General features: G+C 43.5%; 2 protein-coding genes and 1 non-coding gene across 3 annotated transcripts; 1 reads left to right on the top strand and 2 right to left on the bottom strand.

The window, feature by feature from the left end:
• Positions 1 to 5,526: 5,526 nt before the first annotated feature.
• LOC144506349 (diamine acetyltransferase 1-like) lies at positions 5,527 to 30,168 on the bottom strand. Its single transcript, XM_078232332.1, has 6 exons — positions 29,855 to 30,168; positions 13,390 to 13,441; positions 13,218 to 13,301; positions 9,871 to 9,972; positions 8,251 to 8,291; positions 5,527 to 6,145 (listed from the first exon to the last, which is right to left on the bottom strand). The coding sequence occupies exons 1-6, from the start codon at positions 29,918 to 29,920 to the stop codon at positions 5,975 to 5,977; spliced, it is 516 nt and encodes a 171-aa protein (XP_078088458.1). The 5' UTR covers positions 29,921 to 30,168; the 3' UTR covers positions 5,527 to 5,974.
• A 20,755-nt stretch (positions 30,169 to 50,923) lies between these two features.
• LOC144506347 (acyl-coenzyme A thioesterase 9, mitochondrial-like) lies at positions 50,924 to 133,529 on the top strand. Its single transcript, XM_078232325.1, has 15 exons — positions 50,924 to 51,089; positions 62,713 to 62,813; positions 65,756 to 65,801; positions 71,605 to 71,775; positions 71,865 to 71,902; positions 74,513 to 74,593; positions 79,483 to 79,586; positions 81,293 to 81,366; positions 98,663 to 98,730; positions 102,656 to 102,767; positions 111,083 to 111,173; positions 117,320 to 117,405; positions 118,028 to 118,115; positions 129,094 to 129,244; positions 130,759 to 133,529. Exons 1-15 carry the CDS (start codon positions 51,073 to 51,075, stop codon positions 130,809 to 130,811), a joined length of 1,281 nt encoding a protein of 426 aa, XP_078088451.1. The 5' UTR covers positions 50,924 to 51,072; the 3' UTR covers positions 130,812 to 133,529.
• LOC144506698 (U2 spliceosomal RNA) lies at positions 75,794 to 75,992 on the bottom strand. The gene has a single exon (XR_013499943.1). It is a non-coding gene; the product is annotated as a U2 spliceosomal RNA (small nuclear RNA).
• Positions 133,530 to 144,179: the final 10,650 nt, after the last annotated feature.

Genomic DNA, 144,179 nt, shown 5'->3' with positions numbered 1-144,179 from the left:
ACATATCCCTCTCCTTTGTCTTGTACAACTTCAACAAGACGTCCCAACTCCTATATTCAATGTTCTGACCAATGAAACCAAGCATGCTGAATGTCTTCTTAACCACTCTGTCTACCTGTGACTCCACTGTCAAGGAGCTGTGAACCTGTACCCCTAGATCTTTTTGTTCTGTAACTCTCCCCAATGCCCTACCATTAACTGAGTAAGTCCTGCCCTGGTTCAATCTACCAAAATGCATCACCTCGCATTTATCTAAATTAAATTCCATCTGCCATTCGTCAGCCCACTGGCCCAATTGATCAAGATCCCGTTGCAATCCAAGATAACCTTCTTCACTGTCCACTATGCCACCAATCTTGGTGTCATCTGCAAACTTACTAACCATGCCTCCTATAGTCTCATCCAAATCATTAATATAAATGACAAATAACAGTGGACCCAGCACCGATCCCTGAGGCACACCGCTGGTCACAGGTCTTCAGTTTGAAAAACAACCCTCTACAACCACCCTCTGGCTTCTGTCATCAAGCTAATTTTGTATCCATCTAGCTACCTCACCTTGGATCCCATGAGATTTAACCTTCTGCAACAACCTACCGTTGTTCCAATCTTCAGGCACCTCACCTGTGACCATCGATGATTCAAATATCTCTTCAAGGGGACCCGCAATTTCCTCCTTAGCCTCCCACAATGTCCTGGGATACACTTCATCAGGTCCCGGGGATTTATCTACCTCGATGCGCTTTAAGACTACCAGCATCTCGTTCTCTGTAATATGTACACTCCTCAAGACATCACTATTTATTTCCTCAAGTTCCCTAACATCCATGCTTTTCTCAACAGTAAATACTGATGAGAAATATTCATTTAGGATCTCACCCATCTCTTGTGGATCCGCACGTAGATGACCTTGTTGATCCTTAAGAGGCCTTACTCTCTCCCTAGTTACTCTTTTGGCCTTTATGTATTTGTAGAAGCTCTTTGGGTTCTCCTTTGCCTTATCTGCCAAAACAATCTCATGTCCCCTTTTTGCCCTCCTGATTTCTCTCTTAACTCTACTCCTACACCCCCTATACTCTTCAAGAAATTCGCTTGATCCCAGCTGCCTATGCATGTTATGTGCCTCCTTCTTCTTCTTGACCAGGGCCTCAATATCCCGAGTCATCCAGGGTTCCCTACTTCTACCAGCCTTGCCCTTCACTCTAAGAGGAATGTGGTTACCTTGAACCCTGGTTAACACACTTTTGAAAGCCTCCCACTTACCAGACGTCCCTTTGCCTTCCCACAGACTCCCCCAATTAACTTTTGAAAGTTCCTGCCTGATACCATCAAAATTGGCCTTGCCCCAATTTAGAATTTTAACTTTTGGGCCAGACCTATCATTCTCCATAGCTATCTTAAAACTAATAGAATTATGGTCACTGGTCCCAAAGTGATCCCTCACTAACACTTCTGTCACCTGCCCTTCCTTATTTCCCAAGAAGAGGTCAAGTTTTGCCCCCTCTCTCGTCAGGCCATCCACATACTGAATGAGAAATTCCTCCTGAATACATTCAACAAATGTCTCTCCATCCAACCCTCTACTGCTATGGCTGTCCCAGTCAATGTTGGGAAAGTTAAACTCCCCTATTATTACCATCGTATTTATCTTGGAGCTATCTGTAATCTCCTTCCATATTTGTTCCTCAATTTCCTGCTATTTGGGGGCCTATGGTACAACCCTATCAAAGTGATTTCCCCCTTCTTATTTCTCAGTTCTACCCATATAGACTCAGTGGCCGAACCCTCGGATACATCCCCTCTCAGTACTGCCGTGATGTTTTCCCTAATCAAAAGTGCAACTCCCCCTCCTCTCTTACCTCCTGTTCTATCTTTCCTATAGCATCTGTATCCTGGAACATGGAGCTGCCAGTCCTGTCCCTCCCTTGGCCATGTTTCAGTAATTGCTATAATATCCTAGTCCCACGTACCCATCAATGCCCTGAGTTCATCTGCCTTGCCCGTCAGGCCTCTTGCATTGAAATAAATGCAATTTAATCTGGACTTCCCTTGCTCTCTGCTCTGCTTTTGCCTGATCTGTCTGATACTAGGATTACTGACACTGCCTTTATTACTTAATGTGCTCTCTTTAACTTCTCTTCTGTCTCCCTACTACTTTGGGTCCCATCCCTCTGCCAAACTAGTTTAAACCCTCCCAAGTGGCTCTAGCAAATCTCCCCGCCAGGAAACTAGTTCCCCTCCAGTTCAGGTGTAACCCATCCCTCTTGAACAGGTCAACAGAGGGAGGGCCAAGCAGGGCAATGTATGTGGAAGTAGTCATAATGATGCTGCAGGTATGTGATTGAAAGCTCATCTAGGGGTTAATTACCACACCAAAGCTGCAAACAGTCTGGTTCACACTCAAGACAGTAAGAAGTCTCACAACACCAGGTTAAAGTCCAACAGGTTTATTTGGTAGCAAAAAGCTGCCCCTTCCGAAAGCTAGTGGCTTTTGCTACCAAATAAACCTGTTGGACTTTAACCTGGTTTTGTGAGACTTCTTACTGTGTTTACCCCAGTCCAACGCCGGCATCTCCACATCATCACACTCAAGAAGCAGCGCATGAATGTGATGCAGTCACTGGTCAGGAAACGAGAGGCCGCAGTAGTCTCTGGCCCTCCTTGGTGTGGTATACCTTTAAGGGATGTATCTAAAACTGCTGTGCATTACCAGGCAGGGTATGACGTTGATACTCAAGTGATCATCAGGTGGAAGAAAGGAGCAGTCCCAGAGACCAGATGTGTTATCTAGTCTCCCAGATATTGTTAGATTCTTCAAGTTTAGAAACCCCCAACTGAGATATTAACTGCTTTTGTGTGATCGGTGTGTTTGTAGAAGGTAGAAAACACAATACTTCCAATGTTTGATTTATTGTCATTTATTAGTATAGTGAAAAGTATTGTTTCTTGCACGCTATACGGACAAAGCATTGCAGTCCAAAAATGTGCGGGTTAGGTTGATTGGCCGTGTGAAAAATTGCCCTTAGTGTCCTGAAATGCGTAGGTTAGAGGGATTAGTGGGTAAATATGTAGGGATATGGGGGTAGGGCCTAGGTGGGATTGTGGTCGGTGCAGACTCGATGGGCCGAATGGCCTCTTTCTGTACTGTAGGGTTTCTATGATTTCTATGAATGTAGTGTTACAGTCATAGCTAGCGTGTAGAGAAACATCAACTTAATGCAAGGTAGGTCCATTCAAAAGTCTGATGGCAACAGGGAAGAAGCTGTTCTTGAGTCGGTTGGTACGTGACCTCAGACTATTGTATCTTTTTCCCGATGGAAGAAGGTGAAAGAGAATGTGTGCGGTGCATGGGGCACTTAATTATGCTGGCTGCTTTGCCAAGGCAGCAGTAAGTGTAGACAGAGTCAGAGGATGGGAGGCTGGTTTGCATGATGGATTGGGCTACATCCACGACCTTTTGTAGTTTCTTGCGGTCTTGAGCAGAGCAGGAGCCATACCAAGCCGTGGTACAACCAGAAAGAATGCTTTCTATGTTGCATCTGTAAAAGTTGGTGAGAATCGTAGCTGACATGCCAAACTTCCTTCGTCTTCTGAGAAAGTAGAGGTGTTGGTGGGCTTTCTTAACTATAGTGTCGGCATGGGGGGACCATTGTGACCTTCCTGCTGCATTTTGAGTGTGCAAAAAGAAACTAACCCTCTGGAGTTCATCAGGTAATTATTAGGAATTGGATCACACCAAAACTGAGATGTTGGGAAATAGGCCACTGCTTATAAAAGGAAGGAAATGTGGGAAGCAAATCTAAAACTCATTTTTGTTTAGACAGGTAGTGAGAAGAGAAATCCGGGCTGTTTCAATTAAACCTCTTCATAACAGAAATCATAGCAACGTTAAGGCTAATAGTTCATGAATAAAATGAAATGTTGCCATAGTCCCAGATGACCATAGGCTGCTCTCGCCTTTGAAGGGGAGTACTGACTGGTGGTGATTTAACCAGAGGATCACCACACCTCAGGCAAGGAGCAAGGTTGAGAAGGTTGAATAACCTCAGGCGTTACAGGAATTGAAGCCAGGCTGTTGGTGTCGCTCTGCATCAAACTAACCGTCCAGCCGAATGAGCTACACCGACCCCTAATTCGTAGCATTAATACAAAGCACGTACCATTGTTTTGTGAGCAGTAGATCTTTAATTTGCATTTTTGTTTCTTTAAACACTTTTGTAGTGATTCAACTTTTCAATGTCTTGAAAGTTTACAATTTCCAAGTTGGCTTTGGTGCTCCAGAAAACAAATACACACTTGATAAAACTTGTCCCTTATTTTTACCAGGTCCATGATAGCTCACCAATTCCACCTACTCTGTCAGTGACTATTCTCCATGTAACTGATACTTATGCTGTTATAAGCCATCTTCCTTTTATGCCGTCCTTTTCCCAATGTGGCTGAGTGTCAAAGTTCCCGATAACTTTCCTATGAAGTATATTAGAATATCTTTTTACGATAAAGGCACCATATAAACATAAATGCAAGCTTATTAAAATAGCATGCTACATTTTAACATGGCTTTTTCAGTAATGCCTATGTGTACAACATACTGTATTAACTGATCTTTATTGTGGGGTGGGAGGAAACTCTGTGCCCAATGCATTCAACAACACCTTCTAAACCTGCAACATCTACCACTTAAAGAACAAAAGCAATAGACACATTGGAACACCACCACTTGCAGGTTCCCCTCCAAGCCATGCACCATCCTGACTTCAAATTATATCACCATTCCTTCTGTTGCTGGGTCAAATTCCCTTCCTAACAGCACTATGGGTGTACCTACACACAGACGGAAGTGATTCAAGAAGGCAGCTCACTGTCACCTTCAAGGATGATTAGGGATGGACAATAAAAATGCTAACTTAGCCAACAACACTCACATCCATTTCTGAAACAGGCTGTTCAAATAGTGACCTACTGCAAATTAACATACTCATGTACAATTTTAATATATAGTTCCTTAGTACTAGGCCAGTAAACTTTAGCATCAAATCATTTATACCATAGCCAAGCCTCCAAAGTTATTAAAAGTGAATCACAACTCAAGCCAAGATCAGAGTGGGATCAAATGCAATGGATAGTACTCTCACCTGCGTCAGGCCATGAATTCAAGCTCTGCTCCTGCACAATTTCACAGGAGAGTAGACAAGTTCTCCTGTGTTCTGGTCATCTTTATCCCTCAACCAAAATCACCCAAGAAACATCTTAAGCAACTCATCTGACAATGCAGAACTCGACCCCAGCCTGAATTATGCATTTAATTCCTGGACAGGCGTTCGAAGAAATGACCCGTTGATTCAGAAGTCAGTGTGCCCCTGATCCAATGCTAGTTTTCATCCAAAATATTTCCAAACCTCAATTAAATTTTTCATGCTGTGAGCTAAGGCTGTCCAGATTGACATTAAAAGATAATCTAATTGTAGTGAAAACAATAAGGAAGAGAGAAATAAATTGAGGGGAGGTTCTCCTTGAGAATCAGCATTTTGGTAAAATACAAGCCATAGTTTTATTTATACATACAGAACAGGCCAACAATCTTTCATATTGACATTGTATCCATATAAAGTTATATATACGCTAAAACATGGCATATATTATAGCACGTCATTTCCTATTGGCAGACAAATTCTTGATTGGCATAAGTAGCATTGTTCCACTTTTTCCTTTCTTTTAATAAATGGATTTATTAACACACCATTTCACACCTGAAGACAACTGATTAAATAGCGCAAGGACAATTACATAAAAGCTATTGCAGTATGGATTCTAATTAAAAGAACATTGCTAAATGATTATCTTACAGGATGCATATCCCTATTATGTGGATAAACACAATCAAAATTGAAGTCTTCAATCTACAACAACTGCATAAAACTTAAGATTCTTTAGGAAGAGACATGTAAAGATATCTGGACTTGACTCTTCAAACTCATTCTTCAGTTGCGATTTTAACCAAGGATTGTTTTTTAATCTCAAAAAGACGCCACCCCTCTTTCTTGGACAGATCTGCAGCACCAAGCTTCTTGTAAAAGTTGATTGAACGGTGGTTCCAATCTGCCACAATGAAATGCATGCTGCTGCAGCGGTCCTGCACAGCAGTCTGAAAACAGATCACTCTCCATATTAGTTCCTCAGACATAACATCATATGGCAATTTATTGAATGGCTCCATTCAGAAATCCACACAGTGCTGAAGGAGACCATTCAGCCCACAGTGCCTTTGACAGAACTCTCCAACTTGCCTGACTGTCCAGCTCCTTCCCCATAGCCTGCCAATTTTCATTCCTTCAAGTTGTTAGCCAATTCCCTTCGGAAAGTTACTACTGAAAGCTAAATTCTCTGCCTCAGAGGGCTGTAGAGACTGAGTCACCGAGTATGCTCAAGACTCAAATCAATGGATTTCTACATGTTAAAAACATCCAGGGACATGGGGATCATGCAGGAAAATGGAATTGAAGATCAGTCATGATCTTATTAAATGGGCTTGAAGGGCTGAATGGCCTACTGCTTCTTATGAAGCAGTTTCCACCATTCTTTCAAGTGGTGTAATCCAGATCAGAACATCATTGCGCAAAAAGAATTCTCCAAATCTCCCCTCTAACTCTTTTGCCAGTTGTCTCCCCAGTCACCAACTGTTTTATCAGTAGAAACATTGTTCTGTTATTTAACCCTTCATTACTTTCAACACCTCATCAAATCTCTTAATCTTTATCTGCTTTGAGAACAATTCCAGCTTCTCTAGTCTCTCATAGAATCTACATTGCAGGGGCCAGTTGGCCCATCGAGCCTGCACCAAAAACAATCCCACCCAAATCCCATACTTACAACTCCACATGTTTATCCTACTAATCCCCCCCCTGACACTAAGGGGCAATTTAGAATGGCCAATCAACCTAACCTGCACATCTTTGGACTGTGGGAGGAAATCTGAGCACCTGGAGGAAACCCACGCAGACATGGGGAGAATGTGCAAACTCCACACAAACAGTCACCTGTGGCCAAAATTGAACCCAGTTCCCTGGCACTGTGAGACAGCAGTGCTAACCACTGTGCTGCCATGTAACCAAATCCCTTATGCGTTGTAGCATTTGAGTGAATCTCCTTGGCACCTTCCCCAAGTGCTTAACTTCCTTTCCCAAAGTAAGGTATTCAGAATTGAACACAATACCAAAACTAGTACCTAATCATTGCTTTTAGCAAAACTTGCTCATGTACTCCACGCCTCTATTTGTAAAGCAGCCAATCCTGTATGTTGTTGTAACAGCTCTCTCCATTTGCTTGGATACCTTCAAAGATTTCTGAACTTTAAACCTTGGATCAATTTCTAGACCACTTAAAAATTGTATCCTTCATTAATATTGACTCTCCTAATCTAACTATTGTTATATATTAATGTCTTTCATCACTGCACCTTGCTTTATACAAATAAAAAGGACCCCCGGTGACTGCTGACAAATGAATGTGACCAAATGCCCATCTCACATAACAATAGTCAGTGAGGAGGATTGAAACGTACAATGGCTCGCACTTCAATCCAGAATAATAAGGTGGAAGCTGTGCTACCAAATACAAGGAGCCCAAATGAAATGAGTCTAGCTGGTCTCGACCTTGTTATCTTTGGTTTATCTGCATAATTGACAACCTTGGCCAACTACAGCATTGGTTGAAATGGACTGTATCAAAGTGATAACTATTACTGAGACTATTAGGAGAAGAAGCTTTACTCTTCAAGCCACAGACAACACAGGAGACCTCAGCTTTTTTGACACCAGGTTAAACTTTGGGAGAGAGAAAAAAAACCAAGCTTGCATATGAAAGGTAGTGCTATCTTATCCCAAGAGAGGATAATATTGGAGGACATTTTATTTGAATCTTTTGAATTGTGGTAGGGCAAAGCAGGAGGGCGAGGGGGGAGTGGGATCCATAGAATCCCTGCAGTGCAGTCGGAGACCATTCAACCCACTGCGTTTGCACCGACTCTCCAAAAGAGCATCTTACCCAGGCACATTACCTATTCTTCATAATCTTAACAATTGACATTAACAAACTTTATTATAACTGACAAAACATCAACATCCTGGGAGGTAAAAAAAAACAGCCAGAAAGGCTGAAAGTACTTGGGAGAGAATGGCAAATCTGAGGTGTACTACTACCTTTCTCATTATTGGTGATTAAGATAATAAATGGGAATCTCTTTTTGTTTACCTGACAGATCTTCTTCAACATCTCTGAACCAATTCCATATCCTGCAAAAAGAATGCAAACATTAGAACCCATGCAATTTACCAACATTCTGAGACAGGGAATGCACAGTTAGTCACATCTGAACTTTGTCCTCTATAAACCACAATAGTTGTTTTGCTTTAGACGTCCCTGGGAAATCATGCCAGAGAATAACAGACACCACTTGAAGTATGTCCTTTGATACAAAAGGTCAATCTATGAGTCAAGTGCAACTCTGTGTCAAAGTCTTTGGCAATAATTGAACAAACGCCGGGTGTTTAATTCTATCCAGTTGGTGGATTAACTTGTGGACTCACCTGTGCTCATTGAAGCAGACTGAAAGATGTGATGATTGGTGATGCACAACAAGTCATCTGTTTTCTGTAAATCAAAGCTTGTAAACATATACAGACTCAGACTTGGATATCCAAGTCGTGACATTAGATTTAACTACTGGCATACACGCAACACTTAAATCTGTCCCGGGACAAGTCAAAAGGGATTATAGAATTACTTTTGACATGTAGTCACCATCATCCAGGGCAAATACTGCAGTCGTCTGTCAGCAGCAGGGCTGCACAAACAGAGAAGTTCAACAAGCAGTTACTCAGATTTTGGTGGCCTCGTCCAGGAACTTTTGCCCTTTTGAATAGTGTCATGGGATTCGTTTCACATCCACTTTCAACAGGCTGATATGGCCTCTGTTAACATCGGATCTGAAAAATAGCACCTTCAGCAGCGTAACACATCTTCAGTACTGCACTGCAACATAAATCTGGATTACTCATGCTTGGCAACAGCTTTTGATCCCATCACCTTCAGAGGAATGCAGAGCAGGGCAACATATTTTCCAGTTCTGTAGAAGGGTCATTTAGACTCAGAATATTTACCGTTTTGTGAATGTGTATAAAGGTAGATTGGAAAGAGGAAAGGGTTAAAATTGGGATGCGTAACTAGGAATCAGTTGAGGGATAAACTGGTTATGGAAAGGGCCTGAGGCGAGGGCGACAAGGCTCACCGAAACTAATGATCACGTTAAAGAAACTGCTAATAGGTAATTGTGGTTCTGGCTTCGATTGGCCTTTTGTTCTTGAAAGTAATTAATCAAAATGTAACAATACAGCTATGCCCTTATTGGCTAACAGAAGTATGTGGATGTATCTCCGTCGTGTATAACCAAAACTGTTTTGTAAGCCAGCCAGAGACTCACGAACCCATGCTTGATGCGCATGGTCTAGCGATCTCTCCTCCAATGCAATAAAGAAGGTTTGCGGAGAAACCCGTGTCTCATCAGTTTTTGATCCGACTCCCAAAAGCGAATTCCACAGTTTTGCTCTCCACAGATGCTGCCAGAGCTGCTGAGTTTATCCAGCACTTCTTGTTTTTAAGACCCTTGCTGGGTCCTTAAAGAAAGATCTACAACTAGGAAACAGTACAGGTGTCTGCATTGTGTTCTGAACATAAAAAGGTGCTATAATAAATGCAAGTTGTTGAAGTAAACTAAAATCAGTTTGAATGACATTGACATTCAAAGATTAAAAACTGTGCCCCCTGTTGCAAACAATTGTTAGCAAACCTCTTTTCCAAAAATGTTTATATTACCTCTGAATGCTTCCATTACATAGAAATCTTCAAGGTATAGTAGTTTTCCAATCCAAGCATCATATGTGTAGTAATACATAGCATATCCCACAATATTGTGTCCTAAAAAAGGATATCAGATACATTAGTTTTAATGGTTGAATAATGCATTTCCAGAACATAGACAGAACACTATACGGAGTCCATACAGTCTTTTGTATGTACTCCGTCAAGTATAGGCATCTTTTAGGAAATAAAAGAATGTACCTTTCCATTGCCTTTCATACCTCAGGACATCCCAAAATATTTTACAGCCAATGAAGGACTTTTGAAATTGGTCACTGCTGTAACAGGAAATCTTGCAGCAAATTTACACAACTCAATGTCCAAACAACTACAACTTGATAAGCAACCACATAACCATTTTAGTAATGTCGGTTACATTGCCAGGATATCAGAGATTTTCTTTATATAGTGATGGGGGATCCGCTATACCCACCCAATAAAGGACAGATTGGGCTCGGTTTAATGTTCATCCAAAAGACGGCATCTGCGACAATACAGCACTCGCTCGGCACTGCATTGAAGTGTCAGGCTACATAATGTGTTCTATTCTGGAGTCTAACTTTTAACCCACGGCTTCGGTCTCAAAAAAAAAAGTGCTGCCTTTGAGGAATTTAGAGAGGGAAATCCAGAATGTGGTTGAAGGTGCGCCACCAAAGGTGGGACAAAGTGATGGGTGTGAGTTTATATCAAAGGCCAGGCAGTGTAATGGACAAAATAAAGGAGAGTGTGGTGGATATTACAAAGAAAGAGAGCGGTGAGACCATGAATGGATTTAAATACAACGATAATCATTTTAAACATGTTTCACATCTCAGGACATCCCAAAGCGCTTCACCAGTCATTGAGTATGGTCACTGTTATGTAGAAAATGCAACCAAACATGCAAATAACAAAATCCCACAAGTAGCAATGAGGTAAATGATCAGATCATCTGTTTTTAAATGGAGTTATACATATATTGATATGTTCTTCTTTGAAAGGTGTCCTGGGAACTTTAATATCCGCTTGAGGGGGCAGACAGTTTAAGGTCACATTATTATTAGATATCAACCTCCAAAGCCTTTAAAAAACAATTTGCAGAGTGTGATGATGCTGGTATGGCCGACAATTTATTACACAGCCCTGGTTGACCCAAGATTTGAATCAACAGTGTCTTACTAACGCCACCCCAAAGGGTAATTAAGGGTAACCATGTTGCTGTGGAACTGGGGTTGGCACAGGCGAGACAAGGAAAGGACAGCAGGCTTCCTTCTCAAAAACGATTTGCAAAGTATTTGGGTTTATACAACAAACCAACAGATTCATGGCCAATATTTTCTGATGATATCAGGGTTGGGAGACTCCGATCCTATTAGCCCTGCCACTGCTGCCAGCGGGAACAGAGAACTTAGAGAGTTCTCGGGGAGAACTTGCAGAGAACATTCCATTCACTGCAGTGGGATCGGAGAATCCCAGCATGGATGACATTGGAGAATTATGGCCCAGTGTTTAATTTCTAGATTTAAAAAAATGCATATGAGGCAGGATTTTCCTTCCCTTCCATGCTGTATTTAGTGGTGATGGTGCATTGCTCGCTGGCAGCTGGATCTTATGGTCTTGCAGTTGCCAAAGGGATTTTCTGTTGTACGCATCCTTTGCCGCCAGGTAACGCGCAGTGGGGGTGTGCCATTTGCGGCACCTTAAGCAGCAGCAAAATTTCAGGGATGAACTGTAATTAATTTCTCAAACTGCTATGGTGGGATTTGAACTCGTGTCCCCTGCATTATTAGCCCTGGTTTCTCGGTTACTAACTCGTAACATTGCCAGTATACTGCTGTACTTCTGTCTTCATTTTAAAATATACATGCTTAGAAACTGCTAAACAAAAAGACAATTTTTGTTTTTTTAAAAACACGGCTCAGCAAACATTTATCAAGATGGTGACCAGCTCCTGGAACAGCAGCTCAAATCCTGTAACAAGTGTAGATCAGGCATGTACATGCCAACAAAAAAAAAAGATTAAAAAAATACTGTGCCACTATGAATTAAAGTACCCATTATTTAAACAAGTATTTAAAACTATCCTTTAACTAATGTGTTGGTTTTAACACGGCAGATCAGAAGGATGCCATGGGTCCACCTCAGATCAAATCCCAATTTTGCCAATCACAGAGTCCCGCACTCTGGTAAAACTGTAAATTAGCCACTTCATATGACTGTCACAAAAAGTGGAATACCTCATTGTACACTTTAGCCAAGAGCATTTTTGGGAGGAGAACTGCATGCAACAAATTCTGATCTACCATGCTTTCGCTATCCTTCTTCCTCTTTTTTAAAAAAAAAAGTTGCAAGTAGCATGTCCCTCTGGGCCTTACCTCCGTTATCAAGATCATCTAATGTTTAATGGATCTTTCAGTTACCAGCCCGCCTACCCATGTACACGCCTACGGCCATGTACATGGCGAAGCTAAAGACTGTAACCTGAAGATTGGGGATAAATTAAGAGAGAATACATTCAACATTATTAAAAATTTTAAAAAAGGTAAAAGTTACATTTAAGTAAATTCAATGCATCCCAGCTCATCCCTTGGATCAAATCAACTTGACTCGATTACAAGAACAATACTCAATCATGCAGGAAACTTTATACAAATCTTCTGCTGCTACACAAAGTTGTTTTCAGATTGGTCTTAAAACAGATTGAGAAGTTGATACTCTTCAGTCACGCTGTTAAATGCAGTTTCTTTAATTCAACAGCAGGCTTGTAGACCCAGCTCAAACAAGGCCTTCAATGTTTGAATAGAAATTGGATCCAGATGCCGACTTACCAATATGAAAAACCCAAACATGTTTACAAAAGAAAATTAACAACATTACCAGGAAAAGTCAGGATACAATCAATACTGCTCATCTATTCCAGTCTATGAATGCATTCATAAAATTGATAACCTCTCAACTAGTTAACCAAACAATTTCCTTTGTGCACATTTCTGAAAAGGAAAGAAATCTTGTTAATAAGAAAAGAACCATCTCTCACTAGATAAACTAAGTGCTGGTTTGATATGCAGCAGTTGTGACCCCTTTTGGAAACAATATTAGAGTGAGAACTTTCACAACGTCACCTACAGCAAAAAGAGGGTAGAGAAACAGCACATCCACTATTGATGTCAACACAAGTTTTCTAGAAGCCTTTTTGTTAATATATGCTTCACACCAGGGATTTAAAAAAATGCTTCCTTTATGGATTTAATCAAACAGATAAGGACAACATCAAAAAAACACAAAACTACCATGTTGGTGTCAAGAAACAAAGTAAATTCTACCTTCAGGAGTCACATGTTCCATTGGCACTTCTGCAACAAGGCAGTAATAAAACGGACGTTCTCCAAAGCCATCTTCAAGCAAATCTACAAAATAAATTACCAACATATTCACAACACATCAAAAGACCATCGGGAAAAGGTTGCAAGATGTTTTGTATTTGATTGTTGTTACCTTTTTCAGTCAACTTCACCTTATATTCCATTTCTTCGTATTTTGCAAGTTCCTAGAAAATGACCAGAAAAGGATGAATATTTAATCCCCAACTCCTCAGTTATTCGATTTCAGAAAAGCAAAGCACTGGGTTTATTTTTAAATTAACATTCTCGAGGAACTACTTGTGGATAGCTACCTGCACAAACAGACTGGTGAGCAAAGTTACAGCTCATAGAATAAAGGGACAGTAGCAACATGGACACAAAATTGGCTGAGTGCCAGGAAACAGAGTAGTGATTAATTGATGTTTTGGGGCTGGAGGATAGTTTGTAGTGGGGTTCTCCAGGCATCTCTGTTGGGAACCTTGCTTTTCCTGATGAATATTAAATGATCTAAACCTTGGTGTACAAGACAAAATTATGGATGAGATGAAACCTGGAAACATTGTGATGAACTGTGAGGAGGATAGTGTAGAACTTCAAAAAAGACAGACAAGTGGACTGGAGGACAAGGGCCAGACGAAGTTCTAAGTGGAAAAATGTGAGGTAATTCATTTTGGTAGGAAGATCACAGAAAGACAAAATAAAATAAAGGGTACAATTCTAAAGTGATGCAGGAGCAGAGCGACCTGGGTGTATCAGTGCATAAATTGAAGATGGCATGATAGATTGAGAGCAGTTAATAAAGCTTAGAACAAAGAACAAAGAAAATTACAGCACAGGAACAGACCCTTTGGCCCTCCAAGCCTGCACCAACCATGCTGCCTGACTTAACTAAAACTCCCTACGCTTCCAGGGACCACATCCCTCTATTCCCATCTCATTCATGTACTTGTCAAGAGATCCCTTAAAAGTCACTACCGTATCCACTTCCACTACCTCCCCCGGCAACGAGTTCCAGGCACCCACCACTCTGTAAAAAAATCTGCCTCATACATCTCTTTTAAAACTTGCCCCTTAAACCTATGCCCCCTAGTAATTGACTCTTCCACCCTGGGAAAAAGCTTCTGACTATCCACTCTGCCCATGCCTCTCATAATCTTGTCGACTTCTTTCAGGTCTCCCCTCAACCTCCGTCGCTCCAGTGAGAACAAACCAAGTTTCTCCAACTCTCCTCATAGCTAATGCCCTCCATACCAGGCAACATCCTGGCAAATCTTTTCTGTATCCTCTCCAAAGCCTCCATATCCTTCTGGTAGTGTGGCGACCAGAATTGAACACTATATTCCAAGTGTGGCCTCACTAAGGTTCTATAAAGCGTCAACATGACTTGCCAATTTTTAAACTCAATACCCCGGCCGATGAAGGCAAGCATGCCGTATGCCTTCTTGACTACTTTCTCCACCTGCATTGCCACTTTCAGTGACCTAGAACCATAGAAAATTACAGCTCAGAAACAGGCCTTTTGGCCCTTCTTGTCTGTGCTGAACCATTTTTTGCCTAGTCCCACTGACCTGCACTTGGACTATATCCCTCCACACCCCTCTCATCCATGAACCCGTCCAAGTTTTTCTTAAATGTTAAAAGCATTTACCACTTTATCCGGCAGCTCATGCCACACTCCCACCACTCTCTGCGTGAAGAAGCCTCCCCTAATATTCCCTTTAAACTTTTCTCCTTTCACCCTTAACCCATGCCCTCTGGTTTTTTTCTCCCCTAGACTCAGTGGAAAAAGCCTGCTTGCATTCACTCTATCTATATCCATCAAAATCTTATGCACCTCTATCAAATCTCCCCTCATTCTTCTACGCTCCAGGGAATAGAGTCCCAACTTATTCAATCTCTCTCTGTAACTCAGCTTCTCAAGTCCCGGCAATATCCTTGTGAACCTTCTCTGCACTCTTTCAACCTTAGTTACATCCTTCCTGTAACTAGGTGACCAAAACTGTACACAATACTCTAAATTCGGCCTCACCAATGCCTTATATAACCTTACCATAACACTCCAACTTTTATACTTGATACTCCGATTTATAAAGGCCAATGTACCAAAGACACTCTTTACGATCCTATCCACCTGTGACGTCACTTTTAGGGAATTCTGTACCTGTATTCCCAGATCCCTGTGTTCAACTGCACTCTTCAGAGTCCTACCATTTATCCTGTACGTTCTACTTTGGTTTGTCCTTCCAAAGTGCAATATCTCACACTTGTCTGCGTCAAATTCCATTTGCCATTTTTCTAGTTGGTCCAAATCCCTCTGCAAGCTTTGAAAACCTTCCTCACTGTCCATTACACCTCCAATCTTTGTATCATCAGCAAATTTGCTGATCCAATTTACCACATTATCATCCAGATCATTGATATAGATGACCAACAACAATGGACCCAACACCGATCCCTGCGGCACACCACTAGTCACAGGCCTCCACTCAGAGAAGCAATCCTCCACAACCACTCTCTGGCTTCTTTCATTGAGCCAGTGTCTAATCCAGTTTACTACCTCCCCATGTATACCCAGCGACTGAACCTTCCTACCTAACCTCCCATGAGGGACCCTGTCAAAGGCCTTGCTGAAATCCAGGTAGACGACATTCACCACCTTCCCTTCATCCACTTTCTTGGTAACTTACTCGAAAAACTCTAATAGATAGGTCAAACATGACCTACCATGCACAAAGCCATGTTGACTCTCCCTAATAATTCCCTGTCGATCCAAATATTTGTAGATCCTATCCCTTATCACACCTTGGGCAGCATGGTAGCACAGTGGTTAGCACTGCTGCTTCACAGCTCCAGGGACCTGGGTTCGATTCCCGGCTTGGGTCACTGTCTGTGTGGAGTTTGCACATTCTCCTCGTGTCTGCGTGGGTTTCCTCCGGGTGCTCCGGTTTCCTCCCACAGTCCAAAGATGTGCGGGTTAGGTTGATTGGCCATGCTAAAATTGCCCTTAGTGTCCTGGGATGTGTAGGTTAGAGGGATTAGTGGGTAAATATGTCGGGATATGAGGGCAGGGCCTGGGTGGGATTGTGGTCGGTGCAGACTCGATGGGCCAAATGGCCTCTTTCTGTGCCATAGGGTTTCTAAGATTCCAATAACTTGCCCACCACCGACGAATAAAACTTACTGGCCTATAATTTCCCGGATTTCTTTTGGAACCTTTTTTAAACAACAGAATAACATGAGCCACCCACCAATCATCCGGCACCTCCCCCGTGAATACTGACATTTTAAATATGTCTGCCAGGGCCCCTGCAAGTTCAACATTAGAACATAGAACATTACAGCGCAGTACAGGCCCTTCGGCCCTCGATGTTGCGCCGACCAGTGGAACCAATCTAAAGCCCCTCTAATCTACACTATTCCAATATCATCCATATGTTTATCCAATAACCATTTGAATGCTCTTAATGTTGACGAGTCCACTACTGCTGCAGGCAGGGCATTCCACGCCCTTACTACTCTCTGAGTAAAGAACCTACCTCTAACATCTGTCCTATATCTCTCACCCCTCAATTTAAAGCTATGTCCCCTCGTGCTAGCCATCACCATCCGAGGAAAAAGGCTCTCACTATCCACACTATCTAATCCTCTGATCATCTTGTATGCCTCTATTAAGTCACCCCTTAACCTTCTTCTCTCTAACGAAAACAACCTCAAGCCCCTCAGCCTTTCCTCATACGATTTTCCCACCATACCAGGCAACATCCTGGTAAAAATTAGCTTCCCTCAAGGTCCATGGGAATACCCTGTCCGGTCCTGGGGATTTATTATCCACTCTGATTTGCCTCAAGACAGCAAGCACCTCCTCCCCTTTAATCTGTAAAGGTTCCATAACCTCCCTACCTGTTTGCCCTATTTCCATAGACTCCATGCCCATTTCCTCAGTAAATACGGATGCAAAAAAAAACCATTTAGTATCTCCCCCATCTCTTTTGGTTCCATACACAGTCTACCACTCTGGTCTTCAAGAGGACCAATTTTATCCCTCACTATCCTTTTGCTCCTAACATACCTATAGAAGCTCTTTGGATTTTCCTTCACTCTGCCTGCCAAAGCAACCTCATGTTTTCTTTTAGCCCTCCTGATTTCCCTCTTAAGTAGCTTCTTGCACTTTTTATACTCCTCGAGCATCTGATCTGTTCCTTGCTGCCTGTACATTTCATACAACTCTCTCTTCCTCTTAATCAGTGTTACAATCTCCCTCAAGAAGCAAGGTTCCTTATTCCTATTTACTTTGCCTTTAATCCTGACAGGAACATACAAACTCTGCACTCTCAAAATTTCTCCTTTGAAGGCCTCCCACTTTCCATTTACATCCTTACCAGAGAACAGCCTGTGCCAATCCACACTTCCCAGATCCCTTTGTACCTGTACACCCAGATCCCTTTGCCTATCGATACTCCTAAGGGTTCTGCCATCTCCTATGATACTGTATGCTTGTTCAGCAAGATCAAGGAATAAAAGAGCACAGAAGTTATGTTGAATTTGTGTAAGCCAATAGTTGGGCCTCAGCTGGAGTATTGAGCTTAGTTCTGGGTGCCGCCCTTTAGGAAGGGTGTGAAGAGATTGGAGAAAGTGCAGGAAAAATTCACAAGAATGGCTCCAAGGGTGAGGGAGTTAGTTATGAAGATAGATTGGAGAAGATAAAAACTGTTTTCCTTAGAGAAAAGACGACCGAGGAGATTTGACAGAAGTATTCAAAATCATGAGTCTGGGCAGATAGTGATAAACTGTTCGCACTCCCGAAAGGATCAAGTACAAGAGAGCACAGATTTAAAGTGATTGGTAAAGGAAGCAAAAAGGTGATGTGAGAAGAAACCTTTTCACACAATGAGTGATTAAGGTCTGGAATGTGCTGGAGACAGGTTCAATGGAAGCATTCAGAAGAGAATTAGACTTTCTGAAAAGGAAGAAAGGTGGGAGAATGGCACTTAGTCAATTGTTCATTCGGAGAGCCAGTGCAGACACTCCTTATGCACTGTAACAATTCTGTAAAGTTACCAGCGAAATGGGAGAGGTTTGAGGAATTTCCTGCTGGTCCCTGATGTTATGATGTGCCGCCCACCTGTCTCCAAAGTTTGGGAATATATCACACAACAACAACTTGAATATATACGTCACCTTTAACAGAATCAAAACATCCTTAGGCACTTCACAGTGTTAAATCAAACAAAATATGAGCAAGCCACACAGGAGATATTCGAGCAAAGGCTTTGTCAAAAAGATTAGTTTCTAAGGAATGACATATTATTGAATCCTATCAAAGAATTCCTACAGCGCAGAAGGAGACCATTCGTGTCTGCACCGACTCTCTGACACGGCAACCCACCCAGGCCCTATCCCTGTAACCCCACATATTTACCCCACTAATCCACCAAACCTGCACATCTTGAGACAAAAGGACAATTTAGCATGGCCAATCCACCTAACCTATGCAGGAAGCAAGGGGTTCAGGACGGAAATTCAACACTTTAGGCTGGACCAGTGGTTCCCAACCTCTTATATGTCATGGCACACCTCTGTGCCACAAAACATTGGTGGGGGTGGTATACAGACCATCAAACTGTAGTGGTAATGTTGGGAAAAAGCATTGGACAGGAAATCAGAGATGCATGTGTTAAAGGAACATCTGTGATTATTGGCGACTTTAATCTGCATATAGATTGGGGAAGTCACATTAGTCACAGTACAATAGAGGAAGAATTTCTGGAGTGCATACAGGATGGTTTGCTGGAGCAATATGTTGAGGAACTAAAAAGGGAGCAGGCCGCCTTGGATGGGTGTTGTGCAACGAGAAAGGATTAGTTGGCAATCTACTTGTTTTGAAGTTTATTAATTAGTGTCACAAGTAGCTTACATTAGCACTGCAATGAAGTTCCTCTGAAAATCCGCTAGTCGCCACACTGCGGCGCTTGTTTGGGTACACAGAGAAAGAATTTTTAGCAAGGCAAATCCACCTAACCAGCACATCTTTTGAGAAGAAAGACTGTGGGAGGAAACCGGAGCACCTGGAGGAAACCCACACAGACCTGGGGGGAAATGAGCAGACTCCGCACAGACAGTGACCCATGCCAGAAATCGAATCTGGGTCCCTGGCACTATGAGGCAGCAGTGCCAACCACAGTGCTGCCCCAGTTGTGAAAGAACCCTTGGGAACAAGTGACCATAATATGGTAGAATTCTTCGTCAAGATGGTTAATGATGTAGTTGATTTTGAGACCAGGGTCCTGAATCTCAATAAAGTTAACTATGATGGTATGAGGCATGAATTGGCCATGATGGACTGGGAAACATTACTGAAAGGAAAGACAGTGAACAGGCAATGGCAGGCATTTAAAGAACGAATAGGTGAACTCCAGAAGTTGTTTATTCCTGTTTGACCCAAGAGTGGCAAGGAAATTGTGGCCAAACCATGGCTTACAAGGGAAATTAGAGATTGTTTCTTCCTTGAATTTGATACTTACAAATTGGCAAGAAAAAGCAATAGGCCTGAGGATTAGGAGCAGTTTAAAATTCAGCAAAGGAGGACCAAGGGATTGATTAAGAAGGGAAAAAGAGTGTATGAAAGTAAGCTAGCGGGGAACATAAAAACTGACTGTAAAAGTTTCTATAGATATGTAAAGAGAAAAAGAGTGACAAAAACTAATGTAGGCCCCTTACAGTCAGAAACGGGAGAATTCATAACGGGGAATAAAGAAATGGCTTGAGGAATTAAATTTGTACTTTGCTTCAGTCTTCACAAAGGAATACATGAATAATGTACCAGAGGTGCTGAAAGAAACATGTTTTAGTGAGGAGCTGAAGAAGGAAATCAGCATTAGTAGAGAAATGGTTTTAGGGAAATTAATGGAATTGAAGGTGAATAAATCTCCAGGTCTTAATGATCTTCATCCCAGAGTACTTAAAGAAGTAGCCCTGGAAATAGTAGATCCATTGGTGGTTATTTTCCAAAATTCTTTGGACGCTGGAATAGTTCTTACAGATTGGAGGGTAGCTAATGTAAGCTCGCTATTCAAAAAGGGAGAGAGAGAGAAAACAGGGAACTATCAAGGATTTCATCAGTCGACATTTGGAAGGCCGTGGTATAATCAGACAAAGTCAGCATGGATTTACAAAAGGGAAATCATGCTTGACGAATCTATTGGAATTTTTTTAAGGAAGTAACTAGTAGAGTTGACAGAGGAGAACCAGTGGATGTGGTTTACTTAGACTTTCAGAAGGCTTTCGATATGGTCTCACATAACAGACTACTATGTAAAATTAAAGCACATGGGATTGCAGGTAATGTCTTGAGATAGAAAGCTGGTTTGCAGATAGGAAGCAAAGAGTTGGAATAATTGGGTCTTTTGCTGATTGACTAGTGGGCTTCTTCAGGGATCTGTGCCAGGACCCCAACCTTTCACATTTATATATTAATGATTTGGAAGATGGAACTGAATGTATTCTCTCCAAATTTGCAGATGATACACATTTGGGTGGGAGGGAGAGCTGTGAGGAGGATGCAGAGACGCTTCAGGTGATTTGGACAGGCTGAGTGTGTGGGCATCTGCATGGCAGATGCAGTATAATGTGGATAAATGTGGGGTTATCCACTTTGGTAGCCATAATAGGAAGACAGATTATTACTTGAATATGTATAAATTGAAAGGGGTGGATACTCAATAAGACCTTGGTGTCCTTGTGCATCAGTCCTGAAAGTAAGCGCACAGGTACAGCAGGCAGTAAAGGCGGCAAATGGTATGTTGGCCTTCATAGCAAGAAGATTTGAATATAGGGATAGGATGTTTTGCTGCAATCATATAGGGCATTGGTGAGGCCACATCTGGAGTATTGTGAGCAGTTTTGGTGTCCTTATCTAAGGAAGGATGTCCTTGCTATAGAGGGAGTGCAGCGAAGGTTTACCAGGCTGATTCCTGGGATGGCTGATCTGTCATGTGAGGAGAGACTAAATCGGTTAAGATTATATTCACTGGAGTTTAGTTAAGTGGGGATCTCATAGAAGCTTAGAAAATTCTAACAGGATAGGTCCAGAAAGAATGTTCCAATGGTGGGGAAGTCCAGAACTAGGGACCATAGTGTGTGGATAAGGGATAAACTTTTTAGAACTGAGGTGAGGAGAAATTTCTTCACCCAGAGGATGGTGAATGTGTGGAATTCACTACCACAGAATGTAGTTGAGGCCAAAACGTTGTCTGATTTCAAGAATAAATTAGATATAGTTCTTGGGGTTAAAGGGATCAAAGGATATGAGAGTAAGGAGGGGAAATCAGGATATTGAATTCTATGATCAGCCATGATCAAAATGAATGGTGGAGCAGGCTTGAAGGGCCAAATGGCCTACATCTGCTTCTAGTTTCTAAGAACATTTTGAGATATTCCTATTTTCTCTGTCTTCTTTCCTACTAGGAACTTTGCTTTTAACATCTCCTTGTCTGTTTCTACCTCTCCCTGTCTCTCTCTCTCTTCTCTCAGGATTTTCTGAGTTTTAACTTTCTGTGCTGGCATGTGGGATCTCTGCCTTGAGCTCCAAATTCCACGCACATGGGTCTGGCCAACATTTTTTTAAAATCTAAACCAGCGTCTGTGGCTCTTTCTCAGCCAGCGCATAATATGTGGAGTGCCCCCAAGATTTGTTGGATCTTGGACGTGCCAACCACAGAGCTGAAGACAAAGATTTGTTTTATTACCAAAATTTTGAATCGTTTTTCACAGCAGATTTGGGAGGGGTGGTTCACAGCACACCAGCATGTGGGAACCACTGGCCTAGACAGTTGAATATCAGGGATGAGCGCAGGATGTCAGACACAAAATAAGGGCACTTAGCTTTGGTAATCATAGTTAGTCTGCTAATGTAGTTCTAACTAATGTCAAACACATAGCTCTTTTCAGTGACAGGTTAGCAAACGCAGTTTTAGCATCACTGAATCCCACACTAATAATATCCTGGGGGTTACCATTGACCAGAAAATGAACTGGCCATTCACTCCCTCCACCACTGATACGCTGGCAGCAGTGTGTACTATCTACAAGATGTACTACAGAAACTCACCAAGGTTTCTTGTGCAGCACCTTCCAAACCCATAACCACTACCATCTGGAAGGACAGGAGCAGCAGATTCCTGGGAAGCTCCCCTCCAAGTCACCCACCATCCTCATATTGGAAACATATTGGCTGTTCTTTCACTGTCACTGGGTCAAAATCCTGGAACTCCCCAACAGCACAGTGGATGCCACATGGACTGCAGCAGTTCAAGAAGGCAACTCACCACCACCAAGGGCAAGTAGGGATGGGCAATAAATGCTGCCCAAGCCAGTGACGCCCATGAATTAGTAAATAAGGAGACCATTCAGCTGATCTCGTTAGCCTTTTCAACAAAATCCACTGATTCCTCCCCCATTGTAGAATTAAAGACTCTTTAATAATATCAAAGATTTACTATTGTCCTGCTTGTAACATTGTTCCAAACAATAGTCAGTGTTTTGTGCTTTCTGACATCCAAAGATGTGCGGGTTAGGTTGATTGGCCAGGTTAAAAATTGCCCCTTAGAGTCCTGGGATGCGTAGGTTAGAGGGATTGTGGGTAAATATGTGGGGGTAGGGCCTGGGTGGAATTGTGGTCGGTGCAGACTCGATGGGCCGAATGGCCTCCTTCTGCACTGTAGGGTTTCTATGATCATTCCTGACCTTGCCCAATAGTTGCTACCTCCAGCCTGCATCCATATTGTGCAATGATGATTTTGTTTGAAACTATACTTGAGATTAACTACTTTTTAATTCTGCCAGATTGCTCAATAAAAAGTCTCAATTGAAACAAAACTTTCGCAACCTCAGGATGCCCAATGTGCTTTACAGCTAATGAAGTACTTTGTTGGTGTCGTCCCTGTTGTAATGTAGCAAACACAATAGACAATTTGCCACAAAATCCCACAATGCAATAATGATCTCTTTTTACGTGTTGGATGAGGGATATTAGCCAGCACACCAGGGAGAACTCCCCTACTCATCTTCAAATCATACCGCAGGATCCTCAGTGTTTACTTTAAGTTTAAAATCGCATTTGAAAGATGGCTCTCTACCAGTACAGAACTCCCATGACTTTCTGACATAATTTTGAGTTGATTTATTGTCGCATGTATTATCATACAGTGAAGTGTATTGTTTCTTGCATGCTATACAGACAAAGCATACCATTCATGGAGAAGGAAATGAAAGAGTGCAGAATGTAGTGTTACAGTTATAGCTAGGGTGTAGAGAAAGAGCAACTTAATGCAAGGTAGGTCCATTCAAAAATCTGATGGCAGCAGGGAAGAAGCTGTTCTTGGCATAAAGGCAAGTGAGCCATGACTGACACATATTCTATTTTTTCTTCATAACTACCAAGACAAACAATCACGCTTGTGATCATTCTTTGCGGAACGTTTCCAAGTTGCCTTGGTACTAGAACTGAACACTATTTAAGCCATGGAACTGTGTAACCTCAAGTGTGACAATCTTGGTTTTAAAGCTCTACTCACTTAAACATATTGCTGCCCTGTCCTGACACCTCACTTTCTCCTCCACCCAATCTCTCCCTTTACCCGCTCAATGCCACATAACATATTATGGATAAAAAACAAGAGTATAGCATCTTTCACTTATCCATTGGCTCAGTGGACAGGAGATTGTGGGTTCAAGCCGCAACTCGAGGATGATACAACACAGGAGGAGGATCAAATAACTATGTCCAAGATAGGATGTGCATTTATACAACACGTTTCACATCCATTGTGTCTCAAAAGTGTTTCACAACCAACAATAGTTAAGGTGAGTAGCAGAGATAGACTTGAGAAAGCCAGAAAAGGAGAAAGGATGAGAAGAGTGTGCTGATAAGATGCAAGGAGACTTGTGTGGAGCAGAAACACCAGCAATGACCAGTTGGTCAGTTCCTGTGTTGCAAATGGATGAGGGATAAATGTTAGCCAGGACACCAGGGAGAACTTCCCTGTGTTGCAGGAAGGGAGGTGGTGTAGCTCTGATATTTAAGGATGACATCAGGCGGTAGTGAGAGATGATATAGGTTCTATGGAAAAAAAGGTTGAATCCATTTGGGTGGAAATTAGAAATAGTAAGGAGAAAGTCACTGATAGGCATAGTTTATAGGCCACCAAATAATGACATCATGGTGGGGCGAGAAAGAAACAAAGAAATAACTGATGCATGTAAAAATGGTACAGCAATTATCATCATGGGGGATTTGAATCTACATATGGTAGGCTTCTGCAGAAAATGCAGATGTATGGGATTGGGGGTGATCTAGGAAATTGGATCAGGAATTGGCTAGCGGATAGGAAACAGAGGGTGGTGGTTGATAGTAAATATTCATCATGGAGTGCGGTTACAAGTGGTGTACCTCAGGGATCTGTTTTGGGGCCACTGCTGTTTGTAATATTTATTAATGATCTGGATGAGGGTATAGTTGGGTGGATTAGCAAATTTGCTGATGACACCAAAGTCGGTGGTGTGGTAGACAGTGAGGAAGGGTGTCGTAGTTTGCAGGAAGACTTAGACAGGTTGCAAAGTTGGGCCGAGAGGTGGCGGATGGAGTTTAATGCGGAGAAGTGTGAGGTAATTCACTTTGGTAGGAATAACAGATGTGTTGAGTATAGGGCTAACGGGAGGACTTTGAATAGTGTGGAGGAGCAGAGGGATCTAGGTGTATGTGTGCATAGATCCCTGAAAGTTGGGAATCAAGTAGATAAGGTTGTTAAGAAGGCATATGGTGTCTTGGCGTTTATTGGTAGGGGGATTGAATTTAGGAGTCGTAGCGTTATGTTGCAACTGTACACAACTCTGGTGCGGCCGCACTTGGAGTACTGTGTGCAGTTCTGGTCCCCACATTACAGGAAGGATGTGGAGGCTTTGGAGAGGGTGCAGAGGAGGTTTACCAGGATGTTGCCTGGTATGGAGGGGAGATCCTATGAGGAGAGGCTGAGGGATTTGGGATTGTTTTCGCTGGAAAGGCGGCGGCTAAGAGGGGATCTTATTGAAACATATAAGATGATTAGAGGTTTAGATAGGGTGGATAGTGATAGCCTTTTTCCTCTGATGGAGAAATCCAGCACGAGGGGGCATGGCTTTAAATTGAGGGGGGGTAGTTATAGAACCGATGTCAGGGGTAGGTTCTTTACCCAGAGGGTGGTGAGGGATTGGAATGCCCTGCCAGCATCAGTAGTAAATGCGCCTAGTTTGGGGGCGTTTAAGAGATCCGTAGATAGGTTCATGGACGAAAAGAAATTGGTTTAGGTTGGAGGGTCACAGTTTTTTTTTTTTTAACTGGTCGGTGCAACATCGTGGGCCGAAGGGCCTGTTCTGCGCTGTAATGTTCTATGTTCTATGTTCTATATCAATTGGTCAAACCAGGTCGGTCAAGGCAGCCTTGAGGAGGAGTTCATAGAATGTATGATAGCTTCCTTGAACAGTATGTAATGGAACCTACGAGGGAGAAAGCTATCCTAGATCTGGTCCTGTGTAATGAGACAGGAATAATTAATGATCTTACAGTTAGGGATCCTCTCGGAAGAAGCGATCACAGTATGGTTGAATTCAAAATACAGATGGAGCGTGAGAAGGTAAAATCCAATACCAGTGTCTTGTGCTTAAACAAAAGGAGACTACAGAGGGATGAGGGAGGCGTTGGTTAAGGTAGAGTGGGAGCAAAAACTTTATGGTGGGACAATTGAGGAACAGTGGAGGAATTTCAAAGCGATCTTTCACAGTGCTCAGCAAAAGTATATACCAGTGATAAGGAAGGACTGTAGAAAAAGAGATAAACAGCCATGGATATCTAAGGAAATAAAGGAGGGTATCAAATTGAAAGAAAATGCATACAAAGTGGCAAAGATTAGTGGGAACCTAGAGGATTGGGAAATCTTTAAAGGACAGCAGAAAGCCACAAAATAAGCTATAAAGAAAAGTAAGATGGATTATGAAAGTAAACTAGCTCAGAATATAAAAACAGATAGCAAAGGTTTCTACAAATATATAAAATGAAAAAGAGTGGCTAAAGTAAACATTGGTCCTTTAGAGGACGAGAAGGGGGATATAACAACTGGAAATGAGAAAATGGCTGAGACATTGAACAGGTATTTTGTGTCGGTCTTCACAGTGGAAGACACAAATAACATGCTAAAAATTGACGACAGGAAGGCTATGGGAGGTGAGGACCTAGAAACTATTATCACGAAAGAGGTAGTGTTGGACAAGTTAATGCAGCTAAAGGTAGACAAGTCTCCTGGTCCTGATGGAATGCATCCCAGGGTACTAAAAGAGATGGCGGGAGAAATAGCAAATGCACTCGTGTTAATTTACCAAAATACGCTCTGGGGTGGTTCCCGCAGATTGGAAAACAGCAAATGTGACGCCACTGTTTAAAAAAGGAGGTAGACAAAAGGCAGGTAACTATAGGCCGGTTAGCTTAACTTCTGTAGTAGGGAAAATGCTTCAATCTATCATCAAGGAAGAAATAACAAGACATCTGGGTATAAATTGTCCCATTGGTAAGACGCAGCATGGGTTCATGAAGGGCAAGTCATGTTTGACTAATTTGGTGGAATTCTTTGAGAACATTACATGTGCAGTGGACAATGGGGAACCTGTGGATGTGGTGTATCTGGATTTCCAGAAGGCATTTGACAAGGTGCCGCACCAAAGACTGCTACATAAGATAAGACTGCTACACGGTGTTACGGGTAATGTATTTGCATGGATAGAGGATTGGTTAACCAACAGTAAGCAAAGAGTGGGGGTAAATGGGTGTTTTTCTAGTTGGCGATCAGTGACTAGTGGTGTGCCTCAGGGATCAGTGTTGGGACCGCAATTGTTTACGATTTACATTGATGATTTGGAGTTGGGGACCAAGTGTAGTGTGTCAAAATTCGCAGATGACACTAAGATGAGTGGCAGAGCAAAGTGTGCAGACAATGCTGAAAGTTTGCAAAGGGATATAGATAGTCTAAATGAGTGGGTGAGGGTCTGGCAGATGGAGTACAATGTTGGTAAATTTGATGTCATCCATTTTGGTAGGAATGACAGCAAAATGGACTATTATTTAAATGGTAAAAAATTGCAGCATGCAAGAGGGACCTGGGTGTCCTTGTGCAAGAATCACAAGAAGTTGGTTTGCAGGTGAAGCAAGTAATTAAGAAGGCAAATGGAATTTTGTCCTTCATTGCTAGAGGGATGGAGTTTAAAAACAGCAAGGTTATGTTGCAGCTGTATAAGGTGCTGGTGAGGCCACACCTGGAGTACTGTGTACAGTTTTGGTCTCCTTACTTGAGAAAGGATATACTGGCACTGGAGGGGGTGCAGAGGAGGTTCACTAGGTTGATTCCGAAGTTGAGAGGGTTGGCTTATGAGGAGAGACTGAGTAAACTGGGACTATACTCACTGGAATTCAGAAGAATGAGGGGAGATCTTATAGAAACATACAATATTATGAAGGGAATTGAGAAGATCGAAACAGGGAAGTTGTTTCCACTGGCAGTTGAAACTAGAACGAGGGGGCATGGCCTCAAAATAAGGGGAAGCAGATTTAGGACTGAGTTGAGGAGGAACTTCTTCACATAAAAGATTGTGAATCTGTGGAATTCTCTGCCCTGTGAAGCAGTTGAGGCTACCTCATTGAATGTTTTCAAGGCAAGGGTAGATAAATTTTTGAACAGTAAAGGAATTAAGGGTTATAGTGAGCGGGCGGGCAAGTGGAGCCAAGTCCACGAAAAGATTAGCCATGATCTTATTGAACGGTGGAGCAGGCTTGAGGGACCAGATGGCCTACTCCTGCTCCTAATTCTTATGTTCAATGGTTTAAGTGTTAAACACAATATAGCTGCAAAACCTATTCTGCTGCAATGTATATTGTGCAACTGAACAATGTTCAGCTCCACACACACTAACAATGTCCCTCTTTCTCTGCTTTGACATCATTAACTGCACACTAAAGTACAGTAACCATTTCAAAGTCACTCCAGAACATGTTGGCATGTGATAAATATTTATCTTAACGTGCAGTCAATGCGTTCTCTGATGCAATCAACTTACTGACATACAGATTTAGTAAGAAAGTTTAACAACACCAGGTTAAAGTTAAACTTCTTACTGTGTTTATCCCTGTCCAACGCCGGCATCTACACATCATACAGATTTAAGGCAGAACTCGTGGAATACTTCAGGATGTTTTACGGACACGAAAGGCACTATATATATATGCAAGACTTTCTTCAAGTAGCACAGGGGAACAAATACTTTTGAAAATCATATCCCTTTAAACATAAACTACATACAGAATGCTTGCAATCTTACACCCCTGACACCGACACCACCACCACTCCCCTCCCCCCCCAACCTTCCTTTCACTGATGTTTATTTCCTGTCTCTTTATCTGCCTGTTGTACTGTGTCCGTTCTCATACTCCCTGTCAGGTCACAGTCTCTCTGCAAGAGTAACCTGCCTCTTTCCCAGTAGCTCCTGCAAATCTTTCCCCTCCACCACACACTCAGGTTGTGTATTCTAGTTCCTAACCACTTATTGTCTATATATCTGTCACTTCCCCCATCCCCACTGTTGATATCAGGTGTGCATGGGACAATCTCCACCCCACCACCCCCCCCCCTCCCCTCCCTCTTTGAATGTCTTGACTGTCCCCTCAGTCTCTGATGTTGTTAGTCTGGCTGTCCCTGCACTGCTTCTGATATCTCTTCAGGCAGGTGTAGCTGTCAGATTCATTGGAGTGTCAGAGAATGAGGGGAGACCTGATAGAGGTTTACAAGATTATGACAGGCTTGGATACAGTGAATAGTCAAAGATTCTTTTTCCCAGGGTCGCAGGGTCAATTACTCAGGAGCATAGGTTGAAAGTTTGAAATAGGGGGAAAAGTTTAAAATAGATGCAAGGAGCAAGTTTTTCCACACAGGGTGGTGAATGTCTGGAATGCACTGCCAGAGGAGGTGGTGGAAATAGATTCTTCAAGAAGCACCTGGATTGATACATGAATAGGCAGGGAATGGGGGGGATATGGACCACATTGAGGCAAGAAAATGAGATTAGAGAGGCACCTGTGTTGGCACAGACTTGGTGGGCCAAAGGGCTTGTTCCTGTGCAGTACTGTTCTTTGTTCAAACTCAATCTCTCCTTGCCTAGATTAAAGAGGAAGATTGGGGCAAAGTGGAACAGAGACCAGGGTGAGGATATATTCAGTGTTTTATGCTCTTAAGTGGTTAGGATCAGAAATACAGTGGCTGAGACTGTGCTGGAGGCAGATTCAATCAAGGATTTCAAAAGAGAATTGGAAAGATTTGCAGGGGCTACGGGCAACAGGGAGGGGGCGAGTTACTCCTGCAGTGAACCAACACAGTCAGTACGGGCCGAACATCCGCCTTCTTACGCTTTAACCATTCTCTAACCGCCATCCACAGGGGGGACAAGGATAAGCTGAAGGAGCTGAGAGGGGCAGAGAGCGCTCCGGCTCGGAGAGGGGCTGGTGAAGCGGATGTGAATCCGGAGCTCACCTTAATGAGGCGGAGGATGTCGGTGCAGTCCCGGGGAGTAGCCGGTCGCACAGTGTAACTGGCCATTTTCGCCTCTTAGCCTTTTTACTCTTTCTGTACACACCCCGGTATGTGTCAAATAGAAACCGGGTTTTCTTCATCCGCGTCCCGCGAGTCAGCCTGGGATCACTCCCGGTATCAGTCCCGGTGTCGGCTCCACTCCCGCTGTCGGTCCCGGGCGCGGTGTCACTCCTAGTCGAAGTCCGCTCAGCTGCTTATGAACAAACCAGTGTCGCAAATCCGGCTCCTCCCCACGCCAACACACTTCCTTCCACCTTCTGCTGCAGCGCTGACAAAACAAGGTGGAACCACAGAAACTTTCGCCTGAAATCGCTCAGAAGAAAAGGCAGCCATTGATATGCCAGTGTCTTTGATTTGATTTATTATTGTCAAGTGTTAGTATACAGTCAAGGGTATTGTTTCTTGCGCGCTATACAGACAAAGCATACTGTTCATAGAGAAGGAAACAAGAGAGCGCAGAATATAGTGTTACAGTCATAGCTAGGGTGTAGAGAAAGATCAACTTAATGCGAGGTAGGCCCACTCAAAAGCAGGGAAGAAGCTGTTCTTGTGTTGATTGATACATGACCTCAGAATATTGTAACTTTTTCCTGAAGGTGGAAGAGAGAATGCGTGGGGTCCTTAATTATGCTGGCTGCTTTGCCGAGGCAGCGGGAAGTGTAGACAGAGTCATTGGATGGGAGGCTGGTTTACATGATGGATTGGGCTACATTCATAGAATTATAGAATCCCTACAGTGCCATTTGGCCCATCAAGTCTGCACTCGACAATCCCACCCAGGCCTTATCCCCCTAACCTCACATATTTCCCCTCTAATCTCCCTGACAGGGTCAATTTAGCATGGCCAATCAACCTAACCCGCACATTTTTGGACTATGGGAGGAAACCGGAGCACCCGGAGAAAACCCACGCAGACACGGGGAGAACGTGCAAACTCTACACAGACAGTTACCCGAGGCCAGAATCGAACCTGGGTCCCTGGCGCTGTGAGGCAGCAGTGGGAACCACTGTGCCACCGTGCTGCCCCCTACAATCTTTTGTAGTTTCTTGCGGTCTTGGGCAGAGCAGGATACAACCAGAAAGAATGCTTTCTATGGTGCATCTGTAAAAGTTGGTGAGAGTCGTAGCTGACATGCCAAATTTTCTTAGTTTTCTGAGAAAGTAGAGGCATTGGTGGGCTTTTGTAACTATAATGTCGACATGGAGGGAACCAGGTTATTGGTGATCTGGACACCTAAAAACTTGAAGCTTTCGACCATTTCTACTTTGTCCCCATTGATGTAGTTGGAGCATGTTCTCCACTACGCTTCTTGAAATCGATGACAATCTCCTTCGTTTTGTTGACATTGAGGGAGAGATTATTGTCATTGCATCAGTTCACCAGATTCTCTATCTCATTCCTGTGCTCTGTCTCATCATTGTTTGAGATTGTCAATGTCGGCAGAAAGCTGTGGAATCAAATCCCAGTTCAGACTCGAGCACTGACCCAGACTGACACTGGGGAAGTGCTGCATTGTTAGAGGTACCGCCTTTCAGGTGAACCCTCAAGGTGGATGTAAAAGGACTCGATACTATGTTGGAAAAATAAGTCAAGTGTTCTTCCCGGTGTCAAGGCCTATGCTTATCTCTCAACCAACAGCAATAAAACAGGTTTTGATTTATCCCTTTGCTCAGGATTCCTCCTGAAATAAGTTGGTGTAACACCACCAAGGATGTTACAATCTTTGTCGATGGGGAATTTAAGCACATCAACACAGAAATTCAGGTAAACAGCATGGTGATTATACACACTGCTTGTTCCACAAAAGTGAGGTGTGTCAAAATCATACAAAAATCAAACAAACACAGAACCTAGGTCTTTGTTGAATGCTATCTTTGCATTATTTCCCTTGTATATTTGACCAGATAACGAAGATATCTATCAGTGCAATCAAACCAAAATAATCAGAAAGTCTAATATAAAAGCAAATACTGTGGGTGCTGGAAATAAAAACAGAAAATGCTGGATAAACTCAGCAGGTCTGGCAGACTCTGTGGACAGAATGTTGCGAAGTTGAGTTTGTGAAGTTTGAATTTAATGTTGGTAAAGATGGAACATCTCCAGAGGCCAGGGCAGCCAGTCAAAAAGCCAGCATTCATCTCTAAAACAGCTCTCCACCGTTGCCAGTTTGAATAGTTCTTAAGAGAATTATCCAGCTATCTAACAGAAGGATACCGAGTCAGAAAGACCTTACAGGCAGTGGACAACTACAAAAGAACTCCTAAAGCTTCCGAATTCCATCGAGCCTGGTTGTATAACTTCTTTGAGAGTGACTAAAATTCTGTTATTACTATTTTGGTAATGAATGTTCCTTGTATTATTCAAACACCATTTCAGTCGAACTGTATCTTAATTAATATGTTCCTTGTTTAGTTAAAGTTCCTGCTTATTTAAATAAAATACCTTGTTAATTATTCACTTAAAGCGAGTGTCAGGTCTTTATGTCAATGACCCTTTAAATGTTAGTTAAGAACAGTTAACACCTTCCCAAATAATTGTAGCAGATTAAGACACGAGGTAACCTCTGTGTCGTAACAGCAGACTGTTCACAAAAGAGAAGTCCCATACGATACGGGGGGGAATGTGGTGTCTCAGTGACAGGAAACAAAGGATTGATAGATGCTTTTGCAAATGGAAAACACTTTCCCGTGGTATTCCACAGCACTTGGTGTTGGGGCCCTTACTGTTTGTTGTATGAATTAATAATTTGGGCTTAAATGTGGGAGGCATGATTGGAAAACCTGCAGAAGACACAAAAATTGGCCATGTAGTTGATAGTGAAGATGATAGCTGTTGACTCCAGAATGATATCAATGCTTCGGTTGAGTCATTGGGAAAGTGGAATTCAATCCTGAAATGTATGAGGTAATGTATTTGGGGAAGGCAAACAAAGCAAGGGAGTATTCAATAAATGGAAAGATATTCAGAGGGGTTGAGGAAGTGAGAGAGCTTGGAGAGCATGTCCACAGGTCCCTGAAGGTGGCAGGATTGGTGGACAAGTTGGTCAAGGAAGCATATGGAATATTCTCCTTTATTGGGTGAGATATTGAATACAAAACAGGAATGTAATGATGGAACTGAATAATATGCTGGTTAGGCCACAGCTGGAGTTTTGTTACAGTTCTGGTCACCACATTACATGAAGAACATAACTGATTTAGAGAGAGTGCAGAGGAGATTTGAAAGAATATTGCCAGGGCTTGAAAACTGCAGCTATGAGGAGAGATTAGATAGGCCTGGGCTGTTTTAGAATAGAGGAGGTTGAGGGGTGACCTAATTGAGGTGTGTAAAATTATGGGGGGCCTGGATAGGGTAGACAGGAAAAACATATTTCCCCTAGCTGAGTTGATTCGTGGAAGAATTAGATGGGACATGAAGAAATACTTTTTCACCCAGAAGGTGGTGGGCATCTGGAATTTGCTGCCCAGTGGTAGTCAAGGCTGAAACACTCAAATCATTTAAGATGGAAGTGCAGAATAGAAGGTCAGAGATAGGTCAGTCCTCAGGAAAGATTGTCAAAGATGTCACAAGACAAAGGGAGTGTTAATGGAGGCATTAAGAGCTAAAGAACAAAGAACAATACAGCACAGGAACAGGCCCTTCGGCCCTCCAAGCCCGCGCCGCCCCTGGTCCAAACTAGACCATTCTTTTGTATCCCTCCATTCCCACTCCGTTCATATGGCTGTCTAGATAAGTCTTAAACGTTCCCAGTGTGTCCGCCTCCACCACCTTGCCTGGCAGCGCATTGCAGGCCCCCACCACCCTCTGTGTAAAATATGTCCGTCTGATATCTGTGTTAAACCTCCCCCCCCTTCACCTTGAACCTATGACCCCTCGTGAACGTCACCACCGACCTGGGGAAAAGCTTCCCACCGTTCACCCTATCTATGCCTTTCATAATTTTATACACCTCTATTAAGTCTCCCCTCATCCTCCGCCTTTCCAGGGAGAACAACCCCAGTTTACCCAATCTCTCCTCATAACTAAGCCCCTCCATACCAGGTAACATCCTGGTAAACCTCCTCTGTACTCTCTCCAAAGCCTCCACGTCCTTCTGGTAGTGTGGCGACCAGAACTGGACGCAGTATTCCAGATGCGGCCGAACCAACGTTCTATACATCTGCAACATCAGACCCCAACTTTTATACTCTATGCCCCGTCCTATAAAGGCAAGCATGCCATATGCCTTCTTCACCACCTTCTCCACCTGTGACGTCACTTTCAAGGATCTGTGGACTTGCACACCCAGGTCCCTCTGCGTATCTACACCCTTTATGGTTCTGCCATTTATCATATAGCTCCTCCCTACATTATTTCGACCAAAATGCATCACTTCGCATTTATCAGGATTGAACTCCATCTGCCATTTCTTTGCCCAAATTTCCAGCCTATCTATATCCTTCTGTAGCTTCTGACAATGCTCCTCACTATCTGCAAGTCCTGCCAATTTTGTGTCGTCCGCAAACTTACTGATCACCCCAGTTACACCTTCTTCCAGATCATTTATATAAATCACAAACAGCAGAGGTCCCAATACAGAGCCCTGCGGAACACCACTAGTCACAGGCCTCCAGCTGGAAAAAGACCCTTCCACGACCACCCTCTGTCTTCTGTGACCAAGCCAGTTCTCCACCCATCTAGCCACCTCCCCCTTTATCCCATGAGATCCAACCTTTTTCACCAGCCTACCATGAGGGACTTTGTCAAACGCTTTACTAAAGTCCATATAGACGACATCCACGGCCCTTCCCTCGTCAACCATTCTGGTCACTTCTTCAAAAAACTCCACCAGGTTAGTGAGGCATGACCTCCCTCTCACAAAACCATGCTGACTATCGTTAATGTGCTGATGGTGGCATAAAGGTAAGATAGCAGAATGTGTTAACAGCAGAACAAAGTTCAGTGCTCAGTGAAAGCAGAACTAAAGATAGCCCTGTAGGTTGGGTTTGCATTGGGACAAACATGAGGAAACCATTTAGACCGTCAAGCCTATCCACCCTTCAAACAGCTGGTCATCTATCTTTAGTCATATTCCTGGATGTCGTTAGTCTGCAGAAAGCAAATTAATTTCTGTCATGAACATGCTCAATGACTGAGCTTCCACAGCCCTCTGGGGTGGAGAGTTCCAAAGATTCACCACCCACTGAGTGAAGAAATTCCTTCTCATCTCAGTCTTAAATGACCTGCCCTATATTGTGAGGCTATGTCCCCTGGTTCTAGAATCCCCAGCTAGGGCATCAAACTATGTGTAGACCCCTAGTATGCAAACACAGTGTCCCTGGTGTTGCAAAGAATGGTCTGCCCACTTTGCCATGGAATGCTCCAGTCAGTTGGACAGGGTTATGCAACCTGTCCCGCATGGAAAAGTTTATGCAGAAAAACACCTTTGACCACAAGTCCATCAGAAAGCTGTCCACATGTTAAATCGTTTGAGGCCCTGCTGGAAAGGGAGATAGTGGATCCTGTCAGATGGTTCCCTAGGCAGGCAATTGGATCTAGATAAGCAAACAAAGAGCGATGGAAGAACCAGACTTGGCATGAATTGGAATATGGACTGCAGAGTTTTAGATAAGATCAACTTTACAGAGATTAGAAGGCAGCAGGTCAGCCAGAAGATCATTGTAATAACTGATGTGGACTTATGGGCTAACAGTGAAATGTCTGGACGAGCGTGATGGGAAAAGAGGTCAACTTTGCACATGCATGAAAACAGGAAGCACAAGAAACAAAGAGACCATCAGACTCTATAATTGACTAATAACTGGCCAGACAGCAGTGTTCCAGAGAACAAGGGGATCTTGATTAACATTTAACCTTTAACCTTGCTAAACAGAAGTATCCTGTTTATTTCTGTTAATGAGGTTAAGTCTTAATAATACGATAGAACTCAGGCTGGGTGTGTATGGGTATAGAATCCTACAGTGCAGAAGGAGGCCATTCGGCCCATCTAGTCTGCACCGACCAGAATCCCACCCAGGCCCTATCCCCATAACCTCATGCATTTACCCTAGCTAGTCCCCTTGACACTAAGGGGCAATTTAGTATGGCCAATCCATCGAACGTGCAAATCTTTGGACTGTGTGAGGAAACCAGAGCACCCCGAGGAAACCCATGCAGACGTGGGGAGAATGTGCAAACTCCAGATAGACAGTGACCCAAGCTGGGAATTGAACCCGGGTCCCTGGTGCTGTGAGGCAGCAGTGCTAACCACCTTGCCATCCACATGTCTCAGCACCAGCAGAACCTGAATTAAAAAAAGAAACATTGGAGACATTGGCAGCATTGACCTGCAGGAACAACCATCGCATGAAGGAAGGGATCCCAAGTCTTGGACTTGGAGAAGAAGACGACCTGACCAGGAGGGAACCTGATCAACTCGTCTTGCCTTGCAAATGGATAGTATTCAAGTTCAGGCTGTGAGCCTTGTGTTTTGCTATAGCAAATAATCAATATTATAGCAAGTGTTGAGTAAAAAGGCAGTTCATGTGTTTATTGTGTTTTCAGGGTAATCGGCATTCCAGTAAGTTAAGGAAAGAATAGTTCATGTTCATTCGGAGTTTTTTTTTAGCCTTAATAAAGATTAAGTTATATGAAATATTCTGTGCAAGTGTTTCATTTTGTCCGCTACGTTGGTTGACACCCTTTTCTGAAGATCAACACTGAGTTACGCAAACAAAGGTATGGATGAAGGTTTCAGCAGCATATGGGCTAAGGCAGTGGTGGAGATGGGCGATGTGCTGATGGTGATGTTCTCAGTCTCTGCTCCTCTTCTCAGTCTAGGAATAGTGTTTGCTGGTTAGAAAGGTGCTGTTGAAGGAGTCTTGGTGAGTTTCTGCAGTGGATCTTGTTAGTGGGCCACACTGCAGTCCCTGTACAATGATGATGGAGGGAGTTCATGTTGATTGGATGTGATGGGATGACTCTAATTCCCCTCTGTACCTGTAGTTAGCTGTGCTTGCTTTATTCTCAATCCATCTTTGCATCTCGGTTACATTCTGCCTCTCTCCCCAGTCTGTATCTGTGAATCTCCCTTATCTCTGTGTAAATATATTTCCCAAGCATCATACCTTTGTTTGCACGTGATTCCTGTTTCTGTCCCTGTGTGTATCTGTTATTCTCTGTGTTGCTGTGTGTATCTGTGATTCTCTCTCTCTGTGTTGCTATGTGTATCTGATTTTCTCAGTGTCCCTGTGTGCATCTATTATTCTCTCTCTATGTTGCTGTGTGTACCTGTGTTTATCGGGAATACTCTCACTGTGTCCCTAACTGTATGTTTCATTTTCTCTGTCCATGTGTGTATCTGTGATTGTCTCTACTTTGCAAAATCAAGAAACAGCTAAAGGCACTGGGTATTGAAAAGGCTATGGGCCCTGACAACATTCCGCAATATTACTGAAGACTTGTGCTCCAGAACTAGCTGTGCCCCTAACCAAGCTGTTCCAGTACAGCTGCAACATTGGCATTTTCGTGGCAATGTGGGAAATTGCCCAAGTATGTTACATCCACAAAGAGTTGGACAAAGCCAACCTGGCCAATTACTGCCCCATCAGTCTACTCTCAATCATTACTAAAGTGATGGAAGCGGTTGTTGACACTGCTATCAAGTGGCACTTAATCAACAGTAAACTTGCTAATTGACACTTAGTTTGGGTTCCGCTAGGGATACTCAGCTCCTGAGGGCGGCACAGTAGCACAGTGGTTAGCACTGCTGCTTCACAGCTCCAGGGTCCTGGGTTCGATTCCCGGCTCGGGTCACTGTCTGTGTGGAGTTTGCACATTCTCCTCGTGTCTGCGTGGGTTTCCTCTGGGTGCTCCGGTTTCCTCCCACAGTCCAAAGATGTGCGGGTTAGGTTGATTGGTCAGGTTAAAAATTGCCCCTTAGAGTCCTGAGATGCGTAGGTTAGAGGGATTAAGTGGGTAAAAATATGTGGGGGTAGGGCCTGGGTGGGATTGTGGTCGGTGCAGACTCGATGGGCCGAATGGCCTCCTTCTGCAGTGTAGGGATTCTATGATTCTGACCTCATTATAGCTTTGCTTCAAACATGGAAAAAGCTGAAACTCACAAGGCTAGGTGAGAGTGGCTGCCCGTGATATCAAGGTAGCATTTGACCCAGTGTAGCATCAAGCAGCCTAGCAAAACTGGAGTCAATTGGAATCAGGAGAGGGGAAGAGGGGAAACTCTCTATGATTTGGAGCCATACATAGCACCATGTAGGCCATTGTCATTGTTGGATGTTAATCATCTCAGTCATGGGACATCAATGCAGGAATTCCTCAGGATAGTGCCCTATGTCCACCCATCTTCAGTTGCTTCATCAGTAACTTTTCCTTCATCATAAGATCAGAAGTGGGAATGTTTGTTGATGATTGTACTGTGACCCCTCAGATGCTGAAGCAGTCCATGTCATAGAGGTTTACAGCATGGAAACAGGCCCCTAGGCCCAACTTGTCCACGCCGCCCAGTTTTTACCATTAAGCTAATCTCAATTGCCCGTGTTTGGCCCATATCCCTCTATACCAATCTTATCCATGTAACTGTCTAAATGCTTTTTAAAAGACAGAAAATTGTACCCGCCTCTACTACTACCTCTGGCAGCTTGTTCCAGACACTCACCACCCTCTGTGAGAAAGAATTGCACTTCTGGACCCTTTTGTATCTCTCCCCTCTCACATTAAACTTATAGTTTTAGACTCCTGTATCGTTGGAAAAAGATGTTGACTATCTAGCTGATCTATGCCCCTCATTATTTTACAGACCTCTATAAGATCACTCCTAAGCCTCCTACACGGTTTTGTGAAGGGTAGGTCGTGCCTCACAAACCTTATTGAGTTCTTTGAGAAGGTGACCAAAGAGGTAGATGAGGGTAAAGCGGTTGATGTGGTGTATATGGATTTCAGCAAAGCGTTTGATAAGGTTCCCCATGGTAAGCTTTTGCAGAAAATACGGACACATGGGATTGAGGGTGATTTAGTGGTTTGGATCAGGAATTGGCTAGCTGTAAGAAAGCAGAGGATCGAGGTTGATGGGAAATATTCATCCTGGAGTTCAGTTACTAGTGGTGTTCCGCAAGGATCTGTTTTGGGGCCACTGCTGTTTGTCATTTTTATTAATGACCTGGATGAGGGCGTGGAAGGATGAATTAGTAAATTTGCGGATGATACTAAAGTCGGTGGAGTTGTAGACAGTGCGGAGGGAAGTGGCAGGTTACAGAGGGACATAGATAAGCTGCAGAGCTGGGCTGAGAGGTGGCAAATGGAGTTTAATGCGGAAAACTGTGAGGTGATTCATTTTGGAAGGAGTAACAGGAATACAGAGTACTGGGCTAATGGTAAGATACTTGGTAGTGTGGATGAGCAGAGGGATCTGGGTGTCCATGTGCATAGATCCCTGAAAGTTGGCACCCAGGTTGATAGGGTTGTTAAGAAGGCGTACGGTGTGTTAGCTTTTATTGGTAGAGGGATTGAGTTTCGGAGCCAGGAGGTCATGCTGCAACTGTACAAAACTCTGGTGCGGCCGCATTTGGAGTATTGCGTACAGTTCTGGTCGCCGTATTATAGGAAAGATGTGGAAGTGTTGGAAAGGATGCAGAGGAGATTTACCAGGATGTTGCCTGGTATGGTGGGAAAATTGTATGAGGAAAGGCTGAGGGGCTTGAGGTTGTTTTCGTTAGAGAGAAGAAGGTTAAGAGGTGACTTAATAGAGGCATACAAGATGATCAGAGGATTAGATAGGGTGGATAGTGAGAGCCTTTTTCCTCGGATGGTGATGGCTAGCACAAGGGGACATAGCTTTAAATTGAGGGGTGAGAGATATAGGACAGATGTCAGAGGTAGGTTCTTTACTCAGAGAGTAGTAAGGGCGTGGAATGCCCTGCCTGCAGCAGTAGTGGACTCGTCAACATTAAGAGCATTCAAATGGTTATTGGATAAACATATGGATGATATTGGAATAGTGTAGATTAGAGGGGCTTTAGATTGGTTCCACTGGTCGGCGCAACATCGAGGGCCGAAGGGCCTGTACTGCGCTGTAATGTTCTATGTACACTCCAGGGAAAAAAATCCCAGTCTATCCAGCCTCTCCTTATAACTCAATCAAGTCCCTAGTAAATCTTTTCTGCACTCTTTCTAGTTTAATAATACCCTTTCTAGAATAGGGTGACCAGACTGTACACACTATTCCAAGTGTGGCCTTGAAGTCTTGCACAACTTCAACAAGACATCCTGTATTCAATGTTCTGACCAATGAAACCAAGCATGGCCTTCTTCACCACCCTGTCCACGTGTGACTCCACTTTCAAGGAGCTCTGAACCTGTACCCCTAAATCTCTTTGTTCCATAACTCTCCTCAACACCCTAACATTAATTGAGTAAATCCTGCCCTGGTTCAATCTACTAAAATGCATCACCTTGCATTTATCTAAATCAAACTCCATCTGCCATTCATCAGTCCAATGGCCCAATTGATCAAGATCCCGTTGCAATTGTTACGATGCAGAGGTTGACCCTTGTTATAAAGGAGAGGTTGATTCCCTCTCTGAGAGCTAAACCCTAACCACTCAAAGAGGAATACCTCACTTTATAATCTGTTAAAAGTGTGTGAGAAATAGTACGATCTGCTCTCCAGCAACTTGTAGTGGTTAAATCAAAATAACTACCTGAGACTCTCTCTGTAAAATCAACAAGTAACACTTTACTTATCTAACTAACAGTGAACAGGTTAACTAAACTATTAACAAACCGAATAAAACACTATTCTAATAGAATGCTGTTTAGATAAATACAATTCCCACTTATTAACAAAAAATAGAACTTTTTTGGTCACTCTCAAAATACAACCAGGTTCTTCTTCTTTCTTCTGTCTGGAATCTCTGTTTTATTTTGGTACCTTTTCTATTCAGATGAGGCTTTGAGCTAAAAGCTATTAGCTGTGGCAGAGAGAGAACACTTGCTGGTTGTCTCTCTGGATCTGAGAGCTGGCTCTTATACCCCCGATGACATCCCAACATCCCTACAATAGGTTCCCAGGTTTTCCAAAACGTCAAATTTAAATCTAATAGGCTGCTGTTAGCTAAGTGCTGATTTAAACTGATTGGGCAAAATTCAAAAACAGCCCGTTGACTTGGCAACACTACAGCCTGACCTTTCGATACAGTGTTTCAGTCTGTGTACTGCAAGCACTTGCACCTCTTTTTAAATTCTTAAGTACAGAAAAAAACCCACCTTTTTAACAAGACAATTTTATAAACACCAATTTCACAACACCCCCTAAAGAAGTAACACCAAATCCCCCAAAAAGAAATGCCTCATCTCGTAATCTGTTAAAAATGTGTGGGAAGGTAAACTGTTCTTCAGTAATGTTTAGTGATTAACTAACAAAATATCTGACACTCACTTTAGGATGAACGCTTAATTTATTTAACTAACACGGAACTTTAACTAAACAAGTAACATATCGAATAAAATAAGATTCTACTGGAATGCGATTCAAATAAATACAATGCCCATTCATTAAAAAAAAAATAGAATGCTGTCACTCTCGAAAAAATATACAACCAGGTTTTGTGTCTTTCGGAACCTTCTGGAGTTTCTTAGTTGATTTCTCTGTTTGTGAGTTCTTTTTGGTTTGGTACCTTTAGCTGGTTAGATGGTGTATTCTCTTAAGAGATATATAAAGCTGGCAGGGTGGAGAGCTGCTCTCTCCCTCTCGAGACTTGAGAAGTGGCAGTTGCTAACTCTGTTTTTCCCTCTTGCACGCTCTTTTATACTTGTGATGACCTATCAATTTTCCTACAACATGATTGGTCTGACTTTTTTTCAATATCATCAAATTCAAATCTTATAGGTTCTTGGTAGCTGAGTGCCTGCTTTAAATGGATTGGGTAAAATTCAAACAGGTTTCATAAATGACCTGGATGAGGAAGTGAAGGGATGGGTTGGTAAGTTTGCCGACGACACGAAGGTTGGTGGGGTTGCGGATAGTCTGGAGGGATGTCAGAAGTTACAAAGGGACAAAGAACAAAGAACAGTACAGCACAGGAAACAGGCCCTTCGGCCCTCCAAGCCTGTGCCGCTCCTTGGTCCAACTAGACCAATCGTTTAGTTGTTGTGGGTTTAATCTCAGTTGTTTGGATTGAATCTCAGTTGTTTGGGTTTAATCCCTGTTGTTGTGGGTTTAATCTCAGTTGTTTGGATTTAATCTCAGTTGTTTGGGTTTAAACCCAGTTGTTGTGGGTTTAATCTCAGTTGTTTGGATTTAATCTCAGTTGTTTGGGTTTACTCTCCGTTATTTGGGTTTAATCTCAGTGGTTTGGGTTTAATCTCAGTTGTTTGGATTTAATCTCAGTTGTTTGGATTTAATCTCAGTTGTTTGGGTTTAATCTCAGTTGTTTGGGTTTAATCTCAGTTGTTCGGGTTTAATCCCAGTTGTTGTGGATTTAATCTCAGTTGTTTGGATTTAATCTCAGTTGTTTGGGTTTAATCTCAGTTGTTTGGGTTTAATCTCAGTTGTTTGGGTTTAATCTCAGTTGTTTGGATTTAATATCAGTTGTTTGGGTTTAATCTCAGTTGTTTGGGTTTAATATCAGTTGTTTGGGTTTAATCTCAGTTGTTTGGGTTTAATATCAGTTGTTTGGATTTAATCTCAGTTGTTTGGGTTTAATATCAGTTGTTTGGGTTTAATATCAGTTGTTCTGGGTTTAATCTCAGTTGTTTGGGTTTAATATCAGTTGTTTAGGTTTAATCTCAGTTGTTTTGGGTTTAATCTCAGTTGTTTGGGTTTAATATCAGTTGTTCTGGGTTTAATCTCAGTTGTTCTGGGTTTAATATCAGTTGTTTGGGTTTAATCCCAGTTGTTTGGGTTTAATCTCAGTTGTTTTGGTTTAATATCAGTTGTTAATATCAGGGATTTGTTCCCAGGAGCAGGCTGAGGGTAAGAGAGTGGGTTTTCTGACTTTAATTAATTATTTATTTTTTCAGTTAATTTTGGGTTTAAAATCGGAGGTTTTTTTCAAAACCGGAAGTCGGGCCAGGAGAGGCCTGGGGAAGTTTTTGGAGGGTTTAAAAGCGCACCAAAGTATACAGCGGGCAGCATCGTAGCGGGCAGCAGAGTGAGTGGGAATTTGAGTGAGCTGTCAGGGCTTTGGCTCACAGGGCTTGGACGAGCAGGGGTGAGTTTTTGTTTCCTTACACTCTTATTAACTTTTCACTGTCTTACTTGACATAAAGTGTCCAGTATGAGTGTGAAACCAGTGTGTTGTTCCCAGTGTAGGATGTGGGAGGTCCTGGAGGCATCTGGCCTCCCGGACATCCACATCTGTGAGGGGTGTGTCGAGCTGCGGTTCCTGAGGGACCGTGTTAGGGAGCTGGAACTGCAGCTCGAGGATCTTAGGCTGATGAGGGAGAATGAGGAGGTGATAGACAAGAGCTATCATCAGGTGGTCACACCAGGGCAACGGGAGGAGGCCAAGTGGGTGATGGCCAGGAAGGGTAAGGCTAGGGTGGTTGAGAGCACCCCAGTGGATTTGCCCCTGCACAACAAGTACTCCTGCTTGAGTACTGCTGGGGGGCACAGCCCGCCTGGGGGAAGCAGCAGTGGCCGTGTCTCCGCAGTGGAGTCCAGCCCTGTAACTCAGAGGGCTAAGGAAAAGAGGAGGAAGGCGGTATTAATCGGGGACTCGATGGTGAAGGGGACAGACAGGCGTTTCTGCAGAGGTAGGCGGGATTCTCGCATGGTGGTCTGCCTCCCTGGGGCCGGGATCCAGGATGTCGCTAGTCGCGTCCCGGAAATCCTGAGGTGGGAGGGAGAGGAGCCTGAGGTAGCGGTACATATTGGTACCGCTGATGTGGGTAGGAAGGGAGAAGGGGTCATGAAAAGGGAGTACAGGGAATTAGGGAGACAGCTGAGAAAGAGGAAAGCAAAGGTAGTAATCTCAGGATTACTGCCTGTGCCACGGGAAGGTGAGGGCAGGAATGGAGTGAGGTGGAAGATGAATGTGTGGCTGAGGGACTGGTGCAGGGGGCAGGGATTCAGGTTCCTGGACCATTGGGACCTCTTTAGGGGCAGGGGTGATCTGTATACAAAAAACGGGTGGAACTTGAATCACACGGGGACCAATATCCTGGCCGGTAGGTTGGCTAAGGTTACTGGGGAGAATTTAAACTAGATAGGTTGGGGGGAGGGGAGCTAGAAGAGTTGACTAGGATCAAGGAACTAATTGATGGGGTGGAGGATGCAGGGGTAAGGGGAATTACAAAATTAATGGTAGAGGAGAGGGTGCAAGTGAATGAAGGCGGTAATTTAGATAAGGGAGTAGAGGGAGAGGGTGTTCGCGACTCATCAAAGCGGGTCCAGATAAAAGCTGGAATAAGGACACTTTGCCTGAATGCACGAAGCATTCGGAACAAGGTAAATGAGTTGATGGTGCAAATCAGCACGAGTGGGTACGATCTAGTGGCCATTACAGAAACGTGGCTGAAAGGTGACCAGGACTGGGAGATGAATATCCAGGGGTATCAGGCGTTTAGGAAGAATAGACAGGAAGGAAAAGGTGGTGGGGTCGCGCTATTAATAAGAGATAATATCAGGGTAGTACTGAGGGATGACATAGGCTCTGAGGAACAAAACGTGGAATCATTATGGGTAGAGATGAGGAATAGTAGAGGGAGAAAGACACTAGTAGGTGTGGTATATAGGCCCCCAAATAATAATGTTGAGGTAGGGAGGGCTATAAACAAGCAGATAAGGGATGCGTGTAAAAACGGAACGGCAATAATCATGGGGGACTTCAACATGCACATTGACTGGCAGACTCAAGTCGGTAAGGGTGGAATGGAGGAAGAGTTCTTAGAATGCTGTCGGGATAGTTTCCTTGAACAGCATGTTACGGAACCGACGAGGGAACGAGCTATTTTGGATCTGGTATTGTGTAACGAGGTAGGTAGAATTAAGGATCTTATTGTGAAGGACCCTCTTGGGTCTAGTGACCACAATATGGTCGAATTTCTGATTCAGATGGAAGAGGAGAAAGTTTGGTCCCAAACCAGTGTCCTCTGTTTGAACAGAGGGAAATATGATAGGATGAGGGATGAATTGGCTAAGGTAGACTGGGAGAGCAGGCTGGCAGGTAGGATAGCTGAGGAACAGTGGAGGATTTTAAGGAGATCCTTTTCAGTTCTCAGCAAAAATATATTCCAGCAAAAAACAAGGATTGTAAGAAAAGGGAGAACCAGCCGTGGATAACGAAGGAAATAAAGGAGAGTATTAAAATAAAAACAGCTGCGTACAGAGTGGCCAAAAATAGTGGAGAAACAAGTGATTGGGAAAAATTTAAGAAACAACAAAGAGAGACTAAGAAAGCGATAAAGAAAGGAAGGATAGACTATGAAGCTAGGCTAGCAATTAATATAAAAAATGATAGTAAAAGTTTTTATAAATATATAAAAAGGAATAGAGTGGCTAGAGTGAATGTTGGACCCTTGGAGGACGAGAGGGGGGAGTTAATAGTGGGAAATGAGGATATGGCTGAGTCTTTAAATAAGTTTTTTGTGTCGGTCTTCACGGTGGAGGACACAAATAGTTTGCCAAATATTAACGATAGAGGGTTGGCAGCAGGAGAAATACTTAATACAATTAATGTTACCAGAGAGGCAGTGCTGGGTAGACTAATGGGACTGAAGGTGGATAAGTCCCCGGGTCCGGATGGAATGCATCCCAGGGTATTGAAAGAAATGTCAGAGGTAATAGTGGATGCGTTAGTGATTATTTATCAAAACTCGTTGCATTCTGGGGTAGTGCCGGTTGATTGGAAAACGGCTAATGTTACGCCGCTGTTTAAAAAAGGAAGGAGACAAAAGGCGGGTAACTATAGGCCGGTCAGCTTAACGTCTGTAGTAGGGAAAATGCTGGAATCCATTATTAAAGAGGAGATAGCAGGGCATCTGGATAGAAATGGTTCGATCAATCAGACGCAGCATGGATTCATGAGGGGAAAGTCGTGCTTGACAAACATGTTGGATTTTTATGAAGATGTGACTAGGGCGGTTGATGGAGGAGAACCGGTGGATGCGGTGTTTTTGGATTTCCAAAAGGCGTTTGATAAGGTGCCCCATAAAAGGCTACTGAAGAAGATTAGGGCACACGGAGTTGGGGGTAGTGTGTTAAAGTGGATTGGGGACTGGCTATCCGACAGGAAGCAAAGAGTCGGAATAAATGGGTGTTTTTCCGGTTGGAGGAAGGTAACTAGTGGCATGCCGCAGGGATCGGTACTCGGGCCGCAACTATTTACCATTTATATAGATGATCTGGAGGAGGGGACGGAGTGTAGGGTAACGAAGTTTGCAGACGACACAAAGATAAGTGGAAAAGTGAATCGTGTGGAGGACGGAGAAGATCTGCAGAGAGATTTGGACAGGCTGAGTGAGTGGGCGAGGATATGGCAAATGGAGTATAACGTTGAGAAATGCGAGGTTATACACTTTGGAGGAAATAATAACAAATGGAATTACTATCTCAATGGAAACAAATTAAAACATGCTACCGTGCAAAGGGACCTGGGGGTCCTTGTGCATGAGACGCAAAAGCCCAGTCTGCAGGTACAACAGGAGATCAAGAAGGCAAATGGGATGTTGGCCTATATTGCGAAGGGGATAGAATATAAAAGCAGGGATGTCTTGATGCACCTGTACAGGGCATTGGTGAGGCCGCAGCTGGAATACTGTGTGCAGTATTGGTCCCCTTATATGAGGAAGGATATATTGGCATTGGAGGGAGTGCAGAGAAGGTTCACCAGGTTGATACCGGAGATGAGGGGTTTGGATTATGAGGAGAGGCTGAGGAGATTGGGTTTGTACTCGTTGGAGTTTAGAAGGATGAGGGGGGATCTTATGGAGACTTATAAGATAATGCGGGGGCTGGATAGGGTGGAGGCGGAGAGATTCTTTCCACTTAGTAAGGAAGTTAAAACTAGAGGACACAGCCTCAAAATAAAGGGGGGTCGGTTTAAGACAGAGTTGAGGAGGAACTTCTTCTCCCAGAGGGTGGTGAATCTCTGGAATTCTCTGCCCACTGAGGTGGTGGAGGCTACCTCGCTGAATATGTTTAAAGCGCGGATGGATGGATTCCTGATCGGTAAGGGAATTAAGGGTTATGGGGATCAGGCGGGTAAGTGGTACTGATCCACGTCAGATCAGCCATGATCTTATTGAATGGCGGGGCAGGCTCGAGGGGCTAGATGGCCTACTCCTGCTCCTATTTCTTATGTTCTTATGTTCTTATGTTTGTATCCCTCCATTCCTAGGCTGCTCATGTGACTATCCAGGTAAGTCTTAAACGATGTCAGCGTGCCTGCCTCCACCACCCTACTTGGCAGCGCATTCCAGGCCCCCACCACCCTCTGTGTAAAAAACGTCCCTCTGATATCTGAGTTATACTTTGCCCCTCTTACCTTGAGCCCGTGACCCCTCGTGATCGTCACCTCCGACCTGGGAAAAAGCTTCCCACTGTTCACCCTATCTATACCCTTCATAATCTTGTACACCTCTATTAGATCTCCCCTCATTCTCCGTCTTTCCAAGGAGAACAACCCCAGTTTACCCAATCTCTCCTCATAGCTAAGACCCTCCATACCAGGCAACATCCTGGTAAACCTTCTCTGCACTCTCTCTAACACCTCCACGTCCTTCTGGTAGTGCTGCGACCAGAACTGGACGCAGTACTCCAAATGTGGCCTAACCAGCGTTCTATACAGCTGCATCATCAGACTCCAGCTTTTATACTCTACACCCCGTCCTATAAAGGCAAGCATACCATATGCCTTCTTCACCACCTTCTCCACCTGTGTTGCCACCTTCAAGGATTTGTGGACTTGCACACCTAGGTCCCTCTGTGTTTCTATTCTCCTGATGACTCTGCCATTTATTGTATTCTATGTATTGCTATCTATGTATGGGACATAGATAGAATCATAGAATCCTACAGTGCAGAAAGAGGCCATTTGGCCCATCGAGTCTGCACCAACCACAATCCCACCCAGGCCCTATCCACATATCCCTACATATTTACCCACTAACCCCTCTAACCTATGCATCTCGGGACACTAAGGGGCAATTTAGAATGGCCAATCAACCTAGCCCGCACATCTTTGGACTGTGGGAGGAAACTGGAGCACCTGGAGGAAACCCACGCAGACACGGGGAGAATGTGCAAACTCCACACAGACAGCGACCCGAGCCGGGATTTGAACCCAGGTCCCTGGAGCTGTGAAGCAGCAGTGCTAACCACTGCGCTACTGTACCGCCCCAGGATGCAAGACTGGGCGGAGAAGTGGCAGATGGACTTCAACCCAGATAAATGCGTAGTGGTCCATTTTGGCAGGTCAAATGGGATGAAGGAGTACAATATTAAGGGAAAGACTCTTAGTACTGTAGAGGATCAGAAGGACCGTGGGGTCTGGGTCCATAGGACTCTAAAATCGGCCCTGCAGGTGGAGGAGGTGGTTAAGAAGGCGTATGGTGTGCTGGCCTTCATCAATCGAGGGATTGAGTTTAGGAGTCCAGGGATAATGATGCAGCTATATAAGACCCTCGTCAGACCCCACTTGGAGTACTGTGCTCAGTTCTGGTCGCCTCATTACAGGGAGGATGTGGAAAAGATTGAAAGGGTGCAGAGGAGATTTACAAGGATGTTGCCTGGATTGAGTGGCATGCCTTATGAGGATAGGCTGAGGGAGCTCGGTCTTTTCTCCTTGGAGAGACGTAGGATGAGAGGAGACCTAATAGAGGCATATGAGATGTTGAGAGGCATAGATCGGGTGGACTCTCAGAGGCTTTTTCCCAGGGTGGAAATGGCTGCTACGAGAGGACACAGGTTTAAGGTGCTGGGGGTTAGGTACAGGCTTCAGGTATTTGAATGGAAACAGGGGGAAGTTTTTCACACAGAGGGTGGTGGGCGAGTGGAATCGGCTGCCGTCAGTGGTGGTGGAGGCAAACTCAATAGGGTCTTTTAAGAGACTCCTGGATGAGTACATGGGACTTAATAGTATGGAGGGTTATAGGTAGGCCTAAAAGGTAGGGATATGTTCGGCACAACTTGTGGGGCCGAAGGGCCTGTTTTGTGCTGTAGTTTTTCTATGTTTCCATTCAAATACCTGAAGCCTGTTACCAAGGCAACCCTGTTATCTGGCCTTGGACACAAATGTTTAAGCTTGGATTCAGTATGTACTTTGCATTTTAAACCTCCAAGCACTGAAACCAGCTTTTAAAGGGACCACGCAGCGTTTTTCCCTCCAGCATTTCTACATTCTTTACATCTTTACAAACTCAACTTCGCAACATAATCCTAGATAACCTTCTTCACTGTCTACTATAACATCAATCTTGGTGTCATCTGCAAATTTACTAACCATGCCTCCCAAATTCCCATCCAAATCATTAATATGAATGACACATAACACTGGACCCAGCACTGATCCCTGAGGCACACTGCTAGTCACAGGCATCCAGTTTGAAAAACAACTGGAAGTGTTATTTTATATTTTTCTTAGGTTTCAGACAGCATACAGGCACTGGCAGAGCTAACAGTAAAAAGTTAAATGATAACTTACACCCATATAGATGCAGTAAGAGAATTAAACAGGTAACTATGATTTTAAAACATTTAAGCTGATATTCTAAATTTATTTCAAGTATTTTACTGTGATTATACACTTTGGCCAATGCAAGTTACTGAAAGGTGTGATGGGAAAGGTAAAAAGTTTAGAGCCAAAGGCCTGGGAACACATTAGCTAGCAGAATCATATCTGGAAGATTCTTACGAGGAAACATATCTTGCAACAATAATGAATAGGTTCAGTCACTGTCCAGACACAGAATAGATATGCCCCTGGATGCAGGAACACATATCTATTCAGCTTGACAGTGAGCCGGTGGGAACCGCCACTTTGACCCTTACAGTAGTGTCTACTGTAACCAGGCAACAGGGAAGTAGCTTCAGCAAGAAGGGAGTTAACATCTGGATTTTATGGACAAATGAAATACCATCATGCTGGTAGGTACAATGCAGTTGGCTGAGATACTTGACAGAGAGTTATGTATAACTGTTCTGTTTTTTACTGATAACTTCAGAATTTGTCGGAGAGGTCTGGGTATTCTGCATCTATGACCATCAAAATAGCTTCTCTCATTAATCACTGTTTTTTAATAAAAGTTTTACCTTTTGTACTGTGACATTGGTTTCCTGAGTCTAATTACCACCTTGTCGAAAACCCCGCTAACACAACCCTCTACAACCACCTGTCAACCACCTACAACGAAGTCAATTTTGTATCCAATTGGCTACAATTTCACGGGATCACCCTGGATCCTGTGAAATTTAACCTTATGCAACAACCTACCATGCAATACCTTGTCAAAGGCTTTGCTAAATTCCATGTAGACAACTTCGACTGCACTGCCCAAATATCCAGGCTTGGGCTGACAAGAGGCAAGTAACACAAGTACCAGGCAAATGCTGTCTCCAACAAGAGAGAATCTAACCATCTCCCCATGACTTCCAATGGCATTACCATGGCTGAATACTTTTTTTCAAGAAGTTCTGGATCCAAGTCCCACTTGACAGCCAAGGAAGGTGCATTCATAATGTGGCCCAACAGGTGCAGTATAAATCTCTAAATTGTAAATCCTTCCAACACACGCCAATGGCAGGCGGATAAGAGTGGGAGAGATTCATGTGATGGAGCCTATACCATCACTATCCATAACTCCAGACTACAACATGGATGTAAAAGTGTATGTTGCCATAACAACCCAGACTCCCTAAGTTAGTCAGAGGAGTTTGATGTTCTTTTTATAGGTATTTTGGTCCGCATATCGAAAGGGCAGACAAAAAGTTGGACTTTGGACATGACAGTCGTTCAGCTTCTGAGCCCACGTGACACTTTGATTGACAGCAGAGCCGACGCGTTCCTGAGGGGCGGGGGCGGCGACAGCGCGCCGAGCGGGTGGGGCGGAGCCTCTGCACGTCGGGCTCGGGCGGGGGCGGCGACAGCGCGCCGAGTGGGCGGGACCTCCAGCTGATGACTTAGGCAGGCGGCTACCGGTTGTCGGAGTGTGGGGAGAGCGCATCATGTACCCGAGGCACAGGTAGGTGGCGGGCCGGGTGGAGGGAGGTGTCTCCCCGCCCCCCTCCGTGGGGTTTATGCCAAAGCTCTTCTCTCCCACCCAGGGTCGCGAAGGGACCAGATTAACCTTCCCTCCGAAATCAGCCGGCCAGGCCTTCAGTTCCGGCTGCTGTGCCTGGGATTGGGTGTGTCTTGTCCTTTAGGGCAGGGCTGGGTCAGCAATCTGGAGGATTCAGTGAACTGGGGGTGTGGGATGTCTCCACCACACAGCATTGGCATTGTGTTCAGACACACTATTTAAACCTGCTTTTAATACCTTTTCAGATGATCAAAGTGTGTGTGATCTTTTAACTGTTTGTGGTCAGAGACCCTTTTTTAAAATGTTTTTTTAGGAGGGCCATGATGCTCATTTTACACATTATGGGGAACCGGGTCATCACTTTTTACAGCTGTAGCTGGAAGTATTACTTTGTGAAGAACTGAACTCTCATTTTATATCTGGATAAAAGCAAATTACTGCGGATGCTGGAATCTGAAATCAAAAGAGAAAACCCTGGAAAATCTCAGCTAACTGTCAGCTTTGACAAAGAGTCATCTGGATTCGAAACGTCAGCTCTTTTCTCTCTTTACAGACCTGCTGAGATTTTCCAGCGTATTCGCTTTTGATTTCATTTTATATCACTCTTTGGATGCCTGGACAAAAAATATGTTGTACTGGAAATTATTGAATCATTATTATAGAATAATAGAATGAAATAGCGCCTGACTATATTTTGTCAGCTGTGGTTTAGTTAGTATTGTGTGGCAGGAGGTTGTAGCTTCAAACCCCACTTCAGAGGCTTCAGCACAACATTCAGACCAACTCTCCAATGGTGAGGGTTAAAACTGTTGAAGGTACTTATTTTTGGATGAGACATTAAACCCTCAAATGCTCAAAAAAAAATCCCATGACGCAACTAATTGATGAGCAGAGGAATTTTCCCTGCTGCTGTGGCCAATGGTTTATCCCTCAACTGACATTGTGAAAACTCAGATGGCCTGGCCAATTGGCTTTTTGCTTTTGTGTAAATTGTTTGTCTACAAGAGTAACTGAAATTCACAAAGTACTTTAGTGGATGTCCTGAGATTGTTATAGCACTATGGAAATACAACAGTTTTTTAATGTCGTGTCATAGAATCCCTACAGCGTAGAAAGATTCAGCCCATCAAGTCTGTACCGACAACAATCCCACCTAGGCCCTATTCCCATAACCCCATGTATTTGCTCTGCTAGTCCCCCTGACATTAAGGGGCAATTGAGCATGGCCAGTCAGTCTAACCCGTACATCTTTGGACTGAGAGAGGAAACCGGATCCCCTAGAGCAAACCAACACAGACACATGGAGAATGTGCAAACTCCACATAGACAGAGGCCGGATTGAACTCTGGTCCATGGCACTGTGAGGCAGCAGTGCTAACCACTATGCCACCGTGATGCCCTCCCACTGTCCCCTTGACTATTTGTAACCAGGAAGGTTAATTTCTAAAAAAAAATTCTTTCACAGAATGTGGGTACCACTACCACGGTCACTATTTGTTGCCCATCTTTAATTGTTCTTGAACCAAGTGGTTTGCTAAGCTATTTTCTAGTGCAGTTAAGAGTCAACCACATCACTGTGGATCCACTGTCATGTGTAGGCCAGATTAGATAAGGACAGCAGATTTATTTCCCTAGAGGATATCAGTAACAATCAATAGTTTAATGGCAGGAAGAATAAAAATGCATATTATCTAAATGGTGAGAGATTGCAGAGCTTTGAGATGCAGAGAGATCTGGGTGTCTTAGTGCATGAATCACAGAAGAATAGTATGTAGGTATAGCAAGTAATTAGGAAAGCCAATAGAATGTTGTTATTTATCGGGAGAGTAATTAAATACAAAATTAGGAAGGTTGTGCTTCAGTCATATAGGGCCTTGGTGTGACCATATCTGGAGTACTGTTTACAGAATTCTTACTGGAACGATGGGGGTTGAGGGGCGACCTGATAGAAATCTACAAGATTATGAGGTGCATGGACAGAGTGGATAGTCAGAAGCTTTTTCCCAGGATGGAAGAGTCAATTACTCGGGGGCATAGGTTTAAGGTGCGAGGGGCAAGATTTATAGGAGATGTACGAGACAAGTTTTTTTTAGAGGGTGGTGGGTGCCTGGAATTCGCTGCCGGGGGAGGTAGTGGAAGCAGATACGATAGTGACTTTAAAGGGGCGTCTTGACAAATACATGAATAGGATGGGAATAGAGGGATATGGTCCCTGGAAAGGTAGGGGGTTTTAAGGTCGGGCAGTGTGGTCTGTGCAGGGCCAAAGGGCCTGTTCCTGTACTGTAATTTTCTTTGTTCTTTATTGGTCTGCTTATTTAAGAAAAAATCTAAATACTTTGGAAGCAGTTCAGAGAAGGTTTATTATGGGTGGTTTGTCTTATGAGGAAAGGTTGTACAGGATAGACTTTTATCTGCTGGAGTTTAGAAGAGTAGGAAGTTACTTGACTGAAACATAGAAGGTCCTGAGGGATCTTGACAGGGTGGATGTGGAGTACATGTTTCCACTTGTTGGAGAGTCTAGAACTAGGGGTCACTTTATTGCCCATTTAAGACACAGATGAGCAGAATCTTTTTGCAAGGATCGCGAGTCTCTCTGAAACTCTCTTCCTCAAAAAGTGGTGAAGCAAAGTGAACATTTTTAAGACACAGCTAGATAGATTCTTGATGAGCAAGAGGATGAAAGGTTATATCAGGGTTAGGTGGTAATGTGGAGCTGAGGTTGCAGTCAGATCAGCAATGATCCCTTTGAATGGCAGTGTAGGCTTGAGCGGCTGAATGGCCACCAACTGCCTCTCATTTGTAAGTTCATATGGTCACCATTACTGAGAAGAGCTTTCAATTCCAAATTTTTATTAATTGAATTTAGCTCCAGTGCCCCAGCCAATGTTTATCTCTCAACACAAACAAATAATCTGGACATCATGTTACTGTTTGTGGGAGTTTGCTGTGTGCAAATTGGCTGATCGTATGCCTTGTAAAGCTCTTTCAGACAGCCTGAGGTAAAAAAGGAATTGTCTTTGTCAATCATTTTAGCTCCATTGTCCCGCTTCTTATTCCAAAGCTGTCTTGGATGGTTGGCCATGTCACTTCACAATATGGTCACAGGCACAAATCTCTCATCCTGCAAACCACATGCTTGTGGACATCACTGGAAAGGCCAGCAATTATAGACCATTCCTAATTGCCTTTCAACTGAATGGCTTGCTCAGCCTTTTCAAAGTCAACCTCAATGCTGTGGGTCTGTAAGCCAAATCAGTTAAGGATGGCCGATTTCCTTCCCTGAAGGACATTAGTGAACCAAATGGGTTTTTACAAAAATCGATGATACTTTCATTGTCAGCCTTACTGAAAATAACTCTACACTCCAGATTTATTCATTGACTTTAAATTTCACCAACTGCCATGTTGGGATTTGAATCCATGTCTCGAGTCTGAATCTCTGTATTGTTAGTCCATTACAACTGCACCAGAAGCTAAGCAGTCAGCTAAATTGTACTCTGACACATTGAATGTTAATGCATCCAGGGAATAAAGAATTTTAACCATTTCATTAACTCTAGCTATAGTACAAACTCAGCCATTTATAAGTATAAACAAAGCACTAACACTGATCATACCATAGAATCCCGATAATGTAAAAGGAGACCATTTGACCCATCAAGTCTGCACTGACTCTGGAACAGCATCCCACTCAGGCCATCCCTCTGCTCTATCCCCATAACCCCGTGCATTTATCATGACCAATTGACTTAACCTGCATATCTTTGGACTATGGGAGGAAACCAGAGCACCTGGAAGAAAACCATGCAGACATGGGAAGAATGTGTGGCACACTGGTTAGTACTGCTGCCTCACAGCTCCAAGGACCTGGGTTCAATTCCAGCCTTGGGTGATTTTCTGTGTGGAGTTTGCACGTTCTCCCTATGTCTGCGTGGGTTTCCTCTGCTGCTCTGGTTTCCTCCCACAGTTCAAAGATGTGCTGGTTGGAGTCCCAAGATGTGTAAATTAAGTGGATTAGCCATGCTAAATGTGTGGGATTACAGGGATAGAGTGGGGGAGAGGGCCTGGGTAAGATGCTCTTTCAGAGAGTTGGTGCAGACTTGATGGGCCAAATGGCCTCTTCTGCACTGTAGGGATTCTATGAATGTCCAAACTCCACGCAGTTGAGATTAAATTAAATCCTCGCTCTCTCTATGTGTTAATCTGTTCAGAATTCCCATTGAAGGTGATACTGGTTTGTCATTTACAGTTCAACAATCCCACCATTTTTAATTGATCAAATGAATTTTTTGACCTTCTCTGAACCCACCAGACACTAATTGACAAATGCTACAATTGTTTCCACCTGTACAAAGGAAATTACTTGCGACAAAAACCTCCCTATAGTTTTGCCCTTTACATTCTGTTTTGATGTAATTTGTAATTAATTTAGCAAGTTCTAAGTAATCTTCCTTCATGGCTACCTTCTGTTTTAACCATTTAGCCATACAATTCTTTTATGGCGAAAATCTCTAGCCATCTATAAGGTTTCTATCTGAACCATAGAACCATAGAACATTACAGCACAGAAACAGGCCTTTTGGCTCTTCTTGGCTGTGCCGAACCATTTTTCCACCTAGTCCCACTGACCTGCACCTGACCATATCCCTCCACACCCCTCTCATCCATGTACCTGTCCAGGTTTTTCTTAAATGTTAAAAGTGAGCCCGCATTCACCACTTCATCTGGCAGCTCATTCCACACTCCCACCACTCTCTCTCTGAAGAAGCCCCCCCTAATATTCCCTTTAAACTTTTCCCCCTTAACCCATGTCCTCTAGTTATTTTCTCCCCTAGCCTCAGTGGAAAAAGCCTGCTTGCATTCACTCTATCTATACCCATCATAATTTTATACACCTCTATCAAATCTCCCCTCATTCTTCTACGCTCCAGGGAATAAAGTCCTAATCTATTCAAACTTTCTCTGTAACTCAGTTTCTCAAGTCCCGGCAACATCCTTGTAAACCTTCTCTGCACTCTTTCAACCTTATTGATATCCTTCCTGTAATTAGGTGACCAGAACTGCACACAGTACTCTAAATTCAGCCTCACCAATGTCTTATACAACCTCACCATAACATTCCAAATCTTATACTCAATACTTTGATTTATAAAGGCCAATGTACCAAAAGCACTCTTTACGACCCTATCTACCAGTGACGCCACTTTTAGGGAATTGTGTATCTGTATTCCCAGATCCCTCTGTTCTACTGCACTCTTCAGTGTCCTACCATTTACCTTGTATGTTCTACCTTGGTTTGTCCTTCCAAAGTGCAATACCTCACACTTGTCTGCATTAAACTCCATCTGCCATTTTTCAGCCCATTTTTCTAGCTGGTCCAAATCCCTCTGCAAGCTTTGAAAACCTTCCTCACTGTCCACTACACCTCCAATCTTTGTATCATCAGCAAATTTGCTGATCCAATTTACCACATTATCGTCCAGATCATTGATATAGATGACATACAACAATGGACCCAGCACTGATCCCTAGTCACAGTCACAGGCCGAAGGGCCTGTTTGTGCTGTAGCTTTTCTATGTTCTATGTTCATCCATGATCAAGTTGAAACTAATGGCGTTATGATCACTGGAACCAAAGTGTTCCCCTACACACACTTCCGTCACTTGTCGTAACTCGTTTCCTAATAGGAGATCTAATATTGCATCCTCTCTAGTTGGTACCTCTATATATTGATTCAGAAAATTTTCCTGAACACATTTTACAAACTCTAACCCGTCTAGACCTTTAACAGTATGGGAGTCCCAATCGAAATGTGGAAAATTAAAATCCCCTACTATCACAACTTTATGTTTCCTGCAGTTGTCTGTTATCTCTCTGCAGATTTGTTCCTCCAATTCTCGCTGACTATTGGGTGGTCTATAATACACCCCCATTAATGTGGTCATACCTTTCCTGTTTCTCAGCTCCACCCATATGGCCTCGGTAGACAAGCCCCCTAATCTGTCCTGCCTGAGCACTGCTGTAACATTTTCCCTGACTAGCAATGCCACCCCCCCACCCTTCATCCTTCTGCCGCTATCACGTCTGAAACATCGGAACCCTGGAACATTGAGCTGCCAGTCCTGCCCCTCCTGTAGCTAAGTTTCACTAAGTGTTATGTTTCCTTGAATTTTTGTGACATTGTGGACTCCAGCAGATGCCAATACTCAATCCTGAAGTGTAGTCGTTTTCATTTTTGTAAAGCAAAATATTAACCATCAAAACATGCAGCATCTTCCTTGCTCCAAACATTAAGCTCCATCGGTCAACCTGTATTATGCAGTGTCTGATCTAATCCAGAACCCTTTGTTTCACCTGAGTAATATCTCCAGATGGCTCACATTCTCTCTGTATATCACCCTTCAACATGCATGTTGCTTTCACGTTCTGTACTCATCAGACGATCATATTATTCTCAAAGGGGACAACAATTTATACCGCACAAAACTTTGCCAACCAATCAGCACCCTTTTCTCCTGCTGTACAAATTGTTCTTTGAAAAAGGTTATTCCTTCAGTGGAGGTGGTAGTCATTGGAGTATGGGGAGGAGTTATAATAGCAGTTGTAAAGGCGCACTAAGTCAAAGAAAATCTTCAAATATGTTCAAACTGTAACTTGGTAATGCTCCAAAGCTGTCTTTACCTTTTCCAAAGAATTGTATTTGAGCAGTGGCATTAAAATTAATCCTTACAATTTATTTGTGGTTGACCCAAAAAGGATGCTTTTTAATAAAAGCTCAAAGGCATCCCTTAAACCTTGCATTTCTTTGGTGGCAGGATCTTAATCATATATCTTCATTTTAATTTGACAGCTATAATCACTCATAACTCCAGGTACCTTAATCAGGCATTATTCTCAACCATCTTCAAATGTTAATTCCTTGTTATAGGCAACTACCACATTTTACATAACCCGCCAACCTCTGAATTCTTTCCGGGGCCAGCAGTCATGACTCCCATTTTCACCCATTCCCCAACAGAAAGAAAATCTAAACTTTCATGGCACTTTCTCCTGGGTCCGGTTTGCGGAGCCGGTAATTGTCCAAACTCTGTGCTCCCGAACCAGGAGCAAAAATTCAAGCCATTGAATTTCAACATAGTCTAAATTTCCAGCTGTTTGCAATGTCCACTGCCGGAAAATCAGCTTTGATGATTTGATCAAATACTTGGTCCATTAAAATTTCAGTTTTCAAACCTACATTCAGAAGAACACAATATTGAAAAAACAATTTAAAAATGTAAATCAGCATATACTCAGAAAAGAAACTAAACAAAATACTTACATGTTTTGTTCATAGCAACAGATTAGAAAGGTTTAATCTGCTTTTAATTCCGTAAAACAAAAAAAACTGAGGGTGGTAATCCTGCAGAATTCTGTACCACAGAAGACTGTGGAGACCAAATCATTGAATATATTTAAGAAGGAAATCACTAGACTTCTAGAGCCTAAAGGTGCCAAGGGATATGTGTGGGAGTATGGCATTGAGGTAGATAATCAGTCATGATCATATGGAATAGCGGAGCAGGCTTGAAGGGCCAAATGGCCTACCCCTGCTCCTATTCTCTGTTTCGATTGTAAGGGGAAGTTTCTTGCCTACCAGCATAAAAGACACGCAGACATGAGTACAGTACAAAAAGGCAACACAAACTTTATTTCCTGTCCAAAATAAAAAAACCACAGGCCTGGAGAAGACAGCTGCTAGCCAACTGCTTTCCCTGGCCAGTGTACGCTTTACAATTTATAGGGTTTTGAACTTCGCGCCAAACATATGGTAATGGGCTCATTCAAGCAGTTGCTGATAGCATGAATGGGACCCATGTGGGTTATTGTCATTCATGACAAGTTATGTGATCAGCACCTACTAAAACAAATAACACTAAGCAGTGACACAATAGCGAAGTATTGAAAAGCCATTATAGATAGGTGGAATTGATATGTGGCTAATGATGAAGTGATCCTATTTCCCCTGGGCTGATCTCTTTCTGGAGAGTTCCCTTTGTGATTTGAACTTCTTGCATAATCTAATCAGTTGAGCTATTGTCTATGTTTTCCCTGCCTGGAAAGTGATTAGGGGGTGCAAGAAGCCTCTCCATGAGTCATCGCATTGCTGTGAGCTGCTGACAACATTTCCCATCATTCATTACCGGGCAACATAAATTTGATATAAACGCGTAAAAATGTCCGTGATATTAAGCATAAAAGTCATCCCCTTCACTATGTTTGAAGCAGAAAGTACATGCTATAGAGAAAACATTCTCTTACTTCCATCCTGCTTCCCTTAACCCACTCTTCTCGTATCTAACAAAGGAATTTCTACGGAACCACCTTAAGCAAATGGCCTCTTTTTACAGAATTTTAAATTCCCTGCAGAACAAAATTCTGTTTCACACCAGTCCCAATTGCGGGACCCCATGTACACTAAGACAATCAGGAGTATTGTTAGTCAGGTCCTGCCATTGTCACCAGTTGTAAGAGAATTTGAATGCAGCATCAAATTTGGATGTGACAAAATCTGTTTGTGCTTGGTCAAGTCCAGATGCACACAATGTCTTTGAGCAGTCATATACAAAAAAGTAATTACAATTACTCCAATTTTCCCAATTTTTTGGATAAAGATGTAAGCTTTGTTGATCCTTTGGTGGCACAGTGCCTCACAGTGCCAGGGACCCAGGTTCGATTCCGGCCTTGGGTTACCATCTATTTTCCCGGTGTCTGCATGGGTTTCTTCCAGGTGCTCCTGTTTCCTGCCACAGTCCAAAGATATGCAGGTTAGGTGGATTGGCCATGCTAAAATGTCCCTTGGTGTCCCAAAATGTGTAAGTTAGGTTGATTATCAATGGTAAATGTATGAGGTGAGGGGGATAGGGCAGGAGCATGGGCCTAGGAGGGATGCTCTGTCAGAGAGTCAGTGCAGACTCGATGGGCCGAATGGCTTCCTCCTGCACTGTAAGGATTCTATGGTTCTGACCCTAACTCTGCAAATTGAGGAAAGCTGCAGATCTTAAAGGCACTGAGTCTCTCTCGACATCTTTCCTTGATTCATTATGGAGTGCAAAGTGTTATTGTGAACAGGATTGTCAAAATCTGGTTACTTCAAAAGAACAGATGCAAACTTGCTTATCACCTGGGATGTAATCAATTATCTTGAGATCTATTGTCTCACTTCCTACCTCAAGATTCCCTTGGTTGTCTCATTGTTAAAAAGACTGCAGAAATAAATCAATAACCATGAATCATACATTCTGCAGCCCACACCTTGCACCTCAACAGAAGCAAAACACGAGTGCCAATTAAGTTATACACTGACACATTAAGCCTAAAGTATCCATTGAACAGTAAGTAGTCTCACAACACCAGGTTAAAGTCCAACAGGTTTATTTGGTAGCACAAGCTTTTGGAACATTGCCCCTTCTTCACCTGATGAAGGGGCAACACTCCGAAAGCTCATGCTACCAAATAAACCTGTTGGACTTTAACCTGGTGTTGTGAGACTACTTACTGTGCCCACCTCAGTCCAACGCTGGCAACTCCACACCATGACTATCCATTGAACAAAGACATTTAACCAGTTCACTTTCTATAGGGTATTAATAAGTAAAGGAAACTAAAATTTTAATCAAATGGATGAACTATGATAAGAGACTGAATAAATTGGGTTTATATTCTCTGGTGTTTAGAAGAATGAGAAGCGACCTATTGATATGTAGAAAATTCTGAAAGGACTTGATAGGATGAACATCGATTGTTTCCTCTGATCGGAGAATTTAAATCACAAAGACACTGTCTCAGGATAAGGGTCAGATCATTTAGGACTGAGATGAGGAATTTTCTTCACTCAGAGGATTGTGAATCTTTGAAATTCTCTATCCTAGAGGGTTGTGGGTGCTCCATCACTGAAAACATTAAAGGCTGGCGTAGACAGATTTTTGGTCTCTCAGGGAATTAAGGGATATGGGGAACAGGCAAGAATATGGAGCTGAAACCCAAAGATGTGCGGGTCAGGTTGGTTGGCTATGCTAAATTGTCTCTTCGTTTCAGGGGGACGAGCAGTGTAAATATGTGGGGCTATGGGGATGGGGGCTGGGTGGGATTGTGGTTGGTGCTGACTCGATGGGCCGAATGGCCTCTTCTGTACTGTAAGGATTCTCTGATCAGCTGTGATAGTTTTGAACGGTGGAGCAGGCTCAATGGGCTGAGTGGTCTACTTCAATTTCTTATGTTTATGTGAGATTAAACTAAAACTTAATCTGACGCATATATATGTATATACCATGAGGGATCTTAAAACACCAATTGCTATGTGTACCCAAGAAAATTACAATTTACCCTCATACAACACCTTAATGAAATGCCTCAATGCATTTAACAACGATGTGATCAGGTAAAAAGTTAACTGAGTTACAGATGGAAATATTAAGAGTGGCGACTGAAGATTTTTGGTCAGAGGTTTTTTAAGGAGCATCTTAAAGGTTGCTAGCGGTGTGCCGCAGGGATCAGTGCTTGGTCCTCTGCTCTTTGTGATTTTTATTAATGACTTAGAGGAGGGGGCTGAAGGGTGGATCAGTAAATTTGCTGATGACACCAAGATTGGTGGAGTAGTGGATGAGGTGGAGGGCTGTTGTAGGCTGCAAAGAGACATAGATAGGATGCAAAGCTGGGCTGAAAAATGGCAAATGGAGTTTAACCCTGATAAATGTGAGGTGATTCATTTTGGTAGGACAAATTTAAATGTGGATTACAGGGTCAAAGGTAGGGTTCTGAAGACTGTGGAGGAACAGAGAGATCTTGGGGTCCATATCCACAGATCTCGAAAGGTTGCCAGTCAAGTGGATAGAGCTGTGAAGAAGGCCTATAGTGTGTTAGCTTTTATTAACAGGGGGTTGGAGTTTAAGAGCCGTGGGGTTATGCTGCAACTGTACAGGACCTTGGTGAGACCACATTTGGAATATTGTGTGCAGTTCTGGTCACCTCACTATAAGAAGGATGTGGAAGCGCTGGAAAGAGTGCAGAGGAGATTTACCAGGATGCTGCCTGGTTTGGAGGGTAGGTCATATGAGGAAAGGTTGAGGGAGCTAGGGCTGTTCTCTCTGGAGCGGAGGAGGCTGAGGGGAGACTTAATAGAGGTGTATAAAATGATGAAGGGGATAGATAGAGTGAACGTTCAAAGACTATTTCCTCGGGTGGATGGAGCTATTACAAGGGGGCATAACTATAGGGTACGTGGTGGGAGATACAGGACGGATATCAGAGGTAGGTTCTTTATGCAGAGAGTGGTTGGGGTGTGGAATGGACTGCCTGCAGTGATAGTGGAGTCAGACACTTTAGAAACATTTAAGCGGTTATTGGATGGGCACATGGAGCACACCAGGATGATAGGGAGTGGGAGAGCTTGATCTTGGTTTCAGATCAAGCTCGGCACAACATCGTGGGCCGAAGGGCCTGTTCTGTGCTGTACTGTTCTATGTTCTATGTAAAACCTCTTTTTTTTCCTAAAATTGAAAAGTAATCTTTTCTCTTGTTTTAAAGGTATTTGATCCTCCAGAATATTTCTTCCATTCTCGTCAGGTCATGTACTTCTCTTTCTGCAAGACACGATCCGGGGGGCTGTTCTCCAGATCTGGCTGAAGGTATTGAACCAGCGATCTTATTGAGGCTACCAGAGACAAATAGTCAAATGTCTCATTGCCTTGTACAATAAATATTGATGCATTGCCATTTTCAATCATCTGATGGGTCAGTAAAGATCACATGACATCTGCTGTCTACGTGACTGTTCTTTCATGTCATTTCTAACAATCTTATTGGTTGTTGGTGAGTACGTGATCAACCTGACCTTTCTTTTAATTGATATGATCCCAACCACTCGCTGTGTGAAGTGGAATTTCTTCATATCTCTGTTGTTCCTTTTTTTTCTTGACCCTTTGCCAATGAGAATGGTTTCTCCCCATCTACTCTGTCCAGACCCCTCATGGTTTTGACTTCTGTTAAACTCTCACATCTCCAGTCTGTTTTTTCTCTTGTTAGCTCATCCACAATCCCAGAAGCCCGAGTCTTGTGTAACAATCTCTTGTGTGGCACTTCATCAAATGCCATCTAAAAATCCAAATATCCTACACCTGCATCATCCTCCTTACCTACAGTACTGGTTACACCCTTAGCAAACGGCAATAAATTTGTCAAACGCCACTTTTGTTTCATAAAACTGTGCTGACTCCGTCTAAACACATTGTGATTTTCCAAGTGCCCTGTTACCACCACCTTGCCACCCTCCCTATCAGCACTATGGATGTACTCCGACTACTAGGACTTGTAGCAGTTCAAGAAGGTGGCTCACCACCGCCTCCTTGGGGACTATTTGGAGTGGACAACAAATGCTGAACTTGTCATCATCCCATGACCAAACAAAAGAAAATTCTAGGACAGATGACATTGGATTTCTCCAATTTAATTGCCATTATTTCAGTTCCTATTAATCTATAGATTGTGAAACACCATTTTATGTTATGTTTTCTTCAGATTGAAATTGAGTCTCACCCATTCTTGCTCGGTGCATGTTATAGTCCCAAAGATTGTGAGTAACTGAAGTCAGTACTGCCAGCCTTGTTTGAGAATATGGCAGCATTCTGATCATAGGTGACTGGACAAAATCCCTACAGTCATAAAATACACATACAGTTGGATTTACTTAGAAAAAATTAGCGACCCGTTCAAAAAACAAATTACAATTCGTGGTTAGTATTTAGTTATGTTACAATATTTATTTAACTTGTATTCAGTTTGTAGTGTAAACCCATGACTAGGGTCATTTTATGATGTGGAGATGCCGGCGTTGGACTGGGGTAAACACAGTAAGAAGTCTCACTCACAACACCAATTGTGAGTCCAACAGGTTTATTTGGTAGCAAAAGCCACTAGCTTTTGGAGCGCTGCTCCTTCGTCAGGTAAGTGGGAGTTCTGTTCACAAACAGGGCATATAAAGACACAAACTCAATTTACAAAATAATGGTTGGAATGCGAGTCTTTACAGGTCATCAAGTCTTAAAGGTACAGACAATGTGAGTGGAGAGAGGGTTAAGCACAGGTTAAAGAGATGTGTATTGTCTCCAGACAGGACAGTTAGTGAGATTTTGCAAGCCCAGGCAAGTCGTGGGGGTTACAGATAGTGTGACATGAACCCAAGATCCCAGTTGACGGCCCCGGACCCTGCATCGTGTCCGACGGCCCCGGACCCTGCGTCGTGTCCGACGGCCCCGGACCCGGCCTCAACCGGGATCTTGGGTTCATGTCACACTATCTGTAATCAAGCCCACTATCTGGGCTTGCAAAATCTCACTCACTGTCCTGGCTGGAGACAATACACATCTCTTTAACCTGTGCTTAACCCTCTCTCCACTCACATTGTCTGTACCTTTAAGACTTGATTACCTGTAAAGACTCGCATTCCAACCATTATTTTGTAAATTGAGTTTGTGTCTTTATATGCCCTGTTTGTGAACAGAACTCCCACTCACCTGATGGAGGGGCAGAGCTCCAAAAGCTTGTGGCTTTTGCTACCAAATAAACCTGTTGGACTTTAACCTGATGTTGTTAAACCTCTTACTGTGTTTACCCCAGTCCAACGCCGGCATCTCCAAAGCATCTTACCCAGGGCCTCTCTTCATCTAATGGCTGATCCTCCTTTTGATTTAGCTACCACCTCTCTTATAGTATTTCTTGCTGCAATCTATTTCTTTTAAACTTCAAATGTAATCTATTTGGTCTTTTCCTCCTTGTATTGTAATTGGCATTTGATTCTATAAACTCATACACTAATATATTCTTTCCATGGGTCTCATTCTGTATAACTCTCAACTTAGCACGTTTCTCAACATGCTATAAGCTTTGAAAATCCATGGTAGTAACTAAACTTAGCACATCTTGTTTTGTATCATCTCTTCTAAATTTTACAAGCTTGTTCTTACTTTTTCAATTGAGAATTTAAAAAATTTGTTCTCTTATGTAGTTTAGTTGAATTAAATGAGTAAAAATGCAAATATACACAACAGCAACAGTACCACTACGTCACTGTCTCCCCTTGTTCAAGACGGCAGCTGACCACCACCTTCTCAAGGGCAATTAGGGATAGGCAATAAATGCTGGTCTAGTCACAGGACTTGTAGCTGTTCAAGAAGATGGCTCATCACTGCCTCCTTGGGGGCAATTTGGAGTGGATAACAAATGCTGAACTTGTTACCAAATGGAAGAAAATCACATCCCTTGAAAGAAAAGGGAGGTTCGGTAGCATCTATGGAAAGAAAAGCAGAGTTAACATTTCAGGTCGAATACCAGTGGAATTCATAAAAGGCCATTGGCTTGAAATGTTAACTGTCTCTCTCTACAGAGAGTATTTCCAGCATTTTCTGTTTGTAATGCGGATTCCCTGCAACTGCAGTCTTTTACATGCTCAGATATTTACTTTGTGTGTCCTCATTGTTATCTGTTCAGCAATAGCAAATTGTATTTGAAGGAAAAATGTTTTCTCAAGATCTAGTGTAAATCTGAATGTTAATCAAGTTCTCTTTTTGTTCAGTACGATCAAAGCTGGAGAAAATTGTTGGCGCATCTAAAAACTGGGGGTATGTTGACTGGAATATTCCTAAATAGTTGAGACTGCGTATTGGAAGTGTATGTTCTCTTAATGGGAATTTGAAAATATAACATACGTTTTTTTTCTTCTGTAGTCATTTGCAACCATTGGATATGGAGTGTTATTTTGCTAACTGTTGGGGTGGCAATAAGTGGAGTACCCATAGCCTCAGTATATCTAATTTATTTAAATGACCGGTGTTAAGAAGCTTAATTTGAAATGGTAAAACTTTCAGATGAAAAATTTGAAGGCGTCGCCTAATCGAATGAGGCAGTTGAGAAATTACAAAGCAAGGTGGGCCAGCGATTTATGAGCCCAGCGATTTAATGCTAATAGGTGCAAAGTGCCGAACACAAGTAAAAATAGATGATACACATGCCACATAAATGGCATTCAAACAGCTAAACCTGCAACTTGGTAGTCTTCCAGCATTTGCTGCTAAACCTCTTCAACCAAGAGCAGCAATCAAACAAACTGTGCTGCATATTGGCACAGTGGTTAGCACTGCTGCCTCACAATGCCAGGGACCCAGGTTCGATTCCTGGCTTGTGTCACTGTCTGTGTGGAGTTTGCACATTCTCCCTGTGTCTGCGTGGATTTCCTCCGGGTGCTTCGGTTTCCTCCCACAGTCCAAAGGTATGCGGGTTAGGTGGAATGGCCATGCTAAATTGCCTCTTAGTGTCAGGGGTACTAGCTAAGGTAAATGCATGGGGTTATGGGGACAGGGCCTGGATGGGATTGTGGTCGGTGCAGACTCGATGAGCCGAATGACCTCCCTCTGCACTGTAGGTTTTCTATGTCTATGTCTCTGTCTAAAAAGAAAACAACAGGATGTTGAGCAATATAACTAACTTGTTAAAATGAAATCTAGTGATCTAGTCCGAGATTCCAGTACTATGTCCATTACTTCAAAGAACAAAGAACAAAGAACAATACAGCACAGGAACAGGCCCTTCGGCCCTCCAGGCCCGCGCCGCTCCCCGGTCCAGGATTGAATCCTGAATCCAGGATCCCCGCCCAATTTTCCAGCCTATCTACATACCAATATCCTATCCACCGAGCTGTCCCTCACAGCTACGATGCTTTGTTCATTACAACCTATTAACTTACCCCCACCCCCCCATTCCAGACCATGTGATCTCCAGGGAGAGGCGAAAACCCAGAGTGAAAAACCCCAGGGCCAATATGGGGAAAAAAAATCTGGGAAATTCCTCTCCGACCCCCTGAGGCGATCGAAACGAGTCCAGGAGATCACAATGGCCCCGATCGGAAAATGCTTCCCAACCCTAGTCATTTCCACTTCCACGAACACCATATGAATTCCCTGCCCCCGAGACAGGTTCCCAACTATCCGCAGTCTCACTCTGTACTGGCACCAGCAAGATGATCGTAGAATGAAGCCTTGAAACGAGAAACCAGGAACAATTAGCCCGCGCCGCTCCCTGGTCCAAACTAGACCACTCTTTTGTATCCCTCCATTCCCACTCCGTTCATATAGCTGTCTAGATAAGTCTTAAACGTTCCCAGTGTGTCCGCCTCCACCACCTTGCCCGGCAACACATTCCAGGCCCCCACGACCCTCTGTGTGAAATATGTCCTTCTGATATCTGTGTTAAACCTCCCCCCCTTCACCTTGAACCTATGACCCCTCGTGAACGTCACCACCGACCCGGGGAAAAGCTTCCCACCGTTCACCCTATCTATGCCTTTCATAATTTTATACACCTCTATTAAGTCTCCCCTCATCCTCCGCCTTTCCAAGGAGAACAACCCCAGTTTCCCCAATCTCTCCTCATAACCAAGCCCCTCCATACCAGGCAACATCCTGGTAAACCTCCTCTGTACTCTCTCCAAAGCCTCCACGTCCTTCTGGTAGTGTGGCGACCAGAACTGGACGCAGTATTCCAAATGCGGCCGAACCAACGTTCTATACATCTGCAACATCAGACCCCAACTTTTATACTCTATGCCCCGTCCTATAAAGGCAAGCATGCCATATGCCTTCTTCACCACCTTCTCCACCTGTGACGTCACCTTCAAAGATCTGTGGACTTGCACACCCAGGTCCCTCTGCGTCTCTACACCCTTTATGGTTCTTCCATTTATCGTGTAGCTCCTCCCTACATTATTCCCACCAAAATGCATCACTTCGCATTTATCAGGATTGAACGCCATCTGCCATTTCCTTGCCCAAATTTCCAGCCTATCTATATCCTTCTGTAGCCTCTGACAATGTTCCTCACTATCTGCAAGTCCTGCCAGTTTTGTGTCGTCCGCAAACTTACTGATCACCCCAGTTACTCCTTCTTCCAGATCATTTATATAAATCACAAACAGCAGAGGTCCCAATACAGAGCCCTGCGGTACACCACTAGTCACAGGCCTCCAGCCGGAAAAAGACCCTTCCACTACCACCCTCTGTCTTCTATGACCAAGCCAGTTCTCCACCCATCTAGCCACCTCCCCCTTTATCCCATGGGATCCAACCTTTTTCACTAGCCTACCATGAGGGACTTTGTCAAACGCTTTACTAAAGTCCATATAGACAACATCCACGGCCCTTCCTTCGTCAACCATTTTGGTCACTTCTTCAAAAAACACCACCAGGTTCGTGAGGCATGACCTCCCTCTCACAAAACCATGTTGACTATCGTTAATGAGTTTATTCCTTTCTAAATGCGCATACATCCTATCTTTAAGAATCTTCTCCAACAACTTCCCCACTACGGACGTCAAGCTCACCGGCCTATAATTACCCGGGTTATCCTTCCTACCCTTCTTAAATAACGGGACCACATTGGCTATCCTCCAATCCTCTGGGACCTCACCTGTGTCCAGTGACGAGACAAAGATTTGCGTCAGAGGCCCAACGATTTCACCTCTCGTCTCCCTGAGCAGCCTTGGATAGATTCCATCAGGCCCTGGGGATTTGTCAGTCTTTATATTCTCTAACAAACCTAACACTTCCTCCTTTGTAATGGAGATTTTCTCCAACGGTTCAACACTCCCCTCCGAGACACTCCCAGTCAACACATCCCTCTCCTTAGTGAATACCGACGCAAAGTATTCATTTAGGATCTCCCCTACCTCTTTGGGCTCCAAGCATAAGTCCCCACTTTTGTCCCTGAGAGGTCCGATTTTTTCCCTTACAACCCTTTTGTTCCTAACGTATGAATAAAATGCCTTGGGATTCTCCTTAATCCTGTCTGCCAAGAACATTTCGTGACCCCTTTTTGCTCTTCTAATTCCCCGTTTGAGTATTTTCCTACTTTCATTATACTCCTCCAGAGCTCCCTCCGTTTTTAGCTGCTTGGACCTAACATACGCCTCTCTTTTCCTTTTGACCAGTCCCTCAATTTCCCTGGTTATCCACGGTTCTCTAATCCTACCCTTCCTATCCTTCTTTTTTACAGGCACATGCTTGTCCTGTAGCCCTAACAACCGTTCCTTAAAAGACTGCCACATACCAGATGTGGATTTACCCTCAAACAGCCTCTCCCAATCAAGAGCTGCCAATTTCTGCCTGATCCCAATAAAGTTAGCCTTCCCCCAATCCAACACCTTACCCTTGGGACACCACTCATCCTTTTCCATCACTATCCTAAAGCTAACAGAATTGTGGTCACTATTTGCCACATGTTCCCCGACCAAAACTTTGAAGACCTGACCGGGCTCATTCCCCAGTACCAGGTCCAGTATAGCCCCTCTCTAGTTGGGCTGTCCACATATTGTTCCAACGAACCCTCCTGTACACATTTTACAAATGCCTCACCATCCAGAGTCCCTGCCCTCAGCGATTTCCAGTCTATACCAGGGAAATTGAAGTCTCCCACTACAACAACCCTATATTTCCTGCACCTATCCAGTATCTCCTGACATATCCATTCTTCCACTTCCCTTGGGCTGTTGGGGGGCCTGTAGTACACCCCCAACATAGTGACTGCGCCTTTCCTGTTTCTAAGCTCCACCCAGAGTGACTCGCTACACGACTCCTCCGAATTGTCCTCCCTCTGCACCGCTGTAATATGCTCTCCAACCAATACCGCTACTCCCCCACCTCTTTTGGCCCCTCCTCTGTCTCGCCTAAAACACTTGTACCCTGGAATATTCAGCTGCCAGTCCTGTCCCTCTTTCAACCAAGTCTCCGTCACCGCAACCACATCCAAATTCCTCGTGCGCATTAAGGCCCCAAGTTCGTCTGTTTTACCTGCTACGCTCCTTGCATTGAAGTATAAGCACTCCAGACCCCCAGGCTCAGTGAGGTCGTCCTCCCCCAGAGTGCTCTTCTTCTTTGCCAGCCTTGTCCCAGCCCCAAGCTCGTCCCCAGCCACCACACTTATAGACCTAATAGTTTGATCCCCACCCCCCTGCCATACTAGTTTAAACCCCCCCGAACTGCATTAGCAAAGCTCCCAGCCAGGATATTTGTGCCCTTCCAACTTAGTTGTGACCCCAACTTCGTATTGGAGACTGGGGTTTCTGGTAGACAAGGTTGGGAGAGGGGCACTTTGTTGGGGGCAATGGGGTTGGAGTGATGCAGAGCAGAGTGGGAGAGAATGGTAGATACCAGATGCCTGGTGAAGATGTGAGAGAAAGATGAGATATCTGGAGGAAGAGTGAAATGGTGAGGCGGAAAGGGAGGGGGTGGGGAAGTGTGGTTGGGGGAGGAGGGAGATGCAATGCAGGCTGTGAGTTGGGGGTGAAATGAAGATGCAAGGGATGTGGGGAAGAGGGAGATGTTGGGGAGTGCGGGTGTGTGAGTGAGGGGGAAGGATAAGAGGAGTACGCTGAGCAGAGATAGGGAAGAGGCAAATGCTGAAGGGGGAAGAGAGATATGCTGGGGGGGGGGGGGGGAGAGGCATTTGCTGAGGGGGAAGAGGGATACAATGAGAGTGAGGGTAGGGGAGGGAGAAGAAAAATATACTGAGGGAGTGGGGGGGGGTGGTTTGGGGGGAGGAGTAACATTGGGAAAGATACCAGTGTGTAGAGGTTCCTCCCACAGTCCAAAGGTATGTGGGAGGAACATACCTGGGGGAAGGTAATTACGTATGGCAGGAGAGTTGGAGACATGCCCGGGTCATGCGATGGACCTTGAGTTGATGAGAGGCCTTTTCTTTCTGACTCAATTCTGCTCTCTTTTTATTTCTTTCCTCTCACCATCTTTTCATTGATGGTAAGGGCAGAGCTGGTTAGCATGTAGATTGGTTCCTCGTTGCAAGTTGGAGAGGGATCTGTTCAGGGCACAGGCTTGAGTTTCTGGGCAAGAGACCCACAGAGCAGTTCAGGCAGTACCCTGCTCCCTTACCCCATAATCTGTTTCTGAAGCCCTGAAAAACCAGCTCTCCATCCTAACTTGCTTCTTCTGAGCTCTCACCTACTTTACTCGTTCACCCAGCTGCCAACACACCCCATTGTCTTCCTTATCCCTGCCCCTTTGCACCAGCTCTCCAGGTCTATAATCCTTCCTTCTCTATCTCACCATGATCCCGCCTCCCCAATCTGTCTCCTTCATTCACTCCTGTGATCCTTCGTCCCCCACAACCACCAACTAGTTGTGTCTGGTGTACGGTACGATTGAAAGAAAGGGAAAATGGGGATTTGACAGCTGTGAGTTATTTAGGGAAACTTTCTTCCACCTTCTTACCCCACCACTATTGCTCTGGTTTCTTTTGTGCTATCCCTTATTCTGCTTTTAACCTTTTCCTCACCTCCTGCCCCATTATCATTGTCTTTCCATTCAGCCTTCACGAGATATTGGTTACATTCCTAGTTTTCTCATAACCCTTTTCCAGTGAACATCGTAAAGCTGTAAATGAAAGAGCTTCATTAAGTAATCAACTGGTCAGCAACCAGGAGGACTTGCCATATCGACGAATGAAAGACAGTTATCTGGAGGCTTACCTACCATTAGGAAGCCAGCCCAACCTAAGAGAAAAATACCTGAATGTACATCAGCATATAAGGTACTGCAGCTAATTGGTTATAATTTACACCTTCAATTACTTTTTAACTTTAACACCCAATATTGAAACTCAATATCTTCCTTATGCAGATTTGGCAGGATCCTTGAAGACCTTGACTCATTTGGAGGTAAAACTCTGGCATACAACAGTTTGAAAAGCTATTTGCATAGCTTTGCTTGAGCAGGAGACATATCAAAAATGGCAAAGATTGGGTGAAGCATATACAGTAAAGATGATGACCTAAATGATAAATACAGGAGTTGAAGATACATTATATCCTATACAGTATCCTTTATCTGTAAATCTGAAAACCGCACCATTTTTGGACCTCATCAATCTTTAACATAGGAAGTCCCTGACCCGAGCTGCACTCGACCTTTATTGCAAAAAGTCTCGTTGTTTGTTTGTACTGTATACCTTGTGAACCCCCTCCTACAAACGGAATCGCAGATCGAGCCATGGGTGGGAACTTATTATAGGTACTCTATGTGATTATTTTTCAGTGTCACATCTTTTTTTTTCTAGCTCAGTAGCTAGCCTTGGCCATTGTAATGTGAGTAGGCTCAGGCCTATATGTAGTATCCGAAAACTTAAATTATCTGAAATCTGATATGCAGGTTAGGTGGATTGGCCATGCTAAATGGTCCCTTAGTATCAGGGGGAATTACAGGGTTACGGGGATAAGGCCTAGGTGGGATTGTTGTTAGTGCAGACTCGATGGGCCGAATGACCTCTTTCTGCACTGTACAGATTCTATGATTCTGCGAATATCTAAGGGCAGTAAGAAGTCTCACAACACCAGGTTAAAGTCCAACAGGTTTATTTGGTAACAAATAACATAAGCTTTCGGAGCACTGCTCCTTCGTCAGATGGAGTGGATATCTGCTCTCAAACAGTGCGCAGACACTGAAATCAAGTTACAGAATACTAATTAGAATGCGAATCTCTACAGCCAGCCAGGTCTTAAAGGTACAGACAATGTGGGTGGAGGGAGCATTCAACACAGGTTAAAGAGATGTGTATTGTCTCCAGACAGAACAGCTAGTGAGATTCTGCAAGATCAGGGGGAAAGCTGTGGGGGTTACTGATAATGTGACATAAATCCAACATCCCGGTTTAGGCCGTCTTCATGTGTGCGGAACTTGGCTATCAGTTTCTGCTCAGCGACTCTGCGCTGTCGTGTGTCGTGAAGGCCGCCTTGGAGCACGCTTACCTGAAGATCCAAGGCTGAATGCCCGTGACTGCTGAAGTGCTTGGACATTACAAAGAGTTAAAGATGATGTATTGGAAGAAAGAGCTTATTGGCAGTATCTTGGCATTGAATTTGTTTCAGCAGTTTTGTTTTTGTGCTAGCATGTCTTAGCTATGAGGAGAGATTGGGTAGACTGGGGTTGTTCTCCTTGGAAAGACGGAGAATGAGGGGAGATCTAATAGAGGTGTACAAGATTATGAAGGGTATAGATAGGGTGAACAGTGGGAAGCTTTTTCCCAGGTCAGAGATGACGATCACGAGGGGTCACGGGCTCAAGCTGAGAGGGGCGAAGTATAACTCAGATATCAGAGGGACGTTTTTTACACAGAGGGTGGTGGGGGCCTGGAATGCGCTGCCAAGTAGGGTGGTGGAGGCAGGCACGCTGACATCGTTTAAGACTTACCTGGATAGTCACATGAGCAGCCTGGGAATGGAGGGATACAAACGATTGGTCTAGTTGGACCAAGGAGCGGCACAGGCTTGGAGGGCCGAAGGGCCTGTTTCCTGTGCTGTACTGTTCTTTGTTCATGTCTGGAGTTTTCGGTGAAGTTCCAAACATTTTTTCCAGCTTCCAGTTTTTAACAGTTTGGAAGGTTCCCCACCAAGTCTCACATCAACATAACTTGACAAAATATTGCTGTTTCTTTATCGTTGCTGGGTCGAAATCCTGTAGCTCCCTGCCTGACAGCACCGTGGGAATACCTTCAGCACAGGGATAGTAGCCATTCAAGAAGATAGCTCACCACAGCCTTGTCGAGGCTGATTAGGACTGGGCAATAAATTTAGGCCTAGCCAATGATGCCCACAATCCCATCAATGAATAGGAAAAATGTTTGGAGAAATGGGAGAGGAGAAAGTTTTGAAGTGGGGGATGTGCCCAAACAGAGCGAAATCAGAGGCAGAACAGGCATTTGAAGAGAAAGTGAAAAATAAACAAAGGTGCAGGAGGTAAGTGGGCATTAATAGAAAGATAGCTTCATCATTGTCTGCAAGAAAGCCTCTGTTTCTGTTAGGGCAGCACGGTGACACAATGGTTAGCACTTACTGCCTCACAGTGCCAGGGGCCGAATTCGATTCAGTCTTCCACAGTCAATTGTGTGGAGTTTGCACACTCTCCCCGTGTCTGTGTGGGTGTCCTCCGGATTCTCCGGTTTCCTGCCACAGTCCAAAGATGTGTATGTTAGGTGGATTGGCCATGCCAAATTGCCCTTTAGTGTCCAAAATTGTGTAGGTTAGGGGGATTAGCAGGGGAAAATGCATGGGGTTACGGGGATGGGGTGGGGGATGGGCCTAGGCAAGATGCTCTGTTGGAGAATTAGTACAGGCTCGACAGGCTGAATGGCCTCCTTCTCCACTGTAGGGATTCTATAATATATTTTGCATACAACTCTACTGAAATAGGAACTATTTCTGGTTAATATTTGAGAAGATCAAATGATTGATAAATCAGTGTCATGTAATTGAAATTTCCTTTTTGTTTTGCAGTTTTGATCAGTTATACCCATGCCAAAACGGATGGCCCTAGCAGTCCGATTTCTATTGTTACTGCCCTTGTGGATGAAATAGGTATGTTTATATTATTCTCAAAATTGTCAAAGCATGGTGATAATTGTCAGAATTGATGTCACATCTATACCAGTATTGATTGGATGGTTAATTTTTTTTGTTCACTTATGTGACATGGGCATCGCTGGCTGGCCAATTGAGCACATATAAACTGATATGCAAGAGTGGTGTGGAGTCGAGAGATGTATACCTGTTATGTTGCACTCTGTGACTAAATCTATTCCAAGTAAAGACTGGCTTTGATACCTTCACCAACTAGCTATCAGGAATATAACATATTGTAATGATCAAGTTAGGAGGGGTAAACTGACTCTTTGTCCAACTCCTGGGTTGGTTATAACAGAGTTTGTATTAAAAGGTGATATTGCCAATTCATCGTATATACTTAACTCGGCCAGGCAGGTTCCTTAGGTTAACAAGTAAAGAGGTAGTTTTATTGTTATAAGTCACTCACTCAGTAAAGATGCAGAAATTAGCCAAAGGTTTAAAATGTACAAATATCTTCAACTACCCACTAACGCAAAAACAACACACGCAACCTCTGTCCTCCACACCTCTGCCCCAAACATGCAAAATGAAATAACATTCTGCAGAGTGTCAGACCTTGAAACTTGACCAAATAAAAATCAAAGTCAGAGAAAAAAATCCCAGATTGTCCAGAAGCTTGTTTGCAGCTGAAGGATCACTTTCCACAGTAGCTGCTGGTGCTTGGGTTTCTCACTGGAGCTTTCATTCTGCAGTTGTGGCTGGTTGATTCTCTTTCCTCTTGGAGGCAGTGCTGTTGATTCTGAATCTTAAAGAGCTCTTGGCTTGCAGCAATGAGGTCTTCTAGTGGGTTTTTAAGTAGCAACCCAGCTCAGCTTTGATGAGAGAGGTTTCAGAGAAAGAGGGGGTAAGGCTGTTTCTCCCTTGGCAATCAATCTCTTGTTAGTAAAAATCCAGTACATTTACTACCAAGAGCTGGGTTACATGACCTCTTTGATTTTGATCTGGGTGGGCCCATCTTAGTCACTGTCTCTAGAGTCTTGCAGCTTGTGTCTTTCACAAATGCAACACAGTAGCTGCTGTAGACCTTTGCTTAGCAAAATTGTTATTTTCTTTTTCCAATTCAATCAGATCAAGTCCAATTCAGAGTCTCAACAAGTTGAGACATTCCCGATCCAAGCTGACAGGACAGGGCTCTCACCTCCTGTCTTGGGCTTGATCTACATGATCCAAGCTGATTGGAGTAGGCATAGCTCCTCATCCAAGGCTTGATCTCATTTGCATCTTAGCCAAAAGGCCGAGATGCCGCTTTTAAAAATTGCTTCAAATGAAGCTAAAATGTAACGTAATGACTTCGACCAAGTACAGCACGTCGATACTACACTTGATCTTAGCCAAAAGGCCGAGAAGCGATTTATTTCTATATGATTATAATAAAATATTTCTGGCTGATGATATGTCCAGTCAATGGCATTATAAATTAATATTCCATACAACAGATCTTCATAATGATATAAATACTGTTTGTATAAGCTTTGGGGAATCCAACAATGTTTTTATTGCACCAACATGTTTTTAGTAATACCACAATGATGCATAGTCACTTGTGTTTACTGTGTCAAAGTTATAGACCAATTCAAGAATCAGGTTGGGGATCTGACTTCTGGATAGGCTAAATACTGATTTTCCAACAAATGGTGAAAGGCACAGTTCCTATACTTTGTAGTCCATGTTGTATAACACCAACTTGGCAACAGGGTTCTGTGCAGAAAAGGGTATTATTTTTAATATTTTGGGGGTTTATTGTATTATTCTGTGAGGCAAGGTTATGTGTGTGTGACTAATTTAAGTAAGATGGGGACTGGGTGTCTGCAGGCTTGAGGAGATCAAAGATTAGGAATGAAAGACTGGTATTTCAAGTAAATATGGCCAAGTTGAATTTTCGATAAGTAAATAAGACATGGGTAGGAATTTGTATTACGAGATAAAGGTTTGCTGTGTTCAGTTGTTAAATGTCAAAGGGAGATAAAAAGGGCTTACAACTTGGAAAAGGTCATAAACAAATAAGGCAAGGTTATTAAATCTTATTTGACCTGAAAATGGGGGCAATAAGGAAAGCGCAGAAGATTTTTATATTCTGGGAAAGGTAAGTTGCAAAAAAGGATAAGGGCAATGGGATAAAAATGGAAGAGGAAAAAAATGATGAAAGTGAGGTTGGGAGCTGTGTTTAAGATTGGCCATGTAAGACCTTTTGGAGTGCTGCTCTGGGCTAGAAAACTGGCGAAATAAAGTGAGGCAGTTTCCAGCCATCTCAGAAAATGTTTTCCACAAAGCGGTTTTAAATTGGCTACTGAGTGAAGCCAAGAAAGGGCCTCAGCAACCAGCAATCTGGTGTCTGAAGAGTGAAGTTCCCCAGCAGAGTGGAAGGTGGAGTGAGATATCATGTGGTAGCCCTCACTAAAGTGATAGTAGCTTTGTCGTGGGGCTATTCTTACTGGAGTTTATAGATTAAATATCTATAGAGGATTGTTGCCTAACGGGGTGTTAATTTGTGAGTCTGAACAAGTAAGAAATCTTTTCAGGGAAATGTTCTGTAAGATTAATTTCAATTTTGTAAATGTAACCTTGCGTCCTTAAGTTTTATTTTCCTCTGTTAATGTTTTGATTTAATATTTAAATCGCCAAAGAATTACTGGAATTTGTAGCTCCTGACTTCAATACACTTATCTTCTTGTGCGCAAAGTGCAAAAAGAAAAGAGTTGTGATAGCTTGGCAAGTTTCCCTTTTGTATTTGGTTTTCACAGCACTTGCCACCTGCCAGATCATAACAGCTGCAAGGAATGCTATAATCCTAATTGTTCAGTTGCACTAAGTCCCATTCATCCATTCTCCGCTCATTGGTGCTCAATTTGTATACGTCTGTTTTAAAATTCTCATCCTTTATGCTCAAATCCTTTCTGTGTTCTTCCCTGTCTTGATAACTCCTTGCAGCTTTACATCCCTTAGACATTTGTTGTTCCCAATTCTGGCCTCTTGTGCTACCCGGTTTCCTTTGCTGCGCCATTTGTGAATCTTGCCTCAGCTGTCTCTTGCATGATCAGATAATAACATCAAATCTGCATCCTGTCTAACCTCAATAACCTATCATCTTTACTAAGAATGTATCTACTTCTGCCTTAAAAATATTCAAGCACCCTGCTTCCACCAACTTTTCAGAAAGCGAGTTCCAAAGACTCTTAAGTGAAAAAAGTTCACCTCATCTCCATTTTAAATAGACGACCCCTTATTGTTAAACAGTGACCCCAATTCTAGATTCTCCAACAAGAGGAAACATCCTCTCCACAGCCACCTGTCAAGACCCCTCAGCATCTTGTGTTTCAATGAAGTTGCCTCTTACTCTTCTAAACTCCAGTGGATACAAGCCTAGCCTGATCAACCTTTCCTCATAAGACAACCCACCCATTCCAGGTGTTAGTCTGGTAAACCTTCTCTGAACTGCTTCCAACGCATCTCCATCCTTCCTTAAATAAGGTGACCAATACTGTACACAGTTCTGTACACAGTGTAGTCTCAGTAGTGCGCTGTACAACTGAAGTATAACCTCTCTACTTTTGTATTCTCTTCCCCGTGCAATAAATTGTAACATTTTTATTAGCTTTCCTAAATGCTTGCTGTACCTGCATACTCATTACATCTTGTCAACCTGAAAATGGCTCATTTATGTCTATTCTCTGCTTCCTGTTAACTAGCCAATGTTCTATCCATGCCAATATGTTACCCCCATATCATGAACTTTTATTTTTCTCAATAACCTTTGATGTGGCACTTTATCAAACATCTTCAAGAAATCCAAGTCTGGTGCATCCACCGGTTTCCCATCCACAGCAAATGTGGGGCGGCACGGTGGCACAACGGTTAGCACTGCGGCCTCACAGCGCCAGGGACCCGGGTTCGATTCCCAGCTTAGGTCACTGTCTGTGTGGAGTTTGCACGTTCTCCCCATGTCTGCTTGGATTTCCTCCGAGTGCTCTGGAAGATGTGCTGGTTAGGTGCATTGACCCGAACAGGTGCCAAAGTGTGGCGATTAGGGGAATTTCACAGTAACTTCATTGCAGTGTTAATGTAAGCCTTACTTGTGACACTGATAAATAAACTTTTAAACTTTACTTCCTCAGAGAACTCCAATAAATTGGTTAAACATGATTTCCCTTTCACGAAACTATGTTGGCTCTGCCTGATTACCTTGAACTTATCCAAGTGCTATAACTTCTTTAATAATAGCTTATAACATTTTCCCTATGACAGATGTTAAGCTAACTGGCCTGTAGTTTCCCGCATTAAGTCTCCCTCCTCTTTTGAATATAGGAGTTACAAAGGCTATTTTCCAACCAAATTGAACTATGCATACGTAATGGCATGGGTTTGAAGTGTGTGCAGGGACAGAGAGACCTGAAGGTGCTTGTGTATAGACCTTCGAAGCTGGCAGGGCATGTAGAGAGAGAGTGATTAGCAAAGCATATGGAGCTTCATAAATAGAGATATTGAGTACAAAAGCAGGGAAGTTATTGTGAATCTTTATAAAACTCTGGTAAGGCCACAACTAAAGTATTGCATCCAGTTCTGCTTCAGGAAGGATGATGGTGTCCTTGAGCAGGTGCAGAAGAAATTTATTAGAATGGTTCCAGGAATGGCGGGGGGTGTTTTATTTACAAGGTTAGGTTGGAGAAGCTGAGGTTGTTCTCCTTGGTGCAAAGGAAGTTAAGAGGAGAATAAATAGAGGTGTACAAGATTGAGTCGGTTAGCTCAGTTGTTATTTGTAGGTTATTTATGGTTGTCTTAATTTTCTTATACACTCATTCTGATGGAAGCACAAAGATTTGAAATGGCTCTTTTTCTCTCTCTAGACCTCGTCAAAAACGTAATACGACCAGATGGTGACCTGAAGTTCACTGGTAATGTCACCTGGGTCGGAAAGACTTCCATGGAAGTCAAGATGCACATTTCTCAGGTTAGTACTCTTTAAAAACAAATGCCTGTTGCCCCATTGGAGCATTTTCTTTCTTAAATTACATATTTATTTTGAAGAGTTGATTTCGTTTTCCATTAGCTACTCGATATACATAGAACCATAGAATCCCTACAGTGCAGAAAGAGGCCATCCGACCCATCGAGTCTATACCGACTCTTCGAAAGATCATCCCACTCAGACCCACCCCTGCACCCTATCCCCGTAATCCCATACATTTACCATGATTATTTATGCCACCTAACCTGCACATAATTGGACACTGTAGGGTAATTTCGCGTGGCCAATCCACCTAACCTGGCATCTTTAGACTGGAAGGAAACTGGAGTACACGGAGGAAACCCACAAGGGGAGAATGTGCAAACTCCACACAGGCAGCCACCCAAGGTCAGAATTGAACCTGGATCCCTACCACTGTGAGGCAGCAATGCTAACCATTATGTCACCATGCCATCCATTTATTATTATATGATATTAATATCATATCAATGAAGTTGATCAAAGCTGCAAAGAAGTCATTATTCTGGTAAAGGAACATCACCACCTGCAAGTTCCCCAACGTTGTGGATTGGTCCACAATTATGTTTGGCAAATCACTGCAGTGGTTGACCAGGAAACTCTTCCATTCTTAATGCTTGCCATCAGGCGTATTTGGAAGGATTTGTAGGCTGAAAATCAATCTCTTGTGCCATCTTATAAATAACACATTCCTCGGCCATCATGATCTGAAGTGGGACTTGAACCCAGAGATATCACTGAGCCACAAGATATCCCTACGGTTCTACACAACTGTTTCCAAATAAAGCTGATGAAACTGAAGTTTTTTGACCATTCAGTAGCTCATTTTTGTGATTATCAATTTCTGGGGTTAAGAATTTGTGATTGAGCACCCTTGGTAATAGTGGGCGTTAAGTGGGATGTTGAGTTAGTCTTCTCAATCGTGAAAGTTGTGTTATCATTGGACATAGAGCAGTGATGGTTTATTTCTTGCTGCTTGGATGGGTTTTTACCCATCTTGGGACATCACTTGACTATATATTCAACAAAACTGAACCTGTATACTATTCCAGAATTCAGGATATGAGGAGCATTGATTTTCTCGACCTGATGTGAGGGCAGATTTCCCTCTTTTGTACTTGGATGTAAAGTTTTGCATTGGCGGAACTTTATTGGGAAGTCTCTAAACAAGGATTACACACCAGAAATGCAACCGGACCATTTTAGAGCGGGCATTGCCGTGGACATGTGGTCTTCCTGGTTGAATTCTCTTGTATGTACCCCAGGTGCTAGAGAGGGCGATCTGTCCCCTAATTCTCTCAAAACACGTGCTTTGTTCACCAACCATCAAGTGAACAGATAAGAAACTGGGATAACGTCATCCCAATGCATTAGAGATGTAGAGCCAATGCTTTGTTGGTTTGCTTGCAATTATGCATCAGTTGAGGCATCACAAGTTGATAGAATTTTCATTGAAAACTAATAAGCAACCATCCAACAAAATGAATGGCTGAACAATGCTTCAAAAGGTTCTCATTTACTGGTCAGTTTCAGCTTGATTGACAGTGAGGATATTGATATAACTTTGCATTTCCTGTGTGTCACAGGAAATCTTGCCATGAATTAAATTGATTCAGTTGGATGAGATTGTATTTAATGCATTTCATTTAATTGTTGTTTTCTCTTCCAAGTATCTCGATAATGCCTACAATCCCGTCTTAGATGCGACTTTTGTGATGGTTGCGCGAAATCCCGCAAATAAAGGGTAACCAATCTTGGCATTGTTTTCTCAAAATACGTTCGGAATAAGTTTATTTCATTTAATTCGTGGGCGAGTGTGATACCACTTCTCTGTATGTTTGAAGATTACAAAAAAATTGCAATAAAATAGAAGATGTTGTGGATAAAATGTTGGAGTTTAAAATACAAGCTTCAGATTCTGATAACTATCCAAAGAATGTTTTACCCATATGTGTGAAAAGCTTTTGTCTATCAAGTACCATCGCCATGTGATATTCTTTGTATCCTAATGTTTATTTGGGAGTGATGGGGTCATTCGAGAAACACATTCTCTAAATGTTGAATGTTCCTGTTGTTCAGGATGGCCACGGATGTGACTGGCCTGACATTTGGAGGGTACAAGTACAGACCTGAGGCCTGCCCGACAATTTTCTTTCCTTCCCACCATATCCCCACCTCAAGATAGTTTCCCAAACAGGGGAATGTGTTCTGCCAGAGCCCACTAAATTGCTTAAACTCAAAGTACTTAGGAAGGCAAATGGAATGTTAGTGTTTGTTGCAAAGGGAATGGAAAATAAAAGTAGGGAAGTTTTACTGCAGCTGTACAGGGTGTTGGTGAAACCACATCTAGACTACTGTGTACAGTTTTGGTTTCCTTATCAGAAAAAGGATATGATTGAGTTGGGAGCAGTTCAGAGAAATTCAGGCGATTCAACCCTGGGATGAAGGGCTTATCTTAGGAAGCAAGGCTGGACAAGTTGAGCCTATACCCATTGGAGTTTAGAAAAATGTGAGGCAATCTTATTGAAACATAATAAGATCCAGATGGGATCTGACAGGGTAAATACTGCAGAATGCTCCCTCTTGTGGGAGAGACTCGAACTAGGGGATGCCATTTAACAATAAGAGGTCTACTATTTAAGACGGAGCTGAGGAGAAGCATTTTCCCTGAGTTTTGTTGTTCTATAGGAATTCTATTCAGAAAGTACTGGGAGGTGGGTTATTGAATTGATTCGAGGCTGAGTTTAGACAGATTTTCGATCGACAAGAGCTATGGGGCGGGGGGCAGCCAAGAGGAAAGTGGGCTGGAGACAACAATCAGATCAGCCATGATCTTATTGAATGTCAGAGCAGATTGCAAGGGCTGAATGGCCTATTCGTGCTCTTGAGTCCTACGTTCCAAATCGCAATCAATCAGCCAGGGTCAGAAATGGACCATTGGCTCAGATGTAGGTCCTTCCACCAAACTTAAAATGACTTCCTGCTCAGGATGGAAAGTCGCCCGATTGTGTTGATTAAAGATGACTGATTTAATAGGAACTGTTCACTGAAATCCAGAAAGAGGAACACAAGAGGACCAACTGGTGAAGTCACAGCATCTGGAGGAGAACCTGGTAAAATGTTCTTCTGAGTCTTGTTCAAAAGAATCCCAGTTACTCTGTTTAATCCCAACCACTTAATGCCCTATCCTATTGTATGTAGACCTACCTTCTCTATCAAGCTTTTCAGCTGAGAATTTCTGTTATCTGTAAATTCAGTTCCTATCTGTGTACACATTTATTGACTACTCATTCAAATATTTTTTACAGCTTAGACTTCCTATACCTCTCAACTAATACTGTAACCTTCAACAAACCTAGACTTGTCCACTAAACCTGTCTTTTTTAGTCCACCAACCCTTTTTACCCATTGTATTCTTTGTACCTATGTCTAGAACTGCTATTCAATCAGCTTCTTTCCCTTTCATTAACTCATCCTTCTAATTTCTACAAAATTACACTTCCTGTTTCAGTATGTAGATCAATTTCGGTAGTTAATCTCACTAAATTCTGTCTTCCTGTTGTTGTCTGGGCCAGTTTGTACTAAAATTCGTTTACCCAGATGCTCTTACTCATGAGACAAATGACAAGAGTCGATTCATGATTATGTTTAAATAAACTTCATCTTTATTATAACACTTTTGTTTCCAAACTTCTTGCAACACTCCTTTAACTCCAATAAACAACTCTTTCATAATTTAGCTGATGTTTCAAGTCCAGCTCTTTTCTCCCCTTATAGATGCTGCCAGACCTGCTGAGATTTTCCAGCATTTTCTCTTTTGGTTTCAGATTCCAGCATCCGCAGTAATTTGCTTCTATCATAATTTATCTGAGACCTGGGTACAACCTGTGAGATTGAACTGGCCAGGCTCACTCTATGTTGATCTTGCGTCTTTGCTGAGTTCCGAACTCTGGGTCTTTGCTGCTTCCTTGCTGGCTCCTCGCTGAGTCTCTGCTGCCAACACCAAGTCGCTGGGGTGGCCTCCAGGTGTCTCCTCTTATTCCCCCCTTTGTGCTCTTCTGGAAAGCTCTCTGGCTTCCAACCATGTAACTGTCTAAAAGCTTTTTAAAAGACAAAATTGTACCCGCCTCTACTACTACCTCTGGCAGCTTGTTCCAGACGCTTACCACCCTCTGTGTGAAAAAATTGCCCCTCTGGACACTTCTGTATCTCTCTCCTCGCACCTTAAAATTAAGATTTCCCATTTTGCAATTACTATTGCAATTGCATCACTATTTGCATCATTATTATCCTTGGCTCAAGAGGTAGCACTTGTGCCTCAAACCCTGGTTGTGGGTTCAAGCCCCACTCCAAAGGACTGAGTATATATTCCAAGGTGATAATTCAGTGCAGTACTGAAGTAATGCTGCACTGTCAGAGAGGTAATCTTTTGGATGAGATATTAAGCTAAGAACTCATTTGCCCTCTCAGATGGATGCAAACGATTCCACGCACTATTTGAAGTTCAGATGAGTTGTCCTAGAGGCCTGGTTACGATTTCTTCTTCAACACGTATCATGAAAACAAATATTCTGATCATTTATGACATTGTTCTATGTGAAATCTTGCTGTGCACAGAATGGCTGCTCCATTTGCCTATGGTGCAACAGTAATTATACTTCGAAAGCATTGAGTGGATTTTGTTGTAGTTTGGGATGTCAGGACATGGAAAAACAGCACACAATTTATTGCAGAAGTTTCACCTATTGTCACCCGTGTTGTCCCAATTCTGGCAACAGCTCTGGAGTCTACATTATTCCTTTACAAAGCTAACCATTTCAGGAAGAATTTGAGTAGAGAAATGCTAGGGAAACTAGGTGGGGTCACAGCACCTAATGGGATTACTGATTCCATATATGGAAGATACCGGGCCCCCTAGGTATCCATCCTCAGGTGAACAGGGTGCATGTAGCCCATATAAGGCAACAGGAATTCAAGGTGCCAGAGAGTCTGGCTGAGACTGGGGAATACGCAAACACTGTCCTTATTTAGTCAGGGCTGAGCACCTCTGGTTCCAGCCTCCAGGGCAAGTCCAGACTTGCCTTCTGACCTTTGTGTTGCAACTTGGCCTGTCCGAATTCCCATCAAGCTTCTTTGCAAAGGCTGTTGGTTGTTGTTTAATTTAGATTGTCCAATTCTGCATCTGGCCCAGTTGTTCAAGCCATGGGCCACTTGGCCACACTGTCTTCCTTGTTCTACTTATTTGCTTTGCCTGTTCTGGGCAGTCGAACCTTATTAGTGGCCTGAAGTGGAAGATATAAATCACTGATCTACATGGATAATGGCCTCTCCATTTGTTCTTGGCCAGGGAAAATGCAGTTGTCAGTGCTGTCGTTGTCACAAAAAATGTCTATTCAAATTCCTCCTGAAATGGTTCTTAGCTTTGTAAAGGAATAATGTAGACTCCAGAGCTGTTGCCAGAATTGGGACAACATGGGTGACAATAAATAGGTGAAACTCCTGAAATAAATTATGTGCTGTTTTTCCATGTCCTGACATCCCAAACTACAACAAAATCCACTCAATGCTTTGGAAGTATAATTACTGTTGCACCATAGGCAAATGGAGCAGCCATTCTGTGCACAGCAAGATTTCACATAGAACACAACACTTGGAATACTGTGTGCAGTTCTGGTCACCCTATTATAGAAAGGATATTATTAAACCAGAAAGAGTGCAGAAAAGATTTACTAGGACGTTACTGGGACTGGGGCTATACTCATTGGAATTCAGAAGAATGAGGGGAGATCTTATAGAAACATATAAGATTATGAAGGGAATAGATTAGAAGCAGGGAAATTGTTTCCACTGGTGGGTAAAACTAGAACTAGGGGGCACAGCCTCAAAATAAGGGGAAGCAGATTTAGGACTGAGTTGAGGAGAAACTTCTTCACAGAAAAGATTGTGAATCTGTGGAATTCCCTGCCCAGTGAAGCAGTTGAGGTTACCTGATTGAATGTTTTTAAGGCAAGGATAGATACATTTTTGAACAGTAAAGGAATTAAGCGTTATGGTGAGCGGGCGGGTAAGTGGAGCTGAGTCCACAAAAAGATCAGCCATGATCTTTTTGAATGGCAGAGCAGGCTCGAGGGGCCAGATGGCCTACTCCTGCTCCTAGTTCTTATGTTCTTGACAGTTTGAGTTATAAGGAGAGGCTGGATAGACTGGGACTTTTTTCTCTGGAGCGTAGGAGGCTGAGGGGTGATCTTATAGAGGTCTATGAAATAAGGAGAGGCACAGATCAGCTGGGGTGTGGAATGGACTGCCTGCAGCGATAGTGGAGTCAGACACTTTAGGAACATTTAAGCGGTTATTGGATAGGCACATGGAGCACACCAGGGTGATAGGGAGTGGGATAGCTTGATCTTGGTTTCAGATAAAGCTCGGCACAACATCGTGGGCCGAAGGGCCTGTTCTGTGCTGTACTGTTCTATGTTCTAGATAGTCGATATATTTTCCCAAAGGTAGGGGAGTCTAAAACTAGAGGGCATAGGTTTAAGGTGAGAGGGGAGAGATAAATAAGTGTCCAGATGGGCAATTTTTTCACAGAGGATGGTGAGTGAATGGAACAAGCTGCCAGAGGTAGTAGTAGAGGCGGGTACAATTTTATCTTTTAAAAAGCATTTAGACAGTTAGATGGGTAAGATGGTTATAGAGGGATATGGGCCAAATGCGGGCAATTGGGATTAGCTTCGGGGTTTTTAAAAAAAGGACGGCATGGACAAGTTGGGCCGAAGGGCCTGTTTCCATGCTGTAAACCTCTATGACTCTATAACAATCCCACTGAGATCTCTCAGTGGGAGAGCATTTTGGAGATAGTGATCATAATTCTATCTCCTTTACAATAGCATTGGAGAGAGATAGGATCAGACAAGTTAGAAAAGTGTTTAATTGGAGTAAGGGGAATTATGAGGCTATCAGGCAGGAAAGTGGAGGCTTAAATTGGAAAGAGGTTTTCTCAGGGAAATGTAGGGAAGAAATGTGGCAAAATTTCAGGGAACATTTGTCTGGAGTTCTGCATAGCAACGTTCCAATGAGACAGGGAAGTTATGGTAGGTTACAGGAACCGTGGTGTACAAAGGCTGTAATGAATCTAGTCAAGAAGAAAAGAAAAGCTTACGAAAGGTTCAGGGAGCTAGGTAATGTTAGAGATCTTGAAGAGTATACGGCTAATTGGGAGGATCTTAAGAAGGAAATTAGGAGAGCCAGAAGGGGTCATGAGAAGGTCTTGGCAGGCAGGATTAAGGAAAACTCCAAGGCATTCTGCAAGTATGTGAAGAGCAAGAGGATAAGACGTGAAAGATTAGGACCTATCAAGTGTGACGGTGGGAAAGTTTGTATGGAACCGGAAGAAATAGCAGAGGTACTTAATGAATACTTTACTTCAGTATTCACTATGGAAAAGGATCTTGGTGGTTGTAGTGCAGACTTGCAGCGGACTGAAAAGCTTGAGCATGTAGATATTAAGAAAGAGGATGTGTTGGAGCTTTTGAAAAGCATCAAGTTAGATAAGTTGCCGGGACCGGATGAGATGTACCCCAGGCTACTGTGGGAGGTGAGGGAGGAGATTGCTGAGCCTCTGGCGATGATCTTTGCCTCATCAATGGAGACGGGAGAGGTTCTGGAGGATTGCGGATGTTGTTCCTTTATTCAAGAAAGGGAGTAGAGATAGCCCTGGAAATTATAGACCAGTGAGTCTAACCTCAGTGGTTGGTAAGTTGATGGAGAAGATCCTGAGAGGCAGGATTTATGAACATTTGGAGAGGTATAATATGATTAAGAATAGTCAGCATGGCTTTGTCAAAGGCAGATCATGCCTTACGAGCCTGATTGAATTTTTTGAGGATGTGACTAAACACATTGAAGGAAAAGCAGTAGATGTAGTATCTATGGACTTCAGCAAGGCATTTGATAAGGTGCCCCATGCAAGGCTTATTGAGAAAGTGAGGGGGCATGGGATCCAAGGGGACATTGCTTTGTGGATCCAGAACTGGCTTGCCCACAGAAGGCAAAGAGTGGTTATAGATGGGTCATATTCTGCATGGAGTTCGGTCACCAGTGGAGTGCCCCAGGGATCTGTTCTGGGACCCTTACTCTTCGTGATTTTTATAAATGACCTGGATGAGGAAGTGGAGGGATGGGTTGGTAAGTTTGCTGATGACAAAAGGTGTTGTGGATAGTGTGGAGGGATGTCAGAAGTTGTAGCGAGACATTGATAGGATGCAAGACTGGGCGGAGAAGTGGCAGATGGAGTTCAACCCAGATTTTGGCAGGTCAAATAGGATGGCGGTATAGAACATAGAACATTACAGCGCAGAACAGGCCCTTCGGCCCACGATGTTGCACCGACCAGTTAAAAAAAAAAAAAACTGTGACCCTCCAACCTAAACCAATTTCTTTTCGTCCATGAACCTATCTACGGATCTCTTAAACGCCCCCAAACTAGGCGCATTTACTACTGATGCTGGCAGGGCATTCCAATCCCTCACCACCCTCTGGGTAAAGAACCTACCCCTGACATCGGTTCTATAACTACCCCCCCTCAATTTAAAGCCATGCCCCCTCGTGCTGGATTTCTCCATCAGAGGAAAAAGGCTATCACTATCCACCCTATCTAAACCTCTAATCATCTTATATGTTTCAATAAGATCCCCTCTTAGCCGCCGCCTTTCCAGCGAAAACAATCCCAAATCCCTCAGCCTCTCCTCATAGGATCTCCCCTCCATACCAGGCAACATCCTGGTAAACCTCCTCTGCACCCTCTCCAAAGCCTCCACATCCTTCCTGTAATGTGGGGACCAGAACTGCACACAGTACTCCAAGTGCGGCCGCACCAGAGTTGTGTACAGTTGCAACATAACGCTACGACTCCTAAATTCAATCCCCCTACCAATAAACGCCAAGACACCATATGCCTTCTTAACAACCTTATCTACTTGATTCCCAACTTTCAGGGATCTATGCACACATACACCTAGATCCCTCTGCTCCTCCACACTATTCAAAGTCCTCCCGTTAGCCCTATACTCAACACATCTGTTATTCCTACCAAAGTGAATTACCTCACACTTCTCCGCATTAAACTCCATCCGCCACCTCTCGGCCCAACTTTGCAACCTGTCTAAGTCTTCCTGCAAACTACGACACCCTTCCTCACTGTCTACCACACCACCGACTTTGGTGTCATCAGCAAATTTGCTAATCCACCCAACTATACCCTCATCCAGATCATTAATAAATATTACAAACAGCAGTGGCCCCAAAACAGATCCCTGAGGTACACCACTTGTAACCGCACTCCATGATGAATATTTACTATCAACCACCACCCTCTGTTTCCTATCCGCTAGCCAATTCCTGATCCAATTTCCTAGATCACCCCCAATCCCATACATCTGCATTTTCTGCAGAAGCCTACCATGGTGAACCTTATCAAACGCCTTACTAAAATCCATATATACCACGTCCACTGCCTTGCCCCCATCCACCTCCTTGGTATATAATATTAATGGTAGGACTCTTGGCAGAGTGGAAGATCAGAAGGATCTTGGGGTCCAAGTTCATAGGACGCTCAAAGCAGCTGTGCAGGTTGAGGCTGTGGTTAAGAAGGCGCATGGTGTACTGGCCTTCATCAATCGAGGAATTGAGTTTAGGAGTCGTGAGATAATGTTGCAGCTATATAAGACCCTGGTCAGACCACACTTGGACTGTGCTCAGTTCTGGTCGCCTCATTACAGGAAGGATGTGGAAGCCATAGAAAGGGTGCAGAGGAGATTTACAAGGATGTTGCCTGGGTTGGGGAGCTGAGGATACGTTGAGTGAGCTCGGCCTTTTCTCCTTGGAGAGACAAAGGATGAGGGGTGACCTGATAGAGGTGTATAAGATATTGAGAGGTATTGATCGAGTGGATAGTCAAAGGCTTTTTCCCAGGGCTGAAATGGTTGCCACAAGAGGACACCAGTTTAAGGTGCTGGGGAGTAGGTACAGAGGAGATGTCAGGGGTAAGTTTTTCACTCAGAGGGTGGTGGGTGCGTGGAATGGGCTGCCAGCAACGGTGGTGGAGGTGGATTCGATAGGGTCTTTTAAGAGAGTTTTAGATAAGTACATGGAACTTAGTAAGATAGGGGGTTATAGGTAAGCCTAGTAATCGCTAAGGTAGGGACATGTTCGGCACAACTTTGTGGGCTGAAGGGCCTGTATTGTGCTGTAGTTTTTCTATGTTTCTAACAATGTAATAAATCATCAGAATATTTGTTTTCATGACGCGTGTTGAAGAAGAAATCGTAACCAGGCCTCTGGGGCAACTCATCTGAACTTCAAATAGTGCGCGGAATCGTTTGCATCCATCTGAGAGGGCAGATGAGTCCTTAGCTTAATATCTCATCCAAAAGATTACCTCTCTGACAGTGCAGCATTACTTCAGTACTGCACTGAATTATCACCCTGGAACATATACTCAGTCCTTTGGAGTGGGTCTTGAACCCACAACCAGGGTCTGAGGCACAAATGCTACCTCTTGAGCTAAGGATAATAGTGATGCGATTGCAAAATGGGAAATCTTAATTTTAAGGTGAGAGGAGAGAAATACAAAAGTGTCCAGAGGGGCCATTTTCTCACAGAGGGTGGTGAGTGTCAGGAACAAGCTGCCAGAGGTAGTAGTAGAGGCGGGTACAATTTTGTCTTTTAAAAAGCGTTTAGATAGCTACATGGGTAAGATGGGTATAAAGGGATATGGACCAAATGCGGGCAATTGGGATTAGCTTTGGGGTTTAAAAAAAGGAGCAGCATGGACAAGTTGGGCCGAAGGGCCTGTTTCCATGCTGTAAACTATGATTCTTGCTTTCTACTCGACGTTGTGCTAAAGTTATCAAGAGTTGAGGCATATGTTTCTTAGTAGAAACATAGAAAAACTACAGCACAAAACAGGCCCTTCGGCCCCACAAGTTGTGCCGAACATATCCCTACATTCTAGGCCTACCTATAACCCTCCATCCTATTAAGTCCCATGTATTCATCCAGGAGTCTCTTAAAAGACCCTATTGAGTTTGCCTCCACCACCACTGACGGCAGCCAATTCCACTCGCCTACCACCCTCTGTGTGAAAAACTTCCCCCTAACATTTCCCCTGTACCTACCCCCCAGCACCTTAATCCCGTGTCCTCTCGTAGCAGCCATTTCCACCCTGGGAAAAAGCCTCTGAGAGTCCACCCGATCTATGCCTCTCAACATCTTATACACCTCTATTAGGTCTCCTCTCATCCTACATCTCTCCAAGGAGAAAAGACCGAGCTCCCTCAGCCTATCCTCATAAGGCATGCCACTCAATCCAGGCAACGTCCTTGTAAATCGCCTCTGCACCCTTTCAATCTTTTCCACATCCTTCCTGTGATGAGGCGACCAGAACTGAGCACAGTACTCCAAGTGGGGTCTGACGAGGGTCTTATATAGCTGCATCATTATCCCTGGACTCCTAAACTCAATCCCTCGATTGATAAAGGCCAGCACACCATATGCCTTCTCAACCACCACCTCCACCTGCGGGGCCGATTTTAGAGTCCTATGGACCCGGACCCCAAGGTCCTTCTGATTCTCTACAGTACTAAGAGTCTTTCCCTTTATTTTGTACTCCTTCATCCCATTTGACCTGCCAAAATGGACCACTACGCATTTATAGAACATAGAACAGTACAGCACAGAACAGGCCCTTCGGCCCACGATGGTGTGCCGAGCTTTATCTGAAACCAAGATCAAGCTATCCCACTCCCTATCATCCTGATGTGCTCCATGTGCCTATCCAATAACCGCTTAAATGTTCCTAAAGTGTCTGACTCCACTATCACTGCAGGCAGTCCATTCCACACCCCAACCACTCTCTGCGTAAAGAACCTACCTCTGATGTCCTTCCTATATCTCCCACCATGAACCCTATAGTTATGCCCCCTTGTAATAGCTCCATCCACCCGAGGAAATAGTCTTTGAACGTTCACTCTATCCATCCCCTTCATCATTTTATAAACCTCTATTAAGTCTCCCCTCAGCCTCCTCCGCTCCAGAGAGAACAGCCCCAGCTCCCTCAAACTTTCCTCATAAGACCTACCCTCCAAACCAGGCAGCATCCTGGTAAATCTCCTCTGCACTCTTTCCAGCGCTTCCACATCCTTCTGATAGTGAGGTGACCAGAACCGCACACAATATTCCAAATGTGGTCTCACCAAGGTCCTGTACAGTTGCAGCATAACCCCACGGCTCTTAAACTCCAACCCCCTGTTAATAAAAGCTAACACGCTATAGGCCTTCTTCACAGCTCTATCCACTTGAGTGGCAACCTTTAGAGATCTGTGGATATGGACCCCAAGATCTCTCTGTTCCTCCACAGTCTTCAGAACCCTACCTTTGACCCTGTAATCCACATTTAAATTAGTCCTACCAAAATGAATCACCTCACATTTATCAGGGTTAAACTCCATTTGCCATTTTTCAGCCCAGCTTTGCATCCTATCTATGTCTCTTTGCAACCTACAACAGCCCTCCACCTCATCCACTACTCCACCAATCTTGGTGTCATCAGCAAATTTACTGATCCACCCTTCTACCCGGGGATGTGGAGGCACGGTAGCGCAGTGGTTAGCACTGCTGCTTCACAGCTCCAGGGTCCCGGGTTCGATTCCCGGCTCGGGTCACTGTCTGTGTGGAGTTTGCACATTCTCCTCGTGTCTGTGTGGGTTTCCTCGGGTGCTCCGGTTTCCTCCCACAGTCCAAAGATGTGCGGGTTAGGTTGATTGGCCAGGTTAAAAATTGCCCCTTAGAATCCTAAAATGCGTAGGTTAGAGGGATTAGTGGGCAAATATGTGGGGGTAGGGCCTGGGTGGGATTGTGGTCGGTGCAGACTCGATGGGCCGAATGGCCTCCTTCTGCACTGTAGGGTTTCTATGATTCTATGATCTATGATCTTCAGCCCCCTCCTCTAAGTCATTAATAAAAATCACAAAGAGCAGAGGACCAAGCACTGATCCCTGTGGCACTCCGCTAGCAACCTGCCTCCAGTCCGAAAATTTTCCATCCACCACCACCCTCTGTCTTCGATCAGATAGCCAGTTACCTATCCAATCGGCCAACTTTCCCTCTATCCCACACCTCCTTACTTTCATCATAAGCCGACCATGGGGGACCTTATCAAACGCCTTACTAAAATCCATGTATATGACATCAACTTCCCTACCTTCATTAACACACTTAGTTACCTCCTCAAAAAATTCAATCAAATTTGTGAGGCACGACTTGCCCTTCACGAATCCGTGCTGACTATCCCGGATTAATCCGCATCTTTCTAAATGGTCGTAAATCCCATCCCTAAGGACCTTTTCCATCAATTTGCCAACCACCGAAGTAAGACTAACTGGTCTATAATTACCAGAGTCATTTCTATTCCCTTTCTTAAACGGAGGAACAACATTCGCCACTCTCCAGTCCTCTGGCACCATCCCCGTGGACAGTGAGGACCCAAAGATCAAAGCCAAAGGCTCTGCAATCTCATCCCTTGCCTCCCAAAGAATCCTAGGATATATTTCATCAGGCCCAGGGGACTTATCGACCTTCAGTTTATTCAAAACTGCCAGTACATCCTCCCTCCGAACAACTATTTCCTCCAGCCTATTAGCCTGTAACACCTTCTCTTCCTCAAAAACATGGCCCCTTTCCTTGGTGAACACTGAAGAAACACATTCATCACCTCGCCTATCTCTACTGACTCCATACACAAGTTCCCACTACTGTCCTTGACCGGCCCTAACCTCACCCTGGTCATTCTTTTATTCCTCACATAAGAGTAAAAAGCCTTGGAGTTTTCCTTGATCCGACCCGCCAAGGACTTCTCATGTCCACTCCTAGCTCTCCTAAGCCCCTTTTTCAGCTCATTCCTTGCTAACTTGTAACCCTCAATTGAGCCATCTGAACCTTGTTTCCTCATCCCTACATAAGCTTCCCTCTTCCTTTTCACAAGACATTCCACTTCTTTCGTGAACCATGGTTCCCTCACTCGGCCATTTCCTCCCTGCCTGACAGGGACATACCTATCAAGGACACCCAGTATTTGTTCCTTGAAAAAGTTCCACTTTTCATTCGTGCCTTTCCCAGACAGTTTCTGTTCCCATCTTATGCCCCCTAATTCTTGCCTAATCGCATCATAATTACCTCTCCCCCAATTGTAAACCTTGCCCTGCCGTACGGCCCTATCCCTCTCCATTGCAATAACAAAAGACACCGAATTGTGGTCACTATCTCCAAAGTGCTCTCCCACAACCAAATCTAACACTTGGCCCGGTTCATTTCCCAGTACCAAATGCAATGTGGCCTCACCTCTTGTCGGCCTATCCACATATTGTGTCAGGAAACCCTCCTGCACACACTGCACAAAAACTGCCCCATCCGAACTATTTGACCTACAAAGGTTCCAATCAATATTTGGAAAGTTAAAGTCCCCCATGACAACTACCCTGTGACCCCCACACCTATCCATAATCTGCTTAGCAATTTCTTCCTCCACATCTCTATTACTATTTGGGGGCCTATAGTAAACTCCTAACAACGTGACCGCTCCTTTCCTATTTCTAACTTCAGCCCATATTACCTCCGTGTACAGATCCCCCTCGAAGTGCCTTTCCACAGCCGTTAGACTATCCTTGATTAACAATGCCACTCCTCCACCTCTTTTACCAGCTTCCCTACACTTAGTGAAACATCTATACCCCGGAACGTCCAACAACCATTCCTGTCCTTGTTCTACCCACGTCTCCATAATGGCCACAACATCGTAGTCCCAAGTACCAATCCACACCCCAAGTTCATCTCCTTTGTTCTGGATGCTCCTTGCATTGAAGTAGACACACTTCATCCCACCTTCCTATCTACCGGTACCCACCCTTGACCTTGATACCTTCCCCAATACCTCACCACCCTCAACACTGACTTCTGGACTACAACTCCTTTTCCCACTCCCCTGACAAATTAGTTTAAACCCCTCTGAAGAGCCGTAGCAAATTTCCCTCCCAGGATATTGGTGCCCCTCTGGTTCAGGTGCACCCCGTCCTGTTTGTACTGGTCCCACCTTCCCCAGAATGTGTTCCAATTATCCACGTATCTGAAACTCTCCCTCCTACACCATCCCTGCAACCACATGTTTAACTGCACTCTCTCCCTGTTCCTCAACTCGCTATCACGTGGCACTGGTAGCGTACCAGAGATGACCACATGTTTTGTCTTGGCTCTCAGCTTCCAGCCCAGCTCCCGAAATTCCTGTTTTAAATCCCTGTCCCTTCTCTTACCTATGTCGTTGGTACCAATGTGTACCACGACTTGTGACTGTTTCCCCTCCCCCTTAAGAGTCCGGAAGACACGGTCCGAGACGTCACGGACCCTGGCATCCGGTAGGCAACATACTATCCTCGTGTCTCTTTTGCTGCCACAGAACCTCCTATCTATGCCTGTCACTAACGAGATCCCAATAACTATTGCCCTCCCGCTCTCCCCCTTACCCTCCCGAGCCACAGAGACGGACACAGTGCTGGAGATCCTCTCACTGCGGCTCACCACTGGTATGTCGTCCCCCTCAACCGTATCCAAAGCGGAATACTTGTTGCTAAGGGGAACAACCACAGGGGATCCCTGCACTGACTGCTTCCTCCCAGCCCCTCTCACCGTCACCCATCTATTTTCATCTATTATCTATTTCATCTATTATCTATCATCTATTTTCTATTTCATCTATTATAGATTATCATCTATAACCCATCTATTATCTGGGTTGAAGTCTATCTGCCACTTCTGCGCCCAGTCTTGCATCCTATCTATGTCCCTCTGTAACTTCTGACATCCCTCCAGACTATCCACAACCCCACCAACCTTCGTGTCGTCGGCAAACTTACCAACCCATCCCTCCACTTCCTCATCCAGGTCATTTATGAAAATGACAAACAGCAAGGGTCCCAGAACAGATCCCTGGGGCACACCACTGGTGACCGACCTCCATTTCGAAAAAGACCCATCTATACCCACTCTTTGCCTCCTTTGGGCAAGCCAGTTCTGGATCCACAGGGCAGCAGCCCCTTGGATCCCATGCCCTCTCACTTTTTCTAGAACCTTGCATGGGGGACCTTATCGAACGCCTTGCTAATATCCATATAAACCACATCTACCGCTTTTCCTTCGTCAATGTGTTTAGTCACATTTTCGAAGAACTCCACCAGGCTCGTAAGGCACGATCTGCCTTTGACAAAGCCATGCTGAGTATTCTTGAGCATACTAAACCTCTCTAAATGCTCATAAATCCTGTCCCTCAGGATCTTCTCCATCAGCTTACCAACCACTGAGGTTAGACTCACTGGTCGGTAATTTCCTGGGCTATCCCTATTCCCCTTCTTGAAAATAGGAACCACATCCGCAATCCTCCGGCACCTCTCCCGTCTCCATCGGCGACGCAAAGATCATCGCCAGAGTCTCTGCAATCTCTTCCCTCGCCTCTCACAGTAACCTGGGGTACATCCCATCCGGACCCGGCGACTTATCTATCTTGATGCCATTCAAAGATTCCAGCACAACCTCTTTGTTAAAGTCCACATACTCAATCTTTTCAGTCCACCGCAAGCCCACAGTACATCCACCCAGGTCCTTCTCCTCTGTGAAAACCGAGGCAAAAATACTCATTAAGCACCTCTGCTTATTGTTGGAGGGTGTGTTTTAGAATCTAATAATAGATTGTTGTGGGTGGAGTAAAAGCACAGGCTTCACCTACCTTGTATGTAGGTCATAAATATCTAAAACAAATGAGGGATCATATTACAAAATATTGCTTAAAGTTTAATAGATACGTCTATTAGTTATGTAGGAATGCCTGAATGATTAAATTCATTTGCTCAACAGGACGATTTGTTCATTCAAGCATTGGCAAGATGTATAATTATTTGATATATTTACTGCACTATTTACCAGCGTTAGAAGCAGAGGTTAGAAGTGATAAAGCTGCACTTTGATTAAAGAGGTGAAATATGAAATAAACTATTCAAAAAAGGGATAAAAGTCCAGTTGAAATGGATTGCATCCACACATTTAAAAAAAAAATCCATGAAAGAGCTAGCAGAGCTACTGTTCATTAGATAATGTCCTGCCGGAGGCTATGTTTCAGAAGAGAAATGGAACCTATCAAAAGAACTACCGGTCAGTTTAACATTGGTGATAGAAAAGAAATCCTACTCGTGCAGTAAATAGAAAATCCGCTTCGGATCCAAACATATAATGAATGGTCAGCATGGATTTCAAAAAGGAAGATCTTATTTGAATTCTTTGAAGAGGTAACACTGAGAAAGACAAATAGTTGGGACGTATCCAGATTTCCAAAGAACCTTGAATGAGATGCCTCATAATTAACTAATGAATAAGATCAGAACATGCAGAGTACCAGGTCAAGTGGTAGAATGGATAGCTAGCTGACTACAAAACAGAAAGCAGAGTGTGAACCATGCAAAAATTATGGTGCAGAAAGAGGCCATTCAGCCCATCGTGTCTGCACCGGCCAAAAAAAGAGAAAAAAAATACTAGCTGCTTATTTTAATCCCACTTTCCAGCACCTGGTCTGTACCCTTGCAGGTTCCAGCACTCGAGATGCAGATCCAGGTACCTTTTTTAAATGAGTTAAGTGTTTCAGCCTCAACCACCAACTTAGGCAGTGCATACCACATACCCACCATCATCTGGGTGAAATTTCTTTCCTCTTGTCCTCTCTGTAGCTGTTCAGGTGGAAGAGTGGTCTTAGAAGGATCAGTGCTGGGACCACTGCTATTGGAACTAATTGTTAACAATTTGTTTTAACGATTTAGATGTTGGAATCAAAAACCAAATTTCTAAATTAGACTGCACCAAATTGAAGAGGGCTGCTTTAATTACAAGATATAATAAACCTGCAGAATGGGCAGGTATTGGAAAATGAATTTCAACCTGGCTGTGTGAGGTGTTGTATTTTGGTAAGGAATTAGAATCTAAATGGGATAAGGGAACTAGGAGATCTAGGAGTGCAAATATACCAATCACAGAAAATAGCAATGTCAGTGAAGTCCATTTGTTAAAAAGCAAACCAAGCACTGATGTTCATTTCTAAGGGAATGTAATCATTAAATATAATATTCCCTTGGTGTGCTATGTCCAGTTCTGGTTGCCACATAACGAAAGAGATGCAGAAGCACTGGAGAAAATGCGGAAGAGATTTACAAAGATGAAACCAGGCTAATAATACTACCAGGAAAACATGTACAGGCTGGATTTCCTCTCTTAAAAAGAGAAGGCAGAGGGATGATCTAATTAGTTATGAAAAGGCTTTGGTAGAGTAGAGGCAGAGCAAAGGTTTACATTTTGGACAGCACGGTGGCACTGCTGCCTCAAAGTGCCAGGGACCTGGGTTCAATTCTGGCCTTGGGTGAGTGCTCCGGTTTCCTCCCACAGTCCAAAGTTGTGCAGGTTAGGTTGATTGGCCATGATAAATAGTCCCTTGGTGTAGATTAGGGTGGACTAGTGGGATAAATATGTGGGGTTACAGGAATAGGGTTGGGTGGGATGCTCCATCAGAGAGTCGGTAGAGACTTGGTGGGCCAAATGGCCTGCTTCTGCACCATCAGGTTTCTATGATTTTTGGAAAAGTGTAAAAATAGAGACCACTCATGTAATGCAATTGCCAAAAAAAAAAATCAAATGGGGACTGGTTGGTGAGAACATGGAGCTTGCTACCAAAGGGACTGTTTGAAGTGAATTGTATCAATGTATTTGAGGAAGGCCCGGTAAACTCAAGAGAAAAGAGATTGGAGGGTTATACTGATCCAGCTCGATGAGGAAGGATGGAGGAGCCTGAATGAGCACAGCCTGTTCAGCTGTGTAGCCTGTGCCTATATTGTATACTGTTATGTAGGCAAAAAAAATACTGTTATTAGCTGAACGTTAATTGTCTTATTTCTCCCTTACAGTGCAGCTATGATTAACCCATTGAAACCTGAAGGTCCCGAAGAGGAGAATCTCTTTAAACAGGGACACTGTAAGTCATGTTGAGCCTTCACTGCCTAAACTATTCAAATGAAAGAAAGAACTTGCATTTAAACAGCATAGTTCATTCATATTCTTAAGCAGCCAAAGTGCTTCACAGCTAATGCATTATTTTGAAGTGGTTTTGTAGCCAAATGCGGTGGTTAGTTTGTCCAAAGGACAGTGTTACGATGCGGAGGTGAAGTTTCCCTCTGCGCGATTTTGGAACCCCTCCAAAGGGATATACCGCGCCTCGTAATCTTAAGTGTGCTTGAGATAGTAGGAAGCTATTGGTTTTGGTAAATTAAAGCAGGATCTGTCACTATCATGAACAATTAACAGGTCTTTATTTTAGAACTGGTGACATTCTTATTGAAACAATTAACAAACAATAAACTCCCCAATAGAATACTGTTCCAATTACAAGACCCATTCAGGAATAATGAAATAAATCATTACAGAATACAGTCATTCTCAAATAATAAAATACCAGGCGTCTGTTGAAAGTATAAACTTTCTTCTGATGCTTTGGTCTTTGAGTTGGTTTCTCCTTCTATTTAGATGGTGATTTGATGAAGATATGCATTAAAACTGCAGTATTTCATATTAGAGCCTCGCCTACCTTCTTTCCCCCAAGAGGTAGCAAGCCTAACCATTACTTTCCCTTGTTCGGGTTTAAATATCCAGAATTACCTCACAATATTCCTGCAATTTGAGTGGCTTGAGGCTGTCAACAACACGTCAATTTGAATTCAATTGGTTGTGTGTCTTTGAGTGCTTGCTTTAAAATCATTGGTCCAATTTCAAAAACCTGTTTTGCTCTGCTGAAACTCTGGCTGCTGCTTTGGATACAAGCGTTGCAAAGTTGCGTCTGCAGCCCGCTTTCTGCAGTTTAAATCCCAAGCACAAAGACACGTGCTTTTTAAAGAGACAATGCTGTATGATTTCTTTTGGTTTTCTCAGTATTTCTTTTCAATATTTACATTTGTCAAACACCACAATTTTAACCTTATATATGCAACTTCATAACAACAGCAATGAAATAAATGACAAGTTAATATTTTTTAACTTAAAGGCAAAATATTGCGGATGCTGGAATCTGAAACAGAAACAGAAAATGCTGGAAAATCTCAGCATGTCAGACAGCATCTGTGAAGAGAGAAGAGTCAGGATGACCCTTTTCTATCTCTGATGAAGGGTCATCCAGACTTGGGGTGGCACGGTGGCACAGTGATTAGGACTGCTGCCCAGAGACCCGGGTTCAATTCCTGGTTTAGGTGACTGTATGGAGTTTGCACATTCTCCCCGTGTCTGTGTGGGTTTCCTCCGGGTACTCCGGTTTCCTCCCACAGTCCAAAAATGTGCAGGTTAGGTTGATTGGCCATTCTAAATTGCTCCTTAATGTTAGGAAGATGTCAGGGGATTAGTAAAGTAAATGTGTGGGATTACAGGGATAGGGCCTGGGTGGGATTGTCGGTGCAGGCTCGATGGGACGAATAGCCTCCTCTGCACTGTAGGTATTCTATGAAATATTGGCTCTATTCTCTCCACAGATGCTGCCAGACCTGCTGAGATTTTTCTAGCATTTTCAATACTTTTTAACTGCTTGGTTCAGGGGACACTGAAAGAATTTGTTACTTTCCTTCAACTAATGCTGTGCAATCTTACATTCGCCCTAGCAAGCCTGGCCTTGCTTCTACACTCATGAAGTGACTGCTTTGAAGTGTCAACCTAGATTATGAACTTGCTAAATGGGGAGAAGGCAATTAGTCTGTAAAACACAATGAATGTTTTGACTTTTGGTGGAATTAAAACTTGAGAAAATACACTGTGCAACTGGAGTTATGCCAAAGCAAGCCCAGTAACCTATACGTGGTTTGCAACCACGTATTTCTATCATTGCTGCAATCACTGAAAGGGCCACAAAGACAGCGAGAAGATTTTTAATTTCCGCAGTGTCTTGAAATGTCCATTCTTTATCCCAATGCTAGATTAACTGCTAGAGTCAAGAGTTTGTTTAAACAGTTTCTTCTTCTGGTTTGTAACTCCAAGAAAGGTCTTGGTGAGAGACAGGTTTCTGCTTGTATCTTTATTGTTGATATTTGTATTGTTGAAATACAAAGGTGTCATGTTGATTGGATTTCATTTCAAGTGAAGCTTCTTCAAATTGGTTTTAACAGGTGTTAAGAGACTTGGGCATGTTTGTACAAGGAATGAGGTGCAGCAAGCAATTGAGAAGGCAGATGGAATGTTGGATTTTATTGCAAGGGGACGAGTACAGGAAGAAATTCTTGCTACAATTGCACAGAGCTTTGTTGGCACAAATCTGGAATGCCATATGCAGTTTTGGTCTCCATATTTAAGGAAGGATACACTTATATTGGAGGCAGTACAGCAAAGGTTTACTAAATTGGTTCCTTAGGATAGCATGGTGGCACAGTGGTTAGCACTGCTGTCTTACAGGTTCAATTCCGGCCTTGGATGACTGTGTGGAGTTTGCACGTTCTCTCCGTGTTTGTGTGAATTTCCTCCAGATGCTCCCATTTCCTCCCACAGTTCAAAGATGTGTAGGTTTAGGTGGATTTGCCATGGTAACTGCACGGAGTTATGGGAATAAAGCAAGGGGGTGGACCTGGGTAAAATGGTCTTTCGGAGAGTAGGTGAGACTCAATGGGTCGAATGGCCTCCTCCTGCATAGTAGGGAAGTCTATGGTTCTATGAATGGTTTTATGAGTGGCCAAATGGCCTCCTTCTGCACTGTAGGGTTTCTATGAATGGTTTTACGAGTGCTTATCTTATGACGAGAGGCTAAGTAAATCAGGTTGATATTCTCTGGCGATTAAAAGAATGAGAGAATTGAAACATTCAACATTCTGAAGAGGCTTGATAAGGTGACACTGAAAGATTGGTTGGCACAGTCTCAGAATAAGGGGCTGATCATTTAGGACTGAGATTAGGAGAAATTTCTTCACTCAGAGGGTTGTGAATCTCTGGAATTCTCTACCCTAGAGGGCTGTGGATGCTCCATTGTTGAATACATTTGAGGCTGGGATAGACAGAGTCTCAAGGAGTGACGAGTATGGGAAAATGGAGTTGAAGCCCAAGATCAGACATGATCGTATTGAATGGCTGAGCACTGTTGTCTCAAAGCACCAGGGACCCGGATTCAATTCCAACCTTGGGTGACTGTGCAAACTCCACACAGACATTCTCCACGTTGTCCGTTTGGGTTTCCCCTGGGTGCTCTGGTTTCCTCCCACAGTCCAATGATGTGAAGGTTAGGTGGATTGGCCATGCTAAATTATCCCTTTATTGTCCTAAGGTTAGGGGGATTAGCGGGTAAATATGTGGGGTTACGGGGATAGGGCTTGGGATAAAATGCTCTGTCGGAGAGTCAATGCAGACTCAATGGGCTGAATGGCCTCCTTCTGCACTGTGGGGATTCTATGAACAAGTTCATTGGGCCGTATGGTCTATCCTTGTGTCCGTGTGATCATGCTTTAAATGGAAAATAACAATAGTTTTTATGTTCTATTTGTATAACATTTTTATGGTGAAAAATAGAGCTTGAAGTTAAGTTTGTTTTTACAATTTTTTAAAACCAATCCTTTATTAATGGTTTAATATGTTTTGCTTGGTTTTGGGTTTGATCCGAGCTTGGCAAAAGTAAACTTGTATATTTCCTGTTTCTCACTAATTTGGGGTGTTTTCCTTTGTTCGTTGCCTGGAGTGAACTCTTTCTGTTATCACATTAAGTTATTTACCACTAACCCAGTGTTCTCATCACGGTGGAGACATTTGCTCCCTCACCTTTCATTATCAGGAGCCGATTTATTTTCTGTTTGTTTATGCAATAACAATTAGTGTTTACATTCTCACCTTCTTGAAGTCGATACTGGATTCGTCAAAATCCAATTTTCTTCTTGTTAAAATTCTAGTGAACAAAATAAAACGCACTAAGCTAAAGGAGACCTCGTTATTGAGAACAGCGCCAAACGAAGAAGAGAGAAAAATTATACACAACATGTTCCTCGAGACACTGGATATGCAGTAAGTGGAGTTTATAAAGAGGCAAACTGCTAAGCTGTTCTACCTGTCCGCCTATTTTCACAACCATACCATATCTTGTATCCCCTGCCACACCCTTCAGTTTTTTCAATGTTTCTTGGTGGCACAGTGGTTAGCACTGCTGCCTCACAGCGTCAGGGACCTGGGTTCGATTCCTGGCTTGGGTCACTGTCTGTGTGGAGTTTGTATGTTCTCCCCGCGTCTGCGTAGAATTTCCTCCAGGTGCTCCGGTTTCCTCCCACAGTCCAAAGATGTGCAGGTTAGGTGGATTAGTCATGCTAAATTGTGCCTTAGTGTCAGGGGGACTAGCTAGGGTAAATGCATGGGGTTACAGGATAGAGCCTGGGTGGGATTGTGGTCAGTGCAGACTCGATGGACCAAATGGCCTCCTGCACTGTAGGATTCTATGATTCTATAATGCGCAGTGTGCCCCTTTTGACCCACCATCAATGGCAACGCATTCAGTTGCTGTGGAGCTTTCTCTATAGAACTCCTCCACCTTAAAGATCCAGCTCAGAATCAATGTTTTCACATCTGTTTTGTTAGCCTTCCTAAGCTCTCCTTCCCATGGCCCACATTGTTTTTATCCATTTATTTTTGCTCCCCTAATTGGAAAATGTTGGAATATGTTTTCTACCTAAAGGAAGAGTGTTCATTTTAAAGTGAGTGTCAGGTATTTCTGTTAGTTAACCACTAAACTTTACTGAAGGATGGTTCACACCTTCCCACACACTTTTTTAACAGATTAGAGGCAAGGTATTCCTCTTTGGGGGATTCGGCTGGTTATTTCTCAAAAGGGGATCAACATCCGCATCGTAACATTTAGAATAAGTTTCTGATGGGTGAAAGATGGGACGTCAGTCGGGAAAGTGTTGGAATGGCGGCATTTGGTGGTAGCATTGTGGATGGTGGTTTGAGCAGTGAACGGCTAAGGCAGGAGCTAAGATGAGCAATGTTGGGAATAAGCCTGACTTTGAGACAATTTGAAGGTCAAATTGACATCTGAGTCAAATAGGACTCTGAGGTTGCAAACAATTTGGTTCAGTCTGAAGCAGTGGTCAGGGTGGAGGATGGGATTGGTTGCTAGGCAACTGAGTTTGTGGTGGGGCCTGAAGGCAATGGATTCAGTCTTCTCTTGTGGGGTTGGAGCAATCTGGGCTCCTCCTGAACCAGATCTTGGGCAAGGCTCTCAAATTCTGAAGGCACATAGGCAGTGGAGGAATGGAGAGAGATAGTGGGGATAGAGCCAGGTGTTGATAGCACAAATGTGGCCATGAGATGTTTTTGAATGATGTTGCCAAGGGGCAACATGTGGATAGTAATAATTTAGGTCCTTGGGGAGTTTGCAGAGGTGATGGATTAGGAAGAGAATCCATTGACAGGAATTCTGTGGTTACAATCTGGATGGGTAACCATGGTACTGGTTGAGGATACTCAGCTGGATGAAGGGGTTGGGGGATGTTGGTGTGGCCAGTCGTGCCAAGGCCTGGAGACAAGTCAAGAAGGACAAGAGGTGATGTCATTTGTGACTTTGATTCGGTCTATCTCAGTCCTGGAGAAGGGGCAGAAACCCAGTTTGAAAGGTTTAACCATGAAGTTGTAGAAAAGATTTTGTTTAGTTTATTTATTAGTGTCACAAGTAGTCTTACATTAAAAACGCAATGAAGTTACTGTGAAAATCCCCTAGTCGTCACACTCCGGTGCCTGTTTGGGTACACTGAGGGAGAATTTGGCACGGCCAATGCACCTGACCAGCACATCTTTTGGACTGTGGGAGGAAACCGGAGCATCTGAAGGAAACCCAGGCAGACACGGGGAGAACATGCAGACTCCGCACAGATAATGACCCAAGCCGGGAATCAAACCCAGGTCTCTGGCATTGTGAGGCAGCAGTGCTAACCACTGTGCCATGGGGATGGATTTGGGAGGATTTGATTTGATTTATTATTGTCACATTCTTGGACACGCGCATCTCCATTAAGGACGGTCACCTCAGCACCTCACTGTACCGCAAGCCCACGGATAACCTCACGATGCTCCACTTCTCCAGCTTCCACCCTAAACACGTTAAAGAAGCCATCCCCTATAGACAAGCCCTCCGTATACACAGGATCTGCTCGGATGAGGAGGATCGCAACAGACACCTCCAGACGCTGAAAGATGCCCTCATAAGAACAGGATATGGCGCTAGACTCATTGATCAACAGTTCCAACGCGCCACAGCGAAAAACCGCACCGACCTCCTCAGAAGACAAACACGGGACACAGTGGACAGAGTACCCTTCGTTGTCCAGTACTTTCCCGGAGCGGAGAAGCTACGGCATCTCCTCCGGAGCCTTCAACATGTCATTGATGAAGACGAACATCTCGCCAAGGCCATCCCCACACCCCCACTTCTTGCCTTCAAACAACCGCACAACCTCAAACAGACCATTGTCCGCAGCAAACTACCCAGCCTTCAGGAGAACAGTGACCAAGACACCACACAACCCTGCCACAGCAACCTCTGCAGGACGTGCCGGATCATCGACACAGATGCCATCATCTCACGTGAGAACACCATCCACCAGGTACACGGTACATACTCTTGCAACTCGGCCAACGTTGTCTACCTGATACGCTGCAAGAAAGGATGTCCCGAGGCATGGTACATTGGGGAAACTATGCAGACGCTGCGACAACGGATGAATGAACACCGCTCGACAATCACCAGGCAAGACTGTTCTCTTCCTGTTGGGGAGCACTTCAGCGGTCACGGGCATTCGGCCTCTGATATTCGGGTAAGCGTTCTCCAAGGCGGCCTTCGCGACACACGACAGCGCAGAGTCGCTGAGCAGAAACTGATAGCCAAGTTCCGCACACACAAGGACGGCCTCAACCGGGATATTGGGTTTATGTCACACTATTTGTAACTCCCACAGTTGCGTGGACCTGCAGAGTTTCACTGGCTGTCTTGTCTGGAGACAATACACATCTTTTTAGCCTGTCTTGATGCTCTCTCCACTCCCATTGTTTTGTTTCTTAAAGACTGGATTAGTTGTAAGTATTCGCATTCCAACCATTATTCATGTAAATTGAGTCTGTGTCTTTATAAGTTCTGTTTGTGAACAGAATTCCCACTCACCTGAAGAAGGGGCTCAGAGCCTCGAAAGCTTGTGTGGCTTTTGCTACCAAATAAACCTGTTGGACTTTAACCTGGTGTTGTTAAACTTCTTACATGTATTGGTATACAGTGAAAAGTATTGTTTCTTGCGCACTATACAGACAAAGCATGCCATTCATAGAGGAGGAAAGGGGAGAGTGCAGAATGTAGTGTTACAGTCATAGCTAGGGTGCAGAGAAAGATCAACTTACTGTGAGATAGGTCCATTCTAAAGTCAGGGAAGAAGCTGTTCTCGAGTTGGTTGGTAATGGTCCTCAGACTTTTATATCCTTTTTCCCGACAGAAGAAAGTGGAAGAGAGTATGTCCGGGTGCATGGGGGCCTTGATTATGCTGGCTGCTTTTCCGAGGCAGCAGGAAGTGTAGACAGTGTGAATGGGTGGGAGGCTGGTTTGTGTGATGGACTGGGCTTTGTTCACGACCCTTTGTAGTTTCTTGCGGTCTTGGACAGAGCAGGAGCCATACCAAGCTGTGATACAACCAGAAAGAATGGTTTCTATGGTGTATCTGTAAAAGTTGGTGAGAGCCATAGCTGACATGCCAAATTTCCTTAATCTTCTGAGAAAGTAGAGGTGTTGGTGGGCTTTCTTAACTATAGTGTTGGCATGGGGGGACCAGGACAGGTTGTTGGTGATCTGGACACCTAAAACCTTAAAGCTCTCGACCATTTCTACTTTGTCCCCATTGATGTAGACAGGGGCACGTCCTCCACCAGGCTTCCTGAAGTCGATGACTATCTCCTTAGTTGTGTTGACATTTGAGGGAGAGATTATTGTTGTTGCAGCAGTTCACCAGATTCTCTATCTCTTTCCTGTACTCCATCTTGTCATTGTTTGAGCTCCTGACCCACTATGGTGGTGTCACCAGCAAACTTGAAAATCGAATTGGAGGGGAATTTGGCCACGCAGGCATAGGTGTGTAAGAAGTATAGTAAGGGGCTGAGGACACAGCCTTGGCACTGGTGTTGAGGATGATCGTGGAGGAGGTGTTGTTGCCTATCCTTACTGATTGTGGTCTGTGAGTTAGGAAGTTCAGGATCCAGTCGCAGAGGGAGGAGATAACATGCACAGGAACTGGGGGAAAAATTCAGTCTGACCTACTTGCTGGATGACTTTTTCAGATTCATTCTGACTTTCTCTCTGTTAGTCCCATAGCCTGTAACATCCTGTGGTTTTGGCTGAACATACCCCTGAGCTCTTCCTGTTCCATTCCCAAACTTTCTCCTCTCTAATACTTCTGTATCTATTTTGAATTTTGGAGAACTGGACGCAATATTCCAGTTGAGGCCAAACCAGTGTTTTATTATTTATTATAACTTTATCATAATGACAGCACTGCCGAGTGTGCAGAAAAGATTCACAAGAATAGCTCCAGGGATGAAGTACTTCAGTTACATAGAAAGATTGGAAAAGCTGGGATTGTTTTTCTTGGAAAAGGGGAGGCTGAGAGGAAATTTGATAAAAGTGTTCAAAATCATCCGGATGGGGTAGATCGAGATAAACCAATGGGAATTGGCAGGTGGATCAAGAAACAGAGGTCACAGATTAAGGTTATTGGCAAAAGAAGCAATAGTGACGTGAGGAAACATTTTCACACAGCGAGTGGTTAGGATCTGGAGTGTGCTGCCTGTGAATGGTGAAGGCAGGTTCAATACAGGCTTTCAAAAGAGAATTGGCTGATTATCTGAAGAGGGAACATTTGTAGGCCTATGGGGAGAGGGACTAGGAAAGTTCCACTTGCAGAGCAACTGGCAGAGATGCCTGAAAAATGATTCCTATGTTGTAAGCATTCTGAGATTCTGTTCCTTGCTTTTGTACCCTCAGCCCCTATTTCTAAACTACATGATCCCATATGCTTTATTAACTATGTTCTCAACCTGGTTTCCTTCTATACCGTGTTTACAATTGTACTTTTATTTTGTATTGTCTCTCCTCATTCTTTTTACAAAATGAATCACTTGGTTCAGGAAATTGACCAGAAATGTTCATGTTTCTATGTCCACAGATACTCTTTGATATGCTAAGAATTTCCAGCATTTTCTGCATTCGTCTTAGATTTCCGGCGTCTGCTGCATTTTGCGCAGGTCCATGGACTGAACCTTGGGGAACTCCACTGTAATCCTCCTTTCAGTCCTGGGGACTGCCACTATAAACCTCCCTTAACAATCATTCACACAACTCTGCTTTCTATCCCCTGGCCATCCTGCTACTGGCCCTTTCATTCCATGAGCTTCAGTTTTGTCTAATTAGTGATACGGTACTTTATTAACTGCCTCTTGAAAGTCTGTACACACAATAGGTCAGGAAATAATAATACACATAAAATATACAGGAAAAGGGATTATGCAGGGATTTGGATTACAGAGAAATATACAGTCATTAATAGCTGCAGATTGTTAGCTGCTAATGAGCACTAATTTAGTCTATATTCATCAGTTGTGCTGTTCATGACCTATATGATGAGTGCAAGTATAAAGAGTAGTTTTAAAAAAAAATAAGTCCAAGTGTCAGGTATAATATTTTATTTGGAAGTACAAGCTTCTGCCTTGCCTTGTTTTGATATATCACGTAATATATGTTACATATTACAGAGAAGGAGGTGCTGGAAGTCTTAAAGCACATCAAGGTAGATAAATCCCCGGGACCTGATGAAGTATATCCCAGGATGTTGTGGGAGGCTAGGGAGGAAATTGCGGGTGCCCTAGCCGAGATATTTGAATCATCGATAGTCACAGGTGAGGTGCCTGAAGATTGGAGAGTGGCAAATGTTGTGCCTTTGTTTTAAAAGGGCTGCAGGGAAAAGCCTGGGAACTACAGGCCAGTGAGCCTCACATCTGTGGTGGGTAAATTGTTGGAAGGTATTTTGAGAGACAGGATCTACCGGCATTTCGAGATGCAAGGACTGATTAGGGACAGTCTGCATGGCTTTGTGAGTGGAAAATCATGTCTCAAATACCAAATCTGCACAAATTTTATTGAGTTTTTTGAAGGGGTACCCAAGAAGGTAGATGAGGGCAGTGAAGTTGATGTTGTCTATATGGACTTAGCAAGGCCTTTGACAAGGTACCACATGGTAGGTTGTTGCATAAAGTTAAATCTCACGGGATCCAGGGTGAGGGATCTAAATGGATACAAAACTGGCTTCTTGACGGAAGCCAGAGGGTGGTTTTAGAGAGTTGTTTTTCAAACTGGAGGCCTGTGACCAGCGGTGTGCCTCAGGGATCAGTGCTGTGCCCACTGTTATTTGTCATTTATATTAATGATTTGGATGAGAATATAGGGGGCATGGTTAATAAGTTTGCAGATGACACCAAGATTGGTGGCATAGTGGACAGTGAAGAAAGTTATCTCCAATTGCAACGGGATCTTGATCAATTGGGCCAGTGGGCTGACGAATGGCAGATGGAGTTTAATTTAGACAAATGCGAGGTGATGCATTTTGGTAGATTGAACCAGGGCAAGACTTATTCAGTTAATGGTAGGGCGTTGGGGAGGGTTACAGAACAAAGAGATCTAGGGGTACATGTTCATAGTTCCTTGAAAGTGGAGTCACAGGTGGACAGAATGGTGAAGAAGGCATTCGGCATGCTTGGTTTCATCGGTCAGAACATTGAATACAGGAGTTGGGACTTCTTGTTAAAGTTATACAAGGCATTGGTACGGCCACATTTGGAATACTGTGTGCAATTCTGGTCACCCTATTATAGAAAGGATATTATTAAACTAGAAAGAGTGCAGAAAAGATTTACTAGGATGCCACCGGGACTTGATGGATTGAGTTATAAGGAGAGGCTGGATAGACTGGGACTTTTTTCTCTGGAGCGTAGGAGGCTGAGTGGTGACCTTATAGAGGCCTATAAAATAATGAGGGGCATAGACAAGGTAGATAGTCAATATCTTTTCCCAAAGGTAGGGGAGTCTAAAACTAGAGGGCATAGGTTTAAGGTGAGAGGGGAGAGATACAAAAGTGTCCATGGAGGCAATTCTTTCACACAGAGGGTGGTGGGTGTCTGGAACAAGCTGCCAGAGGTAATAGTAGAGGCGGGTACAATTTTATCTTTTAAAAAGTATTTAGACAGTTACATGGGTACGATGGATATAGAGGGATATGGGTCAAATGCGGGCAATTGGGATTAGCTTCGGGGTTTTAAAAGAAAAAGGGTGGCATGGACAAGTTGGGCTGAAGGGCTTGTTTCCATGCTGTAAACCTCTATGACTCGATGTAAATCCTAAATGTTTACAGTAACCTGCAACTGGCCAGATAACAGAATGGAGACTGGGACACCCTGTGATTGATCTCCAGTGTCTCAAGTCCAAGTTGGATCCACAGGTCTCGAGAGTACATTCCCCAACATCTTCATTTCTGGTCTCTGGAAGCAGAGCACCATGTGAAAAATGCTGGAAACTGGTTCTGTATTTCAGACAGTAAGGGTCATCTCTTTAATTTTTTAAGATTTCTCTGTTCAACACGTTCTCCATTATATTTCTATAAACATGGTAACCTCACATAACTAATTTAAATTTGTTCACTCCTAAAGTCACGTGATACAATTATCCAAAGATCTATTGATTGAAGAAATGTTTTAAACAGCAATATCGTACCCTGTATACTAGTTAACCCACAATACTTTCTGCTCATGTTGAGTTATAAAATCATGGAATCCCTACAGTGCAGAAGGAGGCCATTTGGCCCATCGAGTCTGTACTGACCACAATCCCACCCAGGTCCAATCCCCATGTATTTATCCTGTTAATCCCCCGACACTATGGACAATTTGACTTTGGACTTATATTAGGAGTTATCCGAATATGAGTCATGTTTCTAACATGAAACATGGAGTCAACTTGTATTCGAGTCCTGGCATGGATTTGGACTCTGGACTGTCTGACTCGCGTGAGGCCAAATGCTGAGTCAAGGCTGACGCCAGTTCTGGGGTGAATTCGCCAGTGATTTCTTCTTTGTTAATTTTGAATCAGACAAGCATCCATAAGACTTGGCTACCATTACTGTGCTGAGTTTTGAGTGGCACTGACTTTGGAAACGTTGTAAACTGTTGTGGAGATGGGTGACTAAAAGTAGCAAGAAATAGCAAAACGCTTAGCTCATCACCAACTAACCACTAACTGACATTTTTAGGACAGTAAGCTTCCACAGTCGGCTCTTACCAGAGAATTCCGTGTGGATGGAGGATACAAAGCTTAAAAGTCTGGAAATATGTCATCCACAGGTACGTGACGATTATTACATTCAGCGCAACTATTTTATGTAAATTAAAACTCATTTCCTGTTATAATATCATTAAATCTGCTCAGGAAGCTATGGCTTTCCCAAGTGCTGCTTATATCTTTGTCATCCAATTTATCCTACCAGTAAAATGCCTCAAGGTGTTTATCTACATTCAAAGCACTCTTGAGATGAAAGTCATAGAATAGAATCATAGAATTCCTACAGTGCAGAAGGAGGCCATTCGGCCCATCGAGTCTGCACCGACCACAATCCCACCAAGGCCCTACCCCCACATATTTTTACCCACTAATCCCTCTAACCTACACATCCCAGGACTCTAAGGGGCAATTTTTAACCTGGCCAATCAACCTAACCCGCACATCTTTGGACTGTGGGAGGAAACCGGAGCACCCGGAGGAAACCCACGCAGACACGAGGAGAATGTGCAAACTCCACACAGACAGTGACCCGAGCCGGGAATCGAACCCGGGACCCTGGAGCTGTGAAGCAGCAGTGCTAACCACTGTGCTACCGTGCCGCTAAACTTAGTTCAAGTGTTCTTGAACTAAGTTTAGCAGAGGCATTAATGATTTTCAGAATGAAAATTGCCAGCTACCAGGACTCTGGTTGTAATTTGGCTCTGGTTGGGTCTTGACACATCCAGGCCAGATACTTAAAATTGCTTAGTAGTACAGAACTTGAGCATTGCTGAAAAGAGAGACAAGCTGCTGAAGCTTTTTTCTTGTGCTCAGAGGACAGACGCAAGGATTCTTAATTTCAAAGGGAACAACAATTTATATTGCATGGGAAAAAGGCACTGATTGGCCAAGGCTTTGCTATGGAGAATACACCAAGGAACTATTGTCGCCTGTGCCTTTGTTTATTTTTAAAAAGATGGCTTGCCTGAACGTGTTCCTTTTGCTTGCAAACCAATCAGCACCCTTTTCTCAAGCAGTATATATTGTTGCTCTCTTTGAAATTTGGTATTCTTGCATCTGTCCTGAGTAAGAAGTCTCACAACACCAGGTTAAAGTCCAACAGATTTATTTGGAATCACGAGCTTTTGGAACGCTGCTCCTTCATCACTGAAGAGTGTAAAATGAAAAGCTTCAACAGCATGTCTCTAATTTTTGGCGTTACTGAAAAATATTCTCCGTCTTTAGTTATTGGGCCATTTCTAAGTAGTTTGGAGTAGAAGGGTCTGAAGTTCAGATTCTTCACCAGCCCCTCTCGGCCCTTTCTTAGAATCTTAGAAAACCTACAGCACAGAGAAAGGCCATTCGGCCCATCGAGTCTGCACCGACCACAATCCCACCCAAGCCCTACCCCCATATCCACCCACTAATCCCTCTAACCTATGCATCCCAGGACACTAAGGGCAATTTTAGCATGGCCAATCAACCTAACCCGCACATCTTTGGACTGTGGGAGGAAACCGGAGCACCCGGAGGAAACCCACGCAGACACGAAGAGAATGTGCAAACTTCACACAGACAGTGACCCAAGACGAGAATTGAACCCAGGTCCCTGGAGCTGTGAAGCAGCAGTGCTAACCACTGTGCTACCGTGCCGCCCAGTTTAGACTGGGTTTAAGTTTGTGAAGGTCAGGCAGACTTGTCACAGAGGCTGAGCAAATTTGACTGACGTATTTTTAGGACAGATGCAAGAATACCAAATTTCAAAGAGAGCAACGATATATACTGCATGAGAAAAGGGTGTTGATTGGTTTGACTCCAGCTACTCTTGGAAGCTTGACGTGGGTTCCCAGGAACTCCATTTTTAAACCAGATATTCAGCAGTGAACTATTCCAGATGATGAGACGTGCGTGTATTTGAGAATTGCAAGTGAAGCCAAGTCAAACAGAATATCTAGCATAAACCTAAATATAATGACACTTCTCACTTTTTTTCCAGAGTGAATAGAGGCTAGAATAAAAGAGACATGCTATTGAAGCTTTTCGCCTTGCACTTATCAGGACAGCTCGCAACAGTTTATGCTGCAGGAGAAGATATTGTTGATTAGTTGGCAAGTGGACTCTGGTGGAGGTGTTGCTTTGGGGGATGCACCAAACAATGGCTTTTCCCCAAGCCTGCCTTTCTTGTGGCTCACTAACGCATACTTGAAGCCACGTACATTCATACATGTCATTTAGGGGTCTGCCCTTCACAATCAGAAGGAGCATGTCCAGGCATTTATGCTTTTTCCAACTAAACAAAAGCTCAGGGAACAGCCATTCCCTTGTGCATTCCCCATGGCAATGCCTTGACCAATCAGAGTCTAGTTTGAATTTGAAACAAAAGCTTGGTGATTAACAGTTAACTGTTCTCTGCTACATTCTCCATGACAACGCCGCTACCGCTCGTAGTCCACTTGCCAATCAATGAACACTCTCCTCTTGAAGTCTAAAATGATCTTTCAGGAGGTTTCACTGTTTATATTGAAATATATGTTGAACTTTTCTTTTCATTTTTGTTTTCTGATTCCATTGGGGAATGATTGTTCCTACAAGTTACTCACTGTCAGAAGATTCACAAGTATTTATTGAAGTTTTTAAAAAATTCATTCATGGGACATGGGGCATTGCTGGCTGGCCAGCATTTAGTCCAAAGATGTGCGGGTTAGGTTGATCGGCCATGCTAAAATTGCCCCTTAGTGTCCTGAGATGTGTAGGTTAGAGGGATTAGCGGGAACATGCGTAGGGATATGGGGGTTGGCCTGGGTGGGATTCTGGTCGGTGCAGACTCGATGGGCCAAATGGCCTCTTCCTGCACTGTAGAGTTTCTATAATTCTACAATTGCCCATTCCTCGTCACCCCTGAACTGAATGACTTGCTAGGCCATTTCAGCGGGTATTTGAGAGTCAACATATTGCTGTGGCTCTGGAGTCACATGTAGGCAGACTGGATAAGGACGGCAGATTTCCTTCCCTAAAGGACATTAGTGAATATTATAGAATATTAAGCAGAGAGTGAAAACCTAAATGGTGATAATTACTCACACTACACTTAACTGCACGCTTAACAGAGCCACCTCACAGATAATTCGTCCAAGTTATATTTCCAAGCTTGGTATTGTTGGTTGGTCAGATCAGGACTGATTCTTAAGCATCTGTTCTAATAACCCATTTTGTAAACTCCTCTTTCACTCTGACGACATGAGAACACTCAGGGTTCCACACTACCTTCTTCAATTAACTACCATTACTCCAAGTTTAACAGAAATCATTTGATCATGGGTTTACCTTGACTGAACTGTCACTCGAGTCATTCAGTTGGAGGCAGTTACAGAGGCCCATGCTTGGGTTATCAACAGACCACATTCATTATCCGTATTCTCAGAGTTAACCGTCCTACTGCAACTTCTCAAATGGCTGGCATCATTAACTTGTCAATTTTTATGTTGCTATGTCACTGTGGACTGTTGCAGCCACCTAACAAAGAAAGTAAGTCTGTTCTCATCTCTAAACTCTTTTAGCAACTAATTAAGAAAAGTAAAAAAAACCCTCGTGGGATGTGGATGTCACTGCAAAGTGGGGGTTTAATGTCTATCCCTAATTGAACTTGAGAAGGTGATGGTGAGCTACATTCTTGAACCACTGCAGTCAATACGGTGTAGGTACATCCACAGTGCGATTAGGGAGGACATTCTAGGATTTTGACTCAGTGACAGTGAAGGAACAGCGATATGTTTCCAAGTCAGGATGGGGTGCGACTTGGAGGGGAACCTCCAAATGGTGAAGTTCCTGTTGCCCTTGTCAAGGTAGGGATTGTGGTTTTGGAAAGTGCTGTCAGGTCTTGACAAGTTGCAGCAGTGCATCTTGTAATGCTGTCTGTTGCAGTTTCCATGGAAACATCTCGACCAATCAGAACTGACAGGCCAACTGCCCTGCACCCTTTTCTCATGCAGTATAAATTATTGTTCATTTGAAATTTGGTATTCTTGCATCTGTCCTGATGAGTGCAAGTTGAAAAGCTTTGACAGTATGTCTATTTTATTCAGCAAAGAATGAACTCTTTCCTTGCAATTTCTTTTCCTCTCTCTGTATTTTGCTCTTCATTTCTCTTCTGTAAGCAATGATTTGTATTCACTCAAATTTAGGGTGTGCTGGCAACCCACCGATATTTCACATTTATGTGTATTTATGAGAACCACCATTGAATCAAACCTTTTGCCAGTTATCCAAGGGGTGGTAAATGGTTAGCACTGCTGCCTCAGCGCCAGAGACCCGGGTTCAATTCCGGCCTTGGGTAACTGTCTGTGTGGAGTTTGCACGTTCTCCCCATGTCTGCATGGGTTTTCTCCGAGTGCTCTGATTTCTTCCCACACTCCAAAGATGTGCGGGTTAGGTGGATTGGCCGTGGTAAATTGTCCCTTAGTGTCAGAGAGATTAGCAGGGTAAATATGTGGGGTTACAGGAATAGGGCCTCGGTGGCAAACTCCATACAGGCAGTGACCTAAGCCGGAAATCGAGCCAGGGTCCCTGGCGCTGTGAAGCAGCAGTGCTAACCACTGTGCCGCCCTAGTGAAGAACATAAAGTTCCTAAATTTTTAAATGACATTAATGTCCTCTTTCTCTGCTTTTTGACCTTATTTTTATGGCCTTATTTAAAGTAATATTCCCATTTGGAGTCTGCACGTTTTCCCCGTGTCTGCATGGGTTTCCTCCGGGTGTTCTGGTTTCCTCCCACAGTCCGAAAGTGCTAGTTTGGTGCACTGGCCATGCTAAATTCTTCCTCAGTGTACCAGAACAGGCACTGGAGTGTGGCGACTAGGGGATTTTCACAGTAGTTTCATTGCAGTGTTAATGTAAACCTACTTGTGACAATAAATAAACTTAAATTTAACCCAAGGTGTAATAGTAATAAAAACAAAGTGCTGGGAAAAGGCAGGAAATCTGGCAGCATCTTTAGAGAGAAACAGCGTTTCAAGTTCAATCTGACTCCTCTTTAAAAAGAGTCATATTGGACTCGATGGTTACCCTGCTTCTCTCTCCAGTTGCTGCCAGACTTCCTGCTTGTTTCTAGCACTCTCTCTTTTTATTTTAGATTCTCAGCATCTGGGATATCTTGCTTTTATTTGGTGTACCTCTTAGTATTTTGTATATCTCAGCGTGGATTCCCCTAAATTGCTCCTTTCCAGACTGTAATGCTTGAGTTTCAGATTTTTTTCCCCCCTGAGTTCATCTCCTTTATATTTGGTATCTATCTTGTTGCTCCTCTGCAGGCTTTTCAGTCCTTGTATTACATCTGTGAAGTAACATCAGTATGAAGAAAACTACTTCAACTGTAAAGAAAGAGGTGCATTTATGTTGCACTTTTCATGACCTTGGAACATCCTAACATGCTTCAGAGCCAATCATCGAATGGTTGCAGCACAGAAGGCCCATTAAGTCCACACTCGTTCTCCACAAGAGCAATTTAGTTAGTCTCATTCCCAACCCTCTCATCATAACTGCAAATTTTTTACCTTCTCCAAGAACAAATGAAAGAATACTTTCAGTCTCTGGAATATCTCTTGCAGGCTTCCTGGTCTTATGGTCTCCTCCCAAACAGCCATCATAACCAAGTAACTATTTATTTATTTATCTATCTATTTATTTGTTAATTAGTGTCACAAGTAGGCTTATATTAACACTGCAATGAAGTTATTGTGAAAATCCCTTAGTCGCCACATTCCGGCACCTGTTCGGGTAACACTGAGGGAGAATTTACCATGGCCAATGCATCTAACCAGCACATCTTTCGGACTGTGGGAGGAAACCAGAGCACCCGGAGGAAACCCATGCAGACACTGGGAGAATGCACAGACAGTGGCCTAAGCCGAGAATCAATCCCTGGCGCTATGAGGCAGCAGTGCTAACCTCTGTGCCACCGTGCCGCCCTTCAGCAATATCAGAGATCTTGTCCCAGATTATTACTATTGCATTGTCTTCTTCTGCAGCTACCCATTGCAGAGTGCCACATTGCTTCAGCCATTTTTAAATAATGCTTAATTCATTAAAATGACTTTAAATTAAATTTCCTTTCTGCTCATTTAAAGTTGAGATGTCCCCCTTTATATTGAAATATTTGATTATCAAAGATATCTATTATTGCCGGTGCACCGTGTAGTTGAACAGGATTACAACTTGTCCTTTTTAATTTCAGGAGCGTAATATTCATAACAAAATCTTTGGTGGCTTTCTGATGAGGAAAGCTTTTGAACTGGCATGGGCAAATGCATGTGTCTATGGGTAAGAACCTTTTATTATGTGTATATTGTGTAATTTGAATTAAGAGTCTGAAAATGCAAACTCTCTGTTTCCACTTCTCTACCAAGTTTTACATTCAATGTCAGGTCCCCTTCCCGTCATCGATGTTACTGTTTTTAAAAACATATTCTACTTTCTATTTTACTGATGTGAACCTGTTTCTCCAAAATCCTACCTCTGGGCATGAGTGAGCCAGTCAAAGGGGCTGCAGTGATACAACTGCTCCCGAGCTGCAAGATTTCCCTGTTTTCCCTCCACTCATTTAATTATCAGTGGACTTTCAAAAAGTCTTTATGGACAGAAAAAACTTAGTGCTGAGTGAAGGTTTGTCCACTGGTGCCAGGATAACAGTGTAGTCTTCTTCACATCTGGTGTTTCATGCTGCTGGTTCACTGGTGTCACAGATGTGTTTCCCTCCAAACAATTGATTCAGAGTGATCGAGATTGGAATAGCTCTTCATGGCTACAGATAGAATATGGCAATGTAGAAACTAGAATAAGGGAGTTAATGAAGGCAGCAAAGTGGGTTAATATGTCTTAAGTTGAATTTTTAAATACCTTCTTGCTGTGTTTTATATCTAGAACTTTCACAAATTGCTTTCAGGGGTTCCAGACCGTACCCGATTGCTGTAGATGACATCTTGTTTCAGAAACCCGTTGAGATTGGTTCCCTGCTGTACCTTTCATCACAGGTACTGTATAGGTTTACAACATGAAGTGTCAGTGTTAGTTTGATGAAAGGCTCACTAATTCTCTCCATCTTAGTTGATCCAGTCAGTAAAAGCCAAAGCTGGGTTCACTTCACTATGTCCCATTCCCTGTGTTGTGTTAACATATTTTCTATACTTGCACCAATTTGATCTACTTTCCCAAGATGTTTCCTGAATTCACACAGCAGTGAGTATAATCTATAGAATCCCTACAGTGCAGAAAGAGGCTATTTCGACCCATCGAGTCTGCACTGACTCTCTGAAAGAGTATCCCACCCTGGCCCATTCCCCTCTCTGCCCTATCCCTGTAACTCCATGCATTTACCATGACTAATCACCTAACCTATACATGTTTGCACACTAAGGGGGCGATTTAACGTGACCAATCCACCTAACCCGCACATCTTTGGACACTGGGAGGAAACCGGAGCACCCGGAGGAAACCCACGTAGACAGGGAGAGAGAGTGCAAACTCCACACAGACGTCACCCAAGGCTGAAATTGAAGGGGGTCCCTGGCGCTGTGAGGCAGCAGCGCTAACCACTGTGCTGCCTGTGAGTCGAATTTGTGCCAGACCAAACAGTCACTTCAGGCTATGTTTACATTTAACAATTAGACTGAATTGGGCCAGCCAAATTGGGCACCTTAGCAACAAATTTATACATTGTGTTATGTGGCATAATATTTTTATTATAGAGCAACACTTCATCCTCAACCAGATTCACCAAAACGGATTATCTGGTCATTATCGCGTTGCTATTTATGGGAGCTTACTGTGCACAAATTGGCTACCTCATTTCCTCCATTGCATTATTTCTCAATACTGAGGAAATTAAGGGATGTGGGGATAGTGCAGGAAGGTAGAGTTGAACCATAACATCCCTACAGAGCAGAAAGAGGCCATTGGGGTGGCACGGTAGCACAGTGGTTAGCACTGCTGCTTCACAGCTCCAGGGACCTGGGTTCGATTCCCGGCTTGGGTCACTGTCTGTGTGGAGTTTGCACATTCTCCTCGTGTCTGCGTGGGTTTCCTCCAGGTGCTCCGGTTTCCTCCCACAGTCCAAAGATGTGCGGGTTAGGTTGATTGGCCATGCTAAAATTGCCCTTAGTGTCCTGGGATGTGTAGGTTAGAGGGATTAGTGGGTAAATATAAAGGGGTATGGGGGTAGGGCCTGGGTGGGATTGTGGTCGGTGCAGACTCGATGGGCCGAATGGCCTCTTTCTGTGCTGTAGAGTTTCTATGATTCTATGATTCATTCGGCCCATCGATCTGCACCAACTCTCTGAAAGAGCACCCACCCAGGCCCTCCCTTCCACCCTATCCTCGTACCCCCTGCATTTACTATGGCGAATCCACCTCACCTCCACATCTTTGGAGGTAGATCAACCACAAACATTGAATGGTGGAACAGATGCAGAGGGAAGTTTCATATTTATATCTTGTGTCTATTGACTACCAAATGTTTTGGATTATCCAGAGATCCGGTAGGGCACAGCTTCACAGTGGCTAGCACTGCTGCCTCACAGCGTCAGGGATTCAGGTTCAATTCCAGCCTCGGGTGACTGTGTGGTGTTTGCACATTCGCCCCATGTCTGCGTGGGTTTCCTCCAGGTACTCCAGTTTCCTTCCACACTCCAAAGATGTGCAGGTTAGGTGGATTGGACATGCTAAATTGCCCCTTAATATCAGGGGGATCAGCTGGGTAAATATGTGGGGGTTACAGGAAAGGGCCTGGGTGGGATTGTTGTCAGTGCAGGCTTGATAATTGATAATTGTAAGCCTTTCTTTAGTGACCTAGTAACAAACTGTATTTTAAAAGGTACACCCAGTACATACTGGATGCCCCACATTGCTCCAGGTCACTTTGATTTGATTTATTATTGTCACATGTATTGAGATACAGTGAAAGTATTGTTTCTTGTGCACTATACAGACAAAGTATACTGTACATGGAGTACATAGGGGAGAAAGAAAAGAGCTGGATGCAGAGTGTAGTGTTACAGTCCGATCTGGGGTGTAGAACATAGAACAGTACAGCACAGTACAGGCCCTTCGGCCCTCGATGTTGTGCCGAGCTTTGTCCAAAACCAAGATCAAGCTATCCCACTCCCTATCATTCTGGTGTGCTCCATGTGCCTATCCAATAACCGCTTGAAAGTTCCTAAAGTGTCCGACTCCACTATCACAGCAGGCAGTCCATTCCACACCCCAACCATTCTCTGAGTAAAGAACCTACCTCGGACATCCCTCCTATATCTCCCACCATGAACCTTATAGTTATGCCCCCTAGTAACAGCTACATTCACCCAAGGAAATAGTCTCTGAACGTCCACTCTATCTATCCCCCTCATCATCTTATAAACCTCTATTAAGTCGCCTCTCAACCTCCTCCGCTCTAAAGAGAAAAGCCCTAGCTCCTTTAACCTTTCCTCATAAGATCTATCCTCCAAACCAGGCAGCATCCTGGTAAATCTCCTTTGCACTCTTTCCAGTACTTCCACATCCTTCTTATAGTGAGGTGACCAGAACTGCACACAATATTCCAAATGTGGTCTCACCAAGGTCCTGTACAGTTGCACGGCTCTTAAACTCAAACCCCCTGTTAATAAACGCTCACACATTATAGGCCTTCTTCACGGCTCTATCCACTTGAGTGAAACCTTCAGCGATCTGTGGATATGAACCCCAAGATCTCTCTGTTCCTCCACATTCCTCAGAACCCTGCCATTGACCCTGTAATCCGCATTCAAATTTGTCCTACCAAAATGAATCACCTCGCACTTATCAGGGTTAAACTCCATCTGCCATTTTTCAGCCCAGCTCTGTATCTATCAATGTCTCTTTGCAGCCTACAACAGCCCTCCACCTCATCCACTACTCCACCAATCTTGGTGTCATCAGCAAATTTACTGACCCACCCTTCAGCCCCCTCCTCCAAGTCATTGATAAAAACCACAAATAGTAGAGGACCCAGCACTGATCCCTGTGGTACACCGCTGGTAACTGGTCTCCAGTCTAAAAATTTTCCATCCACCACCACCCTCTGTCTTCTATGAGATAGCTAGTTACTTATCCAATCGGCCAACTTTCCCTCTATCCCACACCTCCTTACTTCCTTCATGAGCTGACCATGGGGGACCCTATCAAACGCCTTACTAAAATCCATGTATATGACATCAACTGCTCGACCTTCATCAACACACTTAGTTACCTCCTCAAAGAATTCAATTTCTTCCCTTCACGAATCCGTGTTGACTATCCCGGATTAAGCTACATCTTTCTAAATGGTCATAAATCCTAACCCTCAGGACCTTTTCCATGAACTTACTGACCACCGAAGTAAGACTAACTGGCCTGTAATTACCCGGGTCATTCCTATTTCCTTTCTTGAACAGAGGAACAACATTCGCCACTCTCCAGTCCTCTGGCACTATCCCCGTGGACAGTGAGAAAATGACAGTAGATTGAGTAGTACATTGACAGTAGACAGGGTGTAGAGAAAGATCAACTTAATATATGACAGGTTCATTCAAAAGTCTGATGGCAGCAGGGAAGAAGCGGTTGGTACGTGATATCAGACATTTATATCTTTTTCCTGGTGGAAGAAGATTGAAGAGAGTATGTCCGGAGTGTGTGGGATCCTTGATTATGTTGGCTGCTTTTCTGAGGCAGTGGGAAGTATAGACAGAGTCAGTGGATGTGAGGCTGGTTTGCGTGATGGACTGGGCTTCGTTCATGACCCTTTGTAGTTTCTTGCAATCTTGGACAGAGCAGAAGCCATACCAAGCTGTGATACATCTGGAAAGTTTGCTTTCTATGGGGCATCTGTAAAAATTGGTGAGCGTCATAACAAACATTGCTCCAGGTTTAAAAGATATTCGGTGCTACTGAACTGGAAACTGATGAGTACAATTCCTGTCTGTAAAACTGACTGAACAATCAAAACCTGAGAAACAAATAAAGTTTGACTCATCATTCCACAGTCAGGAAACATTTACTTAAAAAAGCGTCAATGAAATGACTCAGATTATGTTCTGAATTTTTTTGTCTACCTTCTTGTTTTACCAGTAACAAAGACTTATGCTAAATAAAGTTTGTAATGAAATAAATTTTTTGAAAAGCTATATTTCACAAGCATGTCATAAAACTTTTTCAATCCATGCCCTATTTGTAACTCACCAACAGTGTTTCCCACTGGAGACCTGACACCCTATTAGATGTTGCAACTCTTCTCCAGCCTTTCTCTCAGTAATATCTGTTGAGCTGACCTGGAAGTAGGCTACAACTTCAAGGGCATCACTATCAGTCTGTGCAGACACTGTCTGGACTACAGGTCCTTAATACATGGCTTCCCAGAGGGTGGATATTACCACTAAGTCAGCAATGCTCTGCCATTGAGTAGACCAGGGTGAGTGAAGCTGCACTGCCCCAGGTGCTACCCGCCAGTTTCTGCATGAAATTCACTCTTGTTTTGACATTGGCTCCAGGGTTCTGGAGGTGTTGCCGGTCAGTCAATGTCAAGAGTGATGCCAAAATGTTTTGGATTCTGGGTGAGTGGTCAGCCACAGAACTGGACACACAGTTCATCCTTGGCTTTTGAGTTGTTCAGGTGGAAGGTGAAATATCAGGGTGGCACAGTGACACAGTGGTTAGCACTGCCTCACAGCGCCAGGGACCCCGGGTTCAATTCCGGCCTCGAGTCACTGTCTGTGAGGAGTTTGCACATTCTTCCCGTGTCTGTGTGGGTTTCCACCGGGTGCTCTGGTTTCCTCCCACAGTCCAAAGATATGCGGGTTAGGTTGATTGGCCATGCTAAATTGACCCTTAGTGTCAGGGGATTAGCAGGGCACATGCATGGGGCTAGGGGAATAGGGCCTGGGTGGGATTGTGGTCGGTGCAGACTCGATGGGCCAAATGGCCTCCTTCTGCACTGTAGGGATTCTAAGCATTGACAACCTTGGTGATTTTTGGTCACAATCTCCATTCTCTGAAGTCAGCTTCCAGGGAAAGTAAATATTTAATGAGTGTTTGTTCATCATCCTGAAATCCTTTGGCTTGGCCAGCCTGGGTCATGTTTTCAGCATGTATGAAGAGCTGTGGCTTTGTGGGAGGGAGGTCATAGGGCTCCTCAAAATGGCGCCCCGTGGTATGCATGTTGAAGAGCGCCATGCTAGGATTGATCCCTATGGGAGTCCATTGGTTATCTGTGGGTAGTTGATCTGATTTCCAAGGTGTACAAGGGACTGCTCATCATGGAGCTGCTTGGTTGTAGAGGTTTCCACACAGCAGCTGATTTGGAGAGTTTCAGCAGCATTCCCGTGTGCATTTCTCTGTCATAGACATGGGATAAATCAGCACAGGCCGTCGCTTCCTGTGGTCAGACCTTTCTGGAAACCAGCCTAATCGATTGAAGTCGATGTCAGGACCTCCTCTGAGCAGTTGCAGACTGAGCAAAATCCTTGCTTCCCATGACCACCTCCCCAGTGAAACCCGGCTGGTCGGTCTCCACCTCCTCCTCCGCCAAAAGGTCTCCTTGCTGTTATGCCAGGTTGTGCAAGGCACCACCACAATGCGGAGACAATATCAGAGGGCTGAAATGTGAATATAGAGAGTTAGGCAGAAGGCTAAAGTGCAGGACCTCGAAGGTAGTAATTTCAGGACTACTACCAGTGCCATGTGCTAGTGAGAGTAGGAATAGGAGGATTAGGCAGATGAATGCCTGGCTTGAGAGCTGGTGCAGGGGGCAGGGATTTCAATTTTTGGATGATTGGGATCTTTTCTGGGGAAGAGCTGATCTGTTCAAGAGGGATAGGTTACATTTGAACTGGAGGGGGACTAACATCCTGGCGGGGAGATTTGCGAGAGCCACTCGGGAGGGTTTAAACTAGTTTGGCAGGGGGTGGGATCCAAAGCAGTAGGGAGACAGAAGAGAAGTTTGAGGACAGCACGGAAGTTAAAGAGAGCACATTAATTAGTAAAGGCAGTGTCAGTAATCCTAGTACCAGACAGATTAGACAGAAGCAAGACAGAGAGCAAGGGAAGTCCAGATTAAACTGCATTTATTTCAATGCAAGACGCCTGACGGGCAAGGCAGATGAACTCAGGGCATTGATGGGTACGTGGGACTGGGATATTATAGCAATTACTGAAACATGGCTAAGGGAGGGACAGGACTGGAAGCTTAATATTCCAGGGTACTGATGCTATAGGAAAGATAGAACAGGAGGTAAGAGAGGAGGGGGAGTTGCACTTTTGATTAGGGAAAGCATCACGGCCGTACTGAGAGGGGATATATCCGAGGGTTCGGCCCCTGAGTCTATATGGGTAGAACTGAGAAATAAGAAGGTGGAAATTACTTTGATAGGTTTGTACGATATAGTCAGTGGGAAATTGAGGAGCAAATATGTAAGGAGATTACAGATAGCTCCAAGAAAAATAGGGTGGTAATAGTCGGAGATTTTAATTTTCCCAACATTGACTGGGACAGCCATAGTATTAGAGGGTTGGATGGAGAGAAATTTGTTGAGTGTATTCAGGAGGAATTTCTCATTCAGTATGTGGATGGCCCGACGAGAGAGGGGGCAAAACTTGACCTCCTCTTGGGAAATAAGGAAGGGCAGGTGACAGAAGTGTTAGTGAGGGATCGCTATGGCTATGTATGCCCGGACTCTATGGCTATGTATGCCCAGACTCTATGGCTATGTATGACTCTATGGCTATATTGGAGGGCCCTGCCAGAGCAGCCCAGGCACCTGAACCACATTTTGAGGAGCCCTATGCACCACTCCATGATTGACCGGGTGACAATGTGCACCTCATTATATCAGGTCTCCGCCTCAGTCTCAGGCCTCTGCACAGATGTCATCAGCCAAGTCCAAAGCGGGTACCCCATTTTCCCCATGAGCCATCCCTGCATCCTGGGCTCCTCCTCAAAGACTTCTGGGAGCTCCTCAATATAAAACTGTCATGCACACTGCCGGGAGGGGTGTCTGGCGCAAGTGTGCATGATGGTCAGCTGATGGTCCCACACCAATTGCACATTGGTGGAATGGAAGCCCTTTCTGTTCATGAATCTTCCAGGATTTTTCTCCGGAGCCTTGAAGGTGATGTGGGTGCAGTCTATAGCCCCTGCACATTTGGCATCCCCACGATGGTCGTGAATCCTGCAGCCCAGGCTTCGTGCTGAGTCTGACCCAGGTCAAATTTAATGTACTGGTCAGTACGGGCATACATGGCATCCGTGACCTTCACACACTTGTTGATGGATGGATTGGGAAATGTCACATGGAAAATGCAAGAGTTACTTTCAGTTTGGCTAGTTAGAAGCTTTTGGACTCCAGACTGAAAACAGTGCTTGTGTCTCCCTGGTATTCGAAATTCTGCTGGCTCGTTAGAAGCTATTTGGATTGCAGACTGGGAGAATCTTGTCTCTCTGGAGTGAAAATTTTGCTGTCGGTGATTTGCTAGCTGGAAGCTAAAGTCGAGCAGTGGCTCTATCTCTACTTCGAGGTGTGCTGGGAGCTCCAGGATAGAAACATAGAAAACTACAGCATAAAACAGGCCCTTCGGCCCCACAAGTTGTGCCGAACATATCCCTACCTTTTAGGCCTACCTATAACCCTCCATCCTATTAAGTACAATGTACTCATCCAGGAGTCTCTTAAAAGACCCTATTGAGTTTGCCTCCATCACCACTGACGGCAGCCGATTCCACTCACCCACCACCCTCTGTGTGAAAAACTTCCCCCTAACATTTCCCCTGTACCTAACCCCCAGCACCTTAAACCTGTGTCCTCTAGTAGCAGCCATTTCCACCCTGGGAAAAAGCCTCTGAGAGTCCACCCGATCTATGCCTCTCAACATCTCATATGCCTCTATTAGGTCTCCTCTCATCCTACGTCTCTCCAAGGAGAAAAGACCGAGCTCCCTCAGCCTATCCTCATAAGGCATGCCACTCAATCCAGGCAACATCCTTGTAAATCTCCTCTGCACCCTTTCAATCTTTTCCACATCCTTCCTGTAATGAGGCGACCAGAACTGAGCACAGTACTCCAAGTGGGGTCTGACGAGGGTCTTATATAGCTGCATTATTATCCCCGGACTCCTAAACTCAATCCCTCGATTGATAAAGGCCAGCACACCATACGCCTTCTTAACCATCTCCTCCACAAAATAGGGAATGTCAGTTTCAATTCTCCATCTCAAGGACTGATTCACAGCAAGTGTTGCAAAGCTGCAAGATCCAGCATCACATGAGCATACTTTCTGTGCTAAGGCTAGAATGAGGGGGCAAGTCTGTAAAAATGTTTGTGTTAGGATAGCATTCTTAGTTGTTAAGATTTCTACAATATCATGTTTTTTATCTTGTTTGTAATTGGTAAAAATTATTGCTAAGTATCTTATTATATGTTAACTGTATTCTTAAATCAACTTTGTTTGATAAAAGCTCCCTAGTGGGTCACTTGAATCATACCCGGAGTGAAACACCTTATGCTTACCTCCGCCAAATTCAAAGTGTAAAACCTCTGGTCTAGTCTGACTTCATAAAATACCTTGGAGTTTCTGACCTGGATTATCACAGGATTAGCACAAGCTGAATGGCCTACGCTGTTTCTATTTCTTATGGTCAATCCTCTCTGCTGTTTGCTGTCACTTTGAGGCATCATTCATCAAGGGACTCAGAGTGCCTTTGACACATAGGGGTCTTTATTATCCCTGTGTTCTTTTAATTTTTGATTTGATTTATTATTGTCACATGTATTGGTATACGGCGAAAAGTATTGTTTCTTGCAAGCTATACAGACAAAGCATACCGTTCATAGAGAAGGAAATGAGAGAGTGTAGAATGTAGCGTTACAGTCATAGCTAGGGTGTAGGGAAAGATCAACTTAAAGGAAGGTAGGTCCATTCAAAAGTCTGATGGCATCAGGGAAGCTCTTTTTGAGTCGGTTGGTACGTGACCTCAGACAAATTTGGTGTCTCCCAGTTTGAGAAATTTAGTAAAGTGGATGGAGTTTTTTTTGGGGGGGCCGGGGGAGGGTGGAGGGATCCAGTTAATGATGTGAGTATCCTAGGTGCCCATCCACAGATTCCAGTGTAGTTTTGGCTTTGAGTTTATGTATGGTAGTTGTGGCTAATGAGAGTTGAGTGTTGTCTGCTGTTGGGAGTGGGGGAGTAGGTAGGGATGATGGACAGCACTCATCAGCACCACATCAGTGGTCAGGAAGCAAAGATCAAGTGAGTAGTCCTTCTGCCTGGTCACATGGAATGTGCCAAGCGGCTTTGCATCGTGTACAAGTTTTATGTCGGACACAGAGAGAGGTCCAGTCTGACAGTTGTTCTCCTGCAGAGTGTTGTTGCTGAGGTTACTCCTGTATATGCTGTTGAAGTTGCCAGAATAGAAGGTTGGGTGTGCTGCAGGCTGTATTATGATGTTGGGCCACAACACATTGGTGGTTTGTACATATTTGTGATGGTCAGCTTGCCCTATTTTGGAGATGGAGTAGGGGTCATCTGCAGCTTTCCTTGATGTAAGTTGCCAGGCCGTGTTTCGATTCTCTCACCTGAAATGCCACCGTCCCTGCCAGACTGCACCACCTCTCGATGACGCACCTCCTTGTTCACTGCAAACATCCCCAACCACAACCTGGGAACTGACCCGAGTGGCGAAGGCCCAGGTTTCAACCTTCCCTAGAAAATCTGGACAACCCTCACACTCGAGGACAGCGCAGAGAAAATGTGGCCACTTACCCCATACGTGGGACATTTGGAATAGCTCAAATTGTAACTGGCCGTCCAAGTCACACCATCACCTATGTACTGAACCCCTGCTCTGAGGGATCCGTTCCTGGTGGCATCACAACCATTCACACTGCGTCAGCTGAAGCTGCTGGATGGATTGTTAACCTCGACATCAAACTAAAGCTCCTTCCCCAGTGAACAAACAATGGTCTTCAACTGCAGTTTATCCTTGTCTCTTCCTGAGTGTAAGGCATTATTGGCACCAGTTAATCACCTTTGAAAGGAGCTGTGAAACAGATTAAACCATAAACTGTAACTTGGGTAAATCTGTGCAATGCTCTAACTGTTAGGAGTTTTAACAGAAAGAGAGGATAGTGGTTTGCACACAGAGATTTAAAGTAACACACAGCAGGTTTTATTGAAAGTAAAACAGCGGCACGCCGGCACAGTGGTTAGCACTGCTGCCTCACAGCGTCAGGTACCCGCATTCGATTTCTGGCTTGGGTCACTATCTGTGTGGAGTTTGCACGTTCTCTCCGTGTCTGCGTGGGTTTCCTCCAGGTGCTCCAGTTTCCTCCCACACTCCAGATATGTGGGTTAGGTTGATTGGCCATGCTAAATTGCCCTTTAGTGACAGGGGTATAGGCAAGGTAAATATGCAGGGTTACAGGGATAGGGCCTGAGTGGGATTGTGGTTGGTGCAGATTCAATGGGCCAAATGGTCTCCTTCTGCACTGTTGGGATTCTATGTAGCATCTTTCACACAGTCAGTCCTGAGCTTATGCTCCAGAATATCTATGAACAATAAGATAAGAGAGCTGCTGTTTGTTCAGACATTTTGTTATTGAAAATCCTGAAGGAATGCAAGAAGTTGGAGGGCTAATCTTAACAAATGTATTCTGCCCCTTGCTCAGGTTAACCAGAATCGACAGAGAGGTCGGCATCACTTCACTCTCTCTATGATGACTGGCAGCAAGGTTCCCCAGTGGTACAATGCATTCATAAACATATCCGAGCATCCGTTTCATAATCGGGTAATTTGCACGTCCAACAGGCTGAAACAAGCTGCTTAGTTTTCAATTTGCTTATTATAGGTTGTCTCCTTGTGATTACTTATTGCAAGAACATTGAGAACTTATTTATTAAGGACATTGAAGTCTAATAAGATGAATGAGCTATTTTGTATTTCATTAATAATGTCATTTCCTCTCTCCATAGGTGTGTTACACTGAGGGCAACTGTATCCAGGTCAGAGTGCACAGTGAGGTGGTAGACCCAGCCACAAACCAGCATAGTACCACCAATGTTTTCCATTTCACCTTTGGTTCTGAGAAAGAGGTGAAGCTGGTTATCCCAAAGACCTATGGAGGTAATGATATATTTCTGATTTTAGCCAGGCTTCTGATCAAGGCAGAGCTTCAGTTGTCTCTTCACAATGGTTACAGTTTAGTGATAAGATTCTGGATGTAACTTTCCTGTTAATTATGTTGATTACTTAGCTTTTTGGTTTTAATGCTCACTATTTGACAAGCAAATTCCAGTAATGCAATATGCCCTCTGTAAATGGAGGGGATTGTACTTCAGGGTATAATCCATGTTGCACATACATCAATGTGCCATCTAGTTGTGACAGAATATGCAGGAAATACTAAACATGAAATTATTTGCAGTTGGTGTTCTGAAGTAGGTCAGGCATGTTTCATTAATGGATGAGTTATCGCAACAAGAAATGATAGTCATTATAATTAAAGTACTTTTCTGCTCTCTAATTGGTGTTGAAACTGGCAAGACCATATTTATTCCCCATCCTTAACAACTTTGTGTTTGCTGACCACTTTAGAGTCAATATGTAGAGTGAGTCTGGAGCATGCTGCGTATTCCTCTGATTTGACTGAATACATCTTGAATGCTTATATTTGTCAACAGTTCCCAAATCTCTGACACTGCTGACACCGGTTTTCTCCCACAGTCTGAAAGATGTGCTGGTTAGATGCGTTGACCATGCTAAATTCTCCCTCAGTGTACCTGAACAGGAGTGTGGCGACTGGGGGATTTTCACAGTAACTTCACTGTGGTGTTAATGTAAGCCTACTTGTGACACTAATAAACTTTACTTTTACTTTGCTACTTTAGACGGTAAAGGGCGACTTTCTGAGAAGCTCAGATATAGGCCAAGGTGCAGCATGTCCTTGAAGCTTGAGTCTGAAACCTACTCTTTGACCAATCCCATTGCACACCCAACACCCGCATGCCTGTATACCTAACATGTGCACGCTCACACACCCAGCACACGCCTGGCGTGGTACGTGTACACACTCACACTCTTTACGCACGCACACTCTTTGCGCAGTGCGCGCACACACTGCGCAAAGAGTGTGCGTGCGTAAAGAGTGTGAGTGGCATGATGTGCACCCCCCCCAGCATGCATACCCGTGACATGCGTGCACCTCCGGCCCGGATCCTGCGCATGGTTGTGTACACTACACAGCGCACAGATACAAACTTCAGGAATTCCACCATATTATAAGGGCCTGCTGGAAGCTGATGAACACAAGACAGGAGCTTCCTCACAGACAGTGGAAGAGTGATCTCTGGCTTGTTCTCATGTACATCAGATTGTCTAGTCTAGGACAGCATTGAGTACCAATCCCATCAACTGCACTCGATTGGACTGGCTGAGCAGAGGAGGAAATGAGAGGGAGTTCATTCACGAATAATCAAAGGACTGATCTTAGAATCATGACGCCCTGCAATCGACAAAACAGTTCCTCTGGCTGCTGCTTTCTTTCCTGTTTTACAAAGATATGTTGCTGAATTGGAGATATTGAGCATAAGTTATTAAAAAGATGTCCATCGGTTTGATGATCTGGTTTCTACTTACAGAATCTATGCTTTACTTGGATGGGAAACGACACTTTAATGCCTCCACGATGTGAAGTCTGGCAAGCTGACCCCCCAGCCGATTAAACAAAAAATATTCGTCTGAAATGTCAGATGATTGTTAATGATATTTGTTTTTGCAGATTTGGGAATTTTAAAAAGTGACTTTATATCTTTATTCCAATATTTAAATGCTTTCCAGTTACTTTACTAACTTTAATAATATGAGTATCGCTGGAAAACAGACGCATCGAAGCTTTTCATTTTGCACTCTAACAGTCACAGAGGTTTACAGCTTGGAAACAGGCCCTTCAGCCCAACTTGTCCATGCTGCTCAGTTTTTACCATTAAGCTAGTCCCAATTGCCCATATTTGGCCCATATCCCTCCATACCAATCTTACCCATGTAACTGTCTAAATGCCTTTTAAAAGACAAAATTGTACCCACCTCATCACAACATTTACAAGAAAAATGAATATAAAGGGCACAACAAGTTACTTTCCTACCTATCTTTGTGTCAGTAGCAAATTTAGCAACCATACATTCAGTCGCTTCATCCAAATCATTGATATAATTTGAAAATGGTTCAGGTCTCAGCACTGTCACACTCCATTCATCATATCTTGCCAATCCAAACTTGACCCATTTATGCCTATTGGCAATGGACTGTGATTGATAGAGGCATTGCAATGACTTGATGAATGCAAGACAAAGCTTTTTTCCAGCTCATGTACTGTATTTCCAAATTACTAACTTTAATAGTACAATTATTAAAAGTTGTTTCTGTTTACTGCATGCAATATAGGAGAAACATGTATTTAACTGCATAGTGAATGCCATGACAAAATCTCAAGGATGGAACTGACTTGGTGATCACAACACCTGACAATCTAATATCTGACATTTGTCTGAAAATCCTCTTTTGTTTTAATACAGACATCAATGCAGCATATAGGGGACCACAGATAACACATTAGATGTCCATCCACCATTATCAGCAACAGTGATGCTTTAGTCCTTTCAGACCCTTAGCTGTGTTTTTATATCCAGGCTTCAATGGGGTGGAATGTGTTACTTGTGGTTTTCAGTATTCGGTGTCAGGGAAGCCTTGTTATGTGGGGAAAATGTCAAGGTATTGTTTATTTTATATATTTTCCTTGAAAATGAAACACTGCATTAAAACTGTATTTGTTACAAGCAAACAGAGTGCTGGAAAATCTCAGCAGCATCTGTGGAGAGAAACAGAGTGAAAGTTGTCTGTATGACTCCTCTTCAGAGCTTTGATATAAGTAGGTTTCCGTTTAGTCAAAGCAAATTCATGCATAGGAACTGAAACATGGTGGGGTTTTATTTTTTTTACTCGTCTGTATTTATATACAAATATATTTGCACTAATTTCTAGCTAACTACGTATTGATGTTCTGGGGGAAGAAAAGTCTGCAGTGTATATGTCAGTTTATATTTATAGGGTGTCACAGGAACCTGTTTAAAATGAATTAGCTCTGGTGTTAAAGTATTGCTGAACAAAATAGTTATTATTATATGTCTTAATGGTTTGAACAACTGCCTATGGTGCCCACAATGATTTTAACCTTCTCCGTGTAAAATGCAAAACATTGTGTTGTAGATCAAAAAACAAAATGCTGGAAAATCTCAGCAGGTCTAGCAGCATCTGCAAGGACAGAAAAGAGCTGACGTTTTGAGTCCAGATGACCCTTTGCCAAAGCCATTGTGTTGTAGATATTCAGCTAAAGGGGATCACTGTAAACCTTGAGTTTAATTTAATTTAGGCTGGACGAGATGAATTTGGGAGGAGGGGTAGACCATTTGGTCCCTGGAGTCTGTGCTGCCTGTCCAACCTTTTCTCATAAGATAACCTCCGCCATTCAGGTATCAGTCGAGTGAACCTTCTCTGAACTGCTTCCAACATAGGGGCGGCACAGTAGCACAACGGTTAGCACTGCTGCCTCACAGCGCCAGGGACCCAAGTTTGATTCCCGGCTTGGGTCACTGTCTGTGTGGAGTTTGCACGTTCTCCCTGCGTCTGCGTGGGTTTCCTCTAGGTACTCCGGTTTCCTCCCATATTCTGAAAAACGTGCTGGTTAGGTGCATTGAGCCAAACAAGCGCCGGACTGTGGCAACTAGGGGAATTTCACAGTAATTTCATTGCAGTGTTAATGTAAGCCATACTTGTGACTAATAAACTTTACTTTACCAACATCCCTTCTTAAATAAGGAGACCAAAACTGTACTCCAAATGTGGTCTTACCAATGCCCTGTACAATTGTATCAAAACCTCCCTACTTTTATATTCCATTCTCTTTGCAATAAACAATAACATTTCATTTGCTTTCCTAATCACTTGCTGTACCTGTGTACTATTTTTTCCTGATTCATGCACCAGGATATTCAGATCCCTCTGTACCTCATGATTCTGTAATCGCTCTCCATTTAAATAAAATACTGCTTTTCTATTCTTCCTGCAACGTGGACAAGTTCACTTTTTCCTACATTATACTCCATCTTTCAATTTTTCTTTCTACTCACTTAACCCTTTGCATACTCTTTATGTCATCTTCACAATTTATTTCCCTATCTTTTTGTTATTAACAAATTTAACAACCATACATAAGGTTGCTTCATTGATATAAATTGTAAATGGTTGAGGCCCCAGCATTGATCCCTGTGGTACTCCAACCTGAAAATGACCCATTTATCCCTATTCTCTATTTCCTGTTAGCTAACCAATTGTCTATCTATGCTAATATATTACAAAGAACAAAAAAAGAACAAAGAACAGTACAGCACAGGAACAGGCCCTTCAGCCCTCCAAGCCTATGCCGTTCATGATGCCTGCCTAAACTAAAACCATATGCTCTTACGGAGTCCGTATCCTTCCATTCCCATCCTATTCATGTATTCATCTGGATGCCCCTTAAATGCCGTTATTGTACCTGCTCCCACCACCACCCCGGTCAGCGTGTTCTAGACATTCATCACCCTGTGTAAAAAAAAAACTTGCCTCACACATCTCTAAACGTCTACCCATGCACCTTAAACCTATGTCCCCTATACTTGACTTTTCTACCCGAGGAAAGAGCATCTGACTATCCACCTATAATCTTGTAAACCTCTATCAGGTTGCTCCTCAGCCTCCGTCATTGCCTCCTACACCATGAGCTCTTATTTTCCATAGTAATCTATGGTGTTAAATGCCTTTTGGAAATTTTTGTACAGCACATCCACAGGTTCCTCTTTATCAATGTTGCTTGTTATTCCTCAACAAATTCCAATAAATTAGTCAAATATGGCTTCCGTTTCACAAAACCATGTGGACTCTGCCTGATTAGACTGAGATTTTCTAAATGTCTTGTTATAACCTCCTTAATAATGGGAGAATCTATGATGGGTGTTAAGTTAACTACCCAGTAGTTTCCTGCCTTCTGTCTCCCTCCTTTCTTGAGTAAAATAATCAGATTTGTCATTTTCCAAACTGATTGTTTTAAATTCCTTCCTTTTAGCTCCTGATTTGTATTATTTCCAGGATGTTATTTGTATCCTGTACATTCTTTAATGTTCTTTACATGCTGTCCAATCTTCTGACCTGCCAATCATCTTCGCAGAATTGTATGTTTTTTTAACTTTCTTAGTAAGAACAAAGAAGAATAAAGAAAATTACAGCACAGGAACAGACTCTTCAGCCGATCATGCTGCCCGACTGAACTAAAACCCCCTACCCTTCCAGATGTTACATCCATTCCCATTTTTTTCTCACTAGAATGTATCTTTTCTAAGTGTTACGAAATATCCCCTTAAATTTCTCTGCATCTCTACTGAGCTTTCCCATAATCTAATTACTCAATTCACTTTAGCCAGTTCTGTCTTCATGCCCTCATAATTGCCCTTGTTTAAGTTTAAAACTAGTCTTTGATCCATTTCTCTCTCCTTCAAACTGAATGTGAAATTCAATCATATTATGATCACTGCTACTTAGCGATGCTTTCACAATTAGGTCATTCATTGATCGTGTTTCTTTGCACCAGGTGTGAAAACGTACTGCTGTAAGAAACCAGGAAATAATTCATCATCCAGACTACCTTTGCCAATCTGATTCATCCAATCTATATGGAGATTAAAATTATCCATGATTATCATCCTATTTTTCTCACAAGCCTTCATTTCTTTCTGTATACCTTGCCCTATAGTGTGGTCACTGTTAGAGGGACTGTGCACCACAGGTAACTTATCTTTATTTCTCATCTCTACTCAAACTGATTTGATTTAGTTTAAAGCCCTCTCTCCTGCCCTACATGCTAGTCCACACATCTCTGTGCCATTAAAACATTTTTGTTCTTCGGTCAAAACTTACCAATTTCCTTACAGAATCATCACCGTCCTTTTTTTAGTTGCTTTTGTGCAGCTCCTGAATGAATCAGTGAAAGTTTTCAGGGCTTTGTTAGGTTTTCACACATTGTTTTACTGTGCAGCCCTGAATTCGCATTAATATGAAAAATAAAGATGGACTGTCTTTTCATCTCTGGAATTTGGGTTTGAATCGACTAAAATTGGTGGAATAAAACACTGCTGTCAAATAGCTTTGGACACTTAAAACTTACTGGTTGCAAAACATCCCACAAAACACTAAATTGGAATTCTGAATTGAGACATCTGGGGGCACTATTGTTATAACAGAAAATGCTCTTCAAGATCAGGACAGAACAGACATTGGAGAGAATGATAACATTTACACGGCCTGTATAAGTACCAGATCTTGGAGCCCCCCTACAGGCTTGCATTCTCTATTTTCCTACCCCGCTGAACAGACAAGAAAATGTATTTTTCTTTTGTATTTTCATAATTCTGTGTCACCATCATATTAAGAGACGAAAACATAATCTTAAATAATGCACATTTTATCCAAAGCATGAATTAGTTTACTTTAGTTAAGATGGGAAGATTGTAATAGTTTCTGTCAGACAAGGGCTGATTTATCTTTTGTATATGAAAGTTGCATGAATAAAGGCATTTTTCAATTATGGGAAAAATGGTGTGTATAAAATCTGTTCTTTTTATGGGTCAGTTGTTGCATTGAACTGTTTAAAATCTTTTCTTATAATCCTTGAGTTTGCTTTTTTACTAAGACTATAAAGTTATTTGATAATCATTGTCAGATAACTATTATAATCTCATGTAATCCTCATTCACCATGTCACACATGACCAACTTCCAAACAGCAGCAATGGTTGATCTACATTGTAAGGAGTCTCACAACACCAGGTTAAAGTCCAACAGGTTTATTTGGTAGCAAACGCCACGAGCTTTCGGAGCGCTGCTCCTTCGTCAGGTGAATGGGAGTTCTGTTCTGTGAACAGAACTGTGTTTACCCCAGTCCAACGCCGGCATCTCCACATCATGATCTACATTGGTCATTCTTATTCCAACTATCAGTTTGAGCACTTGTTATGATTTAGAACCACTCTCACTGAACAGATCTCAACATGCCAAATGCAAAATCAATCTCCCAGTTAAAGGATCATGTTTTTGGAGAGCTCAAAGTTGCACAAACGACCTAAGGATTTTTTTCAAATTCTATATTCCTGGCAACCAAAAATTGTAGTTTGGTCAGATTCCAAATCTTTGACTTTGACAGCTGGCTCATGATGCACCGGCAACTTCATAAGGCCTGAAATCTACAAATAAGTGGAAATAACGTGATATAAACTTCTGAACCATTCAGCAAGGTACCAGGTACAATAGATAATTTGATTCAGATATCTTGCCTATTCTAATATTCTTAATTCTTTAGTTATGTTGATTTGTACGGACTGACCTATTTGGGTTGGATAAGTCAGGGAGTTAGAGAACCTACTGAGCATTCCATGAGCAACTTGTATTTATATCGTCTTCTTAGGCAGTCACTTGGAATTGAAGATGACTTGCATACACTCTGGTTCAATGGGTTGAAAGAGCTGGTGAACCCAATGTGTAATCTGCAGACTTTGCCACATGCAAGGCAGCTGGTACTTGATGGGTTGGACAGATGAGGTATAGTAAGCTCCCTCTAGCTAAGTTGAGGTGACAAAGTGTCTCTGTATTTGGTGCATTGCTGAAAAAAATCTTCACCGTTTTGTTCAGTCATAAGTGAATCCTAAGGGTGGGTAGGGATGTTTGACCTTTAGATCATTCCTAAACCATGTCCACTGAACAGTTGCTTAAAGCAGGCAGCATGGTCATCAATGTGGAGTGATTACAATTGAGGGTTGGAGATTACAGAGGTAGGGAAGGGCCAGGCCGTGAAGGGATTTGAAGATAAATATGTCACCAAACAGTGATGGGTGAATAGGATAGGTGCAAACTAGAACTCCAGTAGCAGATTTTTGAATGCCTCAAGTTTACAGATGGTAGAATGTGGGAGGCTGGCCAGGAACGATCATGTCTGGAGGGAATAAAAGCATGAATGTGGGTTCCAGCAACAGATGACCTGAGATGGGGATGGAGTCGAGCAATGTTGGAGATTGAAGTAGGTAGTAGAGACAGTGCACGTACATGGTTCAAAGCTCATTCTGAGATTGCAAACATTCTAGTTCAATCGCTCAGTTGCCAGGAAGTGGTCTGAAGTAGCTAAAAGGCAACACATAACCATTGATTTAGGAATACGATGCTAACTTTAGAATTAATGATCTTGGACTATGGGAACATAAGCCAGCCAAGGCTGTTGCCATAGAAGACAGCTCTGCATAATTAACAAATATTTCTCATTTAAAACATGTATTTTGAATTTACAAGATAGATGTGTTTTGCTTTTGGTTACATTTTGTGAAACTTCAGTAAATGACAAAATACAGAGAGAGGGAAGGAACAATAGATTCACTGGAAGCGGCCGATGTCGTCCAAGATGGCGGCCCCCGCGGGTCGCACACGGCCGATGTCATCCAAAACAACGGCTCTTGCGGGTCGCACGTGGCCGATGTCGTCCAAAATGGCAGCTCTTGCGGGTCGCACGCGGCGCGACTGGACCTTGAGGTGGACTTTGCCCAGCAGACCTTCGCATAGTGGCCCTTCTTCCCACACGCGGAGCAGAACGAATCCTTCGCCGGGGGTGCTTTCCTAGGCCACAGAAGTAGCATTTCGGACCACTGGAGACTGCTGCGGCGGTAGAGTCGTGGACTGCACATGGCGTGGTGTGGGTCAGGGGCCCGCTCGAGTACTGGGGAGGTAGTGGCAGCGGTGCCCACGATGCGCTCGCGTGGTCGGGGGTGTAAGCTTCAAGATTACAGGAGGCCAGCTCCAGCGATTCAGCTAGCGCCACGGTTTTCTGCAGGTCCAGCCCACCCTGCTCCAGCAGCCAGTCAGATATAACACGACCCGATGCCCGTGACGTAGGCGTCCCAGATTAAGTCCTCCGCGTTTTGGGCGGCTGATACTGCCGTACAGTTGCAGGCCCGGGCGAGTACCCGCAATGCACGCAGAAATTGGTCGCACGACTCACCCGGCTGTTGTCGGCGTGTAGCTAGTAGATGTCTTGCGTAGACCTCATTAGGCCGCTTGTAGTATTGGCCTTTTAGCAGTTCGATTGCGGCCGTATACGTGTCGGCGTCCCGGATGGTAGCAGACACGACGGCGCTGACTCGTGCGTGGAGCACGTGGAGTTTGTCAGCTCGGACTGGACGACAGCGGAGGCGTCGAGGAAAGCCTGGAAACATTTTAGCCAGTGATCAAAACTATCAGACGCTCCCACGGTTTGAGGGTCTAATTCGAGTTTGTCTGGCTTCAAGAGTTGCTCCATCACAAGAAAATTTTAATATAGTTAATAAAATTGATGCACTATCAACACCCAGAGACGGAATCTGGAACAACAGGCTTTTATTAACTACAAATGTGAACTAACTCTGACAGTAACTCTAACCAAGGGACCGGGTCAGAATGAGGCGAAGGGGAGGAGCAGCCACCTTTATACCCCAGTGAACAGGGGAGGAGCCTCAGGGGTGTGTCCAGTCATCATAACATAACAGTGGTTTACCACATAAGTCCTCCGTGTTTTGGGCGGCTGTTACGGCCTCGCAGTGCCAGGCCCTGCCAAGTGCTCGCAACGCACGCAGGAATTGGTCGCCCGATTCACCTGGCTGTTGTCTGCGAGTAGCCAGAAGATGTCTGGCGTAGACCACGTTAGTTTGTTTGCTGTACCGGCCTTTTAAAAGTTCGATCGCTTCCTCGTAAGTTTCCGCGTCTCGGATCATTGAGAATACCTGATCGCTTACCCGGGCGTGGAGCACGTGTAGCTTGTCTTCTTCGGTCCGGACAACTGAGGCGGAGGCAGTGAGGAAAGTTTCAAAGCATCGCAGCCAGTGGTCGAAGCTGTTAGAGGCTCCTACAGCTTGAGGATCCAGTTCCAACTTATTGGGTTTCAATATCTGCTCCATCCCAATTTTCTTTTGTGAATAAAATTGATGCACGATCAATTATGAGACGATTAGTGAGTACGCGAAAACAAACAGACTTTTATTCACAAAAGAAAGACTTGGAGCACACCCGTGCTGATGAACTGGTCGGAACTGGTCCGGTGACTGACGGCGGGGGGGTGGGAGCAGTCACCTTTATACCCGGGGGGGGGGTCTCAGGCAGGGCCGGCAGGGGCGTGTCCAAGCATGTCACACACACACAGGCAATAACTTAACAGTGGTTTACCACACTGGGTATTATCAATCTATCTCTCTCTGTCTCTGCGTATTTTGAATCTCTCTCTCTCTCTGTCTCTGGGTATTTTGAATCTCTCTCTGTCTCTGGATATTTTGAATCTCTCTCTCTCTGTCTCTGGGTATTTTGAATCTCTCTCTCTCCAGGTATTTTGAATCTCTCTCTCTGTCTCTGCGTATTTTGAATCTCTCTCTGTCTCTGGGTATTTTGAATCTCTCTCTGTCTCTAGGTATTTTGAATCTCTCTCTGTCTCTGGGTATTTTGAATCTCTCTCTATCTCTGGGTATTTTGAATCTCTCTCTCTCTGTCTCTGGGTATTTTGAATCTCTCTCTCTCTGTCTCTGGGTATTTTGAATCTCTCTCTGTCTCTGGGTATTTTGAATCTCTCTCTGTCTCTGGGTATTTTGAATCTCTCTCTGTCTCTGGGTATTTTGAATCTCTCTCTGTCTCTGGGTATTTTGAATCTCTCTCTGTCTCTGGGTATTTTGAATCTCTCTCTGTCTCTGGGTATTTTGAATCTCTCTCTGTCTCTGGATATTTTGAATCTCTCTCTCTCTGTCTCTGGGTATTTTGAATCTCTCTCTCTCCAGGTATTTTGAATCTCTCTCTCTGTCTCTAGGTATTTTGAATCTCTCTCTGTCTCTGGGTATTTTGAATCTCTCTCTATCTCTGGGTATTTTGAATCTCTCTCTCTCTGTCTCTGGGTATTTTGAATCTCTCTCTGTCTCTGGGTATTTTGAATCTCTCTCTGTCTCTGGGTATTTTGAATCTCTCTCTGTCTCTGGGTATTTTGAATCTCTCTCTGTCTCCGGGTATTTTGAATCCCTCTCTGTCTCTGGGTGTTTTCAATCTCTCTCTATCTCTCGGTATGATAATCTCTCTCTATGTCTCTGGGTATTTTGAATCTCTCTCTGTCTTTGTGTATTTTGAATTTCTCTCTCTCTGTCTCTGGGTATTTTGAATCTCTCTGTCTATAGGTATTTTGAATCTCTCTCTCTCTGTCTCTGGGTATTTTGAATCTCTCTCTCTCTGTCTCTGGGTATTTTGAATCTCTCTCTCTCTGTCTCTGGGTATTTTAATCTCTCTGTCTATAGGTATTTTGAATCTCTCTCTCTCTGTCTCTGGGTATTTTGAATCTCTCTCTATCTCTGGGTATTTTAATCTCTCTCACTGTCTCTGGGTATTTTGAATCTCTCTCTCTCTGTCTCTGGGTATTTTGAATCTCTCTCTGTCTCTAGGTATTTTGAATATCCCTCTGTCTCTGGGTATTTTGAATCTCTCTCTGTCTCTGGGTATTTTGAATCTCTCTCTGTCTCTGGGTATTTTGAATCTCTCTCTGTCTCTGGGTATTTTGAATCTCTCTCTGTCTCTGGGTATTTTGAATCCCCCTATCTCAATGTCTCCGGGTATTTTGAATCCCTCTCTGTCTCTGGGTGTTTTCAATCTCTATCTCTCGGTATGATAATCTCTCTCTATGTCTCTGGGTATTTTGAATCTCTCTCTGTCTTTGTGTATTTTGAATTTCTCTCTCTCTGCCTCTGGGTATTTTGAATCTCTCTGTCTATAGGTATTTTGAATCTCTCTCTCTCTGTCTCTGGGTATTTTGAATCTCTCTCTCTCTGTCTCTGGGTATTTTGAATCTCTCTCTCTCTGTCTCTGGGTATTTTAATCTCTCTGTCTATAGGTATTTTGAATCTCTCTCTCTCTGTCTCTGGGTATTTTGAATCTCTCTCTATCTCTGGGTATTTTAATCTCTCTCACTGTCTCTGGGTATTTTGAATCTCTCTCTATTTCTCGGTATTTTGAACGTCTGTCTCTGGGTATTTTAATCTCCCTCTCTCTGTGGGTATTTTGAATCTCTCTCTGTCTACGGGTATTTTGAACCTCTCTTTGTATCGGAGTATTTTAATCTCTCTGTCTCTGCGTATTTTGAACGTCTCTCTATCTCTGATTATTGAATCTCTCTGTCTCTGGGTGTTTTGAATCTCCCTCTGTCTATGGGTATTTTGAATCTCTCTCTCTCTGTCTCTGGGTATTTTGAATCTCTCCCTGTTTCTGGGTATTTTCAATCTCTCCCTCTCTCTGGGTATTTTGAATCTCACTCTATCCCTGGGTATTTTAATGTCGTTCTATGTCTCTGGGTATTTTGAATCTCTCTCTCTTTGTCTCTGGGTATTTTATCTCCCTCTCTGTGTCTCTGGGTATTTTAATCTCACTCCCTCTGTCTCTGGGTATTTTGAATCTCTCTCTGACTCTGCGTATTTTGAATCTCTCTGTCTCTAGGTATTTTGTATCTCTCTGTCTATAGGTATTTTGAATCCCTCTCTCTATCTCTGGGTATTTTGAATCCCTCTCTCTATCTCTGGGTATTTTGAATCCCTCTCTCTATCTCTGGGTATTTTGAATCTCTCTCTGTCTCTGGGTATTGAATCTCTCTCTCTGTCTCTGGGTATTTTGAATCTCTCTCTGTCTCTGGGTATTTTGAATCTCTCTCTCTCTGTCTCTGGGTATTTTGAATCTCTCTCTCTCTCTCTCTGTCTCAGATAATTTTTAATCTCTCGCTGTCTCTGGGTATTTTGAATCTCTCTCTGTCTCTGGGTATTTTGATCCCCTGTCTCTGGGTTGTGGTGAACCACTGTAATACTGTCTGTATATGGGATATGCCTGGACACGCCCCTGCTGCCTCAATCCGGGGCTCCGCCCTCCTCGGGGTATAAAGGTGGCTGCTCTCCGCCCCGTTTTTGCCTCAGTTCGGGTTAGCCATCGGTTTGGGAGTGCTTCTGTTCTTGTTAATAAAGCCTGTTGCTTCACAACATCTAGTCTTTGCGTAATCAATGGTGCATCATGGTATTTTAATCTCTCTCTGGGTATTTTGAATCTCTCTCTGTCTCTGGGTATTTTGAATCTCTCTCTCTTTGTCTCTGGGTATTTTGAATCTCTCTCTGTCTCTGGGTATTTTGAATCTCTCTCTGTCTCTGGGTATTTTGAATCTCTCTCTCTCTGTCTCTGGGTATTTTGAATCTCTCTCTGTCTCTGGGTATTTTGAATCTCTCTCTATCTCTGGGTATTTTGAATCTCTCTCTCTCTGTCTCTGGGTATTTTGAATCTCTCTCTGTCTCTGGGTATTTTGAATCTCTCTCTGTCTCTGGGTATTTTGAATCTCTCTCTGTCTCTGGGTATTTTGAATCTCTCTCTGTCTCCGGGTATTTTGAATCCCTCTCTGTCTCTGGGTGTTTTCAATCTCTCTCTATCTCTCGGTATGATAATCTCTCTCTATGTCTCTGGGTATTTTGAATCTCTCTCTGTCTTTGTGTATTTTGAATTTCTCTCTCTCTGTCTCTGGGTATTTTGAATCTCTCTGTCTATAGGTATTTTGAATCTCTCTCTCTCTGTCTCTGGGTATTTTGAATCTCTCTCTCTCTGTCTCTGGGTATTTTGAATCTCTCTCTCTCTGTCTCTGGGTATTTTAATCTCTCTGTCTATAGGTATTTTGAATCTCTCTCTCTCTGTCTCTGGGTATTTTGAATCTCTCTCTATCTCTGGGTATTTTAATCTCTCTCACTGTCTCTGGGTATTTTGAATCTCTCTCTCTCTGTCTCTGGGTATTTTGAATCTCTCTCTGTCTCTAGGTATTTTGAATATCCCTCTGTCTCTGGGTATTTTGAATCTCTCTCTGTCTCTGGGTATTTTGAATCTCTCTCTGTCTCTGGGTATTTTGAATCTCTCTCTGTCTCTGGGTATTTTGAATCTCTCTCTGTCTCTGGGTATTTTGAATCCCCCTATCTCAATGTCTCCGGGTATTTTGAATCCCTCTCTGTCTCTGGGTGTTTTCAATCTCTATCTCTCGGTATGATAATCTCTCTCTATGTCTCTGGGTATTTTGAATCTCTCTCTGTCTTTGTGTATTTTGAATTTCTCTCTCTCTGCCTCTGGGTATTTTGAATCTCTCTGTCTATAGGTATTTTGAATCTCTCTCTCTCTGTCTCTGGGTATTTTGAATCTCTCTCTCTCTGTCTCTGGGTATTTTGAATCTCTCTCTCTCTGTCTCTGGGTATTTTAATCTCTCTGTCTATAGGTATTTTGAATCTCTCTCTCTCTGTCTCTGGGTATTTTGAATCTCTCTCTATCTCTGGGTATTTTAATCTCTCTCACTGTCTCTGGGTATTTTGAATCTCTCTCTATTTCTCGGTATTTTGAACGTCTGTCTCTGGGTATTTTAATCTCCCTCTCTCTGTGGGTATTTTGAATCTCTCTCTGTCTACGGGTATTTTGAACCTCTCTTTGTATCGGAGTATTTTAATCTCTCTGTCTCTGCGTATTTTGAACGTCTCTCTATCTCTGATTATTGAATCTCTCTGTCTCTGGGTGTTTTGAATCTCCCTCTGTCTATGGGTATTTTGAATCTCTCTCTCTCTGTCTCTGGGTATTTTGAATCTCTCCCTGTTTCTGGGTATTTTCAATCTCTCCCTCTCTCTGGGTATTTTGAATCTCACTCTATCCCTGGGTATTTTAATGTCGTTCTATGTCTCTGGGTATTTTGAATCTCTCTCTCTTTGTCTCTGGGTATTTTATCTCCCTCTCTGTGTCTCTGGGTATTTTAATCTCACTCCCTCTGTCTCTGGGTATTTTGAATCTCTCTCTGACTCTGCGTATTTTGAATCTCTCTGTCTCTAGGTATTTTGTATCTCTCTGTCTATAGGTATTTTGAATCCCTCTCTCTATCTCTGGG

The sequence above is a fragment of the Mustelus asterias genome, chromosome 17, assembly GCF_964213995.1.
Source record: "Mustelus asterias chromosome 17, sMusAst1.hap1.1, whole genome shotgun sequence".
Taxonomy (NCBI): Eukaryota; Metazoa; Chordata; class Chondrichthyes; order Carcharhiniformes; family Triakidae; genus Mustelus; species Mustelus asterias.
This window is presented reverse-complemented; position numbering and strand designations above follow the sequence as displayed.

Bases quoted from the DNA above. Each gene is read 5' to 3' on its own strand.
- LOC144506349 (XM_078232332.1), bottom strand. From the start codon at position 29,920: ATGGCCAGTTACACTGTGCGACCGGCTACTCCCCGGGACTGCACCGAC. The intron at 13,442-29,854 runs GTGAGCTCCGGA...GTCATTTTCTAG, and splicing joins ACATCCTCCGCCTCATTAAG to GAACTTGCAAAATACGAAGA. The intron at 6,146-8,250 runs GTAAACAAAAAG...ATCTGTTTTCAG, and splicing joins TGTTGAAGAAGATCTGTCAG to ACTGCTGTGCAGGACCGCTG.
- LOC144506347 (XM_078232325.1), top strand. The intron at 71,903-74,512 runs GTAAAACTCTGG...TTTGTTTTGCAG, and splicing joins AGACCTTGACTCATTTGGAG to TTTTGATCAGTTATACCCAT. The intron at 117,406-118,027 runs GTAAGAACCTTT...AATTGCTTTCAG, and splicing joins GCAAATGCATGTGTCTATGG to GGGTTCCAGACCGTACCCGA.